This window comes from Lactuca serriola, chromosome 4 (assembly GCF_051521515.1).
Source record: "Lactuca serriola cultivar US96UC23 chromosome 4, Lser_US96UC23_V15, whole genome shotgun sequence".
Taxonomy (NCBI): domain Eukaryota; kingdom Viridiplantae; phylum Streptophyta; class Magnoliopsida; order Asterales; family Asteraceae; genus Lactuca; species Lactuca serriola.
The window spans coordinates 55,530,524-55,674,702 of record NC_136411.1 but is presented as its reverse complement, the minus strand read 5'-3'; the positions used below and the strand labels follow the sequence as shown (position 1 = coordinate 55,674,702).

At 37.6% G+C, this 144,179-nt stretch overlaps 7 protein-coding genes and 1 non-coding gene across 15 annotated transcripts; 3 read left to right on the top strand and 5 right to left on the bottom strand.

Annotated features, from left to right (window-relative positions):
• Nucleotides 1-47,272: 47,272 nt before the first annotated feature.
• LOC145101618 (putative glycerol-3-phosphate acyltransferase 8) lies at nt 47,273-52,388 on the top strand. 5 transcript variants are annotated; one of them, XM_079038857.1, is made up of 2 exons: nt 47,273-48,011; nt 49,470-49,717. In XM_079038857.1, exons 1-2 carry the CDS (start codon nt 47,364-47,366, stop codon nt 49,632-49,634), a joined length of 813 nt encoding a protein of 270 aa, XP_078894983.1. In that variant the 5' UTR covers nt 47,273-47,363; the 3' UTR covers nt 49,635-49,717. The 5 variants fall into 5 exon arrangements, with proteins under 5 accessions (XP_078894983.1, XP_078894984.1, XP_078894985.1 ...); XM_079038858.1 differs by lacking the exon at nt 49,470-49,717 and adding an exon at nt 50,219-50,705 and having other exon boundaries at nt 47,274-48,011; XM_079038859.1 differs by having other exon boundaries at nt 47,275-48,011; nt 49,475-49,717.
• On the bottom strand, nt 52,306-55,231 carry LOC145101617 (protein transport protein SEC13 homolog A-like). Of its 4 annotated transcripts, none has more exons than XM_079038855.1 (2): nt 54,967-55,231; nt 52,306-53,379 (listed from the first exon to the last, which is right to left on the bottom strand). In XM_079038855.1, the coding sequence occupies exon 2, from the start codon at nt 53,346-53,348 to the stop codon at nt 52,443-52,445; it is 906 nt and encodes a 301-aa protein (XP_078894981.1). In that variant the 5' UTR covers nt 53,349-53,379; nt 54,967-55,231; the 3' UTR covers nt 52,306-52,442. The 4 variants fall into 4 exon arrangements, with proteins under 4 accessions (XP_078894981.1, XP_078894980.1, XP_078894978.1 ...); XM_079038854.1 differs by having other exon boundaries at nt 52,306-53,374; nt 54,967-55,230; XM_079038852.1 differs by having other exon boundaries at nt 54,971-55,230.
• Nucleotides 55,232-67,668: 12,437 nt separating this feature from the next.
• LOC145101616 (uncharacterized) lies at nt 67,669-69,348 on the bottom strand. The gene is made up of 3 exons (XM_079038851.1): nt 68,914-69,348; nt 68,119-68,247; nt 67,669-68,028 (listed from the first exon to the last, which is right to left on the bottom strand). Exons 1-3 carry the CDS (start codon nt 69,268-69,270, stop codon nt 67,861-67,863), a joined length of 654 nt encoding a protein of 217 aa, XP_078894977.1. The 5' UTR covers nt 69,271-69,348; the 3' UTR covers nt 67,669-67,860.
• An 815-nt stretch (nt 69,349-70,163) lies between these two features.
• Nucleotides 70,164-70,252, top strand: TRNAY-GUA (transfer RNA tyrosine (anticodon GUA)). Its single transcript is given in 2 exon segments — nt 70,164-70,200; nt 70,217-70,252. It is a non-coding gene; the product is annotated as a tRNA-Tyr (tRNA).
• Nucleotides 70,253-78,331: 8,079 nt separating this feature from the next.
• Nucleotides 78,332-88,004, top strand: BRM (transcription regulatory protein SNF2). Its single transcript, XM_079038850.1, has 13 exons — nt 78,332-78,910; nt 79,497-80,684; nt 81,651-82,919; nt 82,996-83,108; nt 83,201-83,288; nt 83,364-83,543; nt 83,634-83,717; nt 83,790-83,993; nt 84,089-84,325; nt 84,412-85,902; nt 86,008-86,529; nt 86,632-86,877; nt 86,946-88,004. The coding sequence occupies exons 1-13, from the start codon at nt 78,746-78,748 to the stop codon at nt 87,528-87,530; spliced, it is 6,372 nt and encodes a 2,123-aa protein (XP_078894976.1). The 5' UTR covers nt 78,332-78,745; the 3' UTR covers nt 87,531-88,004.
• Nucleotides 88,005-115,451: 27,447 nt separating this feature from the next.
• Nucleotides 115,452-118,201, bottom strand: LOC145101614 (ubiquitin-conjugating enzyme E2 5-like). The gene is made up of 6 exons (XM_079038848.1): nt 118,041-118,201; nt 117,835-117,914; nt 117,191-117,305; nt 117,042-117,094; nt 116,743-116,871; nt 115,452-115,795 (listed from the first exon to the last, which is right to left on the bottom strand). Exons 1-6 carry the CDS (start codon nt 118,082-118,084, stop codon nt 115,662-115,664), a joined length of 555 nt encoding a protein of 184 aa, XP_078894974.1. The 5' UTR covers nt 118,085-118,201; the 3' UTR covers nt 115,452-115,661.
• Nucleotides 118,202-122,709: 4,508 nt separating this feature from the next.
• LOC145098394 (uncharacterized) lies at nt 122,710-123,360 on the bottom strand. Its single transcript, XM_079036025.1, has 2 exons — nt 123,163-123,360; nt 122,710-123,087 (listed from the first exon to the last, which is right to left on the bottom strand). The coding sequence occupies exons 1-2, from the start codon at nt 123,358-123,360 to the stop codon at nt 122,710-122,712; spliced, it is 576 nt and encodes a 191-aa protein (XP_078892151.1).
• A 90-nt stretch (nt 123,361-123,450) lies between these two features.
• Nucleotides 123,451-124,171, bottom strand: LOC145098393 (uncharacterized). The gene is made up of 2 exons (XM_079036024.1): nt 123,888-124,171; nt 123,451-123,685 (listed from the first exon to the last, which is right to left on the bottom strand). The coding sequence occupies exons 1-2, from the start codon at nt 124,169-124,171 to the stop codon at nt 123,451-123,453; spliced, it is 519 nt and encodes a 172-aa protein (XP_078892150.1).
• Between the last annotated feature and the right edge of the window lie 20,008 nt (nt 124,172-144,179).

Genomic DNA, 144,179 nt, shown 5'->3' with positions numbered 1-144,179 from the left:
AAGGATATCCTTAAAATCGTCCAAGGATAAGTAGATAAGGGTTTTTCAAGGCTTATCTTGTGGTTGCTTGGTGGGCAAGCAACTGGATGAGGATAAGGACTGAAACCCTAATCTAAACCCTATATAAAGACCCCTAGGCCTTTAGAATTCGTGTACATGCTCCTAAGAGGTCCCAAGGACGAATTCCATCTCCTCCCTCCTCTATGTTAAGCCTCTCCAATTGTTTGTGGTGTTTGTGAGCCATTAGAGGCACTACACTTGTGGTGCTTGCTTTCAAGACTTAGGATTTGAAGATTTAAGTTGTTATTGCAATATAACAACAAGAGGTATGTAATCCAATCTTGTATGTTAATTTCGAAAATAGCAATGCACATTAGGGTTTTATTCTTGTGTTCATAATGTTGTGTATCTAATAGTGAAAACATAGATCCAAACTAGGGTTGCATGCACACTTAGGATTGTTTGTATAAAACCCATCAGTGATATCAGAGCCTTTGGTTAACTTGTTTTCAATTAGTTTTATTCAATTGTATGAACTTGACAAATTAGGGTTTATAGCCAATAAACCCTAGGAGGCCATAGATTTCGAGATTAGGGTTTCCTAACCCTAATTTGAGAAAATCTTGAAAGGGTTTTTGAATCCTTTCCTTTCAATCCAAGATTTCGAAATCTAGGATTTGCAAACCCTTAGATTTCGAGATTTGCCTCCTTCCCCAAGATAAGATCCTAAATTTTGGGGATTTGGATAATCCCATATCTTGTAATTATCCTTTAATAGTTAAATATGGTAATTAAAGATCATGAATTATCCCATCCCTATTTTCGAAATTTATAGAGGGATTTAAGGGATTAGGATAACTTAAATGTTTAAATGGTAATTATCTTTTAGATTTAGATAATCCCTTATGATTTGATAATTTAAATTAATAGTTTAATTTAAGATAATTATTAAATCAAGAGTTTTAATAATTAAAATTTTAATTTAAGTGACATTAAATTTCGAAAATTTTAATTGAAGATTAAAACCCTAGTATTTTTAAAATGTTTAAAATACACCCTATACTATTATATTATTACAAGCTTTATAAATAAATAAATATATATATATATATATATATATATATATATATATATATATATATATATATATAATTAAAATGCTAGTCTTACCGTTAGTAGGCCTCATTCACGAAGTCGGTCTATAAGGTGGGTATAAGGTTGCGGCCTATAAAATGGCGCTTAATGGGTGTACACTCACACCCACCGCTTGCTTGATCGGTGGAGGGTCGTTAGCCGAACGGGTAGGATAGGGCAACATCATCCTCTCATTAAAAGTATAATAAGAAATACAAAGTAACTACATGTTTTCTAAAATTTCCCAATCTTAGTTACTTTAGGAAAAGTGAATTGATGCAATCCCATGAAATTACACTTTGCACCTTGCTAAGAAGTTAGTGGAGCGTGTGTGGTTTACCGGCACACTAATTGGTTCTAAGCGAAAGTGGCAAAGGGTGATTCATTGTTTATCATAGTTCGATGGAGCGTGTGTGGTTTACCGGCACATCGAATAGGCGATCGTTACAACGAAGGCACCATGTGAATTTGCATGGTAATTCACACCCGCTTTGTGATCCTCGGTATCCCAGTCACAAACGAGAGGGGCATATCGAGATTTAAACATGCCATTGAAAAGTTTCAATGAATCTCATCCGAACCTAGGAATTCTCAATACATTTAGAACTTAGAGTTAGGTTTTTCATGATGGAGAATTAGTGAATCGTCATTCACTTACCTTCAAATTATTTGCATTTAGATTACGGCATCCCTTTTCTAAGATGTAAATATTGTTGTTGGATCCTAGCCCTAATTTTTCTTATTGGGTGATAATTAGGGATTCATATTCTAATCTATCCTTCTCCTTTTCCTTTGTAGATGTCGAAATCAAACAACGCTGCCGATAGTTCCTTCTCATTGATGAGCCTTTGCCAAAAGGTTACTTTCGATGGAACGAACTTTAGCGAATGGATAAGATACATTCGCACAATTTCTCACTACGAGGACAAGGAGTATGTCCTTGATGAAAAACTCGAGAAGATCAATCCAGAAATCGCTACTCCGGCTGAAATGAGTGCTTTTGAGACTCATGAGTGTGATGCAACGAAGGTTCACTGCATCATGATAGCCACAATGAACTCCGAATTCCAAAAGTCATATGAGGACATGTATCCATACGAGATGCACCAAGACTTATCGGAGAGATACCACCAAAACGCGAGACAAGAGCGTTATAAGATTTTCACTAACATGATTCCCGCTAAGATGGGTCATGGAGAGTCTCTTACCGTGCACCTGCAAAAGATGCAAAGGTATGTCAATCGTCTTAGCAAGTTGAATGTTGACTTTGGGGAAGACTTGGCGATCGACATGGTGCTTCACTCTTTGCCTCCGATGTACAATCAATTTAGGATGACCTACCACATGAACAAAGAAGAGGTCACCCTAAGCAAACTCCAAGGTCTCTTGAGGGTCGCTGAGAGCAACTTCAAGGACAAGTCTGTTGCACCAACTCCCAATCCACCCGCTGCTCCTATCTTGGCTATTGGTCAAGGAAAGGGAAAGAAGAGGAAGGCTTCGTCTAAAAACTATCGCAAGGTTAAAGCCCGAGATGGTGCCTCTTCTAGTGGGACCAAAGTTGATCCCGCTAAGCCCTGCCCTAACCCTAAGGAGGCAGAGTGCCACCACTGCCACAAGATAGGACATTGGAAGAGAAGCTGCCCAGAGTACCTGCAAGCCATCAAAGAAGGAAAGATCAAGCCATCTTTCGCAGGTATATACACAATTAAATATAACGATTCTAGTCATGCTATTTCTTGGGTTCTTGATACCGGTTGTGGTTACCACATTTGTTCTAATGTGCAGGGACTAAGAAGAAGTAGGGATGTGGAGCAAGGAAGAATCAATCTAATCATGGGGAACAGAAGATCGTCGCCTGTGACCAAGATTGGAGTGTATTCTTTAGTGCTCAGGAATAATTTATGTTTAGATTTGAACAATTGTTGCTATTCGCCAGAAATGGCTAGAAACATCATTTCATTTCATGGTTTATATAGACAAGGTTTTAGATTTTCTTTTAATAATGAGAATGGTTCTATTTTGGCTTATCTGAATGGTGTCTTTTACTTTGAAGCTATACCATGTAATGGAATTTATGAAACTGTTATGATTGTTGATAACATAGGAAATGATGTTTTGAATATAGAGTCTTCCAATAGTTTGGATAAAGCATCCTTTTGGCATAGTCGTCTTGGACATGTTAACAAAAAACGCATAGCCCAACTCCAAAAGGATGGAGTGTTGGAGTCATTCGACCTTAGGGAAGATGACACGTGCGAGTCTTGTTTGCTTGGAAAGATGACTAAGTCACCCTTCGATGGTACGTGCGAAAGGGGTGAAGGTTTATTGGACCTAATACATACCGATGTATGTGGACCGTTTAGATCAACCACGAAGGATGGGAACCGCTTCTACGTGACTTTTACCAATGACTATAGTAGATATGGGTATATCTATTTAATCAAGCAAAAGTCAGAAACTTTTGAAAAGTTCAAAGAGTTTAAGAATGAAGTGGAGAATCAATTGGGCAGGAAGATCAAGATGCTTCGATCCGATCGAGGAGGAGAGTACCTAAGTCTTGAATTCCACGATTATCTCAAGGAGTGTGGAATAGTTTCATAATTGACGCCTCCTAGGACACCGCAGTTGAATGGTGTGGCAGAAAGGTGTAATCGAACCTTATTGGATATGGTTCGCTCTATGATGAGTCGTGCCTCACTACCAATCTCTTTTTGGGGGTATGCCTTAGAGACTGCCGCCCATATCCTTAACCGACTCCCTACTAAGAAGGTTGCCAAAACACCTCACGAGATGTAGACGGGGAAAGCTCCTTCGTTGGCACATATCAAGGTTTGGGGTTGCGAGGCTTTCGTAAGACGAGATACTCATGACAAACTTGAACCTCGAAGTGAGTGATGTATTTTCATCGGCTACCTGTAGAAATCCTTTGGATATCTCTTCTAAAGACCGAAGGACAATGTTGTCTTTGTTGCGAGGAGAGGAGTTTCCCGAGAGCGAGAACTCATAGGCCAAGAGGACAGTGGGAGGCAAATCGAGCTTGAAGAGATTCAAGAGTCGATAGATGAAGGAACCTATACCACTGGCACTCAACCCGAGGAGGAAACTCCGGTTGAACCAACTGACGAGTCCTTACCTCTTAGACGTTCCGATAGAGTTAGAGTTCAACCCCAGTTTTATGGTTTTCATATTACTACCGAAGGGGACATGTATATTAGTGATGGTACACTAATAAATCTTGATGAACCTAATAGCTATAAGGAAGCCATGGCAGGCCCGGAGTCTGTGAAATGGAAAGAGGCAATGGATAGCGAGATCCAATCCATGTATGATAACCAAGTTTGGAATTTGGTTGATCATGTGCCCGGACGTAAGACCGTTGGGTGTAAGTGGATCTTCAAGAAGAAGACCGACGTGGATGGAAAGGTACACATATATAAAGCGCGATTGGTAGCGAAGGGCTTTACTCAAACTCCCGGAGTTGACTATGAAGAGACCTTCTCACCAGTTGCGAAGATAAAATCTATTAGAGTGATGCTAGCTATTGCTGCATTTCATGATTATGAGATTTGGCAAATGGATGTCAAGACCGCTTTCCTTAATGGAAAATTGGTTGAGGATGTTTACATGGCTCAGCCAGAAGGGTTTGTGGATCCGAAGCATCTGAATAGAGTGTGTAAGCTTGAGAAGTCCATTTATGGACTTAAGTAAGCATCTCGCAGATGGAATCTCTGCTTCGATGAGAAAGTCAAAGAGTTTGGATTTGTACGAAGCGAAGATGAGTCGTGTGTATATGTCAAAGCCAGTGGGAGTATAGTAAGCTTTCTAGTTTTATATGTCGATGACATATTACTCATAGGAAACGACATCCCAACTTTGCAGGAGGTTAAGTCCTGGCTCGGGAAGTGCTTCGCTATGAAGGACCTCGGAGAAGCTTCTTACATTTTGGGAATAAGGATAGTAAGAGAAAGAAGTAAGAGACTAATTGGAATTAGTCAGAACACTTACTTAGAGAATCGAAGATCTAAACGAGACCGAGCGGTTTTTAGCCGAAACAATCTAAACGAGAATCGAAGATCTCGTTAATTGTAGTGAAACGATGAAAAGATAGGCGAAAACGAACGTGGGATGAAGAAGTTATGAATTTATAACGGAGTTTTCCTGTCCCGGCCTACTAAAAGTAAATAATAAAAATAAAGTCAAAAATTAGCCGACGGAGTCTAAATGAAAGTTGTATAGAGTAGTCTCACCTAAGCGTGGATATAAAGAACATCGAAAACGGAGTTCGTATGATGAATATATGAATTTTTGAAGTTTCTTAAATAATTAACATATAAATTTATATGTGTGTGTGTGTGTGTGTGTATATATATATATATATATATATATATATATATATATATATATATATATATATATATATATATATTTCAGATAATATCCGAAGGGGGGAGGAGTCACCGTTCTGATCCGAACTACGCCCAGCGTACCCCGATGCATGCACCGCCTCGGACTCGAGTGCTCCGATGACGCATGCAATGACGATCCGAGGCAGTACGCCCCGCGTAAAGCTGTACGCCCAGCGTACTGCGAGGCCTCAGCCTCCTATAAAAGGGCATGCGAGGGCAGCCTTATTCTTTTGCCAAATTCTTCCTTTCTCTGTAGCTTTTGCCTCGTTTTGCGTTCCATTTATACCCCGAAGCCCCGGTATCATTCCCGAGCCCCGAAGCAAGTCCCGAAGCCCCGAAGATCCCGAGAAGTGCAATTCCCGAGCCGAAGCTCTGCCCGCGAGGAGCCTGGTTTTTGTGAAGATCTTCTAGATCTGCCGAAGAATACTACTTCTATAAGCCGTAGTGTTGTTCGATCATCTTCTGATCAAGTGAGTGTGTAGTTACTTTCTTCTAATGCATAATTATGAAGTATTTTATATAAAATACGTGTTATGTGTATATTTTGTTGTTATATGTGTGAATGTATATTCACTTTCTTCTATCTCATAGATATGAGTTATTCTCTATGTGTATGTGTCTCATCTGTTGTTTGGAATATGTATTGAATGAGAATGCTATACAGGTTTTAAACTATGTATAAAAATATATATTTTTATCTAGTAATATGTCGGGTAGAACATGGGTAGATAGCTGTGTGATAAACAGATGAGAGGCCTCGATGTTGTTTTTTATTTAGTCATCTAGCGGAGTTTAGATGACGACTACAGACTTTTCTAGACAGTCCTATGGAACGCTAGCAGGTTCGCCACCTATAGGTGTTAATGAACTTGGGTGTTCATTCGTTGTACTCCATCCCCCTCATGGTTGCCTTATTTGACTTATATTGCTGAGGAACCCCCGAAGAATGTGTTGTCGCCCCGATGAAATATTCTTAGACTAGGTCCCTTGTGTTAGTTGTTTTAGGGACATAAAGTGAGAATAACGAGAATGGGTAATTGGGTTATTGTTGGTTAATGAAAATAAAGTTAATTACTTATTGTGGGTTGAAAACCCTATATGCTCACCAGGCTCCCAAGCCTGACCCACTCAGTTTATTTGTATTACAGGAAGTAGCGCAAGGGCATAAGATGGATGAATCATCAAGTTGTTTTGTTTACAAGTCTGTATATGTATATATTTGTTGAATGACTTGTAATGTTATCGTTTATTCTTTATGGTCCGTATCGGAACATGACACCCCGAGTTTTGATTATATAATGAAAATACATTTTTTGATGAAATGCTTTGGTAAATCTTATTTTATCATACTTTGTTTTTGGGAACAAATTCCGCAACTCTTTCAAAGATTGAGACAAAATCAAATTCACTAGAATAAAGCAATAAGTAAATGATCAATTAAATGAAACAAATTCAGGATTTGTGACAACTCCAACTCTATGCAAGACAAATTAGCAATGTGATTCCATGGATGACAAGATATTTGTTTAATTCTATCTAAGTTGGTACTTGAAAGTGTTAACAAGCTCTAACACTTCCCATTCACCACAATAATTAACCAAAACAAGCTCTTTGATTAATCCTAACCTTACTAACCTAATCTAAACAAGCTCTTAGAATTGGATTGAACGGTTGCTTTAAGCTTTATGTGAATGTTCCCAACAACACTCAATATTCCTCACAAGCTCGGGAGCGTAAGAATGTGTGAAAAGATTTACACTAATTTCATTCAATAGAAATCAAATTAGTGCTTGTTACCTAGTCTAATTTACAAAACAATTACGGATTTTGCAATTAGATAACTTGAATGATCTAACCCTAATTCAAATTTACTCTGAAATTATTTTAAAAGCATAAATGAAAATCGGTCTTTTCTGACCGTGATTTTGGGGATGTCACAAGGGGTATTCCAACTGGATGGTTGATTGGGACCATATTATGTTGTTCATTGTTGTATGTGTATGGTTATGTGTGTATGGGTATTTTGGGGGAACTCACTAAGCTTTCGGGATTACAGTTTTAGTTTATTGTTTCAAGTACATCAGGAGATTGTGGCAAGGATGAGGCGTGATCGTACCACTCCTCATATTTCATGATTTTGTGATTTGGTTATGGGGATACTCTGATGTTTAAACTATTTTGAAAACAAGTTGTAAATACTTAATGGTTTTTGAATGGATTGAAATGTTTTAAAATTGCTGTAAATTTTATGAGTGTTACAAGTTGGTAGCAGAGTCTTGGTTTGAGTGAATTGGAGGAACATTCGTGTGAATCCAGTCTCAAATCAAGGAAAGATTTTCAAAATGGTTTTCAATTAAGTAAATGAGGATGCAGAGGGTACGATCAGGCGGAGCCAGTAAGTAGACCCCAAAATACCATACAAGTTATTTGATTATGTGATATGTTAGGACAACATGCTAGTACTAGGCTAGGGATCTTCAGGAATTGCATGATAGAATTGCCTGATTACATGATGCCTGCTAGCCTTGGGCTTCCTTTGTATTAAATTGACACCATTACTGTAGATATTTAGTCTATGCATCGCGGTTGTACATAATTAAGATCTTATAGCCTGAGAATGTTTGGTTCGGCCTTTTGTTCTGTTCTTGTCCGATTGGGAGCTTAGGGTAGGATTGGATATTCAAAAGTATATAGGGTCCAACGTTATGTATGGATAGCATATGCTAAGTGTTCCAGGGTTGGTGGAAGTTTCATGGTTGGGTGAGTTGTGTGAGGCCGGGAGACCGGTCGCGTGCTATGTAGCATTCCTCTAGGAGCGAGGATTGAGCGCTCGTTATGTCTGTATATGTTGTTAGGGTGTTGTGATGATACTTGAGACAAATATGGGTAGGTGTGGAAGGTAGTATGGGCCCGTACTACTGAAAGCATAGGACCCATACATGTATCAAGGAAGTCACAACCCCTAGGGTTTTGGTTGGGAGATAGTTTCTAGGCTTTTATGAGGAATGACTAACGTCCTTCTTGATGAATTCAGTATGGTGGTTACAAGGCGCACTGGAGCAGGATCCAGTTTAGGATCAGGATCAGGACAGGGTGGTCATGATGGATCAGCACCACCCGAGGTCATTGGTCAGATGAGGACGGATGAGTTGGATGCTAGGATTTGTGAGATCCTGCACGATGAGGTTGCTGCTATGTTCCGGGCTCAGTTACCGGAAATGTTTGGGTCGATCAAGACCGCCATGGTTGAGTACTTCGATGAGCGTTATGCAGCTCTTGTAGAGACGGTTGCCGCAGTAGCCGCAACGGCTGTAGCAGCGGCACGGGGAGGAGCCGGTCGGGGTTTTCAGTATCGGGACTTCGATAATACGAAGCCCCTACCTTTGACGGAGTTCAAGTTCCAATTGTTTCGATGAGATGGTTGTCAAGCGTGGAGGGATGGTTCTTCACGTGTTTATGCCCTGCTGATCAAAGGTGTGCTCTAAACATGAAAGGATTGGTGGAGGTTGACTACGGGATCGTATTCTGACGCGCAGCGGGCTGCGGTTACTTGGGATCAGTTCTGAGACATGTTCAGTACCCGTTATGTTCCGCGGGTTGAGCGGGAGAGGTTGGCTCAGGACTTTTTGGAGCTAAAATAGGATTCAGAGTCAGTGACGGAGATCACCAAGATGTTTACAGAGAGGGCGATGTTTTTCCCTGAGTTTGATTCGGAGCAGGCTCAGATGACCCGGTACCTGAGCATGCTCAAGACGGATATCAGACATTTCGTATCTACACAGAGATCTAGTACCTTTTGGAGTTGCAGGAGCCTGCCAGGCGGTGCGAGTTACAGATTGAGCTCCAGCTGAGGGAGCAGAGGCATGCCCCAGTGCAGTCACAGCCTACGCAGAAATGGATGAGGGCCGCTGATTATCATCAGGGAAGTCAGAGGAGTCACACTTGTGGGAAGTGCGGTAAGGTACATGATGGAGTTTTTCGGTCTTCTTCTGGGTGCCACAAGTGTGGCAAGGAGGGCCACCTAGCCAGGGATTGCAAGCAGCAGGCTCCAGCTGTCGGAGTCCGAATTTGTTATCATTGTGATCAGGTGGGCCATATGAAAGCCAAGTCTCCCCTCTTGGCTGCCAGGCCAGTGCAGGCCCCAACACCTACCACATTGAGACTTACTAACATGGATAAGGGTAGAGTAGATCCTCTAAATGCTCCAGGGTGTGCATATCAGCTCATAGCCGAGGAGACCGGGACAGCACCAGAGGTGACAGTCGGTATGTCTTTTCTTATCTTTTGTTCATATTGGTATTATGAGTTCCTTTTATTTTCCTGCATGAGTCATTAGGGCATAAGAGATGTTAGTGAGATTTGATAGTTACGGGATTCTAGAGGGAGAGTATCCAGTGGTGCATTCAAGAGAAAGAGAGGTTATGATTCACGGATTTAGAATCATCAGCGGAAATCCGGATTCCTTGAAGTTCGTTGTCTTGGATTGGGACGATTGAGTAGCGTACCTGATTCGCCACCGGTAGACAGTAGCTAGTGCTCTAAGTGGGGGAGAATTAGAAATTCTCGGATGGGGAGTTGTTTTGAAAGATGTTGCCTGACACAGTTTAGATGTCGGTACTGGAGTGGTGCAATAAGGCGGACCAGTTATGTTGCAGACCTTGTAAGTATTGTGGATCTATGAGCAAGCATTGAGGATACTGCTATGATATAGCAAACAGGGGGTTATCCCCAAGTTTCAAAAATGTTGAGAGGTATACGGAAGACTCTTTATGGATTGATAGTTATGCGATCAGCTTCGGCATATGTATACGTGTTATGGGATAGCGACGTGTTCCAAGTGGATGATGCAAGGTAAGGTTCTGACACTGTGGCACGGATTGAGGTTGTAAGGTCATGGTTTAAGCCTCCTCAGAGGTGGGGAAAGTGAGTATCTCCAGGATGGAGATTTGGACAGTAGAATTGGGAGTAGTGGGGTTGATAGACTCGGTAGCAATCTAGACCTGTGATGAGAACCATGTGAGGGTATTCCAGTCATAGGTCGTGGGCATAGAGATCGTGATGGATATGTTCCTGCTGTGGCAGTGTTGGAGTAGACGTATTGTTGAGGTTGGACGATTCATACTCGGTTATGTCGAATCAGAGAAGTTTGAGGGAGCTTCAAGGTTAGATATTTGGGTTCCAAGTATGGTTGTAGGCTTGGGTTATGTAAGTAGTGGTATTCTAATCTAGAGTATCCCATCACGAGGATGACCGGACCCTATGATTGATTGGACCTGGTGTGTTTGGTATTCCAACCCGAGGGTTGATTGGGCCAAACATGCGTGAGAATGCAAGGGTATGCCATCCTTGGGATGACCGAACCCGTTATAGGCGTACCTGGTATTCCAGCCCGAGGCTGATTGGGCCAAGTACGAATGTTTATGTGATATAGTTGGTTAACTCATGGGAGTTTCTAGAAGCTGAAGGATGCATCATCCTGTCAGCGCGAAAAGCAAATAGATTCAGGGAGGGGACGGGATGAGTTCCAATATTGCGAGTTGCTTGGGTTATCGCCAGTTTTGGAAAGGGAAGGATAGTTTGGCACTGTGAGAGGACCCAGTGAATTATTGTGGTATCTAACTTTCGCAAGTCACGAAAGTGTGTTCATGACAGGAAGGTGGCAGTATCATCGGGTGATACTTGGTTGATGTGTGTTGTCATTAAGTACAAAAAGCAAATGGTCGGCTTGGAGTATTGGCAGGATACTGCACGAGAAGAAATTGATTTAAAGGGGGTACAGTAGTAGCGTCTAGAAGGACCTGAGTTGATTGAGAAATCGGATTCTGCAGTGTAGGGGTGTTATCAAAAATCATGTGATGCAATAAGCTTCGAGGGCGAAGCCTAATTTAAGTGGGGGAGAGTTCTAACATCCCAAACTTCAGAAATATGGTTTAAGGGCTTAAAGTGTAAATTGAGGAAGCTACTCGATGAGTAGGTGCGATTACTTGTCAAGACGGAGCGGGTTCTGGTCGCAAGTTAAGTGACCAACTCGCCAGTCGACGGCTGGACTCGGCGAGTTAGTGCTGGGAAGAGAAAACCCTAATCTTAGGGTTTGCACCCTACTTAAAGGACCTTAAGTCCTCACCTCAGCCTCTTTGTTACCCCTTGAGAGTCAGAAAACCCTAAAATCGTGTGTGAGCCTTTGGAGTGAGCTTGGAAGCTTTGGAAGGAGATTCTAGCAAAGAAGGCTTGTAGATCAAGTGTATAGCATCAAAGGACTCATATAGATCCAGAATCTACTTTATTTTGGGCACATTTCTTAGGTAACAAGTTGTTACCTTGATCCCTTCCTTTCTAGGTCAACTTATGGATGGATTTGATTTCGAGTTATGGGTCTAGATCTGAGGTTGCAACTTCATATCTAGACTTGCCTTGGTCCAAGAAATCATAAACCATCAGCCCTTGGTTTGGTTGTGAAGCATTCTTGCCTTAAACACTAGCCTTAGCTTGTTTTGGGCCAATAGTACCTTGCACTCACGTAAAGTTGGCAGCTTTACGTGAGAGTCATGCCCTAGGAGGACGGATCTACAGTATGGAGCCTTTGCATGGCTCAAAAAGTGACTGTATGGATGAAGGACTGAAGAGACTCAGCGAGTCGAATGGTTTGACTCGGCGAGTCATATGATGATGGGCATGGACTCGACGAGTTGGATGAACAACTCGGCGAGTCTGATGAAGATTGTCGTGGACTCGGCGAGTATGTTCTTGGACTCGACGAGTCATAACGCAGAACCCCCAACCTCTTATGGTTAAGACTCATATCAGTGATTTGAGTGGTGACTCAATAAGTTGGACAGGATAGGACTCAAAGATTGATGGACTCGACGAGTCATAGGGTGACTCAGCGAGTCGAGTCGTGATATGAGAGTTTTCTGAGTTTAAGAGCTCGGCGAGTCAATAGGTTGACTCGGCGAGTAGGGTCAATAAGGAAGGTTGACTTTGGCCAGGACTTTGTCTCTGACCCATTTGACCTTCAAGGGTATTATGGTAATTTGGATATTTATGTCAATGGACCATTGATGGCTATAGGAGTTGGAGTCTGGGGCAGTGCTTCGGGATTGTGCTTTCGTGGTTCGGTTCGACAGTTGCAAGGTGAGTTATCCTTACTATACCCAATGGTCTAAGGCACCAAGGTCGGCCCTTTGATTGTTATTTGAGATAGATACTGTTGTGATATTTTAGTTGATATTTTGGTAGAAAGGATGATTATGTGTTAGTATTGATTGTTTAGATCGGAATCCTGGTAGATTGGATGTGGCTATGCTTAGTGACCTATAGTTGGTCTGACTGTCTAAATGCTGGTAGGAGATTACTTGTTATATGTGCACATTTTTTAGCAGTAGTAGAGGGCATTCCATCCCGATAGGATGATATGGCCCTAGTATGTTGTTTCTGCAGACTGTTATGTGGTTATCAGATAGGTGCACATGTTAGTTAGTGTGTGGGCATTCCAACCCGATGGTTGAGGGCCTGGAGTATTCCATCCTGAGGGATGATTAGACACATAGTAGTTGTTGTTGTATGTGTAGGTGTCCGGGCATTCCAACCTGATGGTTGTGGGCCAGGAGTATTCCATCCCGGTAGGATGATTGCACTCATAGTAGGTTGGCATTCCAACCCGATGGTTGAGGGCCTGGGGTATTCCATCCTAAGGCATGATTGGACCCATAGTAGTTTTTGTTGTATGTGTAGGTTCCCGTGCATTCCAACCGGATGGTTATGGGCCGAGAGTATTCAATCCTGGTAGGATAATTGGACTCATAGGATGTTGGCATTCCAACCCGAAGGTTAAGGGCCAGGGGTATTCCAACTGGATGGTTGATTGGGACCATATTATGTTGTCCATGGTTGTATGTGTATGGTTATGGTTATGTGTGTATGGGTATTTTGGGGGAACTCACTAAGCTTTCGGGATTACAGTTTCAGTTTATTATTTCAGGTACATCAGGAGATCGTGGCAAGGCAAAGGCGTGATCGTACCGCTCCTCATATTTCATGATTTTGTGATTTGGTTCTGGGGATACTCTGATGTTTAAACTATTTTGAAAACAAGTTGTAAGTACTTAATGGTTTTTGAATGGATTGAAATGTTTTAAAATTGCCGTAAATTTTATAAGTGTTACACATTTAATGATGGAACATTAAATACAAAGAAAATTCATCTCTTTTTTTCTTCTTTTACCATCTTGCATTTTTTTAAGACTAGAAGGTTGTTTTTCACTTCGTAAATTGCAAAATGTTAAATTCAGGTTAATTTCGTTTAGTCGCAAATAAAAAAAAAGTTATCACTCTCAAATAAGCATTTTTCACACATATTATTTCCTTTCTTGAAACCTTATGCCTCTTAACCTGATACATGTATCAAAAGACCGTGTTGTTTATATAGCCAATTGTAAATCAATGCAATAAAACAACTATTGTGTGGATGTAGGGTTGAATATGGACCAATAGTTTAAATTATTTTAATAAACTCATTTACAATTTTAATTGAAATAAAGAAAATGGAAAATGCCATTCTAATTAAAAGAAACGGGTCAGTAAGGATAAGAATGTAAAATTACATCACCTACAATTTAGTCAACACCATATTATCTTATCATATTCTTCCCATATTCTCGCACACATTAACCTTCAAAAACCCTTACTATTTGATCATGAAATCAGATTTGATCTTGTAGAATCAAATGTAATCACAAAGCTTTTATAAACCTAGGTTTATATAAATAACAATCAGTCGACATTTGAAACTCTAAAATCATCGAGAATTACAATTAATTAAGCCATAATTAAAGTTTATTACTTTTGAAAATGGAACCTTTATCTATCCTTTAAGAATGGAACCTTTATCTATTCTTTAAGAATTTGATTTATTTATTTTTTAAGGAAATTGATACAAACAGGCAAACAAATATTCATACTCGCAAATAGCAATACACGTTCTTCAATGAATTACAACAAACACGAAAAATATACATACATTCTAAAAGAATAAAACTAAATTTCATTCATTCTTTAACTAACGTCGGCTATTCTTAAGAAAAAGATATAATGCAATTCTTGATAGTACAAAAATGTATTGATATAAAATTTGAGAATACATTCTGCCAAATTTATCCTTAAAGAAAGAATGTTGTTGTTTTGTAAGGTGGACCCTTCTATTATGAAAGAATGTTGATGCTTTTGTAAGGTGGACTCTTCTATTTTTTGTACCATTCAACTCCACTCACAGAACCACTTAAAATAGTCACTACCGAATCAATTTCTAAGGAGGTACCTATTTCTGATACGGTTGTCAACGTATCTGATACGGGGGCACCTATCACAAGTGTTGATACAACAATGCCCATCAGCCTACCAATTACCTTTCCCATTTCCACTATCATTGTTTCTGTTGGGTTTTGATCATTCTAACACTCCTAAGTGTACATGCAACCCTAAATACCTTGGATCTATGTTTTCTCTATTATACATGCAAATAAGAACTTCCAAGGTATTATCCTAATCTAGCATACAAAACAATAACTATAGCAAGATAGAATACATACCTCTTTGGTGTAGAAAGTTTTCATGAAGCTTGAGTGCCAAGTGCCCCAAGTGTGACACCTCAAATGGTTCACACAACACCAAATACACATGGATTAACTTGAGAGAATTCTACACTTCATGAAAATCGGCTAGCCCTTTCTCACTCTCTCTAGTGGCCGATTTTTCCCAAGAATGTGATCTTTATATAGTGTTACAATTAGGGTAAACTCTTAATTGTCATGGCTTTCCATTTCCTTGGATCCATGGGTTCAAATACACCATGGAGCATCCATGAACCATCTTATGGGTTTTAGCCCAACTTGATTATCCATGGAGCATAAGCCCACTATACAAGTATGGATGATTTACACAATCAACCCATATATTTAATTAGTCTTCTTTTGATCACTTAATTAATCCTAGATTAATTCTTGATCAATACTAATTAAATAATCTCATTATTCTTATTATTAATATACTAGAACTTATAATATATTAATAACCATAAGTGTCTTATTTCTCTCATTTAGTCTATCCAAGTGCATGATGCCATGCAACCCAAATGGACCATGCCGGGTCGGGTCAAGTCTCACCAATTAAAGTTATGGACTTAGACATTAATCCAACAGTCTCCCACTTGGATAAGTCTAAAACTATTATTGCGAATGACTTCAAGAACCGACCGACAATCGTAGCTCTCAAAAGCTTCTGTCGAACTCTGACCTTGTCGATGAACTCTGACCTTTGTCAGTGACTTGTCCATTAGATAAGGGATCATATATTCCTCCATTCTAGATATCATATGGACTGAGACATGGATTATAATCATTCTCTCTGTCCATTTGTTGTTTCCCGATTTCCGATTTATGACGACTGACTAATTGAACAAATCAAATCAGTCCTGGCCCGGCCGAGCACTTCCATTTGTCATCATCAAATCATCGAGGGGCCCACAGATATCGCTTTTATCCTGAAGGAAAAAGGAATGGATAAACTTCGACTCATATGGCTTGTTCTACTACTTGTTGAATCATACACAAAAGCACGTTTTATAGCACCGAGTTACCAAATGCATTTTCATGCAATCAATGTACTATCAACTCATAGTAACAACTCATATCTCTAGGTTTGAAGAATATAAGATATTATTGTCTCATGATCACTCGTGATAAAATCCATGAAGTGATTCCAATGAGCGCGGGTTGAATCCAATACTCAGAACTTATGAGCACTCATGAGTGTTGTAGCCCTTTGTCCAACACCTTAGACCTCTACAAGCCAACCCATGACAGTCTTAATTCATATCTACTTCCAACATATGATCGACTGTGGATGGTTTGAATAACTTAGTCATTCCGAAAGAATAACCTAGTTTATTCGGGAAGTCAAAACATGCAAAATGAAACACAATAATAATCGAATCCAATATGGTCTCAGAACTTATGAATATAAATAAAACACCTTTTATTTATCACCATATGATTACACATTATTCATTGTATACTGTTTCAGCTATCAACTTTTAATCTTGAATTTAAAACAATAGTTGTCCCATGCTCCAAGCATGTACACTATGTTTTTCTCAAACACTAGTCATGCCATACACCAAGTATGCATACTATGTTTGTCTATGATCTTTACTTTGTGAACTAGATCAATTGAACATAACTTCAATGATTCTTTTTTCACATTCCCAAATCCTTACTGCAAATGCAAGAATTCCAAATTCATGCCATTTACTGGAATCTGTCAGATTCTAAACTTATATGCATTGACCCTCTTGTAATGATTATGCACAAAGTCATAAAGTCTTGGCAACAATCATTACAGAGTATTCCAAAGGAGATCAGCTCCTTGGAAATATCCTTCTTGCATTAAGTTTCCTTAATCTTACACAGATTGAAAATTCTAACTTTGAAACATTTCCAGATTCCATTTTGACTATCACTTCTGAACAAGAGTTGCCTCCTTACAGATTATGTCAATATGGTCCTTCCAGAATTATCACTATACTTCCAATTGTCCTTGAGTAACCAATCTTTGGTAAACCTTAGATTGTCCTCGACAATTGTTTAATCCTTTTAGTCATATCCAGTTCTAAACCTTTTCCCTTCTTAATGCCCCAGGCATTTGGAAAATTTTAGAACGGATGATTATAGCACATGTAATCGATCCTATATCCGAAGCATATGGGACACGATTCATGATGTCTCACATAAAGACTAAACTAGTCTTTTGCTACAATATGTCCATTTCAATTTGCCAAGTTCTCATAATTCAGATTATGAAAAGGGATGCCGTAATCATAATCGAATTTTAGAACGCAAATAATGGGCCCATATACAGAATTTCCTTATGTTGAGCCATTCCAACATGAAATTCATATATATTTCCTTGACTAAATGATTAAAACCTCACGATCTAAGCTTATAGATTTGAGATGAAGTATAATTTCCTCTCCCTTAATTATAACAAAACAACTTTTCCCAATTGAAACCTTTTTGTTTTCTATAATTAACATTGCTAACTTGCAATACTTATCATAATTATCATGCTCCCACTAACATGATGATTATTAGCATAACACTTATGCTCCCACTAGCTTTGACATGTACTCAGAAATCAACTGACTTCCTTACCAAAGTTCATATTTCTGATACTAGATTGTTTTGATAAAACTTTATCAAAATCATACACCTTCCCTTAGATAGCACACTTGTGTGTCTAAACAATTACGAAGAGGGATGCCGTAATCATAATAGTTAGACCTTTTTGCCACTTCTCACAAGTCCAGGTTAGTGTGCCGGTAAACCACACATGCTCCACTAACGACTTTGAGAATGCAAATATCACAATTGCTATCAAGCTAAAATCTACTTAGTGAAAGTGTTTCCTCACCATCACTTTCATGAATCGGAGAGAAACCTTATGACACTTAGATTTGCTGGTGTATGTGTTCTTATCCATGTGAATTGTCATAACCATAGTCACTAGACAAGGATAATAACAAATCCAAACTAATATGGATTGAACTCAATCTTAATTTCTTGCCACCTGGCAGCGCAAGGGCCTGCCATTGCTTCCAAGTTGTTGTGCAACCAATTGAGAACTCTAAGAACTCATATGCAAAGCCAACTTTAACTGGAATGGGCACAGAATATGTCAACATGATAGGTTATAAACCTCAAGTCATGTGCTAGAGAAGAACTTCAGGTTTTATTCTTGATTAGTTCTTGAGACTTTCAAGACCTTTAAGACTCCCACTGTCCTCTTGACCTATAAGACTCCCTTGTCAAATATCCAAGAGATAGTGTAGATTCTAATCAAGACAAACACTTCACACAATTGGCCTAAGTTGGTCTTTGTTTTATCCAAAACATCACAACTTACCAATTTCAAATGTACAAGAGTAGAAAACTTTTACTCTTACATTTGACAAGTGTTTTAAACCTTCTTTGAGACATGTCACTCAAGTTACAATCTTGGAGTATGACTCTAAGACTTGTATTGGAACGAAGTATGACTCATCTTCTTGATTTAACCACTTCAACAATTCAAGTTCCTCTTCTTAGTCATAAGAATGCACTAAGATTTCCTTAGAGAACTAATTGTGCTATGGTTTCTTAATCATTAAGATGATCACAAAAGCTGATACTAAAGTACTCTCCCATCTTTTCAGATTTGAGAGACTTTTATCCTTCTGCCTAAATTGATTCTTCTTATTCGCTCTGCCATACATTGGAACCTTTTTCCAATGTCTCAGAATTACACTTAAGCTTGTAAGTATAATCATATTTACTGTGCTTTAGTAAACTATGACGAATAGTTTTATCAATCTTTTTGTGGTGGACTTGACCAGTGCACAAGAATGTGTACTCGATCCCTTAGTCCTTTACTTGACTCACACATCCATGTGAACAAGTAATTAGTCTTAATTTTCCAATACTTGAAAGTTCTCATTCATCATGCTATACAACTTGCATGATTCCAAGTCCCGGTCCAATTGAGACTTGGGTGATGAGAATCTTTCCTTATTTGGTAAATTTAGACATTACCACAAACGAAAGAATCAATTTCATATTTCCACTCTTGCTATTAATGGAATCATATAAGCAACAATTTTCCTCAAATGCCATTGTAAGGATATTTTTAAAATAAATAAAATCAAAAATTTTCTTTTATTTTTAAACTTTGCGGAAAACTTATCCTTACAATCCATATGAAAACTTGTTGTTACCTATTCCTAAGCAATATCTCATAACTCCTAAGAAGTAGCTCAAGAATCCGATCTTCAAACTATGCGATAGAAATCCATCTACGCCATCAGATTCAGCATATTCTTTCTTTAAGTTTCTTCACTTTTCTTTGATTCTTAAAACATCACCATGTGACCCAGTCACATCATGTATCAAGAATCTCAGAACAAAAAACTTAACAAAGTTAGATAGTGGACTTTACCTGAAGTAGAGTCAAACTTATTGACTTTAACATCCTTAGGTAAATCTGCCAGCTTCGCAACCAATGCCCCTTCCTTTGGCAATATAAACATATGGACCCTTTGATAATGGTACAGGAGACTATCACAGACTTAGCTTTTCTCTTTACCATTTGGTCAACCGAGTTGACTATGGCCGATCCCTTTCCATTGGGAAGAGAATGCTTTACTAGATATCCAATGTCATCATTGTCAATGTCCATAGAGTTTTAGGAAGTTGATCTTAGCAAATAGATAAGATCATTAAGGGTCTTGTCATAGTCTGTTTCATAGGTGTCCCAAAGGAACTCACTATGTGACTTAGAAAGTGATTGAACCACCAACTTTCTCAAGACTTTGACACCCAACTCTCCCGGCTTGTCAATATGTGACTACATCTCCAAGATGTGATCACACCTAGACCTTGCCTTGCCAATAGGGCTTGAGTGACCTTGAACTTGTGGGTTTAGGAGAATAATTTGAAGAGGTGAAGAAGTATGATATCCATGGGACATCATCTTCATTAGGAAAGCTTGTTTCAAGAGATTTGGGAAGATCATGAATGTCTAAACCAGACATCTTTTGGGAGATATTCAAGATAGTTGATCTTAAGTCCTTAATATGACACCCAATATGAAATATTAAGGCTAGGACCCAACAAACTATTTTATAACTTAGAAGAGGTATGCCGTAATCCAAGCTATAAAATATTTGAAGGTAGGTGAATGACGATTCACCAATTTCCACCAAGATAAACGAAATGTAGAATTAGGTTTTAATTGGTTTTGAAACTCCTAGATCTTTGAGATTCATTGAACTTTTCAAAGGCATGTTTCAATCTCGAGTGTGCCCTTCAGGTTTTGTGACTGGGATGCCGAGGATCACAAAACAAGGTGTGAAGTAACCATGCAAATCACTTGGTACTCTTAATAAATTACCCCTCAATCGATGTGCCGGTTAACCACACACGCTCCATCGATACTATGATAAATATTAAGTCACCCTTTACCTACCTTGTTAAGTCCAAGTTAGTGTGTCGGTTAACCACACACGCTCCACTAACGACTTAGACAAAGTGTAAAGTGTAATTTCATGGGTTAGCACCTTATTCACATTTTTCCTAAGTAACTAAGATTGGGTATTATTAAGAGTTTAGTTACTTAGTATTATCATTAATACTTTTAATGAAGGGAGAATTCTAGTCCTGTCAAACCCGTTCGGCTAACGACCCTCCACCAGTCAAGCAAGCGGTGGGTGAGAGTGGACACCCATTAAGTTGCCATTTTATAGGCAAGAACCTTATACCCACCTTATAGACCGGCTTCGTGAATGAGGCGTACTAGCGGTAAGACTGACTTTACTCTTATACATATATATATATATATATATATATATATATATATATATATATATATATATTATTAACTTATAATATTATAAAGTATAAGGGTTGAATTTTAACTTTTAAAATTCTAAGAGCTAACTTGGAATTAAAGTATTCATAAGTGAAAACTTTACAAATTCCAAAACTTGAGGGCAAGTTTTGAAACTATTCAAAACTAATTAATTCCATAACTTATGTGTTTAAAGTAGTTTTAATCCAAAAACTCTTCAAGTTCCATAACTTGAGGACAAGTTATGGAAGACTTTAAACTAATAAAAGAATTAACTTTTCTTTATTTTATAACTTATGGAATTAATTAAGGTTACACCTTTTTTTTTATTTTATTTTATTAAATGAAGAGACTCTTGGTCCTCCATAACTTGAGGACAAGTTATGGAGTCATAAAACCATTTAATTAGAACTAGACTCTTCATTTTTGTAACCTTTGCCAATTTTTATGAGTTTTATGAGTCTTTAATGTGACTCTTCATGTAACTTGAGGACAAGTTACACAAACACATTTTATACTCAACTCTTAGATTAAAATGGATTGAAAACAACTATTTCACTCAACATTTCTATTAATCTAAGCAACTCATAAGAACAAGATAATTCAAATCAAACTTTTTCATGTAATTAGTCTAAACCTTAAACTAATACAAAACATGAATCTATTGACAATTATCTTTGAAAATGGATTAGCATGAACATTACCACATCAAAAACAAGTTTATAAGATCAAAAACAACTTAGGGTAATGTTCCTAGTCCATTTCTAGCCAAAAAACTCGAAAATATGTTGTCTGGGGGTCCAACTCGTCGAGTGCATGAACCAACTCGGCGAGTTGGATCGAATTCATCACTTTTTAGGCATGGACTCGCCGAGTCTCCTGATGGACTCGCCGAGTCTGATGGCCAGACAGCACCAGATTCGTTTTTTCAGCTTCTATTGCAGGTATAACAAGAAAACAAGCCTAGGCTCTGGTACCACTGTTGGGTTTTGAGCATTCTAACACTCCTAAGTGTACATGCAACCCTAAATACCTTGGATCTATGTTTTCTCTATTATACATGCAAATAAGAACTTCCAAGGTATTATCCTAATCTAGCATACAAAACAATAACTATAGCAAGATAGAATACATACCTCTTTGGTGTAAAAAGTTTTCATGAAGCTTGAGTGCCAAGTGCCCCAAGTGTGACACCTCAAATGGTTCACACAACACCAAATACACATGGATTAACTTGAGAGAATTCTACACTTCATGAAAATCGGCTAGCCCTTTCTCACTCTCTCTAGTGGCCGATTTTTCCCAAGAATGTGATCTTTATATAGTGTTACAATTAGGGTAAACTCTTAATTGTCATGGCTTTCCATTTCCTTGGATCCATGGGTTCAAATACACCATGGAGCATCCATGAACCATCTTATGGGTTTTAGCCCAACTTGATTATCCATGGAGCATAAGCCCACTATACAAGTATGGATGATTTACACAATCAACCCATATATTTAATTAGTCTTCTTTTGATCACTTAATTAATCCTAGATTAATTCTTGATCAATACTAATTAAATAATCTCATTATTCTTATTATTAATATACTAGAACTTATAATATATTAATAACCATAAGTGTCTTATTTCTCTCATTTAGTCTATCCAAGTGCATGATGCCATGCAACCCAAATGGACCATGTCGGGTCGGGTCAAGTCTCACCAATTAAAGTTATCGACTTAGACATTAATCCAACAGTTTCCACCTCATTACCACCTTTTTCACTCCCAACATCTACACTCACCTCATCTTCGATATTTGACCATGTTTTGAAACACCCTTTCACCACTCTATTTCCTTCGCAATCACCTAAAACTCCTCAGCCTACACAGCACATGTCCGATGATGAAACGGAAGGAGGAGGTTTCGGAGGAACCTTTGAGGCGTTACACGTTGACTCTGAAGAGGAGGAAATACCGGATCACATGCTTATGTTTGGTAAACAGTTCAAGATTTTGAATCGTAAGTTGAATGCGATTATTCAATCACAAGCAGACTCAGGGTCTAAATCTTCTATGTCCGGGGTAGAAGTGGAATACTTGATCAAGGAGGCTGAAAAGCATATTCTTGAAAAAGTTGATCAAGTGGACAAAAATACAGAGCTTCGCATTCAAGCTCAAGGGAGTACATTTTCGGGTGTAGTAAAGGAGTTAAAAGCTGTCACAAAAGAACGACATGTTCTATTTGTACAGGATGTGAAGAAGGTAAGAGAGGACGTAAATTTCAAGATTCATGAATTAAAGAATGAGATTGCAAAGAAGCTTAAGGATATTCATTCTCAACATCTTGAAGTCCAGAAGCAGGTTGATGTGGTGGCTACTGAACTCAACAAGGTTGTTACTGCCCCTATTCTTGAAGCTAACCACAAAGAGACCAAAGAGAAATTTGATCAACTTCTTAAGATGGTAACTGAGCTCAAACAGGTGGTTTTGCAATCTTCACCACAACAAATCCTTACCCCTGAGTTCTTGTCTCTGAAGGTTAATACTTTAGAGCAAGCAATTCAGAAAGCATTAGCACCCATCGCAAATTTCACTTCTTTACTCCCAAAGAATGCCCCACCTACTTTCACAGGGGTGCAAGGGGGAGAGACGGGTAAAGAAGATGCGAAGACGATTGGGAAAGTTATTTCGACCCAACTCAATACAACTCTTCTTACATTCACAATGCCGGTTTCCTCGACAATTTTGACCACGAGACCAATAGCCAAAGGTATATCCATTGGGTCAAAAGAAGGAGAGAGTTCAAGTGCGAAACCTCCAACTGATGACGTGGGAAAAGGGAAGGGAATTGCATACGAAAAGTCTAAGGAGGATAAGAAATCTGAAGCTGAAGCAAAGATTGAGCGAATGAGGAAGGTACAGAGCATTATGAGGCTCAGGGTTGGTGATCCTCCCACAATGAACAAAGGTGATCCTGAAAAGCTTTATTCATATGAAACAATCGAATCAAAGGTTGTGGGGGTAGAGATGTACGAATTTGAGAAGAAGCCTAAGGTGAGTTATGATATTGCTAATTCGGACAAATGCCAACTGGATTTTCCGATAAATGAGATGCTCTTCATTACTGCTCAATACAAGATCAATGAGAAGTTTGACAATGCTGATGATTATATACAAATGAAAATCAGATTTCATACTGTATTGGCGAAGAACCGGAGGAAGTGTGGTCTTTAATGAAAATAAAGAAAGTGCTAACTATCAAGAAAGATGCAATGTTCGAAGATATGCTACAAAATTTTCGATATTTTGTCATGCGAGCTGATGACAAACAATACGACTTCACCATTACTGATTTTCCTCTGATGAATTGCTATGATCTAATTCAAGTAGCAATGATTTTGAAGCATATGGAGGATCACAAGCTCAAGGGCTCAAAGACAGAAGTGTTCAGAGTCGGCTTCGCACATATCAAAGTCTTCATTGATAGTTATTACGATTGCTTAGCAATGACTGATGAAGAATTAGCCACGAGCTTGGGGAGAAAGGTGACAGTTCCCTGGGAAACCACATTGACCCAGTCAGTATTATCAAAATATGCTGATGGGGAAATTTGCCTTAAACCTTTTGGCATGGTGTTCTCAGGAAGGGATACAAAGGGTAAACCTAAGAAGTTTTTGTTCAAGGTCTCTGAGATAGAAAGATATACCTCTGCGCAATATACGAACTTTATTGTTCGTATGAACAATTGCAAGAGAAACAATGAAGGAGACAAGAAGGAGTTGAAGAAGGTGATCAACTGGTATTCCGAAGTGCGAAAGGCTATCCACTCAGCTGTTCAGAGGCTTACATCTGAATAGCTTCGACTGTTTACAAAGGGGGAGATTGTAGAGTCATTTTGTTGTAAAAGTCGAAGTGGATATGTTTTTGTAATATTCGCATTTTAGTTATTTTACTAAGTCATTTATATGCGAAACCTTAATGTTTAGACTTAGTATATTTTTTGTACACTCAGGTTCCCTATAAATAGGGACTGAGGTTAGAAGTAGAGGATAACTTTTTGCAACTCAAATATCCTTCTGCTTATTTTGTGTAATCAGTCTTTCTCAATACAAGATCTGATTAATATTTACTCTTCGTGTTCTTATTTCATAATGATTCAATTCATAATTGCATTCATAATCTCGATAACAATTCTCAACAATTCTGAAAGAATGTTGTTGTTTTTGTATGTTAAACCTTAGTATTCTGAAAGAATGATGTTGCGTTTGTAATATGAACCTTGATATTCTATTTCCCAAACAACTTCATTCTGATCAAGATAACAACACACAAAATAGTATTAAGACTAAGGGGAGCAACAAGAATCATGGCCTTTTACCCCAGTATGATGAGATGCTAGAATGATCATATACCAACATAATAACTCACAACTTTCATCAGTCTGAAAAAAAATATACAAAAAATTAAAAAAATGCAGAACATAGATGTAAATACCAATTGACAATTCTAACTTACAAATTCTTATATATAAAAATTAAGAAATTAATTAAATGAATAAACGTTGGTGAATTGTGATACTACAACCAGATAATTCGAATTGGTATTGCTAATAATGAATTTAATTTTGATGGTTTCAAACTTGTACTCTAGAATCACCAAAAAAATGCTTCCATGACATACCTTGATTTTTAGTCTTAGGGTTCAGTAGTAGAGAAACATTAGCCCACAATGAGCTCCAATTACCATGGTCAACCTCAGCTCCATGAGCCACCCCTATCATAGCAACGACGCCACCACATCATCGGCTCTGTGATTCTTCTTTTTGATGGTTTCAAATTTGCAACACGTTCTCATAAACTACTAAAAAGCGTAATCCATAAATCATATTCAAAAACATAAATTGGATTCAATAAACATAAACTAAACACCAAAATGATAATTTCATAAATAAAAAATAATCAATGATGAAAAAAATCAGATTACATATTGCGTATCAGCGTTTTCGATTTTCGGTTTAGGGTTTGGTTACGGCCATCGGTGAATTAGCATGTCAATAAGGATTTTCAAGTGTTACTGGTAGTAACACAAATCATTGGCTGTAAATTGAAACTTGATTTGAAATCGTAGGTATTAGTTGTTGTCGGCGAAGTGTTGATAGTTGTAATCGGCATCCAAGGGAGATAATGGTGGTTGTGGTCTTGGCCGGTGGTAAAGTCAAGGATGCAAATTGTTTAGTTGCCTAAATATAGGCTTTTAATTTGTACATACCTAATTTAAAGGATTTTATGTAGATATTCATTAATTACTTATTATGCTAATTACATATTTAGCCTTATAATAATTATAAATAATTTAAACTTTTCAAAATTGTCATTGGTTCCTACATCCACATAATAGATGTCAATCCACATATGAACCTAATATATATATATATATATATATATAGAGAGAGAGAGAGAGGGCTAGGTTCAAATGTTTCTAGCAACTATCTTGTGCATGAATACACCAATAGGAATTTAGGAAATAATAAAACAAATAAATAAATAAATAAGGGTGATTTAGTAATTTGATATATAAATTCCATAAATATTTCCTATAATCTAGTTACATTGACTTTTATCCTAATTTCTCCCATATTTATCTAAGGCCGTTCTTTTTCCCTCGCCCCACTTGTGTTTGTGTGTGTACGAGAGCAAGTTCTTCATCATCGACAAAACCTCCTGCATCCCACATCATCATCTCGTGCTGTGAGTGCTCCAAGATCACTCTCTCTCTCTCTATCTATCTATCTATCTATTTATTTATCTATCTATCTATCTATCTATCTATCTATCTATATATATCTATCTATCTATCTATCTCTCGTCTTCATCACTCCGCCTTCCATACAATCACTGCCATTTCTTCTCCCGTCGTTGCCTCGCCTCCGGATGTGAAACTTACAAGGTGAGTAAACCCTAAAATGATCTCTAATTTCTATTCTTCATCTTCTATTCAACACCCGATTAATCGGAATTCCTGGTTTGTTATTATTGTTGATTCGATTACTTTGTGCATGTGAACTACAATTACGAAAATAATGACATTGATTTTGGTGTGTATGTTCATTGGAAGGCGAGCGCGGTAGATGCTGTTGGGGAACCGATTTCGACATCGATGGTGCTTATGTCGGCATTGAAGGACATCGCCGGTAGATGCTGAGGTGAAAATATAGCCTTCCTCAAATGCAAGAAGGATGATCCCAACCTGAGTAATGTCTCAACAAAGGCAGCCAAGTTACCCATTGCATCATGTCCCTATAAGTGTATAGTTTCCACCAGGATATTACCTTGATTTCAATAAATCTACACATAAACTAATGTTATATCTTTGCACATTCAACACAAAGGTAATGATTTTCAGATTCCAAGTTGATAATGGATGTTTTGCACATTCAACACAAACATGATTCCATCCATATGATTGTCTAACTCTCATATTAATTATGAAGTTGAGAATAGTCATTTGACTTGATTAAGTTGTTCTTTTATTTCAAATGGCATAAAATAAGTTGATATTTTATTATATTATAGGAAATTGCACCTGATCACACTGTGAATGGATCTTACTAATGGGTAAGCCATACATGTCTTCCCTTTTATGGAGTTAATAAAATAGCTGAATTAGAAATAGAATGTTGATTGCTTTTTCATTTTCACTACAGTGGTTATGAGCTGGAGATGGAGGTTGAAGCTAAAGATTTTGAAGATGAAGCAGGAGGCATTTTAACTATAGTTGTATATTCTTGATAATACAAATTCTTTAAGAATATTCAAAACCATTCTACAAGAATATTTTATTCTATAAGAATATTATTGTTGTATTCTGATAGAATTGTAGTTAATTATTTGTATGTTTAATGTGCAGTTGTTACAAGTGGATCACTACAAATTACTTGGCAATGAACTTCTTATAGAAATGGCTTGAAGAATGGCTTGAAGACCTAATGGGAAAGGCTTGAAGAATGAATTAAAGAATGACCACACTCACTGTTTAAGAATGTTGTTATTTTTTAAGAATTATACTTGTTATTCTTTCATAATGTTTTGTTATTATTCAATGAATCACAATCATATAATGTAATTATTTGGTATATTATTAGTTCAAGAATCGATTTTGTCAATTCTTTCAGAATGTATTTACTAGTTTATTGTTGGCATTCCATCATTCTGACAGAATTAAATCAGAAAATATATTTACTAGTTTATGGCTAACATTCTATCATTCTGACATAATAAAATCGGATTTTTAATTTTGAATTAATTTAAAATATTCAGATTTTCAAAAATAAAGGAATTAATTATCCCTAAAAATCCGAAAATTTCCTTTTTTAATATAGGTTAATTGACTAAAATACCCTTATGCTGAAATTTGTGTGATTATATGGTACATGTTATCCTATTCTACTATCATAGACCCTCAGATCATGACCTTTGATTATATTTCATCCAATGGTCCAGATTTGTGCATTCTGACACACAATAGTTACTAGAAATAAAATAACCTAACTGTATATATATATATATATATATATATATATATATATATATATAATGTTGGAAAATTAATTTTATTAATTTCCAGAAATGGATTTTCTCCATTTTTGAGCACAAATTTAATACTCTAAATATAATCAAAACGAGTTATTTATTATATATTTGTGTTCTCCTCCGTGATATCTACGTTTCGATATATCACACGTCCGAAACAGAGTAAAAATGAATGAGAAATTACTTCTAAAAGTAAGGCAATTGAAGAGAAGATAAAGGAGTCAAGTGGGTTTTTAAAACTCATCCCACATTGGTGAAAGAAGGAAAAGAAAATTGGTTTACAACTACAAAGACTAGCTACCTTTGTAAGACTAATTAGAACCAAGGCTCTCTCTTGCGCGCGCATGTAGGGGGTGCAAATGCGAGCCAAATTGGCTTCGGGCCACTGAACTCGTGTACGAGCGCACGTCCTGCGGACACGAATGCACCACTGGTCGACTAGAAAATTTCAAGGACCTTTTTTGCATTTTTTTTCTTTTTGGTTAACTATTACAAAAACGAATTAAGAGCTATTAATCATAAATTTCCGATTCCGTTTTAATGACATCGGTTACATTGGGTGGTATATATACAATCCCTATGTGACTAGTTAAACACACCGAATGAAACGAAATCAATCTCTTCCTCTCTTACGCTTCTGCTTCATCTTTTCTCTCTTGTTGCAACCAAGGTATAATCCGGGCCAAGTAAGGGTTCGGGCAATCTAGAAGAATTGTTTTCCACTGTTATATCCTGGGAAACAAACACTCATATAGGGCGAGTTTTTTTAAGGAAATTGTGTTAAACACAGGCCTCAGTCAAGAACTTTATGCTTTTGTTCTTTCGTACAATTTTGGGTTATATTTTCCTAACAGTCTTGAAACAAATCGTTTGTGCGAAACGAGCTTGTGAAAAAAATATTGTCTTTGTTTCGTCTTACAATGCTTAAAAAAAACGAAATTTTTTCCCTTCCTTCAGACTTGCAGCATCTGTTTTCATAAATTATTATCTAAGACATTTTCTGTTTGTATCTATCTATTTAAGTTTATTGCATCCATAATTTGTTACTGTTTTCAGAAATTGTTTTCTAAAATAGTTTTCAGATTTTTTCTTTGTTCCAAAGCTTTTCAGAACTTGTTTTCTGGAAATAGACAATACTTCACAGTATTAGGTTTTATTGATTTTAATCGTTAACATTTTTACATTTGCTTCTTTTGTAGCATGACTACTGGTGAAGGTTCCCAACCACCAAAGCCTAATGGTACTCCTAATGCTCAAGGAGCTCAAATGATGACCATGCCTGTCAATCATGCTGAGAAACCTGAGAAGTTCTCCGGACTAAACTTTAAAAGGTGGCAGTAAAAGATGCTCTTCTATCTTACCACATTGAATCTTTCTAGATTCCTAACTAAAGAGGCTCCTCGGAAGCCCAAGGGAGAAGGAGATGTACCGGGAAAAAGAAATTTGTGGTTGCCCGGTTTCTTGACTATAAAATGGTCGATGGCAAAACTGTTATGTCTCAAGTCCAAGAACTACAAGTCCTCCTACATGACATGCATGCTGAGGGTATGGGGTTTAATGAGCCTTTTTCTGTTGCTTCCATGATTGAGAAACTACCCCTAGTTGGGTTGATTTCAAGAATTACTTGAAACATAAGAGAAAGGAGATGTCCATTGAGGACCTTATTGTTCGCCTTCGAATTGAAGAGGACAATAAGATAGCTCAAAAGAGTAGTTATACCCATACTTCTGAGAAAGCTAATGTGGTGGAGCATGGTCAAACTTCTGGGAAGAACAAGTCTGGAAAGGGAAAATTCCAAAAGAAAGGCAACGGTTCACACTTGGGAGCCAAAGGTGGAACTTTCAGGAAAAAGTTTCAAGGGAACTGCCATAACTGTGACCAGCGGGGTCATCGGGCTACAAACTGCAAGCTTCCAAAGAAGGCTAAGGAGGCAAATGTTGTGGAGAAGATAACCAAAGATGTGTCTGACATCGATCTTGCAGCGGTTATTTCTGAAGTGAATCTTGTGGAGTCCAATCCAAGGGAGTGATGGATTGACACGGGAGCTACCCGTCATGTTTGCTCGAATAGAGAATGGTTCAGAAACTTCAAGGTTGTGGATAACGGTGACAAGTTGTTCATGGGAAACTCAGCCACTTCTAAGATCCAAGGTGTTGGAAAGACTGTGTTGAAGATGACGTCATGAAGAGAGTTGACATTGAATAATGTGTTGTATGTACCTGAAATTCGAAAGAATCTTGTCTCGGGTTGGTTGTTGAACAAGCATGGTTTTCGCTTGGTGTTTGAGTCAGATAAATTTGTGTTAACCAAAACTGGTGTGTATGTGGGTAAGGGGTATGCTGATAGGGGTATGTTCAAACTTTGTGTAATGGCTCTTAAGCCAAGTGACAATGATAATGAAATGAATAACTCTTCTACTTACTTGCTTGAGTCTTCAAATATATGGCATGTTAGATTAGGACATGTTAATTTTGATACTTTTCGTCGTTTAATTAAACTCAATCACATACCACATTTTCACATTGACACAAAATACAAATGCAACACTTGTGTTGAATCAAAATTAACACGCAATCTTTCAAGTCCATTCAAAGGACAACCGAACCACTTAGATTAATTCACACCGATGTGTGTGACATGAAATCAATTCCATCTAAAGGTGGAAATAATTACTTTATCACTTTTATTGATGATTGCACTAAATTATGCTATGTCTACTTACTTAAAAGTAAAGACGAGGCTATAGAAAAATTTAAACTGTATAAAAGTAAAGTTGAGAATCAACTTAATAAGAAAATTAAAGTGTTGAGAAGTGACCGTGGAGGTGAATATGTATCACCATTTGCGGAATTTTGTGCAACTCATGGTATCATACATGAGCTTACTGCACCTTATTCACCACAACAAAATGGCATGGCAGAAAGGAAAAATTAGACCTTAAAGGAAGTGATGAATGCCATGTTGTTAAGTTTTGGGTTGCCACCCTCAATGTGTGTGTGGGGGGGAAGCTATACTTTCCGCTAACTACCTTTTAAATAAGGTCCCAAGAAAGAAATCGGATAAAACACCATACGAGTTATGGTCAGGCCTAAAACCATCCTACAAATACCTTCGAGTTTGGGGTGCCTTGCAAAGGTGGTGGTACCTGCACCCAAGGTGGTTAAGATAGGACCCAAGACTGTTGATTGCATATTTGTTGGATATGCACAAAACAGTAGTGCATATTGATTTCTTGTGCATGACTCAAAAATTCAAGAAATTCAAAAAGGCACAATAATGGAGTCAAGAAATGCATCGTTCTTTGAGAATGTGTTTCCATGTCTTCATAAGGTTGAGACAAATGCTTCAAAGTTAATTGAGCACAATGAATCCTCCTATGAAAAAGAAATAGAGGAAGAAGCAGAGCCCCGTAGAAGCAAAAGGGAACAAGTGGAGAAGTCATTTCGAGATGATTTTTACACTTACATGGTTGAAAGAGAGCCTCAAACTTTCAAAGAGGCAGTCACCTCTTCCGAAGGACCTCAATGGAAAGAGGCAATTAAAAGTGAAATGGATTCCATCTTGCATAACCATACATGGGAGCTAGTGGATTTACCTCTAGGTTGCAAACCACTAGGCTATAAATGGATTTTCAAGAAGAAAATGAAAGCGGATGGAACCATTGACAAGTACAAGGCAAGACTAGTAATAGAAGGATATAGACAGAAAAGTGGCCTTGATTACTTTGATATGTACTCTCATGTCACACATATTACATCCATTAGATTGGTACTTGCAATCACTTCTATAAGAAATCTTGAAGTACATCAAATGGATGTTAAAATAGTTTTTCTAAATGGGGATTTAGAAGAAGAAATCTATATGGAACAACCAGAAGGGTATGTTGCCCCAGGACAAGAATCAAAGGTTTGCAAACTAGTGAAGTCATTATATGGGTTGAAACAAGCCCCAAAACAATGGCATCAAAATTTCGACCATGTGATGTTAGAAAATGGATACAAAATTAATGAATGTGACAAGTGTGTTTATGTTAAAAACACAAGTGAGGGTTATGTCATCTTGTGCCTTTATGTTGATGATATGCTTATTGTTGGTAGCAACGATAAAATGGTTCAATCAACAAAGGACATGCTAAAGGCAAGATTCGACATGAAAGATATGGGCTTGGCAGACGTCATCCTTGGTGTGAAGATCACAAGGACTGCAAATGGACTTACATTAAATCAAACCCATTATGTGGATAAAATTATTGAGAAGTTCAACTCCGGTGATACTACTGTCGCTAGGACACCAATTGATACAAGTCATCATCTAAGTAAAAATAGAGGTGAAGGCGTTACACAAGTCGAATATGCAAGAATTATTGGCAGTCTAATGTATCTTATGAGTTGTACCAGACCTAACTTAGCTTTTGCAATAAGCAGACTAAGTAGATATACCAGTAATCCAAGTGATGCACATTGGAAGAGTTTTAAAAGAGTATTACAATACTTAAGGTACACTCGCAATTATGGGTTGCACTATGCAAGATATCCCGCAATCATAGAAGGGTATAGTGATACCAATTGGATATCCGACATTAAAGATTCCAAATCAACCAGTGGGTTTTTGTTCACACTTGGAGGTGGAGCTATATCATGGAAATCTTCAAAACAAACAGTTATAGCTAGATCTACCATGGATTCGGAATTTATAGCACTTGATAAATGTGGAGAAGAAGCTGAATGGCTAAGACAAATTCTGGAAGATATACCAGGATGGCCTAAACCAGTTTCTGCAATCTCAATCCATTGCGATAGTCAATCAGCAATTGGATGGGCACAAAGTGTTATGTATAATGGTAAGTCCCGACACATCCGTCGAAGACACAACACCATTCGACAACTACTCTCAACTGGATTTATCTCAATTGACTATATAAGGTCCAAGGATAACATTGCGGATCCGCTAACCAAAGGGTTAAATAGGGAGTTAGTTGCAAAGTCATCAAAAGGAATGGGATTAAAACCCATGAACGAATAAGTTATTGCGAAGGAAAACCCAACCTAGTTGACTGGAGATCCCAAGATCTAGGTTCAATGGGACAACCTACTTGCATATAACATATGTGGGGGTCAACCCCAACCCATTCCTATAAATAACAGTGATGCAGGTTAAGCTTATAGTGGTTGGTGATAAGTTGGAAATCATCAAGCTTTAGTTTTTAATGATTATGTTATAATCACCTATTTGAGAGAGAAGTGGGGTCGCTTCAAAGGGAATTGAATGGCCAAGTTCCTAAGAGCTCTTACAGAATCAGGCAAGTGTCCACGACCAAAAACGGACACATCAATGAGAACCTAACTAGGTCAGGGAGAATCATGTGAGACATGTATTGATTATTTATACAAATGGCAGAACAGTTCAAGGACATCGAGTCTATTGGTCCGCTAGTAAAATAAATATGTATCTTAAGGGAAGGTTCAAAGGGTCAAACCTACATATCCTGTGCATGATTCAACTGCTGGATTTTACCTAAAGTAGCTAGCAATTGTGGATGTTGAAGCAATTTTCATTCATGTGGGGGATTGTTGGAAAATTAATTTTATTAATTTCCAAAAATGGATTTTCTCCATTTTGAGCACAAATTTAATATTCTAAATATAATCAAAACGAGTTATTGATTATATATTTGTGTTCTCCTCCGTGATATCTACGTTTCGATATATCACACGTCCAAAACAGATTAAAAATGAATGAGAAATTACTTGTTAAAGTAAGGCAATTGAAGAGAAGATAAAGGAGTCAAGTGGGTTTGTAAAACTCATCCCACATTGGTGGAAGAAGGAAAAGAAAATTGGTTTATAACTACAAAGACTAGCTACCTTTGTAAGACTAATTAGAACCAAGGCTCTCTCTTACGCGCGCACGCAGGGGGGTCCAAATGCGAGCCAAATTGGCTTCGGGCCACTGAACTTGTGTGGAGAAGAAGCTCAAGGACCTTTTTTGCATTTTTTATCCTTTTTGGTTAACTGTTACAAAAACGAATTAAGAGCTATTAATCATAGATTTCGGTTTTGATTCTTTGATTAATTTTCTTATTTAATTGTGACAATTACGATTCCGTTTTAATGACATCGGTTACATTGGGTAGTATATATGTAATCCCTAAGTGACTGGTTAAACACACCGAATGAAACGAAATCAATCTCTTCCTCTCTTACGCTTCTGTTTCATCTTTTCTCTCTTGTTGCAACCAAGGTATAATCTGGGCCAAGTGAGGGTTCGGGCAATCTAGAAGAATTGTTTTCCACTGTTGTATCCTGGGAAACAAACACCCATATAGGGCGAATTTGTTTTAAGGAAACTGTGTTAAACACAGGCCTCGGTCAATAATTTTATGCTTTTGTTCTTTCGTACAATGTTGGGTTATATTTTCCTAACATATAATTACTAAATTAACTAGGCAACCAAATGTAATAGAGCTTCGTTATCAAATTTTCATCACATCTAATTTGGAGTGGTAAGTTACCATCTCGTTCCAACATACTTTTACTAATATAGCGGTATTTGATAGTTGTTGCCACCTTGAAACTTTATGATTTCTCTCATACACGTTTGTAGAGTTAAAAATGCATTGTTAAATTGTTGAGATTTCATTTTTTCAAAAGATGTTTGAACCACATGAACCAATTCATCAATTGTACCTAAAGCCTCTTGTTCTTGATGTGATTGGATTGCTCGAAAGAATCCAAGGTCTAACACATTCAAATCCGTACTCTGGGAGCGCACGCGCGCAGGGGGGGGGGGGGGTTGAAAGTGAGTCGGATATAACACCCATCTAGATATGTTGCTTCAAGAAACATGTTATTATTAACATCAATATGAGGCTTGGCGTTTTCTTCTTGGATAAATATGGGACCGACATGACATCGTGGTCATTTAGCTCTAATATCCGACAAAACTTTTTATGTCAACCATACCCTTGTTACTTCTTTAGTCACCAATAAAATAGGCTTTGTCTCCATGTTCCTGCAAAACGGTTTTTGCTTGAACACGCAGAAGGTTCCAATCTTGTAAACAAGTAAATATCATTTTTTCCCGAGAATCACCGGATGCATCAAATATTGGTCTTGCCACAGCTGCTAGAAACATAACGTTTGTGATAAACTTTTTGCTTTGACATGTTCTTAATGGTTCATCCTCGTTGAGAACAAGGTAGTAACATCTTGATAGTTTTGACATGTAAAACCATTTTTCATCAATATGGACAACATTAAACATATCATAAAATATGGGAATATGAATTGATAATGACCGATTAACTTTAGATAAACAAAATTATAATCTTGCTCTCTTATTCTCATGAGTAAGAGTTGGATTGATGGCATTTGTGTGTGGTTGGAAGTGAATCTTCCTTGATTCGTCTATGCATAGTGGATTTAGAAACATTTAAAGAATTTGCAAGAGACCATATATTAGATCGATGACGTAATGGGATTTCTAAAACTTGATTAAAATTAACTTGTACCTTTTTTTTGTCTAACAACCTTGGACATATTTGAAGATAAAACAATTGATAGTCCATCATCAATCTAAAATTTAGCCTAATGTCAAATGCAACTAATAGTCTGGTTCGATACCAAGAATTATGAAGCTATATTACTTATGGCACCCCTTTGTAACTCTCTAAAAAACTTCCTTGAAATAAGGCTTCATAGATAGTGTGACGTTGTTCAGCAGAAGTGTTCTTTTTAGTGATTATAATATCGGCATGATCCATACAAATCGGACGAACTTTGAAGGAAAAAACTGGATGCTGAAACGACCCAAAAATACGACCCAAAAATTTTCATTTTTCAACATAACCAAAAACCATAATTTGAGTGTCATATCATGAAACCATACATAATGCATCTCAAAATAATAATAAACCACGGTACGGAAAACTGTATCATATCCATGACATATAAAAATCAGGAACTAAATCAACCCCCAGGATGAAAGCTGTAGTTGTGGTGTGTGCAATGCCATCAACCGAACTCCTCCCTCTGCTAGCGGAAGTACCTGAAACCAAAACTGAAACTGTAAGCACGAAGCTTAGTGAGCTCCCCCAAATTACCACATACCATACAATAATATATATATATATATATATATATCAAGCACATACTGGGGCCTTGCCCCCCCCCCCCTCCATCGAACCGAAGTCCGAAGCTGACTGACCGGGACTTTGTCCCCTACATCGGACCGCAATCCGAAGCTCACATCAGACCGAGTCTGAAGCTGACTGGGACCTTGTCCCCTACATCGAACCTGAGTCCGAAGCTGACATCGAACCGGAGTCCGAAGCTGACCGGGACCTTGTCCCCTACATCGAACCTGAGTCCAAAGCTGACATCGAACCGGAGTCCGAAGCTGACTGGGACCTTGTCCCCTACATCGAACCTGAGTCCGAAGCTGACTGATCATAACATAACGTATCACTTAGCATGAACACACATAATCCTGTCTGAGCCACGAAGGCTTCAAACATGCTAACTACTGCGTCGGATAAAGATCTGGATACTACTGCTAGCTAAACGGGCCGGCATTGTGGCCTTAGACCCGCTCCTACTGAAAAGGAACTCACCTCGTGAATTGGCTGCTGAGTGAATAGCTCTGAGGGCTAACTGCTGCTGCTCCGGTATCTCCCCGACTACAAGTCCATAAACATACTCAATCAAATACTAAACACTGCACTGGGTAAAATGACTCTTTTACCCCAGGTCAAAGTCAACTCTCGGTCAAAGTCAACCCATAGTTGACCTGACTCGCCGAGTTGGGCCGCCAACTCGCCGAGTCCCTATTCTCACACCTCGACTCAACTCGCTGCTACTCGTCGAGTATGGCATCGACTCGACGAGTACTCTCCCGATCCAAGAACTCAGACAATCTTCATCCGACTCGCCGAGTCCTATGAACAACTCGACGAGTTGTTCTTGAGCTTAAGAAAATTGCCTTGGACTCGCCGAGTTGTATGAACAACTCGCCGAGTCACTCCATCACTGAGTCTACTCTCAACTCGCTGAGTCCACTCTCTAACTCACTCGATCCACTCGATACTGATAAAAACGAAGGAATCGGGGACTCGCGACCCAACTCGCCGAGTCGTTCTTCTCGACTCGCCGAGTTGCCGCCATGCAACTAATTTTTACTCGATTTTGTTTGAATCCAACACATACAATTGATAGATCTGAGTCCAATAAGCTGATTTACCACGTAAAGTTTCCAACTTTACGTGTACAACCTCATGAATAAGGGAAATAAGGCTAAAAGATGCACAAAATGGGTAGATCTATGGTTATGATGCAAAGTAACTCCAAAAAGGCAGTAGATCTGGGCTCTACAACCCCCAATCATTCAGATCTAAAGATATCTCGACTTATTAAGGCATTCATGCAAACATAAGGCTTGGAACAAGCATCAACTAGATCCTAGGAGGGCTCTAATGGAGGTCTAAAGCATATAACAAGAGGGGAAATCCGAAAATACCTCAAACAACTCAGATTTGCCCTTGGATCTTTGCACTACACCTCTTCTCCTTGCTCCTTGCTTCTTCTCCTTCTTCAAACCTTCACAAAATGGCACAAAACACTTAGCTCACACAAGGGTGAATTAGGGTTCTTTCTCACAGTGTTCTCAGGGTGAGGGAGGCGAGAATGGGGCTATAAGGTGACTTAAATAGTGGGCAACCCGGGGATTTAGGGTTTCACCCAGACGGATGGACTCGCCGAGTCAGGGATATGGACTCGCCGAGTCCCCGGCTCACACGTGCTCGAAGTCGCGACCCTACTCGGCGAGTCAGGCTATGAAATCGCCGAGTCCCTCTTGCAAAACTACAAAATAAATACCAAGGAATTATCATACCGGACACGGGTCGTTACAATTCTCCCCCACTTATCTCAGACTTCGTCCTCGAAGTCTGCTACGGCTGAATCTGCAAATAGCTCTGGGTAGTGCTCCCTCATCTCCTCCTCAGCCTCCCACGTCCACTCAGACCCCTTCCGATGTCGCCATTGCACCTTTACTAACTGAATTTCCTTGTTCCTCAAGGTCTTGGTCTTCCGGTCCAGAATCGCGACCGGTCTCTCAATATAATTCAGGCTACTATCAACCTGAATATCCTCCAGGGGAACGACTGCTGATTCATCCACCAAACACTTCCTCAACTGAGACACATGGAAAGTGTTGTGGATCTGACTAAGCTCCTCAGGAAGATCTAACCGATACGCAACCTGACCCACTCGGGCCAAAACCCTGAAAGGACCAATAAATCTGGGGCCCAGCTTGCCCCTCTTCCGGAACCTGATGACACCCTTCCAAGGTGAGACTTTCAGAAGGACCATATCCCCCACCTGGAACTCCAAGTCCGAACGCCTCCTATCGGCGTAGCTCTTCTGCCGACTCTGAGCAGTCTGCAGTCTACTACGGACCTGCTGGATCAACTCAGTCGTCTTGAGCACCACCTCCGTGCTCCCGATGACCCGCTGACCGACCTCGCCCCAACAAATCGGGGTCCTACACTTCCTCCCATACAGCATCTCAAAGGGAGGTCGGTCAATGCTCGCATGATAACTGTTGTTATACGAGAATTCCGCTAACGGAAGGTACGTATCCCAACTGCCACCGAAATCTAGGACACATGCCCTAAGCATATCCTCGAGAGTCTGAATCGTCCTCTCGCTTTGCCCGTCTGTCTGAGGGTGGAAAGCGGTGCTGAAATGGAGACGAGTACCCATCTCGTCGTGGAACCGCTTCCAGAACCTGGATGTGAAACGGACATCACGGTCTGACACCACCGATACCGGCACTCCATGACGTGCCACAATCTCACGCACATAGATATCGGCTAACTTCTCCGCCGATATACTCTCCTGGATCGGGATAAAATGGGCACTCTTCGTCAACCGATCCACTACTACCCATATCGAATCCACTCCACGTGCGGTCCGGGGAAGCTTGGTGACAAAATCCATGGTAATGTCCTCCCATTTCCACACGGGAATGTCTAACGGCTGCATCCTGCCGTGAGGCCTCTGGTGCTCCGCCTTGACCTTCCGGCAGGTCAGGCATCTCTCGACGTACCAGGCGACGTCCCGCTTCATGCAGGGCCACCAATAATCAGGTCGAAGATCTCGATACATCTTCGTCGCTCCTGGGTGGATAGAAAATCGAGACTTATGAGCCTCGTCCATCAATACCTGCCGTACCCCACCCCAGTACGGTACCCATACTCTACCATGAAGCGTCAACAAACCCCGACTGTCGTAATCAAAAGAAGCTACTCGGCCCACGATCCTCTCACACTTCTGTCTCTCCTCCTTGAGACCCTCTACCTGAGCCTCCTTGATCCGCTCCAACAACGGAGTGATCACTGTCATCCTCAAACATAAATCCCTGATAGGGGCCGCCGACACCTTGCGGCTTAGGGCGTCGGCCACCACGTTGGCCTTCCCTGGATGATAAAGGATCTCACAGTCATAGTCTTTCAGCACGTCCAACCACCTCCTCTGCCTCATGTTCAAACTCGGCTGATCCATAAGATATCTCAAACTCTTGTGATCCGTGTATATAGTACAACGGACCCCATAAAGGTAATGCCTCCAAATCTTGAGGGCAAACACAACTGCCCCCAGCTCCAAATCATGGGTAGGATAATTAGCCTCGTGAGGCTTCAACTGTCTCGAGGCATAAGCTATCACATGGCCTCGTTGCATCAGAACTGCTCCCAAACCTGTGATCGAGGCATCACAGTAGACTACAAGGTCCTCTACTCCCTCTGGCAAGGTAAGGATCGGAGCCTCGCACAATCTCTGCCTGAGGGTCTCGAATGCTGTCTGCTGCTCCGGACCCCAACGAAATACCACCGACTTCTTGGTCAGTCGGGTGAGCGGCACTGCTATCTTGGAGAAATCCTGAATAAATCTCCGATAATACCCTGCCAACCCTAGGAAGCTCCGAATCTCAGATGGAGACTTCGGGACCTCCCACTGCATCACGGCCTCTATCTTGGCCGGATCTACCAGAATACCCTTCTGGTTGACGAGGTGACCAAGGAACTGCACCTCGCGCAACCAAAACTCACATTTGGAGAACTTTGCGAAAAGTCTCTCCCTCCTCAAAACCTCTAGCACCTCCCGCAGGTGCCCCTCGTGCTGCTCCTGCGTCTTGGAATATACCAAGATGTCATCTATGAACACTATCACTGACCGATCCAGCATCGGTCTACACACGCGGTTCATGAGATCCATGAACGCGGCTGGAGCATTGGTGAGCCCAAATGGCATCACCACAAACTCGTAATGACCATACCTGGTCCTGAAAGCAGTCTTCTGTACATCCTCATCTCTAACCCGCATCTGATGATATCCGGAGCGTAGATCAATCTTGGAGAACCAAGACGCTCCCTGAAGCTGATCAAACAAATCATCTATCCTCGGGAGTGGGTAACGGTTCTTCACTGTTACCTTATTCAACTCCCGATAATCAATACACATACGATGCGACCCATCCTTCTTTCTCACAAACAGGATCGGCGCTCCCCAAGGCGAACCGCTCGGCCGAATGAAACCCTTGTCTAACAGCTCCTGCAGCTGTATAGACAACTCCTGCATCTCAGGGGGAGCTAGTCGATACGGTGCCTTGGCTATCGGAGCCGCACCAGGGATGAGGTCGATCCTGAACTCAACCTGTCTCTCAGGAGGTATCCCCGGCAAATCCTCAGGAAACACGTCCGGGTAGTCTCGAACAATAGGAACATCGTCAACTGTCGTCTTGCCCTTCTCCCGGGCATCCAAAACGTAAGCTATGAAACCGGCGCAACCCTGCTGAACATAGCGCCTCACCCTTGCGGCGGAACAAAAGGTCGGTCCTCGCTGTGGCCTCTCGCCCTGAATCACCAACTCTCCCCCACTGGGAGTGCGAACCTTCACTAGCTGAAGCTCACAATCAATCACCGCCCCATTGGGGCTTAGCCAATCCATACCCACAATAACCTTATTCCCTCGCAGGGGAATAGGTACCAGATCCACTGAAAACTGCTCATCAAATAACTGAAGAGAACACCCTCTATGCACTCTGCCGACCCTCACGGTCCTATCATCCGCTATCTCAACCTCTAATGGACAATCCAGCTCCCCTGGAGCTCTACTGAATCTCTTGCTGAGCGCAAGTGATACGAATGATCGGGTAGCCCCCGAATCGAATAATACCATAGCAGAGATGCCGTTCACCGAGAACGACCCTAAATAAAACATACAATCATAAGCAATATTCAATCAATAATAATAAAGAGATAAAGGGAAGATACATACCCGTCACCACATCAGGAGTCGCTCGCGCCTCCTCTGCTGTCATCTGAAACGCCCTACTCTTCGCCACTGGCGCATCAGCTCGGCCCTGCCGGCCATCGGTAATCCTCAAAGTAGCAGGGGCAGGTGCAGCCACCTTCCCTGCTGCAGCTAAACCCGGACACTGGGACCTTTTATGTCCCCTCTGATTACACTGGAAGCAAATCAGATCTGATGCTGCAACGGCAGTAGCAGGAGCCGTACAATCCCTACTCAAATGTCCAATCCGACCGCACTTGAAGCAGCCGGAACTCCCTGCCTTGCACGCTCCTTCGTGCATCTTCCCACACCTACCACATCGACCGTGGCTCGGCTGTCCCCTGGACCTGTGGTCTGAAACCCTGGGCTTTTTGCCCGAACCGCCTGAACCCGAAACCGCCTCCGGTTTCCTCTTCTTCTCCATCTCAAGATCAATCTCCCTCTCCCGAGCTCTAGCAATCATATCTTCCAGCGTTTTACAGCTGGACCGGCTCACAAACTGGCGGATATCGCTCCGCAACATCTCATGATAACGGGCCTTCTTCATTTCCTCATCGGCTACATACTGAGGAACGAGAAGAGCCCTCTCCCTGAACTTGGCGGTGATCTCCGCCACTGTCTCTGTAGTCTGGGTGAGGTCCTGAAACTCCCTAGCTAGCTGTTGCACCTCAATGACCGGTGCAAACTCCGCCCTGAACCTGGTAGAGAAATCAGCCCAGGTCATGGCGTCCAATGCTGCATCATCCCCGATGGCATGCCCGACCTCCTCCCACCAATCTCGTGCCCTGTCCTTCAGAAGACAGGACGCCAATCTGACCTTGTCCCCCTCGGGACATCTGCTAGTGCGGAAAGCGTTGGCCACATCCGCCAACCATCTGCTGCTCGCTATGGGGTCTCGCGCCCCATGATAGTCCGGAGCTCCACATGCCCTGAACTCCCTGAAAGTAAGGGTGCGCGACCCCATCATGGCCGCCACCTCGGCACGGAAGGTGCCCAATCTCTCATCCATCAGCTCTAGAATCCCCTCCTTGATCGAACTGAAGATCACAGGAGTCTGCTCTATAATGATGCGCGTAATCTCCGAAGAAAGAAACTCTCGGGTCTGCTCATCCATGCGCTCATCCCCCGAACCTGAACCTGATCCCTCCCCGGCACCTCCGCTGCCGGCTGCTGGTCTCGAACGCAGAACCACCATTCTGAAACACATCACAACTACATCAGAAAACAGAAATATCTTGAGGGATCATTGATACTACAACTAGCTTCCTGGTCTTGTCTCAGCCTTTCTTGATTCGAGTACGGATCCTCTGCTTCCAGTAGTACGGGCCCATACTACCTTCCACATCTATCCGTACTTTCTTCAAGAACTGCCCTGACTCCACCAAGTCACTTCTACTACTACTGATCTCTGCTACTCTCATCCTAGGCTTGCCCCAGGGAAACCTCAAACTCACTCAACTAGTCCTCAGCTGCTGCAGGTCTCCTTATAATGCTAATTAACCATCACCTGAACACCATCACATGTGACGAAGATCAGATAATCCTTCAAGTAAAAGACCCGTCCCTATAACGGTTGGACTCAAACAAGAGCTGCGCAATAGGGCCAATTCCAGCACTCTGGGATTATTCAACCCTGATCACATGTGGTGTAACGTGTTCACCTAATGGCTAACTTCCATCACTCAGAACTCCCACAAAGCACGAAGCAAGCAGCATTTGGAATAAGGAAACATACTCAGGCAAAACTATTCTCAAAACGAGAAACTGATCTAGCATACAGTGCTAAGCTCATACTATCAGGCATAACCTAAACAGGCTATCCTACTGCTGTCTACTCATTACTAGCATGCAATACTCATAAAGATGTAACACATAAAGCAGGCACATAAGGCATCCTCCTAGATCCTTAGTCCTATACTAGCATGTTGTTCTATTGAACTGAAACTGAACAAATAACTTGTATGGGTAATTTGGGAGTACTTACTTGAGCTCGGCTGATCGCATGCACCACACCCTTATTTTGTTTTCTTCCTTTCTAAGTACTTTCAAAATTCTTTTTATAAAACGTTTTTATTTTGATAAAATCTTTCATTTCCCTTAGTTTGAGTTCAGATACACCCGGAAGTGTATCTGAATCCCTCAAACCAGGGCTCTGATACCAACTTGAAACGACCCAAAAATACGACCCAAAAATTTTCATTTTTCAACATAACCAAAAACCATAATTTGAGTGTCATATCATGAAACCATACATAATGCATCTCAAAATAATAATAAACCACGGTACGGAAAACTGTATCATATCCATGACATATAAAAATCAGGAACTAAATCAACCCCCAGGATGAAAGCTGTAGCTGTGGTGTGTGCAATGCCATCAACCCGAACTCCTCCCTCTGCTAGCGGAAGTACCTGAAACCAAAACTGAAACTGTAAGCACGAAGCTTAGTGAGCTCCCCCAAATTACCACATACCATACAATAATATATATATATATATATATATATATATATATATATATATATATATATCAAGCACATACTGGGGCCTTGCCCCCCCCTCCATCGGACCGAAGTCCGAAGCTGACTGACCGGGACTTTGTCCCCTACATCGGACCGCAATCCGAAGCTCACATCAGACCGAGTCTGAAGCTGACTGGGACCTTGTCCCCTACATCGAACCTGAGTCCGAAGCTGACATCGAACCGGAGTCCGAAGCTGACCGGGACCTTGTCCCCTACATCGAACCTGAGTCCAAAGCTGACATCGAACCGGAGTCCGAAGCTGACCGGGACCTTGTCCCCTACATCGAACCTGAGTCCGAAGCTAACTGATCATAACATAACGTATCACTTAGCATGAACACACATAATCCTGTCTGAGCCACGAAGGCTTCAAACATGCTAACTACTGCGTCGGATAAAGATCTGGATACTACTGCTAGCTAAACGGGCCGGCATTGTGGCCTTAGACCCGCTCCTACTGAAAAGGAACTCACCTCGTGAATTGGCTGCTGAGTGAATAGCTCTGAGGGCTAACTGCTGCTGCTCCGGTATCTCCCCGACTACAAGTCCATAAACATACTCAATCAAATACTAAACACTGCACTGGGTAAAATGACTCTTTTACCCCAGGTCAAAGTCAACTCTCGGTCAAAGTCAACCCATAGTTGACCTGACTCGCCGAGTTGGGCCGCCAACTCGCCGAGTCCCTATTCTCACACCTCGACTCAACTCGCTGCTACTCGTCGAGTATGGCATCGACTCGACGAGTACTCTCCCGATCCAAGAACTCAGACAATCTTCATCCGACTCGCCGAGTCCTATGAACAACTCGACGAGTTGTTCTTGAGCTTAAGAAAATTGCCTTGGACTCGCCGAGTTGTATGAACAACTCGCCGAGTCACTCCATCACTGAGTCTACTCTCAACTCGCTGAGTCCACTCTCTAACTCACTCGATCCACTCGATACTGATAAAAACGAAGGAATCGGGGACTCGCGACCCAACTCGCCGAGTCGTTCTTCTCGACTCGCCGAGTTGCCGCCATGCAACTAATTTTTACTCGATTTTGTTTGAATCCAACACATACAATTGATAGATCTGAGTCCAATAAGCTGATTTACCACGTAAAGTTTCCAACTTTACGTGTACAACCTCATGAATAAGGGAAATAAGGCTAAAAGATGCACAAAATGGGTAGATCTATGGTTATGATGCAAAGTAACTCCAAAAAGGCAGTAGATCTGGGCTCTACAACCCCCAATCATTCAGATCTAAAGATATCTCGACTTATTAAGGCATTCATGCAAACATAAGGCTTGGAACAAGCATCAACTAGATCCTAGGAGGGCTCTAATGGAGGTCTAAAGCATATAACAAGAGGGGAAATCCGAAAATACCTCAAACAACTCAGATTTGCCCTTGGATCTTTGCACTACACCTCTTCTCCTTGCTCCTTGCTTCTTCTCCTTCTTCAAACCTTCACAAAATGGCACAAAACACTTAGCTCACACAAGGGTGAATTAGGGTTCTTTCTCACAGTGTTCTCAGGGTGAGGGAGGCGAGAATGGGGCTATAAGGTGACTTAAATAGTGGGCAACCCGGGGATTTAGGGTTTCACCCAGACGGATGGACTCGCCGAGTCAGGGATATGGACTCGCCGAGTCCCCGGCTCACACGTGCTCGAAGTCGCGACCCTACTCGGCGAGTCAGGCTATGAACTCGCCGAGTCCCTCTTGCAAAACTACAAAATAAATACCAAGGAATTATCATACCGGACACGGGTCGTTACAGATGCTTTTGGAAAAAAAAAAAAAAAAAAAAAGTAGCAACATTAAACAATTTATCAATAGTTTGGCTAGAAGTGGAACTAGCTTTCTTACCGTAGCAATCATAAGGATTATGTAACACTCGTGTTCCATATTGGTTTAGCTTTCTATTTATCAGAGACCAAAGATGGAGTTTTGAAAAAATAAATGATGTGTCACGATGTGGTACAAGGATGCCCATGACACGACATCGAATAAATGGAACATGTGCTTTAATGAGAGCCACAACATGGCAGTATGTTGGCCATGATGTGGCAGCTGTTCGAGTAGACGAATTTGACAAGAGTAGTCACATAACTTAAATCTAGTATGTGAACTTGAAATAGGAACAGAGAATTGAAGGAATATCGCCTGACGAATTTGACGATGACGTTGAATTAGATGGACCTTTCTTTGTTCGAGTAGGATAAAAACAACAACCGCCGAGAAGAACATAAGTGGAGAAGTACAACAGCTGTCGGCGATTCATTGGAACCCATCTCCGATATTTATTCTGTTTCGATCTAGGTTACGACAGAATCCGACGAAGCAGGTTGCTTCTAGGGCTTCGACGTTGAGCTCTAGTGGGCGAGACAGTGGTCGGCGGTGGAGGAAGTAAAGGGTAGAAGAAGGTTGGATGAAGATTCTTCGTGTTCTGGTGTGTGAGAGAGACGATGGAGGAATATGGAAATGTTGGAGGTCAAACAACGTAATAACCTATACGTGTGATAGAAGACCCAAAGCCAAATCTTAAAAAATATTATTTCACAACTAATAAAAGTATTTATATCATGATGATTTTATTTCTGCTAACAGGTAAACATACATCTAATTAGTTGTAGATAATTTAGGTACCGAAACACTATTCAACGACTTGAAATATACTACAATATTAATATATAATAAAAGATCAAATGCAAATAATAAACGTTGTACACATTATTTTTTTACTAAGGTGACAACATATCTAATGATTTATTTTTTAAGATGTCCGATCTCATAAATAATTTCGTAATTTAATTCATAAAATCGTTATATACATAATACATGCTTTTAGGGTGAATATATAAGGGAATTTGGGTTATCTAGCATGACTAACACGTAAAGCCTGTTCCGGTGACCTTATCTCTCTGCCTCCTTTTTCCGGTGGTAATAGGATGGGGAAAATGTTGCCGCCGGAGATGAAAATTGGCAAGAAATCGTTTCCTCCGATGTCAAAGTGCGATTTATCATCGGTCAGCAACCTCTCAATTGCTGCGGACCTCGACGGAACCCTACTGAAAGCGAGCCTTCCTTTTCTATACTACGTACTCCTCGCAATCGAAGCCGGCAGCCTTCTCCGCGGCCTAATTTTGATGCTCTCTCTTCCGATCATTGCAATAGTGTGTATTTTCATCTCCGAAGATTTAGCCGGAAAGATACTGATATTCCTCGCATTCTTCGGGGTTAAGGTCAGCGACCTTGAGAACGCTTCGCGCGCCGTCCTGCCGTGGTTCTACGCGATGGATGTGAGGAGCGACAGCTTCGAACTGTTTGATAGTTGTCGGAGAAAGGTAGTTGTGACGGCAAACCCGACGGTGATGGTGGATGCGTTCGCGCAGGAGTTTTTGGGAGCGGATAAGGTGCTTGGAACGGAGATCGAGGTGGATCCGTGGACGGAAAGAGCTACCGGATTTGTGAAAGCGCCTGGTATTTTGGTCGGAAAATTGAAGAAGATGGCTGTTCAAAAGGAGTTTGGAGAAGATATGCCTGATATCGGACTCGGTGATCGGAAATCTGACCACGATTTCATGTCCATTTGCAAGGTTAGATTCCCTCTTAATTTCTTGTTTCAAAACATCTTAGAAAAGTTCCGATATTGATCCAACATAAAAAAAAATCCCTCGCAGTGAAAACCGATGAAACAGAATAGATTATTAAGGTATTATAACAAGTTATAAATTACACAATATAATTTAAAATACTAAAACATAAAACGTTTTAGGCACAAGAGAATTTGGGTATCGATATTTAATTGTTGGTTCTATTGTTTTATTTAAACTTTTCAAGCACTTCCTTTCTATCACGTAAAGATATAACCAACACGTTCAAAAAAAAAATCAAAATCAATTTTGAGAACAATTTTTAGTTGCTAATTTAGTCGCTAATTTATAACAAGTTACAAATTACACAATATAATTTAAAATTCTAAAAAACGTTTTAGGACAAGAGAATTCGGGTATCGATATTTAACTGTTGGTTCTATTATTTTATTTAAACTTTTCAAGCACTTCCTTTCTATCACATAAAGGATATAACCCACACGCTTCAAAAAAAAATCAAAATCAAAAAGAACAATTTTTAGTTGCTAAAATATCTTTAATGTTTAATACTACATCACAAATCTTTTGAAGGTGTCATTTTCTAGGCTCTTAGTTGATCCATAGTTATATATAAAAGTGGAAATCTCTTTGGTATCTATGTTCATAGGTGGGTATCCAATCCGACAGTGATATATATAATTATTTTTATATAACACGAACAAAAAACGACACGATTTGTTTTACTAACACAAAGACAACACAATGAAAACACGCTAAAAACGGCCAAAACGACAAACACAAAAAGGATAAAATAAAAAAAAATTAGTTAATTTAATTCAAATTTAATCTTACAAAACACAATAAACACACATTACTATCGTGTTGATCTCGTGTTGAATCTTGAACACGATATGATGTCGTGATTTTTACACTCGATGTGAACATTAATTTGAATTTCAGTTCCGTCTCAATTTTGTTTTGTATCGTGTATTTTTGTAGTGTCATGTCATAAATTATCACCCCGAAGGATTTTAAATTTTGCCAGTTGTAAAAAATTAAAATTAACTGGTTGTACTCAACCACTCACAATAAGTTATCTATTTATGTAAACTAAACATTTATAAAAGCATGAAAATTCTATTTACTTTATTTTTATAAAACCCATAATTCATTCGAAGCCAACATCTTTTCCCTTAATTTGAGTTGAAATTTTTTGAAAGGTTAATGTCTTAACAACTCAACCAACTATTACGTTCAGGGCCTAAACTGCAAACATGTCGTTTTCATGTCGGGTTGAAACTTAAACATGTCAAGATAGTATACCTTAACCAGATCTATGTAATTATCTGTCAACTCGTTTATTTTCATGTTGGGTTGATGAATTTAGGGTTTGAATCTTATAAATATGTCATGTCATACGAGATAAATATGTCATGATTGAAATACTAAATATGATGAAAGAGTAGCACATGGAGAAGCGGAAAAGAAAAAATGAAAAACAAGTGGAAAAGAAAAGGTGAAAAACATGAACTATTACTTTGGAGGCAAAGGGGTGGAATTCACAATAAGAGGAAGTCTTATCGAAGGAGAAACCACGTTGACTTTGAGATATTAATGAAAATGTGAAAAATAAAAAATAAGTATTGACTGAGGTAGCTAATTAATAGTTTCACCTTACAAAATGAATCAATCTAAAGTTTTTTTATGCATTTAGTTTTGGTTTTTCGTATGCTCAGTTTACCTAAGAAATTAAAAGAAGTTGCATATAAATAAATGTGTCATTTCGTGTTGAAAGTTTGGAACCTAATCTTACCCGTTTAATTTTTATGTTGTGTCAACACGTTTAATTAAACGGATTGAAATATCTTAATTACCCAAACCCTTTTATTTACGTAAGGGGGTTATGTTGTGTTTCATATCGAGCCAAGAATTACCATAGCTAATTACATTTACACTCATTTGACCCTTAATCTTTTTCTTGTACAATTACCATTTTTAATTGCATTTACGCTCAAAATCTTATGATTATTGTATTTTGGTAATTTTTTATGATATTTTGGAGATTTCCATGAAATGGTAAAAATTATGGAGCTAACATGATTAAACAAAAAAAAAAAGTGAGCCGCTAGAAGGGCACCAATGCGGCCTCAACAAGATCACCTATTTTTTTCATCCATTTTGATTTTTTGCCATACTATTTTTTTTTATAGTATGAGAGAAAGACACAATCCATGTTTGTCTCCAACATTTTCACCAACAAAAACTTGCCGTTCAACATTGTGGCTATTGTGAGACGGTGTTTGCCACCGGCAATGAACTATTACTTTGGAGGCAAAGGGGTGGAACTCTTATAGTTTTTTGGTATTCCTTCGAAAACTATACCATAAATATCTCATTTAATGCTGTGAAACTTATCACCTACGCTTTTCATTGCGAGTTCAACAAAACGCCGACAAAAAAATTGTTTACCCTACTCCAATGGTATTGTCTTGTCCTTCAATGGACAGGTCACTTGAACATATGTCAAAAAACATATATTGTCATTATTTTCGGACATCCTATCACCCACCTACCTAGGTGGGATACAATAACATCGTAACATATGCTCTTTAACCCATCAATCAAAAATACTATCACGATTTTCCTTCATCTCATGTATGACTTTTGGATGTTATCATGACTAAATCTTAAGAGGTGTTTGAGATTGTTTATTTAAATAGCTTATAGCTTATGTTTTTTTATATAAAAATGTTTATTAGCTTATACGGCGTGAAAATAGAGTTTAGGGAAAAAAATGTTTAAATTAGTTTATCCGATACCAAACAACATCTAGATATTTCCAACTCCAAGTAAAATAGGAAAGTATATAAAACAAGTTTTGCCTTCGTGATAATCACGAAGTCTAATTGATGAGATGTGAAATTACACATATTAGGTCTATTGTTCAAACCTCAAACATTGATACGCCTAAAATATCGCTAGTGATCTACAATTAACCACGCACATGGGTCTTAAGTGGATTGATGTGAGCCGCTCAGATGATATGGATTACCATTTTCTAAACCTCTTAATTAATAACATACCAACTTGTTATAATTTATTTTAATATATTTTGTATTTAGTAAAATTGTTTTTTAGTTTTATTTTCTTTCTATTTGATTTTTATATTTCTTTTTGAACGGCTGAAAAAAAAAATTACTCAAGAAGATGCTTGGGCCAAAATTACAAAGAGTAATCTAACAATGTGTTTAATAACCACTTGGACCGATTAACTTTAGCATTTTTACATCTAATGGTAAACCAATCAAATTAAGTAAGAACAATTTTATCAAACAAATCAAATGTAATTATTTTTATATAATTTTCCTAAACCTATAAAGCAAATCAAGTTTATCAAACAAATATAAAATATTAATGTTTGTCATAAACATACTAAAATATTATAAAATAATTATGATTTATAATTTTAACTCGTTTGGTGTACTCTATGAGTTTCATTTGCTGTATATGTTTAAATAAATTCATGAAGTTCGATTAAAAAAAACAGTTGTAGAAATACAACGAAGCTGAAAGTATAAGCAAATAAAACAGATATTCAATTAAAAAAACATTTTGAATATGTAATATCATACATTAGTAGCCAAGAGGTTTGGGTTTCAATTTTCAAATTTTATTTTTGTTCAATATTTATGGCTATGGATGTTACCACACCTGATGGCCTTACAATATCTCTATGTTGATTAGGAATTTTATTGCCACATCATTGGTTGAAATTGAATGCCACAAAAACAAAAAGTCGATATCAATCAACATATCAAAAAAAATCGAGTGGGCAATAATCATAATGTTGTTATTTTTGGAAGCCATTGAAAAAACACGGGCCAAATAATATGGTCAAACCTTATCCGGATACCGGATAAGCCTCAATTGGGTGGACTTCGATCATACGGTCCAAACCCTACTCAATTGGGCCAAATTTCTCATTTTGGTTCGTTCTAACTTATAATCTTAAATCTATGGCTATGAGTTAATTACTAACTAATAATAATTGATTTTTTTTTTTTTTTGAAGGAGGGCTACATGGTGCCAAGAGACCATTCTGCAAGCATAATATCACCATATCGTCTAAAAAACAAAATGATCTTCCAGCTCCACCACAACCACAATGACTCTTCACTCCAACAACCAAGAAACGCTCTAATCACCACCTACATTCGACTGCCATTCACATTCATCCATTCATTTGTCAGTCTCTACTTCAATCTTTCACTACTTAAAGCAATCATAAGATCCGCAATTTATTAAGTATGTTATACTCATATATATGTAAACCGAATAATTATTGTAATAAAAGAAACAGGTTTAATTGTCTTGTATTAACATCAAATATAGCAGTAACAAGGGCAAACATGGTAATTGAAAATACTGTTGATTCTAATCAACGGTGGTAACCTGTTGCCATTCTCCATCAACAGCTTCTTTCCACATGGTGACATTATTATCCCCAGCAGCCACAGCCAAAAGATTACCGGTTAATGACCAAGTTACCCTCCAAACCGGAACCTTAAAATCAAACAAAACCTTCCCGTTCCAATTATCACCTTCTTTCCCCACAGTCCATATCACAACAGTCCCATCCTCAGAACAACTTGCAATAGTCGATTTCGGAAGCCCCAAATTCGGGGCCCACGCAACACCCCGAACCCAATCCGTATGCATTTGTAAAGCCGGAAAACAGTCCATTCTCCAACCCCCGTTTGATAACTTCCATACCTTCACCGTGTTATCGCACCCCCCAGAAGCCAGCTTTTGAACCGGTTCAAAACTACCCGACCCGACCAAAGCCCCGGGAGCCATCGACGGGGCCCACGAAACCGAAGTCACTCCAACCGGGTGAGCCTGGTCGATCCGTGTGGTGTCCCACCCGCCATCTGACCTGGCGGTGTGGACTGTGATGTTCCCGTCGGACGACCCGCACGCCAGACATAACCCGAGCTCGTGTGGGGCCCACGCAATGGAGTTGACCGAGGATTTATGGTCGGTGAAAGTGTGGACTTGGGTCCATTCGTTTGGGTTGGTTTCTTTCCAGAGGATGATGGTTGCATCGTAGGAACAGGATGCTAGGAGGGACCCAAACTTTGGGTGGGCCCACGCGACTTGCCAGACTGGACCGTTGTGACCGGTTAAAGTAGTGAGGTGTTGGGAAGTGGAGTTGTTGGTGACACCGATTATTTTGATGGTGGAATCGGAGGATGCAGATGCTACTCGTTTTCCGTAATAGTCCATGCACACATCATGGACAGTGTCTGTGTGACCCGTTTCGATTTTTTGTGCAGGCATGTTACGAGATAACCTTAACCAACCTTCTGCACTTTAAAAATAAACATTTAACAGGGACCTTCATTTAAAAAAAATGACTTTTGATAAAATTAGTTGAAATATGTAAAATGACAAAAAAAAAAGCTAAGTCTGGGTAGCTTTTTAAAAAGCTAGCTTATAAACTACTTTTTGGTTTGCCAAACATGACAACCTAAAAAAGCTCGAAAAATAAGCTAGATGTCATGTGCTAAACAAGTTTCTCGAGAAGCAAAAATAACTGTACACTATGCAATGATTGAAACTTTAACAATTTATGTCCTAACATTCACCTTGGTCCGGTTAAAACTTGTATGTCTTGCATCATTGAATTATTAGTTATGATTGTGAATGTGGTGTTCTGCTATTGTTTGGTTTGATAGAGTACAACAGCAACTTTGAATATGGATTGGAAAAACAAGGAGGATACCAAAAACTTGTTGCAAATGATGTTATACATGAACCATGGTATTAATTTCTTGATGTCTTATCAGTATTTTTGAATAATGAATGAGAAGAATGGATATTGTTTGTGGTTATTTTGTACAATTCTTTTTTACTGGTAGATAAGTTGGTGGTTGTGAGGAGGTGCACAAAACACACCATGAGAACCATGGAAGAGAAAATCAATGGCAACCACTAATATTAGCATCAAGCTTACTATTTTTCTTTAGTTTTCTACAAGAGTCTAATGAATCTTCAAAACTTGCATTCTAGGTTATAGGTATGGTGCATGTTATCAACAAAATAGGGGACCTATTAACTCTTGAGATAAATCTACTAAGTTTTGAACATCAAATGAGATACGAATAAGAGTTGTTTCATAATCCATATAACTGCATTTCAACTTACCAACGGACAAAGCAAATAGGGATATTTGCATATTGTTTCAAATAACATATAACTACACCCTAAAATCGGAGAAAATAGAGTAAATAAACATCACCTACAAGCAAGTGTATCAATTATTACCTACAAGAACACTATCAATTGCTGAATCCACAACAAAATATGATGTAATGGAATTGTGGAGAGCTTATGGTTGAGATTTTATTGTATGAATGTTAATCTCATATGTTTACACCCCCAGCCAGAAATTCATGGAGGACACATGATCTCATATTCTCAACTCGACTTGAACAAGTTACTAGGGCAAAAAGGATACGGAAACGCAATAGAGGTGGATAGAAATGAAATTCATGTATCAACAACAAATTATTACCTAATAACAATATATGAACAAACAGGACACAGATACCAGATAGACGATCAGACAATAATGTAGTAAAACATACATTCAAATTATACAGGAATGGACATACAATCAGTAGAAGATCAGAGAGGAAACAGATCAGAAGACCAAATCTAGAGATATCAACGAGAGGAAACTAATGGAATTCTTCAAAGTACAAAAATAATCAATTAAACTAAAACAAACAGAATCCGAATAGAGTAAATAAACATAGACCGAAAGCACAAATCATCAGCGATTGATTATACATGGCTAAAAGGATTCTATTCTGTAGAAACAAACATCAATCAATCATATATGAATTATTATCGACAAACTAATTATCACGCCTCAGTAATTAAACGAACGTACTTACAGCAGAGGCAGAAAGCTCTAGATGTGGAGATCAAAGATGGTGAGACAGTAGCTTCGGCGCCAGAGATTTCAAACAGCAGAGCCACAAAAATCTAAATTTGTTAAGCGGATGAGTGAAAGAGTAGCTTTCGCTGTGACGATCTTAAATGGATTAACAGTAGAGGCAGAATAATGTAGGTGTGGATTTCCGATGTCGGAGATGCTGAGAGTGCCTCCGTCGAGGTTAGGGTTACATGGACCGATGGATGTGCTTTTCCGTTTTTCAAAGATGTTGTAGTTTTTAGAGTAAATTACATAAATGATCCCTCTAGTTTGGTCAGAAATATATGTTTGGTCCAATCTTTTAAAAGTTGATACTTCACATTTATATGGCTTCAAACAATTACATTGTTGGTCATTTTTGGCTAACCATGTTAGAAAAGTCTGGTAAATGTGTGTAAAATGACCAATCGACTCCTAATTTTATATTTTTTTTTTATTATTTTGTTATTTTATTACTTTTATTAATTTTAATAACAATAAATGAAAAATCTATCGGACCACCACTAAAACTACCGGACACTACCATCATTTATGTCTTTTTTTATTGTCCAGTGTCATCTTTGTCCTTTTCTTTTTTAAGAACCCCTAATCCAACATCATATGTGGTCCACCACTTAGTACTGCACCGGTCATCGACCACGATTCTCTTATCCACCAACCACTATCTACTATAGCTATGGTATTATTATCAAATGCAAAAACAAAAATTAGGGAAATTTACAATTTGGTGTGTTTTAAGAGGCTTAATAGTCTTAATTTTTTATTTTTTGTTCTTAATAAAAAAAATAGTATTTTGCCCGTCGCGCATTGCAGTGGGGCCAATATGTTATGTACATTGAATTTGACGGTTAGATTGATAAAAGTTAGGTACCATTGTATTTGTTGGTAGATCAATATCAAAGGTCGGTAATACTCTTACCAACTAAATTGTCGTGGATGGGATAAACACGAAAGTTTAAAAAGTCAAAGGGTGAAAATGACATTCTATAAAGTTTAAAGTCGAGGGGTCAAAGTGATATTTTACAAAGTTAAGGGGCGGTAATGGAAAGTCATATTATATATAGTATGGGGTTAAACATGGACGTTTAGAAAATATATGGATGAAAATGACATTTTACAAAACAAAGGAGTAGAAAGTGTCATTGTACAAAGTAGGAAAGTTAAAGGGATGATAGTGACATTTTACAGAGTAGATGATGAAAAGTGTCATCTACAAAGTAAGGGTAGCAAAACTACGAGAGTTAAACACGAAAGCTTAAAAAATATAAGGGCGAAAATAATATTTTAGAAAACTAAAAGTTGAAATGCTATAAATGAGGTCTTAAAGTAGAGAGATGAAAAGTAATATTCTAAAAAAACACAATTGTGGATGGAAACCTCCACCAATATTGGTTTTTAATATATAATTAATTTTAAAAATGTATAAAAAAAAATAAAAATAAAATTTTAGAAAAAAGGTAACTTAAATTAAAAGGTACAAAAGTCATTTTACAAGTAAAATTGACCAAAAAGATTGTACATGTCCGTTTGTTTACTTTTTTATTGCAAAACTAAGAGGTAATGTCTTTAAATTTTAGATTCAGAGTGTTTGTTTGAGGATTATTTTTTACCTCTTAAACTAAAAGATGCCTCTTATTTTTTCAGATATCAAATGAAGTCTGAAAAAAAAAAAAAAAAAAAAAAGGACGCGTCCTAATTTGCCCTAAACACATCGAGTCATCGACCGCCTTCTCTTCTTTCTTCACTTCGCATCTGCTTGCCTCGCTCTATTCTTCCAATCAGTTTCGACGAACCGGTGACGCATCCTCCCTCCGGCGCAATCGTCGACGAACGCCAGCGTCGCCTGCTCCCGGCGGTGCTTATCTTCCGTCTCCATCTCCATCTGACCGCAACAGGTATGCTCGCCTCCTCTTCTTTCTATTTCATTCTTCTTTCCCCTCTGATTCATTGGTCTTCTTCTGTTTCTTCCTTGTTTCCCCTCAAAATTGAAAATCAAAAAACGAAATTGGTGTGCTATTACTTTCTGATTTGTTCAATCAAAATCAATATTTGATGTTAGGCTTGATTTTGATGTTATATGCTCAAATTTGATGTTATATGATCAATGTGAATGTGTTTAAGGAGTATGATGAAATGTTAATGTTGGATTTTTGATATTATGTTTGATTTTTTTTATACTCTAAATTTTATGTTTACTGTTTTTATAGTTGAGTATTATGTTGAAATATTGTAGTTGTTGAAAATATGCATTATTTTTGTTGTTGTTATCATGAAATATCCATATTTCTGTTTGATGTTATAGTGAAATCATATATATTCTTGCTTATATCATGAAATATCCATTAGTTTTATTGAACTGTACACTTGTTTTGTTGAAATATTTGTTGACAATGTGCATTAGTTTTGTTGCTGTTATAATGAAATATCCATATTTGTGTTTGATGTTATAGTGAAATCATATATATTCTTGCTTATAGCATGACATTGTACACTTGTTTTGTTGAAATAGTTGTTGACAAGGTGCCTTTATGTTGCTTAAATTGTTGTTGAAAATGTGTTTTTGCAATGCTTAACTTGTTGTTAAAACATGCATTTTTTTGTTGAATTGATCAAAGAAATGGGAGAAAAGAAGGATAGGATTAGTTGGAAGGTTGAAGGTGTAGAAAAAATGTTTCTAGAAGCTTGTTTACGTGAAGTTACGGTGAATGGGCGGGAAAGGAGTAGTTTGAAAGCATTATCTTGGAGGAATGTAGCTGAAACATTAAAAATTGAACACAACTTTATTGCGGACCAAAAACAAATGAAGAACCGCTATGACTACCTAAAGTCAAAGTTTGGTGTTTTTTTGAAGTTAAAAAGCAAAACCGGCAACGTGTACAATTCAACAACCAATACCTTCAACCTTTCCAAAGAAGAATAGGAACTAGAATCGAAGGTATTTTGTTTAGTTATAAAAAACATATTATTATGTTTAAGTAATAAAATATTTTTTCCAAACAATCAAACAAACATGTGGATTTTTTGAGACGTACGCCACTACTCAAGAGTCAAGCCACTATAGTTTGCATGACCTTGATGACATCGATTGCACTCAACAAGAAATTGTAGGTCTCAGTGACGAGTCATCCGCTCAATCAAAAAAACAAAATACTACAGATACGGCAAAGAGTCAAAATAAAAGTAAAGACAAGGGTAAAGATGCATCCAATTCAAGATTGCTTGAAATCGGTGAAGATATTGCCACAGTTGCTAAAATATTTGTGGAAAAGCATTCTTCTTAAAATTTGGATGCGTGTATGGAAAAATTGGAGAAGTTGGGATGGGAAATATTTGATCCAAGATACACTACTGCTGTTGCTCTTTTTGGTAAAGGTGCGGATAAGAGGCACGTGTGGTTAACCATTGATCCAGGTATTTGTGAGAATTGGGTCAAGACCGGTGGAGCACATTATGGAATGTTTCGCTAAGTATATTTTTTGAATGTTTTGATGGGTTTTTTTTTTGGATAACTAGATGTTTGGTTTGAACTAGATGGTTTTTTTTTGGATTACTTGATGTTTGGTTTGAACTAGATGGTTTTTTCTTTGGATTACTTGACATCAATGACTTGATGTTTTGGATTACTTGATGTTTTGCATTACTATATTTTTATATGATATGAATGACTTGATGTTTTGGATGAATTTTTATGTTATATGTTGTTAATATAATTGTTATGTATTTTCAAAATAACAGGTTGCTTATGGATTCGGATAAGAAATTGCATTTTTCATGTTACTATGTTGTTATTGGTTGAATCTAGCATCCAACAGAATTGGGAGGGCAATTGATAATGATTCGGAAATCAGTGGTCATCAACATACACAAGAATTGTTACATGGAACTTCTACACAATGTCATGAGCTGATGCGTCTTTCACGTGAAGCGTATGTACTTTTATGCAATCATTTTAGACGAAAAAATTGGTTGCAAAGTAGTAGACATATAAGCGTTGAAGAAAAGATGGCTATGTTCTTGACAACTATAGCACATAATAAACGGTTCAGGATTATCAAACGAAGGTTTCAACACTCCACGGAAACGGTTCATAGATGCTTTCGTGAGGTGCTAAATGCAATGATGATTTTTGCAAAATAAGTTATAGTGCCAACGAATTCTAATGCAACCGTGAATTCCTCAGAGAGGCATCGTAAGCTAAAAGAAATCTTTCCTGGAGCAATAGGTGCGCTAGATGGAACTCTTGTACATGCAGTTGTGCCTGCTGATCAACAAACTCGTTATAGGGGAAGAGGAAAAGGTGAATGCTTTCAAAATGTTTTAGGAATTTGTGATTTTGATATGATGTTCACATTCGTATGGGCCGGTTGGGAGGGTATAACACATGATTCACGAGTTTTGAAAGAAGTTGCATGTAACCCGACTTCAGGCTTTCCGTTCCCTCCTCTAGGTTTTTAATTCTTTTTAAATTTATTCTAAAATACGATATTAAATTTCTATATATAATACTTCCTTCACTCATGTGTATAAATAAATATTACCTTTGCGCAGTGTTGCAGAAATCGGCCTAATCGGCCGATTAATCGGCGATTAATCGCTAATCGGACCTCCACCGATGAGATTTATTGTTAATCGGTCACTATAATCGGGCTTTGTCAATGCAGGTCAAAGTCGGAATTAATCAGACCTAATCAGGCCTAATCGAACCTAATCGGACGTAATCGGGTTTGGTCAATGTAGGTCAAAATCGGACTTAATCGGACTTAATCGGACCTAATCGGACCTAATCGCCGATTAATCACTTTTTTTGGAGAATTAAAGTTAGATTTATAAATTTTTTAATAATTTTCTTAATAATTAATGGTCCCCGATTAATCTCCCGATTAATCCCCGCCTAGCCGATTAATCCCTAATCGCTAGTCCACCGATTAGCGGCCGATTAGCGATTTCTGCAACCATGCCTTTGCGATGCTGCATACACCAACACTCGTAGATTTATGACTCCTTACCGCAACACGAGGTATTGGTTAGCCGACTATCGACGGCGACGTGCGTTAACTAAGGAAGAAAAATTCAATCATGCACATGCGCAACTCAGAAATGTTATTGAACATGCTTACGGTGTTTTGAAGGCGAGATTCCCAATCCTAAAGCGAATGACTCCTTTTCCTTTTTCAGTGCAAAGTGATACAGTCGTTGCTTGTTTTGCAGTCCACAATTTCATAAGGAAATGCGATATTCGTGATGAGTTATTTAAGGCGTTCGAGGAGAACAATGCTCAAGCACAAGGGGGACAAAATAATGGCGAAAATGTACACGATATGGAATGAGGTTCACAAGGAAATGAATACATGGATAATTTACGTGACCAGATTGCGAATCAATTGGGGTGAAATTAAATTTGTAGGATTTTATTTGGATTTTAGTATGATTTTGTGGATTTACAAATATTTATATTTGATTTGGATTTGTGTTTAATTTTGATTTATGCTAAATTTGGATTTTATATGGTGTTTATATATTTTTTAATACATAATTAAGAATTTTTATTAGGTTGTTTTCTAAATAAACAGTTGAATTTAATAAAAAAAATAAAACAGAAGGGTAAAATGGTCATTTTAATGATTCAGCAAAACAATTCAGAGGTCCCAACCAAACAGCATGTTAGACATTCAGCTCTTAAAATTTCAGACACTCTTAAAAATTCAGATCTTAAAAATTCAGATCCTGCCAAACAGTACCGAACATATATGTGTTTCAAATTCATTGTTGTAAAAATCCCGACTAGGTCCCGATTAATCCCTAGGTGCTACTCGACCGATTAGAGGGCGCCTAGCGATTACTCCTTGCATACATAATGAGTGAAACGTTATAAAACGATGAAATTTTAACATTTTGAAGAAGTTTTATCTCAATGAAAATTATTTGAGGCATGATTAGTGTTGTATTAATCATATTAACCTATTTTGTTATTATATTACGAACTTTGATAGTCATATTTATTTTTTAAAATTCAACGAATTAGCAATTAATGGTACCTGATTAATCCCCCGATTAATCTCCGTCTAGCCGATTAACGTCGAGTGTTTTTTGCAACTTTGGTTTCAATAGGTGTCTTTACAATGTCTGAAAACCATATAAACTTTTTCTATAAACTTTTTCTATGTATAATGACATAGGAGGCAAGATAAATCACAAAATAGCAAAAAACTAAATATGAACATTTGGACAACAAATGTATATATTATACAATGTACAATAATTATGTGTTTTTATTTTATTTTTATATATTTTTTGTAATTTTGAAATAAGAAGACAATAATAAACTCTTAGTTTTTTTTATAATAAAGTTAACTGTTTGTTTATAGTTTCTATTGATCTTAAAAATAATAAAAGTTGATTATAAATAAAACAAATCATAATAAAATATTATGTTTGTTTAAGTTGCTAATAAACCAACAAAAAATAATATTGTATTTGTTTGGATCACCAATAAAAAGACATTCTAATGTCATGTACTAAGGCAATGGATTCTTTTATCTATTTCTTTTTTTTTATTTCCTATGGTAGAGTTTGTTGAGTTTTTATCTACCAAAAATTATAATTTTTTAACAGGGAAATATCTTTGATTCCTTATTGGGGATCTCGGGGAAGGGATGTATTTGTATTTCCCATCGGAGATGGAGCGTGGATGAGAAGTTGAGGGATTCAGGAATGAAGATGGGTCCAGTTGCTCCCCGACCTTGTTATCATTTCTAATTTTAGCATGATGCATGACATGGTTTACCATAAAGGTAACAAACTTAATTAAATTTTGATCTAAAATCAAAGATGCATGACATGGTTTACCATAAAGTTAACAAACTTAATTAAATTTTAATCTAAAATCAAAGGGTTGTAGGTAGTGGCCCATATGTCAACACTTGTGATAAGGTGCACTCCAATGAATTAATCTAGAAATCATCTTCTATAACTTGTAGCAAGAAGCAAACATGAACATTTCTTTTAACTCATGCATTTCCATACCTTTCATGTGAATTGAAATGCTAATACTAGTTGAAGGTCAATCATGTAAATGTAACCTAGTTTTTGGTTGAAGTGTTTGAATTGGGTTTACAAAAATTTAAAAACAAAAATGATAAGTTTTTTACTTAGTTACAAAACTTGTCTTTCAAAAGTGTTTGCATCCATTTACATATGATCGAATCCATTTACAAAAGTGTTTGAATTGATTCCTATCAAAAAAATCATGATTTTATTTAATCTCCTTCTTTCAAAATTTTAAAAATGATCAACCATACGTGTATATATTCTAACATCAAGTGATCAACCCTTCGACCGTCTTTAATCCGTTTTATCATTTTTGTACCGAAATGATATTATTTGATATACATACTAATTCATCTTCAATTCATTACAACATTTTAAACATTAAAAAAAGGTTTTTTTTCAAACTTTATTAGACAAATATAGTTCTTGTACCATTCTGTTTTTGTCTATTAGTTAGAGGGGTGTTCATGTAATTTATATATATATATATATATATATATATATATATATATATATATATATATATATATCATTGTAACTCTCGTGTATCTACAACAGAGAGTTTTTCATTAACTTTCACATGGTATTAAGCCTTGTAACTCCCAACCTTCTTTTTCCCTCCCTCTAAAACCGTCCCTCTCTTCTTCTTCCTCTCCCACCCATCAACTTTCCTCACCCTTTAGCTTCATCATCATGTCTAACTCCGATGCTTCCTCTCTCTCTATGAACACCATCTTGCATCTCATCACCATTCACCTTTCTTCATCCAATTACCTTCTATGGAAGAATCAAATGATCCCTCTTTTACAACATCAGCAACTTCTTGGTCATGTTGACGGCTCCGTTTCGTCCCCACCGCCCTCCATTTTGGTTGATAACAAGCCGACCTTGAATCCGGCATTGGCAGAGTGGGTCTCTACCGATCAAAGGGTTGTTATTCTTCTTCAAGCTTCTCTCACAGGAAAAGCTTTTTCTGAGATTGTGGGCCTCTCAACAGCTCGTGACATTTGGGTAGCCCTTGAAGCCGCCTATGGCAACTCCTCCTTAGAGCGTGCCCAAAATCTCTGTGATCAACTACGTCATCTTACCAAGGGTTCCTCCACCGTTTCAGAATTTGGCCGAAAATTCAAGTCCGTTTGTGATCAACTTGCTGCCACTGGTCAAGGGGTGGAGGAAACTAACAAAACCCATTGGTTTCTTTGCGGTCTCGGTGCCTCGTTTGAGAAATTTTCCACCGCCATCCGTGCTTCCGGGACTGTTTTTGGGTTTCGCAATTTGTTGGCTAGGGCCGAGGGTCATGAAATTTTTCTCAAATCTATTCACGGCGACACCACTCCCTCAGTTGCTTTTTCTGCCGGTGCCACTCCCTCCTCGGGTTCGAATGGTGGTCGGGGTCGGGGTGGTCGCTCGTTTCGTGGTGGTCGCGGTCGTGGACGCGGGCCGCCTCATTGTCAACTTTGTCGCCAAAATGGCCACTACGCGAACCAGTGCCCTCAACTTCACTCTTTTGCGTCCCCTTCACCCATGCGTGATGTTGATCTCGCCAAAGCTTTTCTAGCCAAGTGCCAAGTTACTCCTTCCGGCACAGATTGGTTTGTTGATTCCGGCGCCTCCGATCACATGGTGTCTTCCATCGGATCGATGTCTAATGTCGAGCCGTATGGTGGTGACTCTTCAGTGCAATTTGGAAATGGTAATACACTCAGAATCTCTTGTATTGGTTCTTCCAAAATTGCTAATGGTATTCACTTGCGGGATGTTTTGGTGGTTCCCTGCCTCAACAAAAATTTATTATCCATTAGTAAACTAACACGTGATAATCCTGTGGATGTTCTTTTCTCTGCTTCATCGTTTTTTATTCAGGATCGAACAACGAAGCAGGTCCTAGCACAAGGAAAATGTGATCGTAGGCTTTATGTTCTAGCCACTTCTCCCAAAGCTTATGCATTTTTTGCCGGATCCAAGCCGCGTGCCTCTTTTGAACTTTGGCACTCCAGATTGGGACATGTGTCTTTTAACACTATTTCTATGTTAAATAAACTTGGACTTTTATCTGTTTCTAGTGTGTTGCCAAAACCAAATATTTGCTCTCCTTGTGAACCTGCTAAGTCTCGTCGCTTGCCATTTTCTAATAATAATAAACGTGCTTTACATATATTGGATTTGGTGCATTGTGATTTATGGTGGCCGTCACCCGTTTCGTCGGTTAATTCATATCGCTACTATGTCTCTTTTGTGGACGATTATTCGCGCTTTACATGGTTGTATCCACTCAAGGCCAAATCAGAATTTTATGATGTTTTCGTCTCATTTCTCACTTTTGTGGAAAATCGATTTTCCACCAAGCTTAAAGTTTTTCAAAGTGACGGGGGTATGGAATTTTTAAACTATCATGTGAAGGGCTTATTAAACTCGCGTGACATTTTTCATCAGATTTCGTGTCCGTACACCCCGCAACAAAACGGACGATCCGAACGCAAGCATCGTCATATAATTGAAACGGGCCTTGCCATGATGTTTCATGGTCACATACCCGCCTCTTATTGGGTTCATGCCTTTAGCACCGCGGTGTATATTATTAATCGCTTTCCTTCGAAAGTTCTTGGCTATTGTTCGCCTTTTGAGATGTTGTTTGGTCGGGTGTCATCTTATGATAATTTTCGTCCATTCGGGTGCCGGGTCTACCCTTATTTGCGGGATTATTGACCTCATAAATTGTCTCCACGGAGCATTCCCTGCGTTTTTCTTGGATATCACTCCCAATACAAAGGTTACTTATGTCTTGATCCTAGATCATCGCGCATCTACATCACACGCCATGCTCGGTTTGATGAGTTGTGTTTTCCTTTTGACACCACTGCCACACACACCGCAATCGTTAATTTACCACTTCACTCCTTTTTGGATGATTTTTCGGGTGTGTCCGTGCCCACTGCTGTCTCAAATCCTGCTCCAACGGCCTCGCCTCCAGCTCCCTGTACTGTATGCGATGATCCTCCCATGTCGTCATCACCAGTCGAGCCCCCCCCCCCCCCCAACCTGATCCTGCTTCTACAGTGCCTGCCTCAGACTCTGATCACGACTCCGACACTGAACCTGCATCGGGTTCGGATTCGGATTTGTCGATACCCGATGTCAACGTTGCTGCACCCTCGCCCTCTGCTCCATCGGCACCGGCTCCTGTTGCTCCTATCGGGCACCCTATGACCACTCGAGCAAAATCTGGGATTTTTAAACCAAGGCATTGGGCGGACCTTTCTCATACATCTGATGGTGGGCTTTATGCTGCTCTATTTGCCTCTGCTGACCCGACAACGCATATTGAGGCTCTCAGGGATTCCAAATGGGTTGACGCCATGCGCTCCGAAATGGATGCACTTTCACAAAATCACACTTGGTCTTTGGTTCCCCGTCTTGCTAACACGAATGTAGTGGGGTGCCGTTGGCTCTTTCGGACCAAGTACTTAGTCGATGGCTCTATTGATCGACATAAAGCACGCCATGTTGCTCAAGGTTTTAGTCAAATTCTCGGTCTCGACTTTTCTCATACTTTTAGCCCGGTGGTGAAGGCGGCAACAGTCAGGGTTGTCTTGACTATTGCTATTATTAATAACTGGCAGCTCCACCAACTTGATGTCAACAATGCCTTTCTTCATGGCCACTTGTCCGATACGATGTATATGTGGCAACCACCCGGGTTCGAGGATCCTCGTTTCCCTAATCATGGTTGCAAGCTTAACAAGGCCATTTATGGCCTCAAACAAGCTCCTAGGGTCTGGTTTCATCGCTTAAGCTCCTTTCTTGTGGCAAATGGGTTCATTTGCAGTCGTGCGGATCCCTCTTTATTTGTGTTTCAACGTGGTACTTGTCTCTTATACTTACTCATTTATGTGGACGACCTTATCCTAACAAGCTCCGACACGGCTGTTATTCGCTCTTTTATCTCCAAGCTTCACACCGAATTCAAGATCAAGGACCTTGGTCACCTCAACTACTTTCTCGGTTTGGAAGCCAAGCGTCTTTCGTCCGGGTTGTTTCTTAGTCAGTCCAAGTATGTTCATGCTATTGTTTCCCGTGCTGGCCTACTTGAGTCGAAGCCCGTGGCGACCCCACTATCCCCGAGTGTCTCTTTTGTTACATCTGGTACACCTTATCAAGATCCGACCCATTATCGTTCTCTTGTTGGGGCTTTGCAATATTTGACCATTACCCGTCCTGATATTTCTTATGCCGTGAATCAAGTTAGCCAGTTTCTTCAGGCTCCTACTATTGATCACTATCAGGCGGTCAAGCGGCTTATCCGATATGTTAAGGGCACCCTCTCCTATGGTCTAACTTTTTCGAGACCTACATCTACGACCCTTGTTGGTTATTCTGATGCGGATTGGGCTCGTTGTTTGGATACGCGTCGGTCCACCTATGGGTACTCGATCTTCCTGGGGGGTAATCTTATATCCTGGAGCGCCAAAAAGCAGCCTACGGTCTCTCGCTCCAGCTGTGAATCTGAATATCGAGCCATGGCTAACACTGCTGCTGAACTCATATGGATTACTCACTTGTTGTGTGAGCTTCACTTTCTTCCCACTGGTCGTCTGACCATCTTGTGTGATAATCAGAGTGCCCTATTTCTCACACAAAACCCGGTGTCTCATAAGTGCGCCAAACATATCGATCTTGACTACCATTTTGTTCGTGAGCTCGTTGTATCTGGGAAACTTGTTACCATGTTTGTTCCTACCAAGCTTCAGGTAGCGGACATTTTTACTAAGAGCCTTCCACGACAACAGTTTGAATAGTTTCGTCACATGCTTCGCCTTGGACCGCCACCGATTCGCTTGAAGGGGGATATTAGACAAATATAGTTCTTGTACCATTCTGTTTTTGTCTATTAGTTAGAGGGATGTTCATGTAAGTTATTTATTAGTTAGAGGGGTGTTCATGTAATATATATATATATATATATATATATATATATATATATATATATATATATATATATATATATCATTGTAACTCTGGTGTATCTACAACAGAGAGTTTTTCATTAACTTTCACAAACTTATACAGATTTTCAAAAGTACCCTTTTTATTTATATATCCGCTTCTATTCCCAAATTTTAACCAATCTTCTTTTTACTTCCTTAAGTTTGTAGATTATATAATTATACAATTATATGTTTTATAAAATATAATATACGTCAAGTATATATGTGTTTTATTTAACTATATAATATGTTTTAAAATTATTAATTCACATTAACTTTTTAATAAGTTCTGAAAATAAAATAAATTCAATACATACCGTAATTTAACAACAATTCAAATTATATTTATCATAAGTAACAAATATTACATATGAAATGCCATTATACAAATAATAAACTATAAATGAATAAAATTCAAGATTGAATGACCAAATTATACAATAGAAACTTGGAAAACAAATATGATTCCGTTTTGGTGTAGAAATTTGTGTTTGATTGGAACAATTTTTATACCAGATTTGGTGTAAAAATGAGATCAGGTGTTGAGTTGGAGATGTTCTACATCTTTATTTTATTGTTATGCAAATTAACAAATTAATGCAAAAGTAAAAGAATGATTAATCAATTGGGGAAAAATCGTTATCTGTGAACTATAGCATAAATCTAAAACAACCGATCGTTTATACCCATGGAATCCCAAGTTAATTAGACAAAAAAAAAATGATCTTTCTCATGTTCATGGATTGAGGGATGAATGTTGCAGAAACTAGCAAGAAATTCCAAAGGAGAATATTTAGAGTTAGGTTTTAACTTTTAATTATAATTCATCTTTCTCATGTTCATGGATTGAGGGATGAATGTTGTTCTTTTTGTTGTAGTCATCTGCAAAAACATCATCAAATGAAGGATCTCCTGGTCTTCGAAAAAGCCGATCCCCAATCTTAATCTCATATGCCTCTGGTTGACTTAATATAAATTCTTTCAACTGAATAATCAATCAAAACACAAATTAACCAATGAAATAAAATACAAAAAACATGGTATAGTATAAATGGTTGAATTTGAAAAAACCAACCTCTAGAGTGTCTTGGCCTTTTTCCAGAGTGAACATGATTGTGCTCACATCAACACCCATAAATTTCACCTCAATGGCTCCTGTTCTTGCAATTTTGCTCCATTTCATTGCAATTTCCGTTATCATATCCTGCAAAGTATGAATTATGAAATCATGATCCATCCATCCATCCATTATGAAATCAGCCGATTAATCAATCAAAATAATAATAAGTAATAGTATATCAATACTAAGTAAGTTTAGGGCAACCCTTGTCTGCTTCTCTAAATTTGACTAATTTGTACGACCTAACTCTGATTTTTGCAATCTAAACAGCCACCCCAAAAATCAATGCATCAATTGCTGAAAAAATCCACAAAAGTAATGAGTTCTATTCCAGGACATACAAATTGTGAAAAAATTGTTGGCTGTAAGAGGTTGCTTGTCTCTGCTCTCTACTGAACAGGTAAGCAATGAACAGTGAAACAATTAAGGATTATATTTGTTGACAACATGCATTGTTCAGTCTAATTTGAGTGAAACTCTGGTTCTAGACTTCTAGATCTAAAACCTAGCCTGTGAAAGATGAAGAATCAAGAGCTGCATTTTGACTTTTTTATGCTAGTTAAGATTTTTTAAATACTTCCTATAAATGATAATTGATAAAAGAAGGTTTAATATCAGTTTCTTGAAGTTGAGAAAATAACGGATTTGATCATTCAAAAACAAATCGTGGCTCTTCTAGGGTAACTATAGGGAAAACTTGGAATGCGGATGCAGTTTATCGATTATCAAAGAGGAGAAGAATCAAGCTACCGGAGTTCGCCGAACGCCAAACCGAAGCTTAACGAAGCCAAATGACGGTCCGTGCTGACGTTTCATCATCTCATCCTGCATCTTAGCCAAGTCCATCTCCGAGAAATCCGTCGGTGGCGGATCAAACGGCTCTTCTGCTACTTTCTTCTTCCGTCCCCATTCCTTCCACGCTTCATCCTCCTCGTCGTCCACCACATCATCTAGTTCATCAGGAATATGAATCCTCGCATTTTTCCCGCCTAATACGCCGGTGTTTCCAGATACAATTAGAATCATAAGGATGAGTAGGAGACGGATGTGGATCGTAGAAGACACCACCTCCACCAGCGCCGCCGCGAATCTCGTATGAGTCGCCATTGATTTCGCTGTCTGCTGTTTGTGATATGGGTCTCTCTATATATATACTGCTCATACATATTAGCTAACAGCTTTTCCAACTGAAAGCAGTCTTCACATACGCACCCTTGGCGCATATTAGCACTGGGAAAGTCCCAGTATATGAACACCCTTTTAGGTGGGACTACACAATTTAATGACCAAATAAAATAAAATAAAATTTCATTGCTTCACTCCATTAAACAATAAACATTAGATTAAGCCATTATATTTTCACCATGACATCGTTATATAAAAGAAAAAAATAACTTGTGATTTTTAAAATTGATTTTGAAAAAGTGTAGATTCCTTCTTGCCACTCAGAGATTTGGATTCATCATTGATTTTGAAAGAACATTTTTAGCAGATTTGGATTGATCATGTTAGCATATATCAACGTTACGACTCGTTTTCTAACTGATCAAGTTTTATATCAACGTTATTATTGTAATGCAGAAAAATTATTGTATGCATAAAAAATACTATATTTTGCATGAATAAACTATTGCCGTTCAAAAAAAAATCATCTGATCTATTAAAAATTACACTGGTCTTTTATATTACATAAAAAAGTTATAAATACTTTATAACAAAAAGTCATATACAATTTTCAAAAGGCAAATCACTTTTTTATGCAAACACTTCAATTGAATACAGAATTTAATAAACTCCCTGCCTCATAATGATACAATCCTTTAACAATAACAAAATTAAAAAGATTTTGAATCAAAATCAGCATTATTAAAATTTTAAAACAAATTGTTAAAAGTTAAACTTGGAAGTTGTAATTTTCAGATCATCGCCTCATCGAATTGGTTTTTTAGTAGACAAAAAAGAAAACTAAAAATAATGAATGGATGCAAAATATACACAAGCCGACCTTAGCTCAGTTGGTAGAGCGGAGGACTGTAGTTGGTTAAATGCTGTTATCCTTAGGTCGCTGGTTCGAATCCGGCAGGTCGGAACTAATTTTTAAATAATCAGCATTTTTTTTTTCGTGTACTTGCTTTGAATGTTTTATTTATCTTATTGAAAAACGGCGTGGTGACTTTTCTTACTACAAAGTAGATTTTACTTTTCGTAAATAAAAATCAACATTTTATGTTAAGGTCATAAGGAGTGGGAGATGCTAGGTTGCATAATGTAAATATTGTTCATTTGATCCATCTAAAATTTAAAAGTTCACAACAATTTATTTATAAAAAGTATTTAAAACATACCTTAATTATTTTGATGGACTTACCAAATGTGTTTGGAAAAAATGAAAGGAAATATATATATATATATATATATATATATATATATATATATATATATATATATATATATATATATATATACACATTAGTCGTGTACCCACGTCAAGCGACGGATGTGACAATGGTGGTTGAATGTTGAAAGATGAATTAAACCCTAAAAATGGAAACGTCAGCAATATATATCCAAGATTTGTGAACAGAAATTGCGAGATTTGGAGAAATACGGAGATAAGGAATGAACCGGGTCAAAATAGCCTAAAAATAGGGGATAAGAGATTTGACATTTTCAATTGTTGACCATATGTACTTTACTCTTTTTGTAATGCATAAATTGATTGTACAAATGCATTGTATGTTTGTACGACTTAAAATTCAGCATTTGACCAAAAATGTTTTATAAGGTAATTAAGATATATATATATATATATATATATATATATATATATATATATGTGTGTGTGTGTGTGTGTGTGTGTGTGCTTAGGTTATTTTGTTTAGAGTATCTATTGTGTTATTGTATGCATAAATGTGGGTCAATCAAATTTACTTATTTATAGAAAGTGATTAATATATATTATTGAATTAAATATAATTGAAAAATATCATCTTAATTAATTACAACGGTAATTTAGTCAATTAATATAGATTTATTAAAGGAAAATTGCATTTTTTAAGGGATCATAGATTCTATTAATTTTAAAAAACCGATTTTACAAATATAATTCTTTTAATTCGGACATTCCGAGAAAATGACATTCTAATTTTTACGAATTCTAATTTTTTTAATTACTTTAATTTAATTTTAAGTATAACGTAATTTTTATAATTAAACCCGATTTCATTCTATTAGAATGACATTCTGGTAGGATCATATTTTCTAGGAATTTCAGGATACATGATTCTATTAGAATGATATTCTATGAGAATGCCAACACCGACTACTAACATATGTTTGGATACAACTTCAAAATCTTCATTACATTCTTCTAAAAGTAAAAACTTTATATAATAGTCTATGACAATGAAATACTCGCTAATAACAAACAAAACCTTGTATATTATTCGACCTGAATATTCTAGCAGAATATATTATTACATATACTCATATCATTCTATTGTAGATTATTCTATCAGAAGAATAGCTCTTTCCTTTGTGAAGACCGGTGACAGTTGTTCAGCCATCGTCTAATCTTCAAGCCCTTGATCATCAATGAAATTAGACATTTTACGAAAATAACTGCCATGAATCAAATCATGTAAGAATAATATTCTTTGAGAATGCTTTTACGTGACAAATAAATAACACAAAATTTTAGTAAATCTGACAGAATGAATACCACATGGTATGGTCAGATTATTTTTCAGGAACTTCCACAAACACCTGTCATGCATCATAATAAGCTCTATGACAAATTTCACCAAAAGATTGTTAATTTTCAAATTCTACCAGGCCTGAAGTGAAAATAACATGATTTGCAAGTATGTAAGCTACCTTGCTTCTATGATATGATTCAATAGTAGGCTACAAAACTTCATAAGATATCTCAATCAAAACATATGTTGCAATCATCTCCCCTTTCCCTGAATAAATGTTCTAAGTGATACAGCTTTTTTGGATATGAACTTTGAACAATCCCATACTATTTATGATGCCTACACTTGCTTTTGCACGACTTCTCCATTTGACCAGATCTTTATACATTTAATTTCATCAATCAAGTATGCCAAAGATGACAATTTTCTAATACCATAAGCTTAAAACCTCAAACATCCAGGGGGAGATGTGACAACCGTCAATTTCCGGTCAAGTCATAGTCAACTAAAGTCAACAAGTCAAACCGGTCGACTCAATTAAACCTTGTGTACTAGGGCTTACGTTAGGTAATTACTATACAAATCGCTATTCTAATGAGAAATCATCAATTGGAAAGTTTGTATACCTATATTTCCTTAACCTAAAATTGTGGTAAGTAATGAACCAAACCGATAAAACAATGTTGCATACTCATTGGGAGTGTGTAAGATCCTTAAACATGGCTTAACGGGGCTTACGTACCTTGTGTTGCGGAGCCAAGCACTCAAAAAAGTCACAAAAGAAGCCTCTCCCAATCTCTTTCACTTTATCTCTCTATATTTAAAATCTCTCCCAAATCTCTCCAAGTATGAGAAATCTCTCCAAGTATGTGAAATCTCTCCCAAATCTCTCTAAGTATGTGAAATCTCTCCTAAATCTCTCCAAGTATGAGAAATCTCTCAAAGTATGTGAAATCTCTCCCAAATCTTTCTAAGTATGAGAAATCTCTCCAAGTATGTGAAATCTCTCCCAAATCTCTCTCAAAAGTTCCTTTAACTTTGTATAATCATTTCGGGTATCTCGACCCTTAACCGGGTCAAAAACCGCTTGAAAACGGGGTAAAAACGGGTAAAATGGGCTTAAGGACCCGAAACCCCTCTTTAAGGGTTGAACCCTCTTAGAACCGAAGGTCCCTATAGGGACTGAACTGCTGAAGGACCAAAGCTGCCATGAACCGAACCCGAATGTCCCTTTGGACCGAACCTCGCTTGAGCACCGAACCCTACCTTCGCCTTCACCTCCTGCCTCTTTCGCTCCATTTTGCCTTCGGGCCCAGCAGCTTTAGGATCGAACCTCGGCCCAAAACCGAGAGGTCTCGCAGGTAGGCCAATTTCATCCGGTTTTCGACTAGTTTTGCATTTTAGGCCCGTTTTTAATTATTTTAACGCGGGATTTTCACCAAAACTTTATTTTAACATATAAGGCCCCATATTTATTAATTAATCATGTTTTTTGGGATAAATCTTATCAAAAAAAGAGTGGGTGAAGTACAAGAGGTGGAATGTTGACTTTTCTTTAGTTTATGACACAAGCAGCCACCCCCACACCCACTCCATGACCAGCCACACTCCTTCCACCATACCTAGGTCATGTTAATGTATTTTCTCATCATTTCCAGCCATTTCCCATGTTCTTAGAGCTGGAACATCCACCCTCTCTCCTCACTTCACTCATTTTCTCTTATTCCCACCAAAAGATCAAACACTTTTCTCTCAACTCTTCTCCCTCAATTTCGAGACTTCCAAGGCTTTCCTTTTACTTTTGGTAAGTATCTTCATCGTCCTTATGATTATTACACTTCCTTCAACTCCAATCATGGATTGCTTACACAAATTCCATCATTTTAGTGTTAGATTCTCGAATCTTCAAGGCAACCTTCTAAGTGTTCTTGAGTTGAACACTTCTCTTCTTCGACATTCATCCACCTGAAATCACATAAGGTGAGTTCATACCCATATCTTTTCATGTTTTCTTAAGTTTTAAGGGGGGGGGGATACAAGTTAAAACAACAAGAACACAACGAAATTCATTCAACAACTTTCATAAGAAAAGTTAGACTCCACTCACGGACTGTTTTGGGCAACTTAAACATTTTAGTTTTCAAAATTGTACTAGGTTCAAATAGTTCAAGTTCTTAGCTTTAAAATGACTACTTGCACATCTCCATACAATTTTTCTACAATTTATGGGGATTTTTACAAAACTGCCTATCATTTCAAGAACGAATCTGGACCAGTATGTGATTATGGACTTTTTCACACAAGTTGGAGGTCACTAAAAATCATAATAAAATTTATGAACAAACTAGACTCATTTTCCAAACTCCCAGAATTTATGGATTTTGATTTGGACCCTTAATGATTTTTCTATGAATTTTTTAAAAACATATTAGAAATGGTAATACTAGAAAAATGTTTTCAATTTCATTTACGCCTTGTAACTTGTTGAGCAAGGTGTGTACCTTCATGTGAAGATATGTTATTACCATATATGTTATTTTGTCTTGTTATATAGACATTCATCAGTTAACAAATGGATATTTGCTATATTAAGCATGGTAAATGATAAATTGATATAAACAAGTTTACATCCATTACATACAAACATTTGGTAAGCTATGACAAATATAGTTTATGATGCATTTACATAATAAACACATTACTAAAGGTATTACATGTACAAAAGGGGTTATTACCACTACGATTAACCATGATAAACTATAATAAGTATAGTTAAGACTATTACACCCCCCACATGTAAGTATGCTAATTATAATCGACTGATCCATCAAATACCTCAGGCTCTTGTGGTCCATGTAAATAGTATAACGGACCCCATAGAGGTAATTTCGCAAAGTATTGAGGGCAAACACCACCACCCCCAACTCCAAATCGTACGTAGGGTAATTCGCTCGTGAGGCTTTAACTGCCTCGAAGCGTAAGCGATCACATGACCCTGCTGCATCAAAATTGCACCCAAACCCGTGATCGACGCATCACGGTAAACCACAAAAATACTCAACAACCTCTGGTAGGGTCAGAGCCTCACATAATCTCTGTCTCAAGGTCTCAAGAGCTGCCTACTGCTCAGGCCGGTGAATACCTATAAGACGTGTCGAACCATTTTCTCCGGCCTAACTTCATATACCCCCTGTCAATAGAAAGACCCGATTTTGGTATGTTGTTGCCTCATATGACCCTTAGGAGTTTGGAGGAAGGAGGTCCATAACTTATTTAAAATATAATAATATTCTAGTATCTTCATATTTTATGTTATGATTAATTCATTAATTTTATAATAAATTCACGGCATGAATGAATTCTTAGTTTCTTACTATTACTAAGCCATGCCATGCATGCACAATTTTGTTTTTGTTGCATTGCCCTTAAATCAATTATGGACAATTGTTTAAAAAAATGTAGATTGAAGTTTTTGAAACATGTAAAATTACATTGAAGGACAATTATTTAAAAATAAATAAGTATATAGATATATTTTTAAGAGCAGTTATGAAAATTGATTTTAAAACCTAGTAGCGTTTTGTTAAACGCTACATGGAGTAGTTTTTAGATTTAGAACGTTCTGTTTAAAGTAAAAACTAAACGCTCGTACTGCCAAACGGAGATTTTTGTATAAACTAAAACGTTTTGTTAAAAGCTAAAATTTAAAATCTCTCAAACACTTTTAAAAACTGCGTACAAAACACATCTGATATGATTTGGTTTGCATTAGTTAGACCTTACAAAATATTAATAAACTTGCTAGGTTTTATTTTGTTTTATTTGCTAAACAATCCATGATACACCAACTATTATTTAGGTATAAATTATTTAAATTAATTAAAAAAAAAATCATATTTTAGATGATTCTTATACCATAACGTATTTTAAATGCTTATCTTTTTCTCATTGTTGCATTATCTCTTTCTTTATATAAAAGAAATACTAAAAGTTATATTTCGAACTCATTATCAAAACATAATATATTTTTTAAATAAGATATTAACTGAAATGTTCACAAATAAGTATTTTCTTTATATAAAAGAAATACTAAAAGTTATATTTCCAACTCATTATCAAAATATAATATATTTTTTTTAAATAGGATATTAACTGAAATGTTCACAAATAAGTATTTAGAAGCTACAAGTGACAACAAGATTTCAATAATATTGGTTTTAAAGTGTAAATTAACTCGTTCTGATTCAAATATTGAATATAAGGTCAGCCAAACAAACATCACTTTTTTATAATTTATTAAATAAACATCATAATGATTAATTTTTATTTAAAAAACAACATTAGTAATTAACTAACAAGTACTTGTTTATTCTTAAATAATAATTAATATTACTTTATTTTTTATTCATAATTATTTATTATTTAAAAAAATATATTTTTAAGTAACAAGGAGTTTTTTTTACAAATTATTTAAATACTTTTTATATTTTTTAAACCTTTTTACAATCTTTTTAAACTTTTTATAACTTTATAAACATTTTTATATAATTTTTTTTATTTTTTTTACAATTTTTATACAGCATTTATAAATAATTTTATAAGTCTTTTTAAACTATATCATTTTAAATTCTGTACAACCTAGAAAGGTTGTAAAAACGTAACAACAGTACCTAAAAGTTTGACACATAAATAAAAATATTTAAAATGGATGATTTCTTACAAGTTTTTGAAAAATGTTTAAAAGTTCCAAAATGTCTTTTACAAGAATTATCCCTGACTTTTATATAAGATTTCAAACTTTATCCAAGTTTTTTTCAACAATTCTACGAATTTTAGATTCCATAATATGAAATAATAGAATAAATTACTAACAATTTTCGTATCTATCCTAATAAATGAAAATGACTTTGCCACATGTCCTCTTCTCATTCATTTGGACACATGACATTTTCTAGAAATTTTAAAATTTTCTATTTTCCACTTGTCATTTTATTGTATTTTTGATTTTATTAAATTAAAATCCACATTTAATATATAAGGTAATATATATGTAAGGTATTTATTAGAAAATGGTTTATATATGTAATATATCTAATGCATTAAAGTCTCATTAATTTTAATAATTCAAAAAATTTCTTATTTTTCTTATAAATTTAAAGTTTTCAAATTGTTAAAATTTTATATTTAATTTTTTTTAAATAAACCCATGTAATACATGGGTCTCACACCTAGTGGTTTATTATAAGAAGTTTGTGTATGATTTACTAAAATAAGAAACTGACAACGATGGTTAATTGAAAAAACTACCATATTATATATTTATCTTAAAGTAAAACACATGTGTCATTTTATAATTGGTTTAAGGGGGTATTTGGCTTAGCTTTTCACAGCCAAAAGTTCTTTTTGAAAAGAAAAAAAACAAAAAATGTTTGGTAAACTAGTTTTAAAAACTACTTTTTGAGTTTTTATACAAGGAAAATCAACTTTTTGGAAAAGTCAGGAAATCCTGAATTTTTATAACTTTTCCAAAAAGGACTTTTGGGCTTTAAGAAGCTAAGCCAAACACCCCCTAAGTATTTGTTGTCCTGATAATTTATTTTCTATTTGTTTTCCCAATATATATATATATATATATATATATATATATATATATATATATATATATATATATATATATATCTTCAACATTCCTAAATTATAAAAAAGTTTAAAAATATCAATTGGAAAAGATAAAAATATGTTAAAAATAGTTCAAAAATGATATAAAATAGTTTTAAAAGGGGGTTAAAAAATGCTTAAAGAGATTATATAAAAAGTTAAGTTATTTTATTTTATTTTATTTTCTAAAAAAGTTATGGAATAATATATAAAACATTTGCGAAAAAAGTTTGTATAAGATATATATATATATATATATATATATATATATATATATATATATATATAATACTGCAAAAATAAATTGGAAAAAGTAAAATTTATAAAGGATTTATAAAATCAGAGATAAACCTGAGATGGTTTTTTTATTAAAATATCTTAAAAAAATATTATCAATGATTAACTTTTTTATTTATAATAAAATACATCTTAAATGAAGGGTCAAAAAATAATATATTTTTTTAAATCACGAAAATCAAGGTAATAGAATAAATAAAATATATTAAATAGTAAGATAATGATAAATATTAAAAGTTAATAGTTATAAATATGCATTAGGTTTGGGATAAGTAAATTAAAAATACATAAAAACAATAATTATAAGGATAAAAAGACGAAAAAAATGAAAAACCATGATAAAAGTATTCGAGCCAGCCCATTTAAGACAAGAAAAAGTATAGTAATTGATGGGACCCAGCCAAATTAACTAGAGTTTACGGAACCCCAACCTTGGTTAACCAAATATTGTGGGACCATCTAAAAAGAGAGCTCAGAGCAATATATTCCTCCTACACGCAAACCATCAGAAATAAATGGGGTAAAAATTAGACAGTTCTAGGGTTTGACTGATGAAATTGGGCGTGAAATCTCCACACACCACTAGGTGAGAGAGAAAGAGAGCCTGCGCGCAAATCAGATGATTCTTCCGGTAACTTCGGTGGCTCGCCGTCTTCAAGATCCATCGCACTAGTGGCCCACACGATCTGATTCGTGCGAAAAAAACAATTTCTGAAATTCTGCCAAATTGTCGATTTTTTCTCTCTTTTTCGGGAAAGGAAAATTTTAGTATTTTAGAGAGGGAAAGTGGCGTTGAGACTTGAGTGATCGTTAAGGGTTAAACGACAGCGTTAATTTGGAAGGATTTGGATTAATTACGGTGTTCGATTTTTATGTTTTGCAATTTATTTTTTCCTTTTTACTCATAGAAGATATCGTACAATTTTTGCATGCAATCTGGTGGTGGGGCTCAGCAGGGAGGGGGTGGCCATGGGCGAAACATGGTGCCCGGACCACCGTCCTCATCTGCATCGCCGTCTTCTTCATCTTCAGCAGTGTCCGCGCCCCATTTGGGGTTTGATCCGATGAAGCAGCAGCATCAACAGCAAAGACAGGTTAGGGTTTTTTTTTTCTTGCTGTGGTGATTTGATCACTGATATTAGCTACTGAATGCACACTCAGTTGGAAGATTCTTTAGATTAGCTCAAGTTAAATTTTGGCACACAGTCATTATTCTCTGTTCAAATTGTTAATAGAACTGATCTAGTCATCATATTCTACCAAATTAGCCACAGAAGATACTAACTTTGTTCGGCTGTGATACTATATTTGAACAAACCTATAGTCTGTGTTTCAACCATTTTAACTCTGCTTCTCTGTTTAAAGCTGGAACGAGGTAATCAGTCTTGGAAGTATAATATTTAACTATGTTAAAAGTTGGTGTGGTATCTTACTGTACTCACTTAAAGTGTCTTGTCAACTTGATTTCTTAAGTTAAATGAGCTAGAGTTAGGTCTGTAAACAATCTGCAATTTCTTTCTACTCCCAAGAAAAAGATTTTGAAATGCACCCGTGGACAAATGTGTCCTATTAATCTGACTTCGCCACTAACTTTTTAACCTTTTTTGAGTACTTTTATGTTACTGCTCTGCGAAGATTTAATCCAGATGGTTTTGATGTGTGTGTACGTTGTTTATGCAGTCTTTGCAACAACAGTTACTTCGAAACCCTGATGGGAGAGAAGCTTTATTAGCCTATCAATCTGGAATTCGGCAAGGAGGAGTATTAGGAGGTGGTGCTGCCTCGGGTTCTGGCTCTATGCAAATGCAACGTGTAGCTCAGCAGCATGGGCAAGAGGAAGGACAGAATATGAGACAGGGTTTTGATCAACACATGATGAATCCAATGCAGCAGGCTTACATGCAATATGCCCTCCATGCCCAACAGGCCCAACAGGCCCAACAGGCCCAACAAGCCCAACAGAAGTCATCTCCTGTCATGCAAGCCCAGCAGCAAATGAAAATGGGAATGATGGGGAAACCACCTGACCATTTTGGCCTTGGAGGGAAGCAGCCAATGGAGGAAGGCCACCAGACAGTTTCTGACCAAAGTCAAAGTCAAAATCAGAATCAGAAACATTTTGCAATTCCCACATCCCTAGGGAATAATATAAGACCTATGCAAACCCCACAAGCTCAACAGGGTGTCCATAATATGGGAAACAGCCAGATGTCAATGGCTGCTCAACTGCAGGCAATGCAAGCTATGGCTCTTGAACGTAACATTGATCTTTCACTTCCTCAAAATGCTAATCTGATGGCGCAACTAATGCCACTCATGCAGTCTAAGATGCTTGGTCAACAAAAAGTCAACGAAAGCAACATGAGCCCACAGGTCTCCATGTCAAAACAACAGGTCACCTCTCCACAACTCACAAACGAAAATTCTCCCCGTAGTGATGTGTCTGGGCATTCAGGGTCTACAAAAGCAAGGCAGACAATGTCACCTGGTCATCTGGGTTCAACCTCAAATGCAAGTCAAGGTCAAGGTCAGCAATTCCCCATTCATGGGAGGGAGAACATGAACCAGTTGCCACCTAGGCAACCCACCAATAATGGTATTGGCAGTGGAGTGTCTTCTATGCCTCCCCCACAGTCACCTGCTAACATGAGCCTGGGTCCAGATCATCTGTTGCAGTTACAGCATGCTAGGCAGCAGATGAATAGGTCTTCTCCACAGCCTCCTGCAGCTTCAGCTAATGGTGTTGGATTGGAAAACCCTTTAACATCTCAGAAACAACAAACACCACAAGGCCAACCACACCCAGGCTTTACAAAGCAGCAACTACATGTTCTCAAAGCCCAGATTCTGGCTTTCAGGCGTATAAAGGTTTGCAAAACTTGTTTTTTTTTTAAATATATTTTTCATTTATCATCTCAGGGGTTATTTCTTTCCGACTTAATGAGCTTAATGGGCTAAGCACGTAATATGGACAACTATTTATATCACTGTTGTTTTTTGACTTAATTCGGACAGAATAGCTTACTGGTTTAAGCAAAAAACTTGGCTTAATGTATTTGGACACTACTTGTTTACCTATTTACCCCCCCCCCCCCCCCCCCCCCCCCCCCTTTTTTTTTTTCCCTCCAGACAACTCTTCTCATGTTTCCCTTCATGATGACCTAACAAGGTTTTACATTAGTTTTGATCTGAAAAAGCTTTGCTTAATGGTTTTTTGAATTTGAATTTTCAGACCATTTTCATTTACGTATTCGAACATTTCAAACACTTGCAACCTCCAAAATCATTTTACTTTGTATTAAAATATTATTTTAACGATATTTTTCTTATAATCATCTTTGAAAACTGAAGTCTAATAGCTTCTTAAGATCAAAACTAGTGTAAAACCTTCTTAGGTCAACATATTTGTTCGAGTTGAAGTTTATTCACAATCAAAACAATTCTTAACTACTATGTCCGGTTAAAACTACTATTAATAGTATTTATGATTAAATTTCATGATCAATCTAAGTTGCTAATCTTATTGTAATTAAATATATTATCATCTGTATTGTTATTTATAGAAAGTAAACTCTAATTTAGAACTGTTCTTAAATAAAATCATCTGTTATTTACCCTCCTTTCTATACAGAAGGGTAAAATGTTCATTTACTCATTTTCCGACGGTTCATTCAGTACAACACTTTATTCAGATATACATCATTACCCATTCAACCACTTTATCTGTATGGGCTTAATGATAAAAAAAGAAAAGAAATAACCCCTCAGGCTACTTTTTTTTGGGTACAATTCTCTTTTTTTTTTGGTGGACTTATGGATTTGACTTGATGGCAGAAAGGAGATAGAACTCTGCCTCGTGAACTAGTACAAGCTATTGCCCCACCTCCCCTTGAAGTACAGTTGCAACAAGTGGCTTCCCCTGCTGTAGTAGCTAACCATGATAGAGCTTCAGTTAGAAGCCCTGTGGAGTCCAATAACAAGGATCTTCAAGCTGTGACTATGTCTGCTGGAATGAACACCTTGAAAAGAGAAGCGTATGAGGATAAAGCAACAGTTAATGCACAAGCCACACCTATAATAAAGGAAACTCCATCGGCTCCTCCCCCTGCAAAAGAAGAACAGAGAATTACTGCATTTCCTCCTAAACAGGAACATGAGGCAAATGAGGGTGTAACAGACAAGGGTAAGGCAGTTGCTTCAGGACCTGATGTTGTCCCTGAAACTGTCCAATCTAGATTGACTTCACAACCAGGGAACTCACCTCAAACAAAAGATCCTGGCCCTTCTAGAAAGTACCATGGTCCACTGTTTGACTTTCCTTTCTTCACTCGGAAACACGATTCTTTCGGATCAAGTATGATGCTCAACAACAATAACAATCTATCTCTAGCATATGATGTGAAAGATCTTTTTCTTGAGGAAGGTACTGAAGTGGTTAACAAAAGGAGAGATGAGAATTTAAAGAAGATTAACGGTTTGCTGGATTTGAATCTAGAGAGAAAAAGGATAAGGCCAGATCTTGTTTTGAGGTTACAAATTGAGGAAAAGAAACTCAGACTACAAGACGTACAAGCACGTGTAAGAGATGAAGTTGATCAACAGCAACAAGAAATAATGGCTATGCCAGATAGACCATATAGGAAATTTGTTAGACTATGTGAGCGACAACGTATGGAGCTCAACAGACAAGTGCAAGCTGCTCAGAGGGCGATTAGGGAAAAACAATTGAAATCAATCTTCCAATGGCGTAAGAAGCTTCTAGAATCTCACTGGGCCATCCGTGATGCACGGACTTCTAGAAACAGGGGTGTTGCTAAGTACCATGAGAAGATGTTGAGGGAGTTCTCAAAGAATAGAGATGACGATAGAAGTAAAAGAATGGAGGCTTTGAAAAATAACGATGTGGAGAGGTATAGAGAGATTCTTATGGAACAACAAACTAGTGTTCCGGGTGAAGCTGCTGAGAGATATGAGGTTCTTTCCTCGTTTTTGTCTCAGACAGAAGATTATTTAAATAAACTTGGAGGCAAAATTACAGCTGCCAAGAATCAACAAGAAGTAGATGAGGCTGCAAATGCTGCATCTGTAGCAGCAAGAGCTCAGGTATTTTCTACTTTTGTGTTTACGATTTTTCATCTCATATGTAACTTATGATTGTGAATTTATTGAAAAAACAAAGGGTTTATCTGAAGAAGAAGTGAGAGCTGCAGCATCATGTGCGAGGGAAGAAGTTTTAATAAGAAATCGTTTCTCTGAAATGAATGCACCTCAGGATAGTTCTTCTGTCAGCAAGTAAGCTCCTTTTGATTATTGCTAGATGATTAATTAGAACTTAATAAGATGGTTTTTGTAAATCTTTTGCTTCATGTTGTTGTTATCAACAGATATTATACTCTTGCACATGCTGTGAGTGAAAGGGTCATACGGCAACCCTCAATGCTGCGGAAAGGAACTTTACGTGACTATCAACTTGTATGTCCCTTTTATTTTTCATTAGATAGATTTATGCTCTCCTTTTATCTAAAACTATAATTGATTTCCTTCCAGGTTGGACTGCAGTGGATGCTTTCATTGTATAACAATAAGTTGAATGGCATATTAGCAGATGAAATGGGTCTTGGGAAAACTGTACAAGTTATGGCTTTGATTGCTTATCTGATGGAGTTCAAAAGCAATTATGGCCCACATCTTATAATTGTTCCAAATGCAGTTCTTGTTAACTGGAAGGTTGCTTCACTCACTTGACTTAACCTTGATTAATTTCCTGTTAATAAGTTTTTTCTTTTGTTCTTGTATAACCTTGATTTTTCTGTACAGAGTGAGTTACATACTTGGTTGCCAAATGTGTCCTGCATTTACTATGTTGGTAACAAAGATCAACGATCAAAATTATTCTCTCAAGTAAGATTTCTTCATAGCTTCTCTTCTTTTTCCCATTTCAAATTCTTTACTTACATATTCTTTTGCTTTCAGGAGGTTTGTGCTATGAAATTCAATGTCCTTGTGACAACCTATGAATTCATCATGTTTGACCGTGCAAAACTTGCAAGAGTTGACTGGAAGTACATAATCATCGATGAAGCTCAAAGAATGAAAGATAGAGAATCTGTTTTAGCTCGTGACCTTGACAAATACCGCTGCCAGAGGCGCCTTCTCCTCACAGGCACCCCCTTACAGGTCTGTTAATGTTAAGTCTCTGTCTGGTCAAACTATGAATGTTGACCATAGTATGATATAGTTTAATAAGCACTGTATTTTTTCCTCTCTTGCAGAATGATCTGAAAGAGCTGTGGTCATTACTGAATCTATTACTCCCTGAAGTATTTGACAATAAGAAAGCTTTTCATGATTGGTTCTCACAGCCCTTTCAAAAAGAAGTCGCCCACAATGAAGATGATTGGTTGGAAACCGAGAAAAAAGTCATCATTATCCATCGGCTTCATCAAATCTTGGAGCCTTTCATGCTCAGGCGCCGTGTAGAAGATGTAGAAGGCTCACTTCCTCCAAAGGTAAATCTTTCATTCATTCTCATAAAAACACCACCAAATTTTCTCTTTGCTGTTTGGCATAATATAAAAATAATAATTCATCACAGATCTCAATCAAGTTACGATGTAAAATGTCGGCTATCCAAGGTGCGGTATACGATTGGATAAAGGCCACGGGTACTATCCGGGTCGACCCGGAAGACGAGAAACGAAAGGTTCAAAAGAGTTCAATGTACCAAGCTAAAACATTCAAGCCATTGAACAACAGATGCATGGAGCTCAGAAAAACCTGCAACCATCCTCTACTTAACTACCCGTATTTCAACGATTTCTCCAAGGACTTTCTTGTGAGATCATGTGGGAAATTATGGGTGCTTGATAGAATCCTGATAAAGCTTCAAAGAACAGGGCACCGAGTACTTCTTTTCAGCACAATGACAAAGCTTCTAGACATTTTGGAGGAATATTTACAGTGGCGTAGACTTGTCTACAGAAGAATCGATGGTACAACAAGCTTGGAAGACCGTGAGTCAGCAATTGTTGACTTTAATAGCCCTGACACGGATTGTTTCATTTTTCTGCTGAGCATTCGTGCAGCTGGACGTGGTCTAAATCTTCAAACAGCCGACACCGTGATCATATACGACCCTGACCCAAACCCTAAAAACGAAGAACAAGCGGTTGCTAGGGCCCACCGTATTGGTCAAACACGGGAAGTCAAAGTCATCTACATGGAAGCTGTGGTTGATAAAGTCTCGAGTCATCAAAAGGAAGATAACTTCAGAAACGGAGGCAGTGTCGACTCGGACGATGACCTGGCGGGTAAAGACCGATACATAGGATCGATCGAGAGTCTCATAAGAAACAACATCCAACAATACAAAATCGATATGGCTGATGAAGTCATCAATGCGGGAAGGTTTGACCAGAGAACAACACACGAAGAAAGACGGTCAACTTTGGAGTCACTGTTGAAAGATGAAGAGAGGTATCAAGAAACTGTACATGATGTCCCCTCTTTACAAGAAGTCAACCGAATGATTGCAAGAAGCGAAGAGGAAGTTGAGCTTTTTGATCAAATGGATGAGGAATTCGATTGGGCTGAAGAGATGACCCGATACGATCAAGTACCTAAATGGCTCCGTGCCGGTACACGGGAAGTGAATGCTACAGTTGCGCGTATGTCTAAAAAACCACCTAAAAACATTTTGTACACGGATAATATTGGTGTGGAACCAAGTGATATGGCGTCTGATGTTAATGAAAAAAGAAGGGGAAGATATAAAGGGAAGAAGAATTATGCTGAACTAGATGATGACATAGAGGAGTTCTCTGAAGCTACATCTGAAGAGATCGTCAACGGGGGTGATTCTGAAGAGGACGATGAAACACCTGTCATTAATGAGGTACCCACCACACAAGATGACGAGTATCATCCTAGTACTAGACACAATCATAGGTTACAAGGATCTGGTTCTTCTGGATCATCTTCAGGTAGCAGACGAGTAATCCCAGTACCAGTGCCTTCTATTTCTTCCCAGAAATTCGGTTCACTTTCTGCATTAGAATCCCGGCCAGGTCCTCGTTCCAAAAGATTGGTATGCCTCTTTTATCAAAAACTTAAAAAGAAAGAAAATCATGTTACTTGCATAGTAGTGTCTAACTTTTTTGTTTTTTGTATATGCAAAAATTGCAACAACTAGCATGATGATCTTGAAGAAGGGGAGATTGCCATGTCTGGAGAATCGCATATGGAACTTCAACGATCTGGTAGTTTGAACCATGATCGTGAAGAAAATGAAGATGAACAGGTGTTACAACCAAAAATAAAACGGAAACGTAGTATTCGAGTTCGACCGAGGCTTGCTGTTGATTCTCTCCTTCGTGTTGACTCCTTTCAAGCTGACCGTAGACTACATGGCATCGGGAAGACTCAGATGCATAATACTCAGCCTGAACAAAAAATGGTTCAAGAGAAAAACACTTACAAGAATGATCATCATCTTAGCAACTCTTCGACCTCGTTGAAGGCCAAACGAACTCCTCCGGCTAACCGGAAAATTCCAAACAAGGCCAATCTTCATGTTCCTGGGAAACCAACCAGACCTAATCCCATATCTACACCTTCAGATGCTGAGCACTCGCACTCGCACTCGCACTCGCACTCGGAAGTGAAAGTAAAGAATGGAAGTGGACCCATCATGACTGAGGCTATCCAGAGAAGGGTATGTATTAGTATTACATTAACATTTAACAATAACAATGATCTTGGTCAAATATGTTATGTTGACTGATGACTGAGACTGACTGACTATCTTGCTTTGCAGTGTAAAAATGTGATCACAAAGATCCAGAGGAGAATTGACAAGGAAGGGCAGCAAATTATCCCGTTGCTTACTGATTTGTGGAAGAGAACCGGAAGTCCTGGGGGCAGTGTCGGGAACAATCTTCTTGATTTACGGAAGATTGAGATTCGTGTTGACCGATTGGACTACAATGGAGTTATGGATTTGATAGCTGATGTACAGCTTATGTTAAAAGGCGGAATGCAGTATTTTGGATTTTCCCATGAGGTATGAAGCCTTAACTGGTTTGACCAATTTTGACTGACTTGTCTGATTGTATTAATTCTGATAAACAGGTGAGGTCCGAAGCAAGGAAAGTGCATGATTTGTTTTTCGATATAATGAAGATTGCATTTCCAGATACGGATTTCCGAGAAGCCAGGAGTGCACTGAGTTTCTCTGGGTCCATGGCTTCTTCCTCATCTCCAAGAGGGTTGCTGCCACCCAAGCGACCAAAACCAATGATGGAAGTCGAGCCCGAACCGAGTCTACCCCCAAGGCCGGTTCCACGTGGGTCCAACTCCATCCCGAGTAGAGAGACACGGTTCGGTAGGGGTGCAGCCCCAGCCCCAGCCCCGGCCCATGGTCTGGAAGAACCTGGTCCTAGAGTGTTGACCCATCCAGGTGAGCTTGTTATATGTAAAAAGAAGAGAAAGGACAGAGAGAAGTCTGGGGTGGTGAGACCTGGGAATGGTGGGGGGTTGGGTGGTCCTGTTTCGCCGATTGCTCGGGGGATTAGGAGCCCGGTTCAAGGTCAGGGTCAAAGTAGAGGGGTAGGTCAAAGTCAACAACTGGTTGGTCAACAAGCTAATGTTGGTTGGGCAAACCCTGTTAAGAGAATGAGGACAGATGCAGGGAAGAGGCGGCCAAGTCAACTATGATGATGATTTGCAGGTTAGTGTGTATGTTAATGTTACAAGTTGGGTGGAGTGGGGTGGCTATATTGGTTTTGAAGGTTAATGTGGATAGTGGTATATACTTTACTTGTTTCTCACAAGATCTTTCATCTTTGTTATCAATGATGAACTGTAATGCGCTATGTTGTGTTTATTGATTTCCAGTCTCCTTCATAAGCCCCTCTTGTATGTGTTACAATCTTTTATCTGTGTCCTTAGGGTGTGAGGGGAGGGTGTCCACACTCACTGTGAGTGAGTCAATGACTAAAAATCACTATTAAAATAAAATGCAACTGCAGTACCTGCTAGGCTGCTGTTCCGCGTCCTCCTTGTCCATACACACATATGTGAGTGTAATGCGTAAATTTATTTACAATGGTACTGATTTCGAAACTTCAATTTAGTTGTATTTTGATGCTCTTTTATATTTGGTTGCAAACTCTTATTGATTTGCTGTTACCATTGGTTGTCATTTTTTTTTTTGGCTTTTGTAAATCTCAAGCTAGCTAATTTGGCATATTAAGCGTTATTTTACTGCAAATTTGTCCTTTCACTTTGGTCTTTGGTCTAGTTAATTATGCATATTATCTCCACTCCATTCTCCTTCCGAAGGGGAATGGGAGTAAATGAAGATTAAGGGCACAGTTCGTTGAAGATAAATTTGGATCAAGATTGAGAGAGACAAAGAGAGAGATCAAGGGATACATTACACGGCTCTATTTTGATAGCTAAACTAATTTGTTTCCTTTTAGCAAGGTTATGCTTTTAGAGACCCGCAGCAGTCAACTACATATTTGAGGGAAAAGATGAAATATTAAATTTGTGAAAATTTTCAAGCCCAATTTTATGCAAACATCTTGTGAAAATCATTCAAAGACACCCATTTTATAAACCTGACAAACATGTCCTGTTGAGTTACAAATATTAAATTTATTGAGAGAACTTGACCATAATCCATCCATCTTATTTAACATATCATGCTGTGTCAACCTATTTATTTTCACCTCAAATTTGTGTTAAGTTAGAAGGTTAAGGTTTAAACCTAGTAAATGTATCATGTCATAAGGTTTAAACACTAAACGTGTGTAGGGGTATGAAGTCTTGTCCAATATAGAGCACTTGGAATTCAATTGAGCACTTGTGATTCATGTAGCATGTGACAAATGAATGAATCATCTTACGAAGAGAATGGATCTCCTGACAAAGAAACAAATATTCTACACGGGGGTACGGAGCATCCTGGTGCATGGATGCACCATCTATGATCAAGATGTGCTATCTTATGCTTGGATGTGCCACTTTGGAATCAGGGTATGTCACTAAGTGACTTGATATGCCAAAGTGATGGGATGTGTCACGATGTGACATGATATGCCACCAAGTTACAGGAGATGCCACAAAGCGACATGATATGCCACCAAGTGACAAGATATGCCATTCAAGAGGTGGATGCACAAGTCAAGAGGAGGATACACCATTATGGAGCATGATGTTCCACCAAGGTTCATGTTCATGGTGCACCATCATTGCTCCTGATGCGCCACTCAGATATCAAGTACACTAGGATGCTTAAGATTGTTCAAATGTTGCTTAGAAGAATGAAGATGCTCATAGATGATGTTCCACATAGAGGTGGCAAAAATTGACACGATACGAAACCCGACACGAACTCGACACGAAATAAATGAGTTTGGGTAAGATATTTCAATCCGTTTAAATAAACGGGTTGACACGACACGACACAAAAATTAAACGTGTAAGGTTAGGGTTGAGAATTTCAACTCGAATATGACTCGAAATGACCCGTTTATTTAAATGCAAGTTTTTGAATTATTTAAATAAACTAGAAAGATACAAAACCAAAACCATAAGTAAAAGAAAACCTTCAAATTGAGTCATTTTGTAATGTTGAAATAACTTAGCAGTCAAAATCAATACTTCATTTTCAGTTTTTCCATTCTCTCCTAAACAATAGAGTCCCATTGACCACTCTCTCATCCTCATAACCTTATCTTCTGCCTCCCCAGCTCCCACTCTTTCAATTTTGTCATCTGAACTTGATATAACTTCATTTATTCTGCCTCCAAGTTACTTGTTTTTCCATTCTGCCTACTCAACTCCTACCCTTTCAACATGCTCAATCTTTTAACCTCACATGATACGACATATTTCAAGGTATACCCCTAACATGAAACCCGACAAGAAAATAAACGGGTGACACGACACGGCACGTTAATTAAATGGGTCAGGTTAAGCTCAAACACTTTCAACCTGTTAGTGTTTCGACACGACACGACAAGGACCCGACCCGACACGACACAATTGCCACATCTACACGTGGCTGATGCGCCATCATGATGCACCATTATGATACATGATGAGTCATCATGTGTTTTGGTTGATGCTCATAGGGATGAGCGTGGGACGGAACCGGTACCGACCCGTACCGAACCGAATTTGGTCAAAAATCAATCCCGAGTACCGAACCGAATTAACATCACCGGTACCGGTACCAGGAATGGTACCGGTTTTCGGTACTAGTACCGGTACCGGCGGTACCGATTCCTGAATTTCATGTATTTTGAGGACCAAGTACCTTCCCATATTTTTAAATTCGGTACAGTTCGGTACCGGTTCCGGTACGGTACTGGTACGAGATCGAGATTTAGGAAAAACTGCTCATCCCTAGATGCTCATGAGGTTGAAGATTCTAGAAGCACCCACATAACATTGTGATACATGATGAGTCATCATGTGTTTTGGTTGATGCTCACCGGTTAGTAAGCAAGAGAGATTCTTTTGTTTTGAGAGTTCAAGTGAGGTGTAACTTTTGTGTGATTGTAATTGTTCTTGTAATTTATAAATTACTCTCTCTCTCTCTCTCTCTCTCTCTCTCCCATGGACATAAGTTACATTCACTGAACCACGTTAAATATTGTGTTCACTTGATTTACATTTTTCATAAATTTTATTTCCGCAAGTTCACCGAAGTTTGTTTTGATATTTGTCTGAAGTGCTTAACTTGTTTTTTGTCATCCCAACAACGTGCTTGCAAAAAGCAGGAATTGGGAGGGAAGAAAGGAAAAAGTGAAAAAAATAGAAAGAGTCAGAGTTAGGAGGTGGAGAGGCAATATCAATGTTCTAAAAAACTCGTTATGACTCCAAGACTTGCATCCAACGACATGCCAAAAAAACACCGTCTTAAGTAATTTGTATTTATATAATTATAAATTATAATAAAAAATTGGATAATAGTAGAATCATATATATGTATATATAAAATTAAGAATTATATACAAAGTTGATGCCTTAAGTCGTGCCCTAAAAAACATCATGACTCACCATTTCTCCTGAAGCTTAGACTTTGATGTTGCTGCCAAGCCACACCTCATGTTATTTAAAATATTGGGCAAGGTCATGTGGAATACGGAGTGACGAGTGGCATTGTAGAGTTTTTTGATCTAGGGGGTAAGTTGTTTCCACATTGTAGAGTTTTCATTTTGTGATGTATCAATGTGCATAGTTAAATGTATTCAATACTCTTAGTCAAACCGCTTCTGTTTTTGTCGGGTTAGGTCTTACCAAACCTACCCCTTTATTAACAACAAATCTCTGGTTTTATTTAGATTGTGCGCAGATCTAGAACATGTCTTATATGAATGCGAAAACCCATGTCGATCATGCATAGAACGGAAGTAACAAATAATAAAATGTTCAACAAATCCCAAATGAATAAATGAATAGTTCTGATTAGTTACAAGACAATCTTTGAAGCTTATATTCAACTTCTTTGTATGTGGAGCTAAATTTGATACATGCCACATTTTGAAACTTTAAGATTGACAACATTTAATCTAGTTTTGAATACCTAATCAATCATGGGATAAACAAAAATAGATGGTTTAATGTGATTAACCATTAAAACATGACAAAATTTAAAACAAAAACATAACGTATGTTTAGGAAAAATTAAAATTGGTGGTCAAAACATTAAAATTAAAGGATTAGGGGTGTGAGGCTTCGATATGTTGAAAACTTTTTATGTTAGGGATGAGTAAAAGCCGAATTGCAAACTGAAAAATCGAGACCGAACATGAAATTGCTGTTTGGTTTCTATTTTTTCAAAACCCTAAAATTTGGTTCGGTAAAACCGAACCAAACCAATTTGTGTAAATTATTAAAAAAAAATATATTTTAGGAACACATTATAAATAAGTTTTGCGCAATTCTACCAAAAGCAGCAACTTCTTCAGGTGGTTGGGAATTTATAACTAAGGTCTCCAGTTGAATCTTGTCTTCGATACGATGTATTCTATTTTTCTAACGGGGGACGCACGTCCCACATCGATGCCCATATAAAAGCTCCGTCATTATTTAAGGGGGGTAACTCATTTCCATTTAAATGAGGAGTCCCACATCAACTTTTACAAAATCAAACCAATTCTGAAATCAGTCAAAAAATAGTCAAGGTCAATTTCAAGATCCTGTATGTACACTTCTAATATGCCAGATTCATATTGTTGTTTGGGTTATGGTTGGGTCAAGTTAGTGAATTACCCTAATAGGGTGCTTTTCTAGGTGAATATCAAGGAGTATACATTTAGACATTAGCCTCTCTATCATTTCTATGATAAGTTTTAAGACCCATCAACATACCAAAAAGTTTGTATACCCATACAATCATGGATATTGTACTTCAGAGTTGAGAGTTGAGTTCAAACCATTGATATATCAGGTTACCTATTGTTTATCATTTTTTTGTGTGCAAAAACCCATGTTTAAGGCTATAGAATGCAAGCTTAAGTACATCATAAAAAGAGGTTGCTTATTACGTGATGAATTGAAGACATCAAACAACACACAACAAAAGTATCAAATCAATTTGAGTTTATATGAGAGAGTTAAAGTATATATATATTTTTGCACATAGCTATTAAGAAAAAACAAGTCTGGAAAATTTAAGTTTTCTCAGGCTATACTTTTCCAAATAAGTTGATTCTTGTGCCCAACAAAGAAGACGCAGGAAGAAGAATCAACCAAATTCAGGTTCATATGAAAGAGTCTGAATGTCCAAAGTTTTGGTTCAATATTGGTTTTTACCTTGATTCAATAGTCTTGAGAACCAAATTTGGGCTCACTAACGGTCACAGAGGGTTCACCAAAAAAATTTAATCAGCATTAACTTAAACAAACAATGAACACAAGAAAATGATTATAAACCAAACATGCCTGTGAGGACTTCATCGATTACCATATATAATATGTTAACAAAATGTTTGTCGCAGTTACACATGACTTCAAAATATCCTCATTACAACCACCCTTAGATTACCATTACACCTACCTAAACAAACATAAGCCTAATAATATATACGCAAGTCAGGAACACCACCACAACCCATATGATTCACTTGCTGATTATGATGTGGAGCAGGAGAACCATGAAGACGAACATGACGACGACGAGACCCACAACCAACAAAGAAATAGATTTGATTTTCTTCTCAATGTGCTCGAACCATTGCTGCATGTTGAGCACATCCACCCTCAACAGAAGAAAGTCTCGACCCTTCTCGTCCTTCAAATGATCGACCTTAGTTTTTTATGCCATTATCTTCTCTCCACAATCGCAGAAAATAGTGTGAAAATCGTTTAGGTTCAACCCGTCTCTTGAGTTTATCGAGTTTATTAAGTCTGGTGAGGGTGGTGGGGTAGGCTCCATGGAATAAAGTGGATGGATAAAGGGATTTTTGTCGAGTGGTTGTTAGCTTGTGTTTGGCCGAAAATGATAACGACGTGTTAGGGTTTTGTCCAAGAGCTCCTTCTCTTATATACTATAGGACCAAACCAACCCTTAGGGCCCAAGTAAAGCAACTCTTCCTTGACTCATTGACGTGTCATCCGAGTTCATCTTGAGTTGACTCAGTATCCACTTTGGATGGTGACTAGGCATAGCACCTGTTAAAATAGGTAAAAGTCCCTATTTATCCGGTGAAATGACAGTTTATGCACTTAGAAAACCAAAAAAAAAAAAAAAAAACAAAAACAATAGGGACGTTTTAAACCAAAACCTGTAATTTTTTTGGGCTACAATGACATTTTCTCCTTAAACTAAAGCAAACAAATAAAGATGATTGTATATTTATAGAATTAAGACACTTTTGTGTAGCTTTGACTCACCATTTTTCCTATGAATAGTTCCTACACATGGATTAACTTAGTTGATTACCAATATAAATGTAATTAGAAGTCTTGGTTCGATCTCCTAATGTTTTCACCAATTCATGAACTACTATGCAATGGTCTTGCACAAGTGGGACACTAAATTAATTATTAAGATTATTGGGCTATGAATGATAAATCTAAGATTAATTATCTTTGATTCAGACAAGTAATCAAAACACAAGTTATGATCTAATTATGCTCTCTAGCACAGTTAACGCAACTATTTTTATTACCTAATCTAGGATTTTGGCGAATCACTAGCACTATCAATTTAATATTAAAAAACAACTAGGTAAACAAGTTAATGCAATCAAAGTGATCATTAAACTACACTGAACTTGGAATCTAAGCAACAAAGATTGAAACTATTAACATACTAGGTTTTGATATATCAAACACAAGCTAAACAAACTTCCATAAATCCATGAAAAGAGAAACTATCACATAGTATTAGGGTTCATCATTACTAAACAAAAGTCTAAGAATTTAGCTCATGATAGCAGAAGAAAAACACATGAACACATAGAAAACTAAGCTAGAAATGATCAAATCTAAAACCGAATGAATGATATGAAATCTTACTTCAATCTCTTAATCTGTGGATCTATAATGTTCTTCAGGCTTCCAAGGGATCTTAGAAGGAGACTTTTCGCTTTCCAATCGCGCAGGTTTCTATCCATAAGTCCTCTATTCGAATAAAAGACCGAAGTATATATAGTTGCCAAAATTTGGTCGTTATGTTGTGACCATATAGGTATCACGATGTGAAACTCGTGTGGGAAAATGTCATATTAGCCCATCAAACTTATCGTGTTTGTTTTAAAAGGTCACTAAACTATTTTTTTGTACATTAAAGGAATAAACTCTAATATGACCGTTTAATTACATCCTTTTATCGATTGTAAAAGGTATAAAGCATATTTTTGTGACATGGGCCTCTACCGTGGACTATTATTGTTGCAATCTTGGTCCCTAAGATTTCTAAGTCATCCTCAATGCCCCCCCCCCTATAAATTGAAGGGATACCTTAAAATCATGTTCCCCACCCACTTTGTTACCCCAATCCGTAACCTTCACATAATACAAGCGGTTTCTATCTTTTCCTACTTATAAATCAAGAAGATGGCCTCAGAACAAAACTTCTCCTATGTTGGTTTCAGAGTTTCGGACCTAGACGTACCAACTGATTACGAGCTTCACGCCATGGAAACCCAAGTGCAAATTGAAGAAATGAGAGATGAAATGCGACAACAGCTTGACGAGTTTAGGGAGGAAATACGGTACTTGAAAAAGATCGTGACCGTGATGGCTGCTGTTGGAGTTGCGGTGATGTCGTTGATCGGGGTTTGTGTTTGCGTCGAAAGCTCCGGTTGGGGGTTTTTGGTGGGTGTAGTTTAGTCTGTAGGTAGCACGATGGCGATTAGCATTTTTCGGGTTGTTTGTTTTTTCTAAGTGCGTCATCTGCTAGTATAATATGTATGTATTAGGGTATGTGATGTTGGTTATTTTGATAAGTGGTGCGTGTTGACGATGTTAGGGTTTTTAAAACCAACTTTTTTTTGGGGGGGGGGGGGGGTTTGGTAACACAATAACCTCGGTTGTAATGTATGCCCTCTTTGACGAATGAAATGAAATGTAGTTCCTATTAACCATTGTTTTGCATATGATGTTATTCTAATATTTAGTTATGTAGTCGAAGTACCTTTTGTTATGTTAACCGTATATTGATTTGTTCATGTGGAAGTACATTGTTATGTGGAAGTACATTGTTATGTGAAAGTACATTGTTTTGTCGAATTACCTTGTCATATATGTTTTAGAATCATAAAAAAACATTCGTGTTACAATCACAAACAAACATTCATGTTATGTTATAAACTTACAAACAAACATTCATATTTATTGTACAATCATAAAGAAACATGTTTGTTATGTCAAAGTACAGTAAAAAACTAACATTCATGTTATGTTTTAAACTTACAAACAAACATTCATGTTACAAACAAAAAACAAACATCCATGCATTCATTAATGTCATAACTTGGTGTTTTAAGGACACACTAAGAAACTTAACAAGACCATAACAAACCTGAAATAAAGACATCTAACTGTAACTTACATACTCCATAAACAAAATACCTTTAATCCAAGTCCATTGGTTTGGTTGATGTATCACCTTCACCGTTTTTGCCCTGAACTTTTTTTGTAACTTTTTCTTTATTATCCTCTCTGACTTTTTCCTTAACTTGACTGCACCTTCTTTTTGGCTATTCTTCTTATCCACAACACTTATTGACCCACATTCACCTTGTCCTATTTTGAAACCAATTCCACTTCCACCTTCACCTTCACCCTTTCCATTTGTTACACCATTTCCCCTTTGCACTTGACCCTTTCCTTTCTTCAATGCAATAACTTCAACCTTCCCTTTCTTCAATGCACTACCACTATCACATTCACCTTCAAACTTCCTCTTTTTTACTTGACTTTTTTGGGGATTTGACACTGCATCACAGGTTGACTTATTGTGGTCTGCCTTTTTACAAACACCACATACAATCTTTTTTCCTATCTTGGATACTCTACGTGATCCACTAACCTCAATTTTGTCCCTCTTTCTCTTAATAGTCGGTCTCCCTGGCATCTTTCTTTTCAATGGTGGAAAAGGTGGTATGTAATCTGTTGGGGCCCGCATTACACTCCCATTCATGCTTTCTATTGAGTACTTGTAGGTCTTCATATATATGCAAGCATGATATAAAGGATCAATAAATGCCTCTACATCTCTGTTTACATAAGAAATGGTTGCCACTGAATGTACACAACCATACCCATTCAGTTACCAAATCCTATAAGTACATGTTTTGTAACGACCCAAATTTTCATGTCCAAAAATTTTGTTTTTAAAACATTACTTAGAAAACATTAATAAGTAAAACATTTTTTAATTAAACCATTTCACATCGAAAACCAAATTTGAAATCCACAACATTTGAACAACCAAAATATCAGAGTATCAATCCCAGAATAAACTCATAACTGCAGAAACAAGAGTGTGTGTGTGATGAGCCGCTACCACGTCTGCTCCTTCCGCTTGGCTGAAGAGGTAACTGAAACAACAACTGAAAAACGTAAGCATAAAGCTTAGTGAGTTCCCCCATCGTACCACATACCATATACTCACATGACATACATATATTGTCAGGCATATCTGGGTGCCCGACCTACCCCTTCGGTCCTCTCGACCGGATACTGCCTAGCATATCTGGGTGCTGGCCTCCCCTTCGGTCCTTTCGACCGGATACTGCCTAGCATATCTGGGTGCTGACCTCCCCTTCGGTCCTCTCGACCGGATACTACCTAGCATATCTGGGTGCTGGCCTCCCTTTCGGTCCTCTCGACCGGATACTGGGGAACTATTTCTCCCCTCTACTACTACCACATAACATGTATCACAATATCAGAATCTATCTATCATGGCTGGGTATGACTAACCCTTCGGCCCTACCGACCGGATATCTCGGGGACTATCTCCCCCGACTGTCACTAGCACATAGCATCATATCATACTAGCACATAAACATAACACAGGTAGTAGTAATCCCTAGATGAATATCACAGAGACAATCATCTACATACAACTCCTACCGGTGGGCCGACATTGTGGCCGTAGACCCACCGCTACTGGAAGGTAACTCACCTCGAAGTAGCTGCTGATCTGATCGGGAACTGACTGTCTACTGCTGCTGCTGCTGCTCTGGAAATCCTCCGGCTGTAATTCCCACAACATACTCAATCAAACACTGCTAACTGCCCTTTGGGTAAAATGACCATTTTACCCCTAATCAGGCCCTAAGTCAAAGTCAGAGTCAACTTTCAGTTGACCCGACTCGTCGAGTTGGCTCGCCAACTCGCCGAGTCCCTATCAAATCGGCTGTCCTGAATCCCGTCCCTACTCGTCGAGTTAGGCGTAGACTCGACGAGTTCTCCTTCTAAACTGAGGTTCAAGCCCTTCATCCTACTCGCCGAGTTGTATGAACAAATCGCCGAGTTCATCTTCATCCGAAGAACACTTATGCTGCGACTCGCCGAGTTGTATGAACAACTCGCCGAGTTCATCTTCATCCGAAGAACACTTATGCTGCGACTCGCCGAGTTGTATGGACAACTCGCCGAGTCTGTTCTTGATCTAAGGAGATTGCCTTGAACTCGCTGAGTCAGGGCATTGACTCGCCGAGTTCCTTCATGGATGAGTTTGGCTTCCAACTCACTGAGTCACACCCCGTGACTCACTGCTCACACTCGACACTACGAAAAGGGGACAAACTCGGAGACTCGCGAGCAGACTCGCCGAGTCGTTGCCATGCAACCACTAACTATGCGGTTTTGCTCGATTCCAGTCCCTTCCATTCACAGATCTGGGTTCCTAGAGCATGAATCACACGTAAAGTTTCCAACTTTACGTGTAGATATTCGCCAATAAGGGTTTTAGGGTTCAAAATGCACCCAAAAGGGTAGATCTAGGGTCTTCATGCAATGTGGGTCCATAAAGGCAACAGATTTGAGCTCCTGGAGCTCAATCATGCCTAGATCTAAAGGCCAATCAACTTATTACGAATTATATTGCACATACAAGCTTGGGGAAAGGCTCAAGAAAGACTTAATGGAGTAATAAGCATAGAATCAGAGGGAAAATGGGTTATACCTCAAAGGAATCACTGAGAGGACACTAAGATGCTTCGCTTCCTTCCCTTCCTCTTGATCTACTCCACTTCCTTCTCAAATCCTTCAAGAACACACAAAAATGCTTCAACCTCTCAAGGAAATAAGCTTTGAACGAGGGTTGGGAGCTCTGAGGGTGAATGGGGGCTGGCTTGGGGCGGACATGAGGCTTAAATAGGGTGCAAACCCCTGAAACTTAGGGTTTCATCCAACAGCGGTGACTCGCCGAGTCACCAACTTAAACGTGTCCCGGGTCCCATCTCTACTCGGCGAGTCGGACCTATGACTCGCCGAGTCCAAGGCTAAAAATGGAAAATACTCAAATAAGATTTACGTACCAGGAACCAGGTGCTACAAATCTCCCCCACTTATTTTAGACTTCGTCCTCGAAGTCTGCTGCTCAATCCTGAAACAGCTCGGGGTAATGCTCCATCATCTCGTCCACCGACTCCCAAGTCCATTCCGAACCCTTGCGGTGCTGCCATTGCACCTTTACAAGCTCCACCCTCTTGTTCCTCAAATCCTTTGACTTCCTGTTGAGGATTGCGACTGGGCGCTCAATGTAATTCAGGCTGTCGTCAACCTGTATATCGTCTAACGGCACTACTGCCGAATCGTCCACTAGGCACTTCCGCAGTTGAGAAACATGGAAAGTGCTGTGGATCTGGCTGAGCTCGACTGGCAGATCTAGCCTATACGCCACCTTGCCCACCCGGGCCACAACTCGGAACGGTCCGATGAATCTCGGGCCTAACTTGCCTCGCTTCCTGAATCGAATGACGCCCTTCCACGACGACACCTTCAGGAGAACCATATCCCCGCTTGGAACTTCAGGTCGGATCGGCGCTTGTCGGCGTAGCTTTTCTGCCGACTCTGAGCAGTCTGAAGCCTGCTCCGAACCTGCTGGATCCTCTCGGTCGTCTTGAGCACAACTTCGGTGTTCCCCATGACTCTCTGGCCAACTTCACCCCAACATATCAGGGTCCTACACCTCCAACCGTACAACATCTCAAATGGGGGACGATCAATACTCGCGTAGTAGCTGTTGTTGTACGAGAACTCAACCAAGGGAAGATAAGTATCCCAGCTACCACCGAAAGCTAACACGCATGCCCGCAACATATCCTTAAAAGTCTGGATGGTCCGTTCGCTCTGACCATCCGTCTGCGGGTGAAAGGCGGTGCTAAAATGCAAACGAGTGCCCAACTCGTCATGAAATCTCTTCCAAAACCTGGAAGTAAAACGCACATCCCTGTCCGAGATAACTGATACTGGCACCCCGTGCCACGCCACGATCTCCCTGATATAGATATCGGCCAATTTCTCGGCCGATATACTCTCCTGAATCGGGATAAAGTGAGCACTCTTGGTCAATCGATCCACGATGACCCAAATCGAATCTACTCCACGCGCAGTCCTGGGAAGCTTCGTGATTAAATCCATCGTGATATCTTCCCATTTCCACAGTGGAATATCCAACGGCTGCATCTTGCCATGCGGTCTCTGATGTTCGGCCTTGACCTTCCTGCAGGTCAAGCACCACTCGACGTACCATGCCACATCCCACTTCATGCAAGGCCACCAATAATCTGGACGAAGATCCCTATACATCTTCGTCGCCCCGGGATGAATAGAGAATCGGGACTTGTGCGCCTCCTCCAACAAGATCTGGCGCATGCCTCCGTGATACGGCACCCACACCCTACGGTGTACTGTCAATAGTCCTCGGCTATCATAATCGAAGGAGGAAACCTGACCCACCATACGTTCGCTCTTCCGATGTTCCTCCTTGATAGCCTCCTATTGAGCCTCCCGAATCTGCTCCAACAGGGGAGTCACTACGGTCATCCTCATGCAAATATCCTTGATCGGAGCCGCCTTGCGGCTAAGTGCATCGGCCACCATGTTGGCGTTTCCCGGGTGGTAAAGGATCTCAAAATCATAATCCTTCACCACGTCCAACCACCGACGCTGCCTCATGTTTAGATTCGGCTGATCCATGAGGTACCTCAAACTCTTGTGGTCCGTGTAGATGGTACATCGAACCCCATAGAGGTAATGCCGCCAAATCTTGAGGGCAAACACCACCACCCCCAACTCCAAATCATGCGTTGGGTAGTTCGCCTCGTGAGGCTTGAGCTGCCTCGAAGCGTAAGCAATGACATGCCCCCTCTGCATCAGTACCGTGCCCAACCCTGAAATGGACGCGTCACAGTAAACCACAAAATCCTCTACGCCCTCTAGCAGGGCTAAGATCGACGCCTCGCACAATCTCTGTCTCAGTGTCTAAAACGCAGCCTGCTGCTCGGATCCCCACCGAAAGACCACAAATTTCTTCGTTAGCTGTGTCAGGGGTACGACTATCTTGGAGAAATCCTGAATGAATCTCCGGTAGTAGCCTGCAAACCCTAGGAAACTCCGAATCTCAGATGGAGACTTCGGAACCTCCCATCTCATCACGGCCTCGACCTTGGCCGGATCGACCAGAATCCCGTTCTGGTTGACAAGGTGTCCGAGAAATTGCACCTCGCGCAACCAAAACTCACACTTGGAGAACTTGGCATACAATCTCTCCTTCCTCAGGGTCGCCAATACCTCTCTTAGATGCTCCTCATGCTCTTCCTGTGTCTTGGAATAAACCAATATGTCATCGATAAAGACTATCACAGACCGATCCAGCATCGGTCTACATACGCGGTTCATGAGGTCCATGAACGCGGCAGAAGCATTGGTGAACCCAAACGGCATCACCATGAACTCATAATGGCCATAGCGCGTCTGATACGCAGTCTTCTGCGTATCCTCCTCCCTGACCCTCATCTGATGATAACCCGAACGCAAATCAATCTTGGAGAACCAAGATGCTCCCTGAAGCTGGTCAAAGAGGTCATCAATCCTCGGGAGTGGGTAACGGTTCTTCACTGTTACCTTGTTCAGCTCCCGGTAATCTATACACATCCGATGCGACCCATCCTTTTTCTTTACGAACAAAATCGGGGCTCCCCAGGGTGAACTACTCGGTCGAATGAATCCCTTGTCTAACAGCTTCTGCATCTGTGTAGACAACTCCTGCATCTCAGGGGGAGCCAACCGATACGGTGCCTTGGCTATCGGAGCCGCACCAGGAACGAGGTCAATCCTAAACTCGACCTGTCGCTCCGGAGGTATCCCAGGAAGCTCCTCTGGAAAAACATCTGCGAAATCTCGCACCACCGGACCTCGCTCACCGTCGCCTTACCCGCCTCCCGGGTATCCATCACGTACGCGACATATCCTGCGCATCCCTACTGAAGGTATCGTCTAGCCCTCGCTGCCGAACAGACTGTAGGTCCACACTGTGGCCTCTCGCCATGAATCACTAACTCTCCCCCACCTGGGGTCCTGACTCGCACTAGCTGCTGTGCGCAATCTATCACCGCCCCATTGTGGCTCAACCAATCCATGCCTATAATCACCTTGTTCCCACGCAACGAAATGGGAACCAAGTCTACCAAGTAGCGCTCCTCAAACAAACGCAATACATAATCTCGAAACACCATCGATGCTCGCACCGATCGATCATCAGCAATCTCTACCTCTAAAGGGCAATCTAACTCGCCTGAAGACTCATGAAACTTCTTGCTGAGCGCAAGGGAAACAAATGATCGGGATGCACCCGAGTCGAACAACACCTGAACTGGGATGCCGCTCACATGGAATGATCCTAATGCATACATATACATACGGAGCACATATCAATATCATAACATCATAAAAATAAAATAGAGGGAAATAATCATACCCGTCACCACATCGGGTGCGGCGCGTGCCTCTTCGGCGGTCAGCTAAAATGCCCGACTCCTCACCACTGGAGCCTCTGCCTTGCCCTGCCGGCCATCTGTGATCCGCAGGGTCGCTGGAGCTGGCGCCTACACTGGCGCTGAAACTGTCAACTGGGGGCAATTGGCCTTCTTGTGGCCCCTCTGGTTGTAGTGGAAACACAACAACTCAGACGTCTGAATAACTGCTGCCGGAGCAGTGCAATCCCTGCTATAGTGCCCATACTTGCCGCACTTGTAGCAGCCTGATGATCCCAACCTGCACGCCCCCTCGTGCGTCTTGCCGCATTTCCTGCAGCGTCCCCGTCCCTGTTGGCCTTTTGGCCCCGCATCTGATCCCTTGGGCTTCTTCCCCGAAGCCCCTCCTGACTGACCCTCTTCCGCCTTTCGTTTTCGGATGTGCTCCAAATCTATCTCCCTCTCCCTCGCCCTGGCAATCATGGAGTCCAAGGTGGGGCAAGCTGAAAAACTAACGTGCTCCCGGATATCAGCCCGGAGCATGTCATGATAGCGGGTCCTCCTCATGTCCTCATCGCCCGCATACTGGGGCACCAACAGTGCCCTCTCCCGGAACTTGGCGGTGATCTCCGCCACAGTCTCCGTCGTCTGTCTCATGTCCAGAAACTCCCTGGCCAGCTGCTGAAGCTCGACAGTCGGCGCAAACTCTGCCCTGAACCTGGTCACAAAGTCCGACCAAGTCATAGCCTCGATAACTGAGGCTCCCAACGAGTCACCCACTGACTCCCACTAATCTCGAGCTCGGTCTCGTAAACATCCTGCTGCATACCTCACCTTCGACCCCTCGGGGCAGAAGCTAGTCAACTGTGCAGACTCGATGTCTGCAATCCATCGCCTGGCAGCAATGAGGTCTTTCACCCCGTGGAAATCCGGCGCACCACTGCCCCTGAAGTCCTTAAAGGACAGCGTGCGAGATCCCGACTGGGCAGATGCCATGTCACTCCTGACCGCCCTGAGGCGATCCTCCATCAACTCGATGATCCCTTCCTTGATCGACCCAAAGATAATGGGAGTTGACTCAAGGATACCCCTGGTGATCTCTGACGCGATGAACTCGCGTAGTCCCTCATCTACCGGCTCGGAACCTGATCCCGAACCTGACCCCTCTCCTGAACCGCCATCTATCGGTCTCGATCGAAGTACCACCATTCTGCAATACATAATAACAATCATTAGTGATACCGATACTTCCTGAGGGATCACTGCTATTTACAAGTTCCCTGGTCTTATCTTGGCCTTCCTTGGTTCGGGTACGGATCCTTTGCTTTCAGTAGTACGGGCCCATACTACCTTCCACATCTATCCGTACCTTCTTCAAGGAATGCCTCGACTCCACCAGATCCCTTTCACTATTGCTGATCACTGCTATACTCATCCTAGGCTTGCCCTAGGGAAATCTCTGATTCTACTCTATCCAGTCCCGAGCTGCTGCAGGCCTCCTTGTAATGCCAATTAGCCATTACCCGAATACCATCACATGTGACGAGGCTCAGATAATCCTTCGAGTACCCGACTCGTCCCTACAATGGTTGGACTCAAACAAGAGCTGCAGAGTAGGATCAAATCCGGCACTCTAAGATTATTCAACCCTAATCACATGTGACATGACGTATTCGCCTAATGGCTAACTCCCATTATTCAGAGTCCCACATAGCACGAAGCAAGCAGCATTCAGACAAGGGTAACAATCTCAATCAACTCTATCTGTTTACAGGAACTGTACTAGCATAAAATGCTAAGCTCATATTACCAGGCATAACCTAATCAGGCTATCCTACTCGCTGTCTACTCAATACTAGCATGCAATTCTCATACAACTGAAACACATAAAGCAGGCACATAAGGCATCACTCCTAGATCTTTAGTCCTATTCTAGCATGCTGTTCTACAAAAGCTGATAAACATAACATAAACTTGTATGGGCACTTTGGGGAATACTTACTTGAGCTCGGCCGGTCGCGCACATCACACACTTCGTTCTTTCTCAAAATCCCTTTTTCTTGATTTTTTGAAAACATTTCCTTTTAGAAAATCTTTTAATCCCTCGATTTGAGTTCAGACACCCCCGAAGGTGTGTCCGAATCCCTCAAACCAGAGTTCCGATACCAACTTCTAACGACCCAAATTTTCACGTCCAAAAATTTTGTTTTTAAAACATTACTTAGAAAACATTAATAAGTAAAACATTTTTTAATTAAACCATTTCACATCGAAAACCAAATTTGAAATCCACAACATTTGAACAACCAAAATATCAGAGTATCAATCCCAAAATAAACTCATAACTGCGGAAACAAGAATGTGTGTGTGTGATGAGCCGCTACCGCGCCTGCTCCTTCCCCTTGGCTGAAGAGGTACCTGAAACAACAACTGAAAAACGTAAGCATAAAGCTTAGTGAGTTCCCCCATCGTACCACATACCATATACTCACATGACATACATATATTGTCAGACATATCTGGGTGCCCGACCTACCCCTTCGGTCCTCTCGACCGGATACTGCCTAGCATATCTGGGTGCTGGCCTCCCCTTCGGTCCTTTCGACCGGATACTGCCTAGCATATCTGGGTCCTGGCCTCCCCTTCGGTCCTCTCGACCGGATACTGGGGAACTATTTCTCCCATCTACTACTACCACATAACATGTATCACAATATCAGAATCTATCTATCATGGCTGGGTATGACTAACCCTTCGGCCCTACCGACCGGATATCTCGGGGACTATCTCCCCCGACTGTCACTAGCACATAGCATCATATCATACTAGCACATAAACATAACACAGGTAGTAGTAATCCCTATATGAATATCACAGAGACAATCATCTACATACAACTCCTACCGGTGGGCCGACATTGTGGCCGTAGACCCACCGCTACTGGAAGGTAACTCACCTCGAAGTAGCTGCTGATCTGATTGGGAACTGACTGTCTACTGCTGCTGCTGCTGCTCCGGAAATCCTCCGGCTGTAATTCCCACAACATACTCAATCAAACACTGCTAACTGCCCTTTGGGTAAAATGACCATTTTACCCCTAATCAGGCCCTAAGTCAAAGTCAGAGTCAACTTTCAGTTGACCCGACTCGTCGAGTTGGCTCGCCAACTCGCCGAGTCCCTATCAAATCGGCTGTCCTGAATCCCGTCCCTACTCGTCGAGTTAGGCGTAGACTCGACGAGTTCTCCTTCTAAACTGAGGTTCAAGCCCTTCATCCTACTCGCCGAGTTGTATGAACAAATCGCCGAGTTCATCTTCATCCGAAGAACACTTATGCTGCGACTCGCCGAGTTGTATGAACAACTCGCCGAGTTCATCTTCATCCGAAGAACACTTATGCTGCGACTCGCCGAGTTGTATGGACAACTCGCCGAGTCTGTTCTTGATCTAAGGAGATTGCCTTGAACTCGCTGAGTCAGGGCATTGACTCGCCGAGTTCCTTCATGGATGAGTTTGGCTTCCAACTTACTGAGTCACACCCCGTGACTCACTGCTCACACTCGACACTACGAAAAGGGGACAAACTCGGAGACTCGCGAGCAGACTCGCCGAGTCAGATGAACGACTCGCCGAGTCGTTGCCATGCAACCACTAACTATGCGGTTTTGCTCGATTCCAGTCCCTTCCATTCACAGATCTGGGTTCCTAGAGCATGAATCACACGTAAAGTTTCCAACTTTACGTGTAGATATTCGCCAATAAGGATTTTAGGGTTCAAAATGCACCCAAAAGGGTAGATCTAGGGTCTTCATGCAATGTGGGTCCATAAAGGCAACATATTTGAGCTCCTGGAGCTCAATCATGCCTAGATCTAAAGGCCAATCAACTTATTACGAATTATATTGCACATACAAGCTTGGGGAAAGGCTCAAGAAAGACTTAATGGAGTAATAAGCATAGAATCAGAGGGAAAACGGGTTATACCTCAAAGGAATCACTGAGAGGACACTAAGATGCTTGGCTTCCTTCCCTTCCTCTTGATCTACTCCACTTCCTTCTCAAATCCTTCAAGAACACACAAAAATGCTTCAACCTCTCAAGGAAATAAGCTTTGAACGAGGGTTGGGAGCTCTGAGGGTGAATGGGGGCTGGCTTGGGGCGAACATGAGGCTTAAATAGGGTGAAAACCCCTGAAACTTAGGGTTTCATCCAACAGCGGTGACTCGCCGAGTCCGGAATATGGACTCGCCGAGTCACCAACTTAAACGTGTCCCGGGTCCCGTCTCTACTCGGCGAGTCGGACCTATGACTCGCCGAGTCCAAGGCTAAAAATGGAAAATACTCAAATAAGATTTACGTACCAGGAACCAGGTGCTACATGTTTTTTTTTCAAATCAACGCCATAAGACTCTCCTAAGTTTCTTGTTTCAAAGGTATTTAGAACACTATGAAACACTTGCCAGTACCTATAAATAAACACAATTAGCAAGAGATACTATGGTGAACAAGAGTTTTAGAGAAGAATAAAGTACCTTTGTTGGGTCTTCAATTCATTTATGGCAAGCCTTATGTTTGGACATACATCAAAATGTCCCCATCCACTTCCTTTCTGCCTCAAACTACACATCCTCTGCATCACATATAATCTAATATCCTTCAGCATTGTAATAATTGGTTTCTTCCTAGCATCCAAGATAACATTGTTAAAGCTTTTAGACAACCCATTCTCAACAACATCACACCCCCTTCCTATTTGAAAAAAATGCTCTTGACTATGAGTTTGGATTCCTTCCCATAAGATGCACATAAGCAGCAGGGCTAATCATTTGAATCTCTTTCATTGCAGAATTGAAAAGAGGTTCAACTGATACCTTAAAATCCTTCTAAAATAACTTCTCATATTGAGCCCCACAGAATATCTTCTTGAAGTTTGAAAGAACATGCTTGACACATTGCCTATGTTTGATCTCTAGAAATAAATCCTTCACTGCTTCAATTATCCTCTGCATTTACATTATCAGAAAATTTAGAATTAGATCACATTTGAAACAAATAAGCAATGGGATTATGAACACAAACATACCTTATGTTGATATAACATCAATGTCTTACCAAACCCACCTTCAAGATACATATCTTTTTGCAAGTTTTCTAAGAACAATTTCCAGTTGTCTTTATTTTCAACACAAACTGCAACCCAAACAATTGGTTATATATGATTGTTTCCATCCCTACCAACAACACATAATCACTGACCAGTACACATTCCTTTTAGAAAACACCCATCTAAGTTTATTATCCCTCTACAACCACTTCTCCAACCTCCTTTAGTGCATGAAAACATATATATCCCGCTAAAGTAAGTTTTCCCATCTGGAATAGAGTTCACAGACAACTTAACTGTTGACCCTGGATTAAACCTTTTTATCTCCTCACCATAGGAACACAACTTTGCATAATTTTCCACTATGGTACCTTCAACAAGAGACATTTCATGTTGATTAGCTCTCCTACATTGTCGCATACTAACCTCTATGCCAAATTTAGTCTTTACTTCCTCTTTTAGCATCCTCACATTGAATTTCTGATTCTCAAGAACTTCCGTGGGGGTCTTCTGATGACACGTGGTCACGTCGTGACCAAGAGATGGTCACGTTGTGAAAGTCTTCTTTATGCACGAATCGAGAATATTCCAAATGTCACATTGTGAGGAATAGTTTTCCACGTCGTGGGAAATGTATAATGTTCGATTTCTTCTCCCTCAAGCTCCTAGTTTCAGCTCTAGTCCTCCAAGTATCAAACTTTTTTCGGTTTCAATCATTTTTCTTCGAGAATGTCCTTTTTTGCTGCAAAATACAATTCAAACATTATAAGTACCAAATATCTTCTTATTTCACCAAAATATAGCTTAAATGTATCAAAATAATGCCTAAATAAGTGTATAAGCATGGTAATATCAAGGATGTTAAGAGATTTAGAAAAAAGAAAAGCATGTTCTCAGGGTGAAGTTCATGTAAAGGCTTTCAAGTTGGGACAAAAGTTCAAAACAAAGAAAGATATGAAAGAGTATATCAACAAGCATGCCGTAGAAAACAAAAGGGATATACATTTTGAAAAAAAAAATGACAAAACAAGGATTAGTGTGACATCCCCATTTTCACGGCCAGAAAAGACTGATTTTGTTTATGCTTTGTAAAAATCAGAGTACTTCTTTTCATACAAATGTTGCAGAATTTGTTCGCAGAAAAACATGTTAAATACGTTATCAAAACATTTTCGAAGAAACGTATTTTATTCATTTTAAAATTTTTGGGATGTCATCGTCAATACAAAAACATAAGCATAAACAGAATTTACATTTATTTAAACTAGTGATCTACATCTCTTTAATCTCTCAGTGTAATGTGACTTCATAACAACACTTGTGATATGAATAAACTGAGTGGGTCAGGTTGGGAAACCTGGTGAGTACATAGGATTTTCAACCCATAATAATATAATTATTATGTTCAATCATCAAACAATTAACCCAATTACTCATCCCCATTATCTTCTTTATTCCTAAGTACCCTCCCTAAGGATTTATCCTAAGGGTCGTCTCCTACATCATATTTTACCTCTTATCTCCTTACATCGCCTCTCCTTTTATGTTTGTTCCTAAGGACTTTCCCTAAGGATCATCGCCTACATCGCCTAGACAATATTGATTCAGGGATTATTCCCTCAATACGTGCCCACCAAGGGTTAGGGTATCATCGCATGAATACGTAGTTACAACATCGCCTGAACTCGTAATTCATAGTAAGGGGGTTAGAGTATCATCACATGAATATGTAGTTACAACATCTCCTGAACTCATAATTCATCACCTACAGGTTATGAGCCTGCTGGTGTTTCCACGGGGTTGTCTATAATAGTCCGTGGTCGCCATCTATACTCTGGTAGATGACTACATCTCCAAATTGTCGGACAAGGTTGTAGTATCCTACATCACCGATTCATCATCGCCTATCTATCCTCACCTAATTATCATCACCTTCCTATCATCACCTATCTCTCATTATTTTATTTCATCACACACCAACTATTTCATCTACCCATGTTTTATCCCAACATATTTGTAGATATAAAATAAATATACAGTTTAAATCATTTAAAACATGTATAAAATCATTCATCCAGCATAGACAACAAGTATTCAGATAATATGCACACATAACAAGTAATTTATGTAAAGTACTTCATATCTATGTGTAAGATGAAAGTAACTATGCACTCACTTGAAAGGTGGTGACTCGGCACTCGGACAACACTTCGTTATCTCAAAACAATTTTCCCTCGACAAAACCTAGTATCATTACCACTAGAGTTTAGTCTAACGTTGACCGCGACTAATTAATAGTCTAGATATTATTAATATTATATAAGCGTTAAACAATACTTATATAACCCATAATAATAGCCCAAATACTTATTATAAGGTCCTAATAACATTACTATGTTGAAACATAAGCTATACTAAAGATAGGATAGGTACAACTCACTTACAGCGGGTTTTTTCGAAAACCGGGCTTCGCTGGAGCAGCGTTCCCGAGCCGAAAGGCTCTTTTCTCGAGAATACGGGAGCCTCGGGGCTTCCTTTGGTTGCTAGGGGGTTTACCTAGGCTTTAGGGGGCTTAAGGGGAGCTAGAGAGAGAGTTTAGAGAGAGAAAGTTGAAGGGTGAGGTGTGAGGAAGTTGGAATACCCAACACCTCTATTTATAGGCTGAATTCCTGATGGACTCGCCGAGTAGGTGGACCTAATTTCCGAGTTGGTGACACGTGTCATCATCTGATGGCTTTCCTTGGAGAGAAAGCAATGGCTGTGATCGCGCCACGTCACCCAATATCGCATATCAGCCTCCTGACTTAGAAAAATCACAACTCTCCCATACGAGCTCCGTTTTCAACGTTCTTTATATCCAAGCGTAGGTAAAATCAAGATCTACAACTTTTGTTTAGACTCCATCGGCTAATTCTCGACCGATCTTAAATTTAACAGTAGGAGGAGATTAGACTGTTAAATGACCGCGAAGAATTCGTAACTCCTTCATACGGACTCCGTTTTCGTATGTATTTTTACTGTTGAGTTTCTATTAATGAGATCTTCAACTCTCATTTAGGTCGCGTAAGCCAAAAACCGCTCGAACTAAAAATCGAGTTTCGGGCCGTACACTGCTAAGCCGAATCTTAGAAAAATCATAACTTCTTCATACGAAGTCAGATTTGGGCGTTCTTTTTATGGATGTTCTCGGTTTAACGTATACTAAAAATTTGGTTTAGATCACTAAGGCTAAAAATTCCTCTATCTTAAATTCACTATTTACGTCTCCCGGTGTCGTGCCGGTTTTGCCGTAAAACTTCGACGGGCCATAACTTCTTCTTTATAACTCGGATTTCGGAATTCTTTATATGTACGGAAACCTTGTGACATATTCTAAAACTTGGTTAAGATTATTTATTCTAAATAATCTTTTGTCGAAAAGTCATTTTCGACCCTATTGCCTCTAAATTGACTAGCCCGAATCTGCGGGCGTTACAATTAGGGATAGGTGTAGAGGTGTTGTCCCATATATGAGTCATGGGCCATGGACAAAGACAAGGATGGGAAACAAGAAAAAAATTGTTAATTTGAAACAAGATAAATGTCTTTGGGGCTAAAAGAACAGATGTTTTTCAATGGGGCTAAAACAAGCACAAAAGAACAGGTGTATTTTTAATGGGGCTAAAACTCAAGTCAATGGTCAATGGGATGACCAGTTTATTGTTATATTGGATGAAAAAACTTGTACATGTAGGCATTGGAAAATTACATGCATTTTATGCTCACATGCAATAAGTGCAATATGGGAAAAAATTGGACATTGATCAAAGAATGTTCCTAAGTTGGAGGAGTGGGTCCACCCATGCTGCTGGCTAGTTAAATGGACAGAAGTGTACAAACACAAAATTGAACCAATTAATGGTAAAGTGATGTGGCCAATATCACCATGCCTAACCAAATTGACTACGCCCAAACATGTTCCTTAAGTATGTCCGTTTAATCATTATAATTGCAGTTACTCATTGAAAGTAACTTATCTTATCTACATCTGTATGTAGGTATAACACCCCATTTTCGCTTTACAGTAGAATTTAATATAAACTGATCATTTATAAAATTTGAAATATAAATAGGTTTCTTATTAGCCTTAGTAATCTAAACTAAAGTCGTAGTATTCATAAAAGCGAGAGCATGCATATAAAGAATGCCTAAATCTGGCTTCGTATGAGGAAGTTATGATTTTTGGAAGTTTCAGCGCAATAGTATACGACACAAAAATAGAAATAGAAATCGATTGATTATTAGGAATAACAATCTAAACGACAGTTGAAGATCTTGTCAATAACTATCCTTCGATATAAAGACAATCGACAACGAATATCGTATGAGAGAGTTACAATTTTTATATGGACTTTAACAGTCTAAGACTATAAAAATATAAATTTAAAAATAAATTGAGAATTAACCGACGGAGTCTAAATGAAAGTTTTAGATCCCATCGATAACTACGTGTGGATATAAAGAACGTTAAAAATGGAGCTCATATGAAGAAGTTACGAAATTTACAAAATATGTGTTTTGTGCGGCGCAAAGCGCACTGAGAGTGCGATGTGCGCTTCTAGAAGGTGGAAACGCAGACCACAAAGAATCTGACACATGGCACAAAACGAATGGGTAGACGTCGCCTTAAGCGCATGGTGTGCACCTTGATAGGCGCGACCCATACCCCCAAAAAATTTCCAATAAATAGCTCAACACTCTCTTATTCTTCCCCACTCCATTCACAAACTCTCTCATCTCTTTATACTCGATTTTTAGGTCTTTTCTTGGTATTTTTGAGTATTTTTAGCTTAGCGAAGCTGTAGGCATTTAGGCTCGATTAGGAGAAGAATTCGAGTCGAAGTTATGCCAACCCAATCTTCCGATTTTTGCTAGAAACTGTTTGTAAGTTAAGCTATAGTCATATTTCTTTCAGTGTAACTTATATTTATATTCATATTCGTTGTTATGAATGTATAAATAAGAATTATCAGTAATTCCAGTTATAATACTGATTGATCTACTTACGAGAGAGGTGTCTAGAATAGGCATGTTGGCTTGGTTGTTGGATTTCAGAAAAGCTATATGTTGAAATGATCTTGCCTGACTGATCCTTATTTGATAAAACTCTCGGTATTCATTATGATTAGTGAAAGATCTAGCTTTCATTATCATATTTTCATATGGATTAATAAGTTGTAGTATTATAGGTTAATACTTGTTAGGCGCATTACCCATCCAGTTGGATCGCCAGTAGGATCACCCAGATATATAGTTGTGAATCATCTGAGTAACTGTCCAGGTGAGTTATCTCACTATACCATATGTTATAATATATGTATATATATATATATATATATATATATATGTTAGGACATAATATTTAGTAGAGTAGAGCAGATAATAAAGATTCTATGTGCATGTATCAGTAGAACTTAAGATGTAGTCTCTATGTATGGTTTTGTACATCGGGCATGGCCCCTTATGTAGTTTGGATGGGACCGATTATGTATGTTGGGCGGGGCCCATTAGGTAGTTTGGGCAGGGACCATTATATAGTTTGGTGTGGGCCCCGTTTGTATGCATGTATATGTATTGTGGTATATGGTATCTTGGGGAATTCATTAAGCTTCATGCTTACCCAGTTTTTTATAAATGTTTTTTAGGAACTTCATTGATTCGCAAGAAGGGCAATACTCGACTGTACAGACACACATTCACCACATATTTCTACATAATGTTATTATACTATGATATATTTAAATAAATACAAAATTTTCCTTGAAAATTGAGGACGTTACAGTAGGTAGACCCAAGAAAAAAAGACAGATGGTATAAGAAGAACCTGCTAGCCAGGGGAATAAACTGTCAAATAAATGGAGCACTGACACATATGGAAAGTGAAACAACAAAGGCTATAATTCACATACTTGTAAAGGTAAAGGTGACATTAATAAGAAAAGAATTAGAGACACAAGAGGAAAGAAGAATGGGGTTGCAAATGAGAAAGGGAAGGATAAGTGAAGGGGGGATGTTTGTGTTTCCGTTAGGTCTTTTGATTCCTCAAACTTGCCATTTTAGTTTTATGGTTTCATGCATGTTGACCTTGAATCATTGTCAACTTAGGTTAATTATGAAACAATGTCAACTGTTGTTATGATATACAATAGCCCTTTTGGTTATATTGTTTTCCATGTAAAATTGCTTGGACCAATTTAATATGTATAGACAGATGGAAACAATACAAAACACATTAACCATAATACATTAACCTTTTTGAAATTAGATAATCCGATTACACCGATATACATTAACCATAACACCGAGACTACAACTTCCTGCATTCAAACACCACACCAGACTCAAAATAAGACTGCCGATGCATTAACCCTACAACCAAGGCTACACTTTCATACGTGAAAGCCAAAAAAGAAATTAACCCTAAAATCTAATCAACCATGTTTCAGGTAATGAATTACAAAAAGACCACAACTGAAAAAATGATTAACTTATACATCATTGCTTGCATTATAGCTTGTTGAAGGGATTATTGGAGCTTGTTTATAGACCTGAGTAACCCATGTATCACTTCCACCGATCTAGGGAACATGGGGTCATCAAACCACCCAATCCAACCATACATGCTCTCATTACAAACACAGGACCAAAATAGCTTTCCAAGGTTGCGATTAGACCATGATGTGACAATAACAAGATCTCGGCTTCCACATGGGCAAATCAGCATTCTTTTGCATGTTCTCGAGCTTTTCTTTGTTCACAGTTGAAGCATTAGAGCGATATGAGCAAGAAGAGGGTAATATATAAGTAAGAAAAAATGTTCGAAAATGGTCCTTTAGGTGAAATGACGAAAATGCCCTCATGTGCAAGGCATATAGGGGCATGTTAACAGTGTATCAGACGGACATCCACACCAGGGGCTTTTTGTGTGTAAGGTTTGCTCTTTAGAGATCATCTCAAGGGAAAAAATTTCATAAGAACCATTTCAGGGAAAAACTATAAAGCAAAATGACCATTTGTGAAATTTTGTTTATATTATATATTATAGACTTATAGTGGACAGATTCAAGAATTAAAATTAAAATTCAAACTTTTTTAAAGTGACTTAATTTTACTTATCCTCACCACTTATCTTTTTTGTTTTCTAACTCCAACTCTTTCCATTTCGCATTCTAAATTTATTATGAATTTTATTTTTCCACCTTCCTACTCTAGTGTTTCACATTTTCCTCTTTGTCTCCATTTCTCCTATTTTCAACATTTAAAAGGGTTTAACTCGGCATGACAATATATTTACAAGGTCTAAAACCTTACCCCAAAACCCGATACGAAATCGACACAAAAATAAATGAGTTTACATGACATGAACCTGACAAGATACGTTTTCCTGGTCTGAGAATGGAGATATATACTTTTTATTAATATAAAAATATAACAAAAGACTAAGGAAAATACAAAATGGTAGAAAAAATAAGTTAGTTTAACAAAAGACAACAACAAAAAGACAAAAATATAGATGTAGTGAACACCTCCAAAACAAACGCCATTACATAAGCCGTTCTTGTTATATACTCTAATTTATACAAGGAAGCTATACGTTTGTACTAGTTTTCACAATGAAATTGTTACATTTTGTCACCAACCTATGCAAGTAAACCTCTCACTAACAAGTTGATAAACTTTTGGTAAAATATGGAACCATAACATAAATCAATAAGAATTCCATTTTGTTGCATATTTTGGTAAAAATTTGCATAAATAAGTGATCATCACTACAACACTCTGAATTTAGTTATTTTAGCTAGCAAAATGTCATGCAAACAAATTAAAAGATGTTATAAAAAAAAGATATATGCCACATTTGGAAATATCCCGTCAACCAATCCTACAACCAACATGAGAAAGATAAATCACAGATCATGTAAACTGTGATGTTCAGAGTATCCCACCAACCAATCCTATAGCCAACATGAGAAAGATAAATCACAGTACTAGTTGTACATTTTGAGATGTACAAGTAGTTTCATACAATTTAAGTACATATATAAAACAAATTACCAACACAATACATGAACAAAACCAGTAAATTTATGTACATGAGATGAAAATGACAGTGGGATTAGGATTTTCATTTTTCATCCCTTCCCATATAAATGGTCTTTTTTACGACAAAGTTACAAACACAACTTGAACAACTAAACCATAATGTACAAAATAAATACCAACAACTTAAACCAATCAATCAATTGGGTAGACTACGGGTCCACGGGGCCCGCTGCCATGTCATCATCTCCCGAGTCGTATTCATCTTCGGTCAGCTCCTCATCGCTTGATTGCTCTTCCGGAAGACCACCCATATCTTCCGCCTTTGCATACTTCTCGCAGTACTCTGTTCAATGTACAACTTTCAATGCATGGGGTACATGTTATTTTTATTTATAGCTCTACTCCCAAACAAAGTGCTACAGTTGACTTTTTAGGTCAAACAAGCCGATCTTTGACTTGGTAATTGCTGCATCATCGTAAGTTTTTTGATAGAAAATCGATATTAACCAAGTCTCAATAACAAATACTATGATAATTAATTATTTCTTGTGGTGAATTTTGTATCTTATCATGACTTGAATGTCAAAAGTCAAATGTAATAAGTTTGACCTCAAAAGTAGAAAGCAATGAGTTATGGAAGCAGCCTCTATGGAAAATGCAAAGTGTGATGATTTTCCACCATTTGAAAATGCAAAACTGTATATACTGTTTGTTAAATATCTATATAAAAACCATGATCAGATATTCCAAAAGTCAAATAAACTATGATCAGAATTCCAATAAGAAGAAACCATAATCCACCACAACCACAATTACTCAACGTTCCAAATGTTACAAGTCAAAAATAAAACATATCAAAAATCAAAAGGCTTTTAAACTCATAGAGAAGAGAAGAGCTTTTAGTTTTACTTTTTTCAGTTCTTTAGTTTTTTGCTTTTCTATCTTTTAAGTACTATAAAATTTCAAGAATTCAAAAAGAAAGTATGGAAATGGACTTGGGCCCTATTAATTTTTGAAGTACAACACAATCGACAGTTATTAAGAATTCAAAATTTTCAAAAAGAAAGTAGGGACATGGACTTAGACCCTATTTCTTTTTTTCCCATTATATGTTTGTCTATGTTTAGAAAATATTTAAGGAAATGATAAATGGAAAGAAGAATTAAGCAAGGGCAATTTTGTAAACAGCTAGGACTATTCAAAAAGTTAGGACTTTAAAGCTTTTGGCATCATGCATAAAACATGATGAAAGACTAAATCAAACTTAAAGTTAAGGGCGAATTTGCATACCTTTGACTCGTTGTTCATAAGAAGATTTATCACGCATCAGAAGAGCTGCAGCCTCTCCATTCAATGGATCAGAAGCATTTGGGTACAACAAAAGTTGCGGAAGGAACACCTCAAACACATTCACCAAGTCTATCAAAAAAAGATACTAAAATATATCAAAATCAGTGTCACAAAATGAACATACTGTAATTTCCTTATTACATCTCAAAATAAAAAGGGTTAAAGTTGAAATTGGTGACTCAAGTTTTTTCTTTTTGTAATTTTAATGAAACAAAGAAAGTATGTATGTTTTAAATTACCGAACATGGGGCTCCATGTTTGATTAATCACATCCAAGCAAACTGAACCAGACCTGAAAAAAAAAAAATCAAATTATGAAAATCTTGAACCCAAAACAAGATCATGGATTGGATTTTTTAACCTAATGATTTTAAGATCACACACTCACATTTCATCCACATTTGGATGATAAATTTTGTTAACAAAGCCAATGGATGGAGATTTATAAGGATAAGCATCTGGAAGTTCAACTCGTAGCTTCCACACACCTCCATGGTATGGACCTGCATAATTCATGATTATATTTGAGAAGAATAATTAATCCAAACGAACATAAAATATTACTTTTCTTCTAGATATGAACATGTTTTATGTCATTTGAGATCTTAATATGTTTTCGTTTGACAGAAGAAGGTCAAAAGCTGAAAAGCGGCTTCTGATTTACAGATAATGATTCCCAAAATGCAATAAGCCTCGAATTCAAATAACTCCAATCATAAAAAGCCAAAATTTAAGCAAAAAAATTAGGGAATAAAGATCAAAATATAATATAACCTTGTTCATATGTACACAGAGATACAGACCAGTAAATTTTTATCTAGCTAAATTTCGTGAAAAACGAAAGAAAATAAACAAGGACCAAAATCATATAGATGAAATTTTTGTTCAAAAATTAGAAAAAAGCAAGTCAAAATCTCATCTAACCCTGTTCGTATTACTTGAATCTAGCTTTAATTCAACAATACCCACGAAACCTAAGATCATAAAGCATAAAAGACATGGAAACGTAAAGGACAAAATAGTAGAACTTACTGTCAGCAGGTCCATGGAAATGCACATAAAACTCTTGCATCCCATCATTGATCATCTCCACTTTGTAATCACTCATCATCCTAGTTCATAGTAAATCGGTTGGAAAATTAATTTTGTTGTATAAACAAATTCCGAAAAGATTAAAAAAGCATAAAGTATGATATAGAATTGATTTTAAATCTAAATAACGAAATTAAAGAACTTACAACTTCATCAAGTCCATCTCTCTGCGTTTGGTAGGAGAAGACATTTTTGTGATTTTCTTTTGAGAAGAAATTTGTTCGAGTTCACCGAGAGAGATAAGAAAGAAAGAGAGAGAGAGAGATGAGAAACAACTCACAAATAAAAAATGGTTTTGGAGTTTGGAGTTTTGGGGTATAGAATTATAGAAACAGGGACACCCCACCCCTTGTACCAAAGGAGAAAATTGCGTCACAAGGGAGAAAACAACAAAATTTATTTTAATATATATATATATATATATATATATATATATATATATATATATATATATATATATATATATATATATATAAAATAACAAATGAAGGTTTGATATAGCAAAATATAGGTTAGGTTCACATATCATAAAATACTTTTAAAATGTAAAATAAATGAAAATTTTTAATTTTTTTTTTAAATATTATTTTTTTCGTTTAAATTATCCAAAAAAAATTATTGTTTTTTTATATATACATGAAATATTCTAATAGAATATTACAATATAAATATTAAAACAAAATTGTTAAAATATCTAAATATTCTATTACAATATTAGACTATAAATATTCAAAAATTGCTAATAGAATATTATAATATTCTAACAATTATAATAAAATATTAGAATATTTTAACATATCTAACCATTATAATAGACTACTAAAGTATTTTAATATTTTTAGAATTTTATTTTAATATTTTCAGTGTATTATTCTATTAAAATATTTCAAATATATATTTTAAAAAATAGTAGTTTTTTTATTTTTTTGAAAATTCTTTTGGGTAAATTAAATGAAAAAATAATATTTTTTTTGGATTTTTCCTTTTATTTTGCATTTTATATATTGTTTGATCTCCAGATGAGTGGTTAAGATCGCGTCCCTAAGTATCACAAAATTAATATGGTCTCAAAAAAACCTCTATCTAAAAAAATAAAGGTTAATAACCATCTCTATATATATTAAAAGAGAAATCTGATGACATCACCTTCAACAATGAGGATCATTGATTGTATTTCCTTGATTAATTTCAACCCTTATATCATTTTGATGATGTCATCCTAAAATAAAATAAAATCAAAATTAATATTGACTAAATTTGAAAATTTGACTAACTGGTTTTATGTTAACGTCATTTATAAATGGAATGTATTCAAATCATTTAAACCTCATCATAATTTTTGAAAGTAATTCCATTCATTCCTAAGTAAAATCACGTTCTTAGCTAGCAACTTTTGTATATTCTTTTAATTCACATCTATTATATGAAACATATCTACAAAATTATGGGATATCGTCGCTTAATTTCAATGAATCAAAGAATTCAAAATTTGATATCCTTTCCATAATCATTGTTGAAAGTTATGTATAAATCATGTGTTGCTATTCGTATATTATGTTTTCTTCAGACCTTTTGCAGCATCATGTTCGCCACCCAGGTTCTTTCTTTAATATGATGTTCTTAATTTTATTAATTGTATTCGACTTTTTGATTCTCATTAGTGTTGTATTTGACTATGATCTTTAAATGCATGAATAATCTTGACCATAAATGTTAGTATTAGTTTTTCAATATTCTACTTTTATCTTTTTAACCTTGCATTTGATGTTGCACTCTATATGTTTGATAAAATGTCCATGAGAAAAACACAGTGACTTTTGATTAACTATATGTATGTATGTGTGTCTACGTAATTAAATTTTTCTGAGATTGTTTGGATTGCACGGTAGTTGATGACTGAAAACTACCATTTACCATTTAGTATTTTTAATTATCAATATTATACTGCTATTAATTTGAAATATTTGCCCATAATTCTTGGTTTTTAATGGATTTAGTTAATAGCAATGTACTTTGACTTTAATCTATAATGTTTTGAATCGTAATTTTTAAATTTCTTTTGGATTGTTTTAACCATGTCCAGTGGATACAAAGTGCATTATAATTTATATTTTGTTTTTAACATATTTAGTTAATAGCAATGTGCGTATGTTGTTTTTTTATTTAAAATGTCAAAGCACTTATTTCAACATTTTTCTCTAATCTATACATGTCTTATCTATCTTTGAAAGATCATATCTCGGTCACGAGAAACCCTTTTTGATCGAAATCAATAAACAAAGTTTCGTATTTAAGACAACCAATCTTGAAAGTAGCATGTTTATGAATAATTATAAAGCAATATAAAAATTATAAGATATTAGGAGATTTGTGAAAAGCTTCGGTTAATCTCTTTAAGAATAAATATGATATTCATGCATACTAATTTAATTTAATGTATAGTAGAAGTTATCTTTATCGGATTTTTTAATTTTTTCGTGGACGGTTTTCTAACTTAAATTTATCTTTTATTGATAGGTAGTTATTGTAAAATAAAGACAACATTCATTTTAATCTTTAAATTTATTTATTTTACCTTAAATTTGGAAGCATCTTAAAAAATTGACGAAAAAACCAAATGAGGTGTATATATTAAACATTAAAATTGTAAGTAAACAATATGGCTACTTACTCAAACCTTTCTTTTAATAAAAAATTATGAAATTACCCCACTTGAAAATTATTAAAATATATTTTATACGATTAAGTAATATTTATGTATTTTATTAAAGTATATGCTTACTTAAACACTATAACTTTTAGGGAATATGACTTATTAAGGTAATTAATTTTTAGGTATTTTCACATCTGGGTAACTGTTTTTTTTTGTACATATCTAGGTAACAAACTTATTGAAGTGTTCACATATGACCATTATGACCTGCTATAACAGGTTAAATCTTAGATGTGAACGCTTTCAACAAGTTCGTTACCTACATGTGTACAAAAAAATAGTTACCCAAATATAAACAAAACGAAAAGTAAAAATTAAATTACACGAATGGTCCCTGTGGTTTGGGGGAATTTGTGTTTAATTTTGTTTATTTTTGTTGCGCGTTTGGTCCATGTCTTACCTAAAAAGACTATTGTGCCCTTATTATTATTATTATTATTATTATTATTATTATTATTATTATTATTATTATTATTATTATTATTATTTTAATTAATTTTCTTATTTATGTATTTATTTTTTACATATTTAAAAAAATTAATAGACCACATATATTTTTATCTCCTCAGATGATCCTACTGTTTATTTTTTTTAATCAATTTAGTTTTTTTTTAACTCGGATGGTCCATACTGTTTAATTTTGTTACGAGCTTGATCTCTGTCTTACCTAAAAAGACTATTGTGCCCTTATTAATTCATTTTTTAATTAATTTTCTTGTTTATGTACTTATGCTTTATATATTTAAGAAAAATTAGTAGACCCCACATATCTAAATCTCCTCACCATCCCCTTTCTCATGCTTCTCAATTTCTATTTATTTTCCATCTTTAGTGATATCGACGTCTTCATCATCACTTCTTTTTTCGGTCCTTCAACTTTGTCGAATCAACACCACAACCCACTAAAGATGAAGAGACAGTAGGTTATGGTGTTGGTTCGCCAGAGTTGAAGTACCAAAAAAAGAAGGATGGTGAAGACGTCGATGTTATTAAAGATGGAAAAGAAATAGAAGTTGGGGATGATGAGAGATAGGATGGTGACCGGTAAGACCCAAATTAAATTTCTAAAATTTGGTTTCAGGTTTACAGTGAGGAGATACAAATATGTAGGGTATATTAATTTTTTTTACTATATAAAAAATAAATACATAAATAAAAGAATTAATTAAAAAAATTAATAAGGGCAAATAGTCTTTTTAGGTAAGAAAGAGACCAAACGCGTAACAAAAATAAACAATAGGGACCATCCGAGTTAAAAAAAATAAATTAATTAAAAAATAACAGTAGGGATCATTCGAGAAGATACAAATATGTGTGATCTATTAATTTTTTTAAATGTGTAAAAAATAAATACATAATTAAGAAAATTAATTAAAAAATAAATTAATAATGACACAATAGTCTTTTTAGGTAAGACAGGGACCAAACGCGCAACATAAATAAACAGTAGGGATCATCCAAGTTAAAAAAAATAAGTTAGAGGCCAAAAACACAAATTCCCCCAAACCACAGGGACCATTCGTGTAATTTAATTTTTACTTTTCGTTTTATTCATATTTTGGTAACTATTTTTTTGTACACATGTAGGTAACGAACTTGTTGAAAACGTTTACATCTAGGATTTAACCTGTTATAGCAGGTCATAATGGTCATATGTGAACACTTCCAACAAGTTGGTTACCTAGATATGTACAAAAAAAGATAGTTACCCAGATATGAACACACCGAAAAATTAATTACCTTAAGACTACTAGGTAGGGGCAACATGTTATCACATGTTACCACACCCAAAAGGTGTCATGTCAGCATCCTACTCATACATGGTGTTATAACACCCAAGGTGGAAATGAGCAACATCTAATAACATGTGATAACACCAATTATTTTCTATTTTATTTTATATTTTTTTGATGTTTTTTTTCTATATTTCGAATTTGTTTTTATATTTATTTATATTTGAAAAGTAAAAAATAAAATTTTAATAAATCTTAAATTAAAAACAACATTAAAAAAATTACAACAAAACACAAAAACATTTAAAAACCTAAGAAAAACAAAAAAACAAAAAAAAGATGATAAAACCTACATTTTTTGCCCTAAAACTATTCATCTTCATCTTCGTGACCAACATAGATGTAATCCGCCAAGTCTTCACGGAGTTGCTTGTGTTTTCGCTGATCTTGAATATCAACCACTCTATGTAAATATTCTGATGTCCCTGGTTGAAATTGCACATGTCTTGGTTCCGTAGGAGAATACGTTGCAATATTGCGTCCTTTATCTTCGACAACCATGTTATGCATTACGATACATGCATACATGATATATCGTAGAGTATCTAACTCATAAGGTCTCGCCGCATGTTCAACAATGTGCCATTTTGATTTCAAAACCCCAAAAGCACGTTCAACGTCCTTACGTGCTCCTTCTTGTCGTCTCTTGAAATATTTGTCCCTTGGATCTATTGGGTGTCGAAACGCCTTCACAAACGTAGATTATTGTGGATATATTTCGTCTGTAAGGCAATACCCGAACTTATATTCATTTCCATTCACTGTGAAAGGAGCATCCGGGGCTTTTCCTAACAAAAGATCGTCAAATATCAGTGATTGGTCGAGAACGTTGACGTCGTTGTTAGAACCCGCAAACCCGAAAAAAACATGCCAAATCCATAAATCTTGTGAAGCAACAACCTCTAATACCAACGAAGGCGCTCCATGATGACCGCTCGAATACTGGCCTTTCCACGCCATGGGGCAATTTCTCCATTTCCAGTGTGTGAAGTCAATGCTCCCAAGCATACGCGGAAAACCATGTCTTTCTTCATGCGCCGCATATAATTGTTACATATCATGCAACGAAGGTTTGTGCAAGTATTGGTCACCGAAGGTTTCGACAACACCTCTTGCCAATAAATACAAACTTTTTCGTGCGGTCTTCTCAGACATTCTCATGTAATCGTCAATAGAATCGGGCGACTCCCCCATTGCCATAAGTTTAATTGCAGCAACATATTTTTGCAACCCTGTGAAGCCTTGTTTGTCTCTAGCATCATATTTCATTTGGAAAAATTCATACCTAAATAAATATTAAACACGTAAAAATTATATTTATTTTTATCTGAAAGTAACATTTTATAAATTATAAAAGTTGAAACAAACGATACCTAAATATATAGTAAACAAACGATACCTAAATAAATAGTAAACACGTAAAAATTATATCTATATCTATTTAAAAGTGACATTTTATAAATAATAAAAGTTGAAACAAACGATACCTTGCTTCCATAGCGTTGGCGATCCTTTCAAAAACAGTTTTTCGCAAACGAAATCTTCTTTTGAAATCGCTTGGTTGGTAGACACAATTTTCCGCAAAGTAATCGTTAACTAGTCGTCTATGCCCTTCCTCGCGATCTCTATTTAACGCTGCACGTCGCGTGAGTAATGGAGCTGGATCTGGCTGTACTAGGCTACCTGTATAATACTGGCACATCATATTCACGAACAAATCATCTTGGTCGTTATCATCGTTGTACGGATGGGCCGGATCAAATTCATCCATATTTTGGTTTTGAAATATTGAAAGAAATATGTATAGAATTTTGTAGTTAAAAATGAAAGAAATATGATTTGATATAGTGTATATATAAAAGTTGATTTTTTTATGTTACCGTTTGTTTTCAAACGGTCAAAATTATGTCGAAAAAAAAAAAGAAAATACCCATTGTCATCATAACGCGCAGTGGCGTAACGCGCCTTAACACGACCCTGGGGCGGTGTTCCCCGCCATGGCGCCGTTAAGGACGTATGCCACATAAGATAACGCGTCATGCGAGTTGCCCACACCCGTTCGTCTAATAAGTCATATTCACTAACTTTTATGTACATATGGATAGGTGTGTCGTGTTTGAATGAGGTTTGGATTGCGTCGTATCAAGTCCAAACCGAAAAGTAAAAAGTAAAATATAAAAAGTTGCACTAATTTAAAGTTTAAACATGTTTTAGTCATGGTTTACCACTGGCTTGGATAGGTACTGAGTTGTTTTTTTTTTTAAGAATTGATATAAAAATCTTACTTAATGTTTTGTCACAATCAATTTATTGCATTTCATAACATGAAAAAGAACACTAAAATATGTTTGAATGAGTATGTAAGTATGTTAGTCGATAGTACTAATAATCGATGGTAATTGATGGTTACCAATTATGAAAGTTTTCATTACGATCATTTTCCATTTCAAAACATCTAAACGAGTTATGTATTTGAGACGTTTGACGTGGATTAATGCGTTGTTGGCCAATAACAAGTTATGGAAATCAACTTCAAAGCATGAGAGAGAGAGGAGGTGCGGATGTTTATGGGTCTATTTTTATAATTTTTTTTACTAGTTGTGAGATTCGTGCCGTGAGTTTATTATAAAAAAGTTAAGACGAAACTGCAAAAATGGTTCCTGTGGTATGTATTTTTTAAGTTTTCGTCCAAACCTCGATTTTTTTTTTGATCAATTTCAACTAGTTTTATTGTGAAATTGGTCTCTGTTAAAATTGAAAAAACTAATATATCCTTTTAATTTGTTTTTTCCATTTAATTAAATATTTTTTATTTAAGTATAAATATTAAATAAAATAAAGAAGGGGACTCACCTCTCTTTCTGTCTCATCTCTCTCTCTCTCTCTCTCTCTATATATATATATATATATATATATATATATATATATATATATATATATATATATATATCATCTTCTTTAACACACACCATTAATGGTTGGACCCCAAAAACTTCTTTCTTGTTGTGTTTATGCATTGGTGAAGAAATCAATCCCACCACCATCTTCGAACCCACAACCCAACTAGGTACTTAAGAAAAAACCTTTATCCTTCAACAATGTCTACACAATCAGAAGCAAATTAGGACAAGTGTAGTTTGATACAACCCATCTATGCACACAGAAATCCACATGCATTCCTTATGCTTGCAAATCGATACCCAAGAAGAACCTTATCTACAAAATTACAGGCTTATTTATCTCCAAACCTATATTCTTCACATATTTAGAGGATAATAAAGCATAAAAATATTAATACTTATTCGAATCAGGGTCTTCGTCGATATGGTGAAACCATGCAAGCCAAGTCGGAGCTTGGTAGCTTGCGGTTCCATCTCCACTAACCCAAACACCACCATAAACTATTCACTCCAACCCTAGCCCTCAATTACATTCCCTGTGATTCCTCCCACCCACCGCCACTGACAATCCGTAGCCACCACTGAACACCTTCGTTCTCCACTTCCCCTGATATGTAACATATCTGCATCAGGATGAGAAATCTGAAGAAACCCAATTTGATTTTGGTTTTGGAGCGAAGGTGTTGAAGACGACCAAAATTGTCATGGATGGAACCCAAAATGTGTGAGCTTGGGAGTTGAAAACTGGTGACAGAACCGTATTGAGGTGCACAAGTGACGACGGACCATGAAAACGGGGTGACATCAACATGGTTCCGGTTTTGGATAAGTGTAGATCGATGAGAGAGAAGAGAGATTTTGAAAGAAATGAGGATGGTTCCATCAGATTTGAGACCAGAAACGTAAGAAAGTAGTAGATAAATGGTGAAGAAGAAGAAGTAGTGGGGGAAGGAGAGGAGTTGTACTCAAGATGATATGATTGTTGTTAGTCAATTTTCTAACTCATAAAATGGAAGAACACACACACAGACAGACAGACAGATAGATAGATAGATAGATAGATAGATAGATAGAGAGAGAGAGAGAGAGAGAGAGCGAGAGAGATGATTTGTATGGGCCCCTTTCTATTGTTTAATTATTAAAATATTAAATAAACATTTAAAAATGTAAAAATAAAAATAAAAAGATATACTAGTCATTTTAATTTTCAGAGGGACCATTTCCACATAGAAACATGGCCAAAATGACCACGAAGCCAAAAAAGTTGAGGTTCGGATGATAACCCAGAAAAAAATGCATACCACAGGAACCATTTTTGCAGTTTGGTCAAAAGTTAAATATAGGAATTACACTACAAGAATAGCGAGTATTAGCAGCAACAGACGTCGCCGCTAAAAGGCTGGGTTGTCACCAATAAAACCTTTAGCGACAACGTGTCGCTGCTAAAAGGTCGTCGCTGATGCCTCACCACTAATACTCCCCAAGTCGCTGCTAATGCTTTCCATTGCTGCTAAAGGGTTGTCGCCGCTAATGCCGTGTGTCGCCGCTAAAGGTCTGTCGCCACTAATACACGAGTGTCACCACTAAAGGCGTCGCCAATAATTGTATTCACCATTAGTACTAGCCTCCCTATTTGACTACTTTAGGTTCAATTTTGTTTAACTTATATCTTGTAGCTTTTTCGGTTCCTTTTGACACCTTTTTGCGTGTTTGAGTAAACTTGAAGTCTCATTTTTAATTGAATTCGAATTTAGTATCCCTCTGCACCAATGGCATTTTGCATGCCTTCTTTTTACACCATCATCCTCTTATAGTATAACTTCATAAAACGTGCCCTAATAAGGGGCTTTTTGCCATTTTTTGTCGTTTATTCATCTTTGGTTCATCTTTGTAACACTCGTTTTCCATATATGCTTCTTTCGAGTTTGAATTATTCAATATAATTTTTGTAAGGTTTTGGCTTGGCCATAGCGTGGTGGTAGAGGGACCACAACGTGGCATTTCTAGTTTAATGGACGCACATTCGCGAGGCTCCATGGCGTGGTGAGTTGCTTTCCATGACGTGGTGGAGGCTTGGGTTCAAAACCCTAGATCCCGGGATTTGTATCCTATTTAATGGCACTAACTCCTAGGTTTGCCTCATTTGGAAGCCTCCACCCTCTAAGATCGTATTCCACTCAAACCCTAGCATCCTTGTGTGTGTTTTGAGTATGTAAGCCCATTTTATGTAGGTATAATGAAGAAAGAGTCTCCCTTGTTACTTGTGTGCTTGGTTCCAACTTAGATCTATCATCTTTATCACCTTTCTGATCATTTGGAGGTATAAAGTTTTTATCTTGCTTATTGCTTATCTAGATCTATTGTTATGTCATTTTATGAGCTTTTTGGTTCAAATCTTCTTGTTCTTGGAGTTTGAGTGAACTCTAGAACCCTTGAGTGCATTTTATGGCTTCTAGACCATGGTGATGGTAAAAAAGATGGCTTGCATGACTTAGTTTGGTGTCCATGCTTTTGGTGCATCTATTAAGAACTTAGGTTTAAAGATCTTGACTTATCGGGATGACTTAGTGGATAAAGTTGAAAACTTTATCTATCAAGACCTTTGGAAGGATCAGATCTAAGCTTTTGATCTCTGGAGATTAAGGGTTAAGAGCTTAATCCACCAGATCCCACGACATGGTGGTGTGCTCACCACGACATGGTGGAAGGGTTTCTCGTGTTTGTTTTGTCATAAGAATGTCACGACATGGTCAACTAAGATGACATTGACTTTGACCGTTGGCTGTTGACTTTTTGGTCAACTTGTAGGTGTTAAACTATAAATTAAGGATTTGCCTCTAATTGATGTAAGGTGGTTCGTAGTGTCAGTCTTTACCTCCGTGTGAGCTATGGTGATTATCTGCCGTTTGGGAGGTGAGTTTTCTCATTATACTTTATATTGTAATATATGTCCTTTGTATGTTAGGATGTTGATATGTTGTAGTGATCTACTAGAGTGGTAGATCTGTTATGATTACCCGTGCTTGCTTGTTATTTTTATTTGCATATGTCAACATATTGTGGTTGCGTTGAGGCGGCCTTGCTCCATGCTATAGGCCAATATACCCGGACAATTCAATTGATATTGTAGGCCCAAAAAGAGCAGTCTAGCTAGATGATGTATGCTCATGAGAGCGGTCTAGTTGGTACGGTAGGCTCAAGAGAGCGGTCCAATTATAGACTGTAGGCTCAGGAGGCGGTCCAACAATGTATTGTAGGCATGGTGTGTATGCATTTTATGTGTATTGTTGTGTGTCGTATTTTGGGGAAATCACTAACCTTTGGCTTCTAATTATGGATTACAATGTTTCACGTACTTCTGAGGATCATGGCAAGGCGAAGGCGAAGGCGAAGGCGTGACTGTATGCATTATCCAGTGGTCGTTATATTTTGAGAGATACTACGATTTTGATACCGTGACTTTATGATATGCATGGGCGGATCCACAATAGATCCGGGATACCCCTAAAAAAAATTTGGTAGTATAATTTTTTTAGAAAAATTTCGTTTTATGTAGTGTACATATACATAATATTAATATGTTTAGCAAGATAATAACACAAGATGTAATTGGTTCAGATGGTTAAGATGTAAGGGATGTTTTTAGAGGTTGCAAGTTCAAATCTTCTGCAAACATTTATTTTCACAGCTCCTTTTATATAGCTTTATACAAATTATACCTATTATATTATGATGTTGTGAAAATTAAGGACAAGTATTGAGTTGTCCAACTGGTAAAGTGTTGAACTTTTAAGTTTGAGGTCTCTATTTCAAATCTTGCCTGTTACATTAGTGAATTTGATTTTGTTTATTAGTTTTTCAACTTGTTTTTTAAAATTTTAAAATTGTCCCACATCAGCCATAACATGAAGCATAGCGCATATGCATCTGTTATATAAGCAACACAAGCTTGTTAACTCTTAACAAGTTAAACTTTTGAATGGGTTTGGTTTTAAACCCGAAACCGAGTTTGGGAAATCGAGAAACCGAACCCAGTTTGTGATACCCTTTTACTTTGAACCCGGTTCTGCCACTGATGATATGACTATGAAACAATGTTTTTGATGACTTATGTTTTATGGAAAAATGGTTTATTCTCTTTTAAAAGTGGAAATTTTTTTACTATAGGTTTTGGGACGTTACAATCTTCTTTTTCCAAATCGTCAACTAAATCAATTTGCACTGTAACATCATCAAATTACTCATCACTAACCTAAAAAAAGTAAAAAGATTCAACAAACATCAACAAGCCATAACAACATACTTTATAATATTCAACAAAATGAACAAAACAAAATACTAATCTAGTTTACAACAATCAACAAAATTCAACTATATTCAATTAAATATAGCAACATACTTTATAAAATTCAACAAAATTCAACCAACAATAGTAACCTAGTTTACAACAATCAATAAAATCCAAATATATTGAACTAAAGATAACAACATACTTTCTAACAACAAAGTTTTTCACAATAAATCAACTAACGCTATCAATTGTATGTAATCACAACTTACTTAATTACATTCAACTAACACTCAACCAATTTCTTCATATAATACCAACCTACTTCATAAAAATAAAAAGTTTATTAATAACAATTGCTTGAGTTTCATCATCTACGATCCAATTAACATTCATTATTTTTTCTTCCATTGCTTTTGATAAAAATATGAATGGTCCGACTTGTTTCCCCCTCCCTAATGTCTATTTTTTTGCACTATAGTTTGACTAGTGAGGAATTGAAGCCGGTTAGCCCGCCTGACCACAATGTCATATGATCATATTCTTCTCCTACCAATAATTATGTTTCCCTCCAAATCTTTATGTGCCAATTTTTTTGGTTGTGATCGTGCTTACATGTTAGCATGATCGGGAAGAGGAGAACCTTGTTTTAGAAACAACATGTAAGTGTGAATGAATGATGAAATAAACTAAGAAGACATTTGAGAGAATTGTTATTTGACGAAGAAATAATGAGAAAATTGAATTCAATATACCAAAATTATAATGCCAAAAAATGAACTGGAAAGATATGACTTGAGACTTGTTCTTACTTTTTCAGATGAACAGTGACATGTTTGTTTTATTAGGTTAACAATAATGTATTTTATTTATCAGATGAACAATGATGTATTTTCTTTATCATGAACAGTAAAAGAATCTTCAAATTTTATAGACAAAACTGCAAATTCCTATGGTACGTATTTTTTTCGAGTCCTGGTCCAAATCCTAACTTTTTTGGATTGGTGGTCCTTTTGACCATATTTGTGTGTGGTTTGGGTCCCTCCGAAAATTTAAATGACTATTATACCCTTTTATTTTTATTTTTACATTTTTAATATTTATTTTAATATTTTAATAATTAAACAAATAAAAGATGGGCCACCCCCACTCTCTCTCAACAACCAAGAACATCTTCATAAGCTCAAGAACACTCAAGAAAATCTTCCGCCACCACCACCATCCGTCACTACCACAGTCTGCCACCACCACTATATGCCACCTCCATCTCCACCTAAATTTTTTCTACCACTTCATCTCCGCCTAAAAATCATCCCAGAAACAAAAACCATACACAAACACCAAGAAAACACATACAAATCGATTTTTGGGATGAACACCTAGACACAAATCGATTTCCAGAAATGATAAAACGCAAACATACGCACAATAAAATAGATTTTTTTGGGATGAGCATGAAACACACAAATAGATTTACAAAATAAACACCCATACTCATGGATCTAAATCATTTTCGAGTCTAAAGGAACCAACAATCGAATATGAAATCAACTGATCCTGTGATGTCAGACTCATTTTTTAGACGCTCTCAAATCCGATCAAATGTCTCGCCATCAGTGTTTGATTCAGTTTCATTTGTGTTTGTGAAAGAGTTTCAGTTTTAGTTTCACTTGTGCTCTTCCTTTTTTGTTTTTAATTTCCCTTCCTTCACCGCTTTCCTTCTTCCAACGTTATCCCCACTAGAAAAAAATCCCATGTAACACCTCAGTTTTCAGGTTTTTTCAAATTCATCCATTGGCTTTAATTATGTAATTTTTGGTCTTTGGACTGGAAGGAAGTGGCCATGGGAAGCCCTAGTGGCTAGTTTGTGACTTGGATGTGGAAGGAGTACGCTAAGCGTATATGTGAGTATGCTAAGCATATAGGGCATACCCTAGTACGCTGGGCGTACACATATGTACGCTGGGTGTACTCATGTTCGAGTGAAACCCTAATTTTTAGGGTTTGTGGGGTATTTAAGCACGTTTATAGCTCATTTACCCCCACATTTTCCAGCTTCCAATCCCTTGAGTCGTTTTTGGCAAACCCTAACCCCATAAGAGTGTATTTTGAGCTAAAAGTGTGTCCTTTGTGAGCTTAAGAAAGAAGGAGTTGCATCAAGGGGCTTAGAAGTTGAAGCAAGCTTGTGGATCTTGGTTCATCACCTTCTTAGGAAGCTCTAGAAGGTAAAAAGTCTTCTCCTTGATGCTTTATTTACTTGGATCTCATTTTTGGTAGCTTTATGAGTTCCTCTTGTCCCAAAAGTCTCTTTTCTATGCATGTTTGGTGTTGGATGTTTTGAGTTATCCTTCTAGACCCTAGGAAGGGTTCTAAGCCATAAAAATGTGGTCCCTTTATGTAACGCCCGTAGATCAGGGCTAGTCAATTTAGAGACGATAGGCGTCAAAAATGAATTTTTGATGAAAGATTATTTAGAATGAATAATCTTAACTAAGTTATAGTATATGTTACAAGGTTTTCGTGCATATAAAGAACGCCAAAATCCGAGTTATAACGAAGAAGTTATGACCTGTCGAAGTTTCGCGACAGAACCATCACGACTTAGCGCGACGTAAAAAGTGAATTTATGTTAGAGCAATATTTAGCCTTAGTGATCTAAACGAAAGTTGTAGAGTTCGTTAAACTGTGAGCGTGCATAAAAAGAACGTCCAAATCTGACTTCATATGAGGAAGTTATGATTTTTCTAAGTTTCAGCTTAGCAGTATGCAGCCCGAATACTCGATTTGAGATCGAGCGGTTTTTAGCCAAAACAATCTAAACGAGAATCGAAGATCTCGTCAATTGTAGTGAAACGATAAAAAGATAGGCGAAAATGGACGTCGGATGAAGAAGCTATGAATTTATAACGGAGTTTTCCAGTCCCGACCTACTAAAAATAATATAATAAAAATAAAGTCAAAATTAGCCAATGAAGTCTAAACGAAAGTTGTAGAGCGTAGTCTCACCTACGCGTGGATATAAAGAACGTCGAAAACGGAGCTCGTATGCGAAAGTTACGCAATTTAGAAGTTCGACGAGTCAAATTACGCCCAGCGTACTCAAAGGGGTGCAACTTGTCTGACCAATACTCGAGTGCCACCAGTCAACGCACGCAATGACGTCAAAGTATGCCCTGCGTAACTCGAGTATGCCCCGCGTACTGAGTACGCCCTGCGTAATTTGAGATTACGCCCCGCGTAATCCCAGACCCAGCAGCCTATAAATAGAACTCGAGATCAGCCATTTCCTTGCGATTTTTCTTACTTTCTCTCTAAGTTTTTGCCTCGATTTGCGTGCCAATCATATCCCGAAGCCCCGGTATTATTCCCGAGCCCCGAAGCAAGATCCGAAGCCCCGAGGATCCCGAAGAGCGTTATTCCCGAGCCGAAGCGCTGCCCGCGAGGAACCGGTTTTTGTGAAGATCTTCCAGATCTACGGAGAAACACTACTTCTGCAAGCCGTAGTGCTGCCCGATCATCTTCTGATCAAGTGAGTGTATAGTCACTTTCATCTTACACATAAATATGAAGTATTTTATAAAATACGTGTTATGTGTATATTTATATATATTGTTGTTTATATGCGTGAGTGCATAGTTACTTTCTTCTAATACATAAATATAAAGTATTAGCTATAAATACATGCTATGTGTTATATATTAATTATCTATTTGAGATGGATTTGGAATTGATGTTTTTATACGGGTGTTAAATGATTTAAATTGTGTTTATATTTATATCTACAAAAATGTTGGGTAGAACATGGGTAGATGGAATTGTTGGTGACGATGCGACTTCGTGCCTATTGAGTAAGCCTTGGTGACGATGCGACTTCATGCCTATTTGATAAACCTTGGTGACGATGTGACTTCGTGCCTTTTGTGTAATCGCAGGTGACTATGAGACGTAGTGCCTATTGTGTAAACCCTGGTGACTATGAGACGTAGTGCCAATTGTATGAACCCTGGTGACTATGCGACGTAGTGCCTGTTGTATAAACCGTGGTAGCAAATGGATTGTGTGCCAGTTCCTTAGGTAAACCCTTAGGAATGAATGAAGAAAGTATAATCGATTCTTAGGGTAAAACCTTAATAAATAAAGAATATAATGGGGATGGGTATTTGGGTGATTGTTGATAATTGAATTTAATAAATGTATTATTGTGGGTTGAAAACCCTATATGCTCACCAGGCTCCCAAGCCTGACCCACTCAGTTTTCTTTGTATCACAGGTATCAATACGAAGACATAATTCACTGAGAGAATAAAGGAGATGTAAATCATTAGTGTAAATAAATGTAAGTTCTGTTTATGCTTATGTGTCTGTATCGGAACATGACATCCCGAGATTTTGTTATATAATGAAAATATTTTCTTTAAGAAATGCTTTGATAAATTCTTATCATATTTTTTTTTATTTTGGGGACAAATTCCGCAACAATTTTCTTTAAACGATTACTCTGATTTTAAAAAAAACAAAGCATAAACAAATCGGTCTTTTCTGGACATGAAATTGGGGATGTCACACTTTAGCTATTTTGGCTCCATGATTCTTGCAGAAGGTCTTAATGGATTAAGACCTTGCATTAAGGACTTTTAGGAGGTTGAAAGTCATAAAGTTTGGAACTTTATGACTCTAGTATGTCTCCGGACCTTGGATCTGAAGTATGAGCTCAAGTGCTAAAGCCATGTTAGGACGTGAAGATCTGTTTGACTGACTGTAGACTGTAATATGATTATCTGTTATATGTGCACATGTTTGGTCGGTGGCTAAGGCTTCACTACTTTGTGTGTAAGCCAACAGGCCGGGGCATTCCAACCCGATGGTTGAGGGCTTAGGGTATTCCATCCCGAGGATGATTAGACCCATAGTATGTTGGCATTCCAACCCAATGGTTGATTGGACACATAGTATGTTGGCATTCCAACCTGATGGTTGAGGAGCCTAGGGTATTTCAACCCGATGGTTGATTGGACCCATAGTATGTTGTTATTGTATATGTGTTGTTTGTTGTGTTGATACTTTTGGGGGAACTCACTAAGCTTTGGGCTTACAGTTTTGGGTTATGTTTCAGGTCCCTCAGATGACCGTGGGAAGGTAAAGGCTTGATCGTGCACCTCCTCATGTTGCGTTTTGTGATTTTCAGAAAACTCTGATGTTAAGCAAGTTTTTAAAACTACAATGTAAACAATTATGATTTTTGGTTGGTTTGAAAAAGTTTAAATTTTTATGGATGTTACATCCTAGTTGCCATTCATTCAAGAAAGAGTTTGGGCAAAGATAGACACAAATACACACCTTCTTTAAACGATTTCATGTTCACGCACGTCGATTTTAGAAATGAAAACACATATACAAATCGATTTCTATAAACAAAAACTGCACACACTAAAATCAATTCTAGATTTAATTTCTAGAATTTTGAAGTCCCAAAACAATTTGAAGAACAAATGATTTAAGATTCAATTTATGATTTTAGATTCATGAAGAACATACTCATAAAATATGGAGTGTATGCATTTATGTGTTCTTGAGTGTGTTCTTTACAAAGTTCATAATTATATATATATATATATATATATATATATATATATATATATATATATATATAGAGAGAGAGAGAGAGAGAGAGAGATGATGATGGTTCAATTGAGAAAAAAAAGGGTTGAGAATTGGGGAATCATTCTCAGCCACTCATTTATTTTTGCTGCAAAAACCTCCGTCAGTACCAGCATAAATGAGAAATGAATGTACATGTGTTTTTTAACAAAAACATATTTCCTTAAAATATGCTAATCATTACCTTAATATATACAAAAACATAGTTTTTTCGTTTTTTTTTAATTTTTAAGAAGCTATTTTTATCGAAAAATGATTTTAAATATACCAAAATTCATGATTTTTTATTCTCTACAAAAGACATCCATATTGATATAGTTTTAAGATAAAATAATTTTTTTTTTATATTTTCAGCTATCGTTATTCATAAGTGAATAAAAATGCATAAGGTTTTATTCCAGTACATTCGTTATACACTTCTGAATAAAAAGTATAATTTTTTTTTTTTACAATTTAAGTATCATTCATATATGAATATAACATATAATAAATATAGTATATTCATATTTAAATATTAAACGATGCATTCACTTGTGAATATTAACATAGTATATTGACTTGTGAATAGATGGTATATTCACTTATGAATATTAAATGATATTTTAATAGGTGAATATTACATAGTATTACATGGTATATCACATATAAATATTATATAGTATATTCACTTGTGAATATTAGATAATATATTCATTTATGAATATTACACAGTATATTCACATATGAATATTACAAGGTATATGCACTTGTGAATATATTCACTTATGAATATTAGAATGTATTTTCACAAATATATATAATTTTTATATGTTATTCACATATGAATAACATACAAACTTGTATATTTGTTTTGTGTTTGTAATAATCATATACTGATTCAGGTGAGAAAACATATTCATATGTGAATATAACGTGGTAATTTAGTTTATGCATTTCATCAAACAGTTGGAGTGCATACAAATTAACTTTTTTAAAAATGTTAAAAACATGATACTTCCGATTCAAGTTATCAATTCCAAATCATCACATACTTCCGATTTCGACTTTAAAGCATGCAATTCCGATTTTGATTTCATTCCAACAGAAATTCTGATTTCAATTTTGAAACCTTGAAATCCCGATTCCATATTTCTTTGTAATTACGATAATCAAGATGCAAACTGTTCCGATTAGAATATATGTTCCAATTTCAAAAGCTTCTGACTTCAGATGCGACATCCTATGTCTGATCGATTTCACATTTTGATTTTTATTTCCGAAAATCTGATTGGGAACCTGTGAGTACCGATTCCAAGTCCTTCAATGTCGACTGTGACTCCAGAACTCCGATTCCAAATTCTTGAACAACGAAGAAATTCCGATTCCAATTGAGTTCGTTTGCGAATCTGAGAAATTCCAATTCGGAGTATTCAACAAAGAAATCGATGTTACGTATTTGAGATTGAAGGTTATTATCATATTTACAAGTTTGCCACTGTGTCCCTTTTTTTCTTAGATTAAATGGGTGGCTGAGAATGATTCCCCTATTTTCAACTTTTTTTATTTTCTCAGTTGAACTTACCTCTATATATATATATATATATATATATATATATATATATATATATATATATATATATACTTTTTAACATATTAAACTCACATTTATATTCACTCTTATAATTTAATGAGGTATAAATCAATTTAATATGACCAGTTTAACTTTATTTAAGCCCACCTGCATCATATGCCCTTAGATGGGCAAATCTATCTACAATCTCCCTATTTTATCGTTCCTATTACACTATTTTTACTAATCACTACTCCTAATTTCTTTTTCTCCTCATCTAGTTAAATATTAGTTACCACACATTAAATTCCAATCTGATCCACCAACAATTTAAAATCATCAACGGATTTCAAATTTGCCATTTCCATCAAATTAATATTTAGCCATAAGGAGATGATTCTTCCACGATTTTTTTAATCCATCCACAAATTTTTCTTGTAAATGGACAATTATGCCTCTCATTCTAAATTTTGGAGATATTGAAGAGAGAGAAAGATCCCAATGTTTCCAAAAAGACTAGGACTCTACGATCTTCAACCTACAATCCTTCTTCCTCCTTCAACACTTCAACCCTTCAGTAAGTCATCTCCTATTCTTTTTTTTGTGCAAGTGTTGATTCTATTAATTCCATGATAATCTTCAAAGCGTATGAACTCTTCACATCATACGATTCTTTGTGTATGTGTTTGAATCATTTGATATTGTTAATTCTTATGTATGCGTCTTAATAAGCCCCTATAAAAGATTCATTATATTAATGAGCTCAAGATTGTAACAATAATGTATTTCTTTCAATATGCCTCTCTCTAATACAGATTTATGGGCAGTGCCTATTTCAATGTTTCTTCATCGTATTTTTCACTTGAAGATATTAAAAAAAATCTCTAACTTAGGTTCATCATTGAACTCGACGAAGATCACCATTCACTTGGAATACTTGCAGGCTACACTTAGGTTCACCATTGAAGTTGAATATAAATCGCAAGTCATATTAAAAACAAATACTAAAATGCAACTGATCCAAAATTTTCAAATTCTCATCACCAATCCCAATCTATCGGTCCTCCACCACCATTCGTCCTCGGTTACCACCACAACAACCTCTAAATCCAAACCCATGTCACAAACGCCATAAGCATACCAGATGCAACCCACAAATCAGATTTATCAACAAGCTTATTAAACTCTGATTTCTTCAAATTAAAACAAGCTTGAACTTGATCCTTCACTTGATTCATGTTACCATCGACAATAAACTTGATCTTCGTGAACTTGGTATGGTTGTTTTTTTGTTTAATCTTGCAATAACATGTTAACGGTGGATTAGTAACAAAGCCAACACTAATGAACTTCGATACAGAGAGATATGAGCAAGACAAAGGTGTTGTTTGTTTTTTAGAAGTTAGAGCTCATGAAGACTGTGGACCACCTCTGCAAACCTCTGTAGCAGAAGGAGTGGACCAAACAACCACAATCTCTAATAAAAAGCATGTTTGTTTTTTAACATCTACAGTAAACTGAAATTTAAATAAACTAATTTTACAAACTGAAAATTATTTGTCATCACCAAATTTTTAATAATTCTAGTCTTAAAACATTGAAATAAAATTCATACAACAAAGTATATATTAATGGGCTATTGGATCGATCTAGTTTTCAAGAATTTGATTAATTTCATAAATAGGTTGAAAACGTTATTATCCAAAGAAAGATACTTAAAACATTTAATTACATAAACACTATGACAAGAACGCGTAAACACAACAATGGAATCTTTCAAAGCTAAAACTTTTACTCCTATTCTTCTTATTCTTGTTTTTTTCCATGTGTTATCTGTTCATGGATGGGTTTATCCTGTGGGCTTCCATTGGTTTCTTGATTCCCGTTGGAATCTTGGGCATAAGATTGTCAAACACCATAAGATTGTCAAACATAGAGGAAAATGAAAAAAGACTCAAAATCATGTTATGTATACATGTTGTTAGCAACAATAGCATAATGAATAAGAAAATATAAACAAAGTCAATTATTGCAACAACTACATAAAAATCAGAAAAATAAAAACATACCTTTCAATACAACCTAGTTAGGCTTTAGATTATACACAAAATTCACATACCTACCCAACTGTAATTTTAACAAATAGAAAAAAAAACACAATAATCGATTTCATGTTCCGATTAGTATCCACATCCCACCAAAAAACAACTCAAATAACTCAAATGATAGTTCATGAACAATCAATTTCAGGAAAAAAGATTAATTAGAATCTAGCAATCGATTAATCAGAATCAACAGAGATTAATAAGAAAAATTGATTTTTGGAGGATACAATCGATTTTAAAAGTTGATTTTAGGAAAGGAAACATAGCTATTCATGAGGATAACGACGGTGAAGAGAGGCTGAGGCGGCGATGGCGAAGGCCGGGTTGCCCGACGACGGTGTTGTGTCGATGTGAGGTAACGAATCGAAGGTTGAATGGAGAAGGTAGGTGCGACGGATTTGATAGGAGGAAACAAGAAAGTGACGTTTTTTTATTATTTTTTTATGTTGGGCCCATTTGTGACAACCCGAAATTTATTCCGTTATTTTAACCTCTCTTTCCTTTAATAAAACTCGCTTTATTTAAATTGTCCGTTAACCTTTTTGATTAGGTTAATTAATTTGGGACTTTTATAATGACTTCGTAAGGGTTGGAACAAATTAGAAACACCCTAATATTCCCTTGAAAAATTTTAGTTACAACCAAGTCAAATTATGACCATTTAATCGGGTGCGACCAAAAGCCCCGTTTAACGTCAGTATCGGATAGATTTTCACCGAGCCACCAACTCAAACCCCTATATAAGGGTGAGTAAACCTCATTTACACCCTTTTCACTCTCTCTACAACTTGCTTTCGATCCAAAAAAAAACGTCCATTTCGAGCTCCAAAATCGTAGGTAATCTATCCTAACTTGTTGTGTAGCTTATTTAGCATGCAAATTCGTGTTTAAGACATCCAAAAGTGACCAAATCATGTGTTTACAGCCCAAGAACACTCTTGGACCGTGAACACCCTTAAGTGGGGTTTTGAAGCCCCAAAACCCTTCCAAATCACTCCTAGGGCTTAGATATGACTTGTGGACTTACACCTTCGAGCTTAGAACACCAAAACCTTGCATTTTGGAGAGCAAACTTGAGTTTACGGCCCAAGAACACTCTTGGACCGTAAACCCCTCTTCATGGGCCGTGAACACATATAAAGGTGTTAGAATTGCCCTCAAACACCTCCCATGGCTTGGGAAAATGTCTAGAATCAACCACAAACGAAGTAGGGGCTTTAAACATCAATTAAACCAAGGAATTAGGAGTTCACGGCCGTAAACCCCCCTAGGATTGGTCCATGGGTCGTAAACTCCATAAAATGGTCATATGATGCCCCTAACACCCCTTATGACTTGTATATTTGACTAGAAACAAGTATGATCCATCAAAACACAAAAGGAAGGGGCTAGTAAGAGTTTACGGCTGTAAACTCCCATGAATGGTCTATTTGAGGCCTTAAACCCTTCATAAACCCTAGATTTGAGCCTAGCTTAATTCCACTAGTGAGATAAGACCTTAAATCATCCAAGAGCACACCACCCATGAGTTTACGGCCGTAAACTCATGGGGATATGGTCTTAGGGCCGTAAACTCTATAAAGAGTTTACTCTTGAAGAGTAAACTCCCTAACTAGGCCATACACTCCCTTATTTGCAACCCAATAGCCTCCTAGCACTTGACCAAAGTGTTTTCCACACATTAGGATGCGTATACGTATTTAATTAGTATTATAATTACTAATTGTATGTAAACATATGTCATCATATGTTAATAGGTCACTGAGTGTGTTCAAGTCTTTACTTGACACCGAGCACCCATCCACTTACAACAGGTGAGTTCATACCCCTGAATCAACATTTTAAATGATTTTAACTGCTTTTATAGGGGGGGAATACAAGTTGACCTGTACAGTTATTGTGACATCCCCAATTTCACGGCCAGAAAAGACCGATTTGTTTATGCTTTGTTTTATAAAATCAGAGTAAATCCTTTTTAAGGAAAACAGTTACGGAATTTGTCCCAAAAACAAAATATGATAACCATTTATCAAAACATTTCTCAAAGAGAATGTATTTTCATTAAATAATAAAACCTCGGGATGTCATGTTCCGATACAGACCAAAAGCATAAACAATATAAACTAGACCTTACAAAAGTTATTTATAACTACTGATCTATAATCCAAATTCTCTCGTCAAGTCCACCAACTTATACCCTTGTGCCATTACCTGTAATGCAAAGAAAACTGAGTGGGTCAGACTTGAGAGCCTGATGAGCATATAGGGTTTTCAACCCACAATAATATAATTATTATATTCAATTATCAAACAACCAACCCAATTACCCACCCCCATATCTACTTTATTTTCTCAAGGGTTTACCCTAAGAATCCACTATCCTTCATTCATTCATTCCTAAGGATTTACCTTAGGAATTGGCACGAAGTCCATTGCTGCCAAAGTTTATCTATCATGTACTAAGTCCATAGTTATCAGGCGCTAACTCCATAGTCACCAAGGTTCACTTAACAGTAGGCGCTAACTCCATAGTCACCAAGGTTTATACAATAGGCTCTAACTCCATAGTCACCAAGGTTTATCTAAAAGTAGGCGCTAACTCCATAGTCACCAAGGTTTATACAATAGGTGCTAACTCCATAGTCACCAACTATCCCATCTACCCATGTTCTACCCAACATTTTCGTAGATACAAATACTTACACAATTTAAATCATTTAACACTTGTATAAAACATCAAGTCCATGCCGATTTCAAATAGACAAATAATATATAACACATAACACGTATTTCGTAGCTAATACTTTATATTTATGTGTTAGAATAAAGTAACCAGACACTGACACATATAAACAACAATATATATACACATAGCACGTATTTTATAAAATACTTCATATCTATGTGTAAGATGAAAGTGACTATACACTCACTTGATTAGACGATGCTCGGACAGCACTACGACTCTTCAAGTAGAACTCTTTGGTGAAACCAGGATATCTTCACACACCGGGTTTCTCACGGACAGAGCTTCGGCACGGAAACTCTTTTCTTCTCGGGATCTTCGGGTTTCGGAACTTGCTTCGGGTCTCGGGGTTGATACCGGGGCTTCGGGGGTGAAAATAGGGCTTAGAGGGTGTATTGGGAGTGGGAGAGAAGGGATGGAGCAACCATAGTCGGCTGGCCCTTCAAATATATTTATAGGGCAAATTTGGCCCTTGCAACGTCGTGGCACCCTTTTTCCACGTCGTGGGCTTGGTCGTCACTGCATACGTCATTGCAAGTTGCATCTGGGGGACTCCCAGAGGTGTCAGGAGACTTTCCACGTCGTGGTCTCTGATACAGCTTTGGGGTTCGTGCCCCGAACTTCAGAAATTCATAACTTTCGCATACGAACTCCATTTTCGACGTTCTTTATATTGACGCGAAGGTGAGATTATGCTCTACAACTCTCGTTTAGACTCAACTGGCTAATTTTGAATTTATTTTTAATATATTATAAATATATTACTTATATATTATCTTTAGTAGGCCGGGACAGGAAAACTCCATTCGAAATTCATAACTCCTTCATCTGAACTCCGTTTTCATCCGTCTTTCCGTCGTTGCACTACTATCGATGAGATCTTCAATTCTCATTTAGATCACTAAGGATAGATATCTATCTACCTTAAATTCACTATTTACGTCACGCTGGGTCGTGCCAGTTCTGTCGTGAAACTTCGACAGGTCATAACTTCTTCGTTATAACTCGGATTTTGGCGTTCTTTATATGCACAGAAACCTTGTGACATATACTACAACTTGGTTAAGATTAATCCTTCTAAATAATCTTCCATCAAAAAGTCATTTTTGATGCTTATCGTCTCTAAATTGACTAGCCCGGATCTACGGGCGTTACAGTTATTATATAAATCACATGTGATTGATAACTGTATAGCAAAATGGATTTTCGTATGTTATACTATTTTATCCAGCTTAGGATTTTCCAATCTCGCTTTCAACTCTTGTTAAAGGTTTTTCCAAAGGTTTTTCTTCACTTAATCTGTTTTATACAAATCATTTTCAAAGTTGTTATGAAAGGTTTTTCAAAGGATTCCAAAGATTTTCAAACTTGTTTTTACAAATTGACATCAAGTCGTAAACTTCTTATGTGTAAAGGTTTTCTAAAGTTTTCACCAAAGTTTTCATATATGCTTTTACTTCGTTAATGCATGCCTGTATTTGTATAGTTATATAAATAATGTTTAAAGGACTTAGGAAGGCTAGTTCGCCCTATTTCCTTTTCCTTGTTTGGATGTGGTCTGGTGGGTATCAGTATCCATCCGAAGGTCGTTTAAACATTAGTTATATATCATGTATACATATATGGACATAAAGGTTTCCATCGACCAGTTCATGTCCCTTGGGTAGCAAAGGCATCCTCCCACTCGTCATTCATAGATCAGAGACACTATTAACTATTATAGGAATAGTTAGGAGATTCTAACCACTCTTCTTAGTTTAGATAATTCCAAAGGAGTCAGTTCATACGTGAGTCTATATCATTACTCCAACGCCTCTAATAGAATTCAGAATACGAGATGCATCTTCAGGACACGGATTTCCCCGTTGTCAAGTTGGTAACCAGAGTCTCCTGGAGGGAGAGCGGGCATTGTGTGTATAGATCTATACGGGACTGACACTCCTGCACCCTGACTGCTAGCTACAGTCCACGGCCTACCAAGCCAAGGGGTGACAAATGTCACATTTATTCCGACGCTTGCAGGGCGTCAAATACTCTAGTGTCAATCAGTATGGTTACGAGTATCTCCATGTTTACCTTATAATTCATGGCCTTAAGGTAACGAGAATTAACACTATATTCTTGAAACAACACTCTTAGGATTACCCTTTGTTTTAGACCTTGCTAGCTGTATCGTTCATTTGATACTGTCTGGGGTCTGTGTCTCTTTGTTTTAGACCTTGCTAGCTGTATCGTTCATTTGATACTGTCTGGGGTCTGTGTTTCCTTGTTTTAGACCTTGCTATTGTATCGTTCATTTGATACTGTCTGGGGTCTGTGTTTCTTTATTTTAGACCTTGCTATTTGTATCGTTCATTTGATACTGTCTGGGGTCTGTGTTTCTTTGTTTTAGACCTTGCTAGCTGTATCGTTCATTTGATACTGTCTGGGGTCTGTGTTTCTTTGTTTTAGACCTTGCTAGCCGTATCGTACATTTGATACCGTCTGGGGTCTGTGTTTCCTTTTGTTAGACTGAGCCAGGTGTATCATTCAT

Coding starts and splice junctions, on each gene's coding strand:
- LOC145098393 (XM_079036024.1), bottom strand. CDS start 124,171: ATGGATGAATTTGATCCGGCCCATCCGTACAACGATGATAACGACCAA. Junction 123,686..123,887: donor GCCAACGCTATGGAAGCAAG/GTATCGTTTGTT, acceptor ATATTTATTTAG/GTATGAATTTTTCCAAATGA.
- LOC145101616 (XM_079038851.1), bottom strand. CDS start 69,270: ATGGCGACTCATACGAGATTCGCGGCGGCGCTGGTGGAGGTGGTGTCT. Junction 68,248..68,913: donor TTGGCGTTCGGCGAACTCCG/GTAGCTTGATTC, acceptor CATACTTTGCAG/GATATGATAACGGAAATTGC. Junction 68,029..68,118: donor AAGGCCAAGACACTCTAGAG/GTTGGTTTTTTC, acceptor TTGATTATTCAG/TTGAAAGAATTTATATTAAG.
- LOC145101614 (XM_079038848.1), bottom strand. CDS start 118,084: ATGTCTTCTCCTACCAAACGCAGAGAGATGGACTTGATGAAGTT. Junction 117,915..118,040: donor GAGATGGACTTGATGAAGTT/GTAAGTTCTTTA, acceptor ACTATGAACTAG/GATGATGAGTGATTACAAAG. Junction 117,095..117,190: donor CATCCAAATGTGGATGAAAT/GTGAGTGTGTGA, acceptor TTTTTTTTTCAG/GTCTGGTTCAGTTTGCTTGG.
- LOC145101618 (XM_079038856.1), top strand. CDS start 47,364: ATGGGGAAAATGTTGCCGCCGGAGATGAAAATTGGCAAGAAATCGTTT. Junction 48,012..52,079: donor ATTTCATGTCCATTTGCAAG/GTTAGATTCCCT, acceptor TTTTTTTTGAAG/GAGGGCTACATGGTGCCAAG.
- LOC145098394 (XM_079036025.1), bottom strand. CDS start 123,360: ATGGCGTGGAAAGGCCAGTATTCGAGCGGTCATCATGGAGCGCCTTCG. Junction 123,088..123,162: donor CCCCGGATGCTCCTTTCACA/GTGAATGGAAAT, acceptor ACGTTTGTGAAG/GCGTTTCGACACCCAATAGA.
- BRM (XM_079038850.1), top strand. CDS start 78,746: ATGCAATCTGGTGGTGGGGCTCAGCAGGGAGGGGGTGGCCATGGGCGA. Junction 83,544..83,633: donor CAGTTCTTGTTAACTGGAAG/GTTGCTTCACTC, acceptor TTTTCTGTACAG/AGTGAGTTACATACTTGGTT. Junction 86,530..86,631: donor CTGAGGCTATCCAGAGAAGG/GTATGTATTAGT, acceptor CTTGCTTTGCAG/TGTAAAAATGTGATCACAAA.
- LOC145101617 (XM_079038855.1), bottom strand. CDS start 53,348: ATGCCTGCACAAAAAATCGAAACGGGTCACACAGACACTGTCCATGAT.